Source organism: Emys orbicularis, chromosome 9 (genome assembly GCF_028017835.1).
Source record: "Emys orbicularis isolate rEmyOrb1 chromosome 9, rEmyOrb1.hap1, whole genome shotgun sequence".
Classification (NCBI taxonomy): Eukaryota; Metazoa; Chordata; order Testudines; family Emydidae; genus Emys; species Emys orbicularis.
In genome coordinates, this window is record NC_088691.1 from 6,591,979 (window position 1) to 6,718,207 (window position 126,229).

The window sequence follows — 126,229 nt, forward strand, 5'->3', positions numbered from 1 at the left end:
GCAAAACTCCCACTGATGTGGGTCCTTAGAACATAAACATGCATATTCGGGGTGCTCCAACTCTAGCTGTACAAGAGGTGGAAGGGTCACCTGTACCCTTTCTCTTCTCTTGCACACCCGAACTGGAGTTTTTCACCAGCTAATGATCAGAAATTCTTGGCTGAGTCTTCAGTATCTGAATCACAGAGGTGAAAGAGGAGACTTTTATCTGTCTGTAAGTGAGGGAGGTTGGCATCCAGTAACAATCATCATTAGGATCTACTTTCAGAGGAGAATTAGTTGCTCTCTTGCCCAAGTGCTAGACATGTTTGCTGTAAAAGTTACTTGGCAGATACAGTATGTTTAATGGTCAAGTAATAAACTAATTTTCAGAGAAGAATCAGTGGGCGGACCACCAGTCTCCTGCTTTCTCAGGTGAGGCTCTGCATTGGCGAAAAAAAGGAATTAGTTTTCTTGCCTTTCCTTATCTCAGCCTTTGTGTCAAGCAATGAATGCCTGAGCGGAATTTTTGCTAAAGGTTGGCAGTTCAGGTTACAAGAGATGACCAAATAATTATTCTGCTCACATGGGCAGTGGGAATTTTAATATAAAACACAAGACAAAAGAATGTGTTCAGTATCTACGCAATTATATTCTTAGAAAGAAATAGTTGAAAATGATACAATAAAATAATCTTTTAATCATCACAGAAAAAAGTAAATATAGAATTTTCTATCCATTCACTGTAGGTCAGATCCTCGGCTGTGGCTGTGTAGATCTGTGGAGCTCCCTTGATTTTACTGGAGCTCTGCTGATTTATAATACGATGTGATGTGAAATACCCAAGGAACGCTCTTTTTGCTAGTTCTTGATTACTGCAATTCCTACCATGAAGAATATTAATATTTTCATTATCTAATAAGATAGCTTGGCAAATATAGTAGATTATCTAAGCATTAGTTTACTTTCATGACAAATACAGAATGTGGTCCACATTTCCAAAAGCTACTTCTGAGTTTGCATGCCCAAATTTTTACACAAGGTTTTTGAACATGCAATTTTGGAAGTCGCAGGCCAATCTGGAAGGCATTTTATATAACTTAAGTGTTTATACAAATTCCACTACTAACACTCTTACATGGGAGTAGCATCTTGCTACCCAAGTTGCATAGGAACATACTTTCGATCAGGGCTTCTTGACTATTTTCCTATTGAGGAACATGTGTCCAAAGAATGATTGTTTCTCAGTCCACTTCCTCCATCATTTAGGACATGAAACAGCTGTGCATCAACTCCAACAATTACAAACATGGAAAAAACAATATTAGGGAAGTAGCGATGAGTTTTTAGCTATCTTTTAATGAAGCTGGAAACAAGGAAGAGAGCAAGCAAGTCAGCAGGAAGAGATTCTCAGTTTAGAAAGGGGACTTCTGTAACACGTGAGTCTTGCAGGGTTCTAACATACGGTCATGACTTTTGAGCAGCCAGGAAGATTCTCACTCCAGGACTGGGTTATTTTCTTATTGGGAGAAAAATGGCTAGACAGATGTGGTTTACTTTACCCTATGTGCAGCTTTAAAGAGACGTTAGGCAGTGAAAACTAAAGGTTACAACCGACAACCCTGGTGCTACCCCCACAACTTGACATCAATACCTAGACAGACTAGTTTTGTGTTTACCTACTACCAGTACAGCACCATAAATCCATTGCTATATCCATGTGCCCTCACAGTCACTCAAAATCACCCTCAGTCAGGTGGTGTAGTTGTCAAACAAAATCCAATGCAGATGGATCGGCCCTCTTGGGGGGGGAAGAGAGAGGAAGGGATCCATGTATAACTCATGCCATTTTCGCTTTAATTCTTGCATTTCAAAGTAATCCCTATGGCTGGGGCTGTAAATTCCTTTTCTATTTGTGGAAACACTCAGACAGCAACAGTTTAAATTCCCCATTTAAATGCCTGCTAATGATAGTGGGTTGGAGCAGCCTTCTGTGATTATTTTAAAACTTCCTTCTTGTTGCGAAAGATACCCTTCCATTTCAGATAGAGTTTTATTTCATTAGACGTTTCGGTTCATATTAGTATTACTACCAGTTCTACTAAAGCTTGAAGACATTCTTCTACTCTGATATTAAAAAGACCCAGAAATAGCATTAAATAATGTGAAGAAGATAAGAGAATTTAAACTCTCTTGGGTTTTTAGGAACCAATAATTCATTCCTATTGCAAGATGAAGTCTGCCGGTACATATCATCCAGAAAAAGCATTCATAATCTCTGTCAAGAAACCTCTTAACTCTACACATGGTACAGGGTACTATATTTCTTAAAAAGTCAGGCGCAACTCATCCAAGTCTCAAACTGTTCACCTTTTTCTTTGCATAGAAAGCTATCCAACAGTGCTCTCCAGCACCCCCTACTTCCAACTGGTCAGGCAGACCCAGGAGAATTGCCACTTTTGAGCGAATTACAGTTTAAAAAAAACAAAAAACCAATGGTCAATATCAAAACAGTTTGAAGTTATAGAAAGAAAATGTTTTGATTGACCCAAATAGATTTGTTTGTTTGTTTAGCTTGCTCATATTTTTTTGTTTTGTTTAAGATTTCAACTTTTCACCTGGATTTGTGAAAGAAAATATTTCTGAAATCTCAAATACTTTCCCAGGATGGAAAAACCATTCCTTGCCCAGCTGTAATAATGTGGTTATTCGGTGTAGGCATGTGCACACTGTTGGGTCTATTAAATTATTCTGGAGATTTTCAAAGTAATTGAGAGGATTTGGATTAAAGTTCCTAGTAAATATAACTGAGCACCCAAATCCCAGTTTTGGAGCTCTCAGTCTATATATTATATTGATAAAGATTGAAAATCCTACTCGCTAAGTGTTGGCCTAATTCTGCTCCTGCTGTAGTCAGTGACAAAACTCCTATTGGCATCAGTGGGAGCACTTTTGAAAAAAAAAAAATCGCACACAGAATATTATTACCGACCAGGAGCGCCGCCAGCTTTTCTGCCACCCTAGGCGGCGGAAGGTCCCGCCCCGAAATGCCGCCCCCCACAGAGGCAGCGGAAGGTCCCGCCACCGAAATACCACCGCGGTCGCCACCCCCCAAATTGTAGTGTCCTAGGTGACCGCCTAGGTCGCCTAATGGGTTGTGCCGGCCCTGTTACCGACTATTATGATAACAGAACATTGTCTCACTTTTTGTAGAAATAAGTAGGTTCTTGTTGAGTTGCGGTACTGCACTTCCAATGCCTATAACTAACAAGCAATTTAAACTTTAAAAAATAAAGAGTTTTGCTATAGAAAAACTTATTTAATTTGTAAAGTATGGAACAATTATAGTCCAATTTGTTTCTTAACCTTCTCTGTGCCCTGGAGCACACATAGTACATACCAGGGAATGGCATTTTGAATTGCTTGTCGACATATGCTGTATGACCTCACACGAGACTGCTGGAAATGATCATCTGCAAGAGCATGGGGCTTCCATCTGGCACCATTTTGATTTGAGACTTACAAAAATCTCTAGCAGAAATAAATCTAAAATGCTGAGATACCAAATGGCCTGCATGCAGAATCCCTCTGCAAATCACACCATATGCAACTGCACATTTCAAGCAGCTAGAGAGAGAGAGATTTGAATCTTACTCTGGCTGTCTAGGTGTCCAATGCAAAGTCACATGACATAGAGCTGTGCAAACTTATTTTTAAGGTTTTCTGGACAAGGGGGTCACAGCTTTGTGAGGCCATATCTATCATAGGAAAATAGGTGACACGTTAACAACAAGGAACACTGATTTTGCTTTCTGTAAAATTCAAAGGAAAGAACTCAGTGAAAACTCAAGTTTCATCTGGGATTGTGTTGACTTTGAAACCACGATTTTTGCATTATTTGGGCCCCAAACCATAAATCTCCCCAGATGTGTGAGAGAAGGCAAGGAAGAGGATGTCACCCGTAAAGCTACCATAAGATCCTTCATTATATCAGTGGAGCTTCTGAATATTAAGAGAACGAAAAAAATCAGGTCAGAGTGTTGCACACAGAAGGGCCAGAAAACATTCATAGCCGTAGATAAATAGACCTGGGCAACTCCTGATTAAAAAATGATCATGAATGGATTCGCCGTCTGTTAACATGCATGCAATCACTTTGTACAGGAAAACGACATGAATTTCAAACTTGCCCGCATGAGTAATTACAGAAATGGGGTTTTTAACTGGGTGTGTATGCGCACATGCTTACACTGGATGCAACTGTCTACTTGTCCAGTCAGGGAATACTAACAATGCTCCATGATTTGACCCATCGCAATTAACCGTCGCAGCATAAATACTGAATATCTACAGACATCTGTTTGTAGTCAGTCCAGAATCTACAACATTTGCAAACATATATATATATATATACAGTCAGCTGTTTTTAGACCTCGCTGGAAAATTTAGAAGTTGTTTTGATTTAAAAATGGAAGTGAAATTTTGCAAAAGTTTCATGACTCTCACCCCCACTCCTGCCCCACCCCTGTTTTCCAACCAGTTGTACTTTCAGACGACGAATGAACTATAGGAAACTGCAATCTAAGTAGCTAAATTTATCAGATACATTATTCATTGTGAAATATTGTCTCAGTTCTGATAAACAGAACCAAACTGTCTGTTTTTAATCCAAGGTATCTGTGACAGGGTCGTCTGCCTTTGAGGGCAGTGCTGCTCACCCCTGTCACATGGCATGGTCCTTTAACGATTTTGAAAGGTCCAGTACATAAGGATCTAGGGGATGGTGATAAAGAGGAAGCGGGTCCAGGAATGAGCAGCTGTCCCGGCTGCCGTGTTTGTAGCAAAGCTCGCCAAAGGGTCTCTCCTTTTCTGCCCTCCAGGCCGGGCACTGGCTGCAGGTAGAGCAGGGCAGGGCTAGCTGGGCCTACAGGCCCTCGTTAATCCCTTTTCTGCTGGTGTGAGGTTTCTCTGCTCCATCGCGGGGCCATTGACCAAACCAGAACAAGAGAAAGGAATTGCACCGGGGCATAGCCTCATTTTAAACCTAAACAGAAGAAGAATTTAAGCACATCTTGTGTTATAGACTATATGGCGAGTGGCCTTGCAATTGAGCTGCCGATCCATCCCCTCGATCCCAGCAGCACAGGGACAGGCTGCACGCTGGACCTTCCCTTTGGACGCTACAACCTGCTCCCTCCAGTGCACCTGGGCAATTCTACTGGGTGCCGCCTCTTCCTCTCCTTCTTTAGGATGACATGTGGGCCCAGGGGCTAGGACCGAGCAGTCCCTGTACTCCCTCACACTCAGGGACAGCCCTTGAGTCCGGTCATTGCACAGAGAGGTAGAAGGCTCCTTGTACTTGCTATCCACCCCGGCTTGGGCCAGACACCAAGTCCCTGGTGAGTAGCATGATTTAAATCACCATACTTCATGCCTTCCCTGCGTGTCTTATTCACAGCCCCTTGTTTGTGGCTGAGTCCCCACAAACCTTTGTTCCCTCCCCTCCCCCACATCACATGTGTTACTAGCTTTCTCCCAAAGGATCAGCAACGAGATGCAGCAGGGTTTCCTCTCAGCAACTGAGCCGAAGTTGAAAATGAGTGAAATCTGCGCTGAACAAAGGGAAGTTCTGTTCAGCCTTCATATGCCCCCACCCCAGGCCTGAAGAAGAGTCAGTGTCAGCTGACTGCACGTCACGCCCCTTCTTTCAAGCCAGTACAAGTTGGCCTTCTCTGTCCAAATGCCCAGCTGTGCTCTCTGGCTTCTGAACAGCACCCTTTGCTTTGTTCAGAAAGCCTATCCGTGTCCACGTAGCCACATATGCTCTCAAGTTTTGACAACCACCTGCTCTCAAAAAAAACACAAGGGCACTTCTCAGTGGAAAATATAAAATGACCAGACTTGCACTTCCCTAACAAACCCAGCCACCATAAGCCCATCTGTGCCGCTGAAGTGCAAAGCTTCAAGCTGATGCAATATGGGACTTACTGTACGGTCAATGCCTGTCCTAGCAAAATAGTCGGTCGTCACTTCCAATAAAGGCGAGGTTGCGTCAGCTACTCATTCAGAGGAAAGTATCCATGGGGACCTCTATGTACTAGTCCCAGCTCTGTCCCCAACGCGCTGTGTGCCCACAGACAAGTCACTTTACCTCTTCATGTATCCAGCTGAAAACTGCCTGTTGAAAATGCTATTCTGAAGTGCAAACCCTAGGCCGCCCACCGTGGTGTTGAGGGGGATACAAGCTCACCTGTCCTGACAGCTTCCAAGCAAGCCAAGGTGACGCCTATTCCAACCAGCACTACTTCCAAACGAGCATTTGTCTCCCTATTTCACCCATGACCTCTACAATACCCAGTACCATTTAGCGGGGCTAAGTGCGCCCCAGGGCAGAGCCCTCCTCCCACAGTGATTGAGGGTAGGTCTACACTGCAGTCAGAGGTGTGCCTGCAAGCACCATAGTCACACCCACGCTAGCTTTGAGCTAGCTAGCTCAAACAGCAATAGCAGCAAAGCTCCGGCAGCCTGGGCTGCACAAGCCCCTCCAGAATCCCGGGGGGGATGTAGCTAGCCAGTACTGCCCCTCATGTGGCCACGGCTTTACTGCTATTGTTATGTGAGCGAGTTAGATCAAAGCTGCCTTGGGTCTGTCTACACATGCTGCAGTCACCCCTCTGACTGCAGTGCAGACCTACCTTTATTAGTCTCTGAGAGCTGAGCTCATCCGTTAGCCCTTTGTTTGGCTAAAAAGCTCCTGCATCATTAGACTCCCAACCATCCAAGTATTCTCCTCTTCAGACAACTGCTCATTTCACAAACATGGGGGGAAACTGCAGTTTCTTTGGTGCAAAGTATAATTGACCTTCGTCTGACTGAATGGCATTTCAGCTGTGGGATTGTGGTGACATTTGGAGGGGGTTCCACCCGTCCTGCCCATTCACATCAGCCATCTGGTCTGTATTCAGAGGCTCGGAGAAAAAAGACAACCCACGCACAATGTTTTCCCCTGTCATTTCAACATCCCCAGACAGTCTGTTTCCCTGTCCTGCCTGAAGATAGCTGTGCTAAAGAGCTGCATTCATATAAATGTACAGTCATTGACATAAATGCAAGTCACTTTATTTCAGGATGTGCAGCTCCTGACTGTGTAGAACTATGCATTAGATTTTGACAGTTCCAATATATCCATGGATTACTCCTCAAGGAGAACGAGTGTCTCTGAGAGGTTTGAATAAATGTGATTTAGAAACAACGTTCTGAGTTGGCAAGTTGCACGCTGGGCACGTGCAGCATCTGATGACGATATTTTCAAACTGAAAACAAAATTCGTCGTTGGTAAAAGCCACAGTCTGGCGACATTCCAGGCAGCTGCCATTGAGATATCCAGGCACAAGCCAAGCCTTCTACGTCACCTTTCAGCTGCGAACACGTGTGATGAATTTCAGCTGAAGGGGTAATGTTTTTGAGTTATAAGCATCTAAAAATAGGGCTGTGTAATGAAATTGCCTTCTCAACCATAACTAGAGCATCACTGGTATAATGCACTCTGTCCTCCTGGAAGCAGCCAATACCTTACACATACTGTAATGCTGTCTGCAACCTACTGAGCCTGCACCAACTCCCGCTGAAGTCAATGGAAAGATTCCCATTGATTTCACTGGGGCATTGTCAGATATTGGGCCCCTTGGCTCTTGTAAAACTCCATCAATGTAACTGATGCTTATTAAAAGTTCTGGAAAATCAGGCTCAATAGCCAATCAAGGCTATTCCTGCTCACCCATGTCTGCTTCAATAATTACTGGGCATAATGGAACTCGTACGTTTTTCATTTCGTTAGCATTGTTTTCACTCTCTGTTATCCCTCTCTTTAAAATGATCATTTCCACATATTACCCTTTCCAGCCACTCACAGAGCTTAGTGTTAATCTCATAACAATTGGGAGGAAATCTTTTTAATCTGTGATGAAAGCCAAATATTAATCTAACCTTCGTTGAGCTGTGATAACTTAACTACTGCTAGTACGTTTCCCCTCTGGCTCTTGCACAGGTTCATTTGACTGTGCAGATCCTTCCTCTGTCTGTGATTGGTGTTTATTCTTAGCTCGCAAAGCTCAGAGTTTATAGCATTGATTTGCTGTACTTCAGGTCCAATCCCCAGGTGCCCCTCAGCCTCCATGCATCAAGTCTGAAAGACACAAACACTTTTAGTTCTGAGACACAATTCTGACTGTGGTTTATATCATGTGAATATCATTTTCACCTCTTCTGCGCACAGCACATTAAACATTAGGCACCGACTGCTGGGACAATATTGGTATTATAACAAAGCATAGGTATTAACAAATGAGAGCTTGCTTTCACCTGAGCAAAGAGCGATTTTTTTTGGAAACGGAAAGGACGGCACAGCAGATTATGTACGCTCAGGTTACAAACATCTTTTCTTTGTTAATGGCTAGGCAGATGGTAAACCACACGGTGTGCGGAGCTAGATAATACTATTGTTACCATGTCCTCCTTTGTTTATTGCATCCACCTGTTGTGTCTTGTCATTCACCTCGACTGAAAGCTCTGTGGGGCAGGTCCCATCTGTCTACTATACGTTTGTGTAGTATCTAGCAAAAGAAGTGTAAATTTCCCGATGCAGGTAAAAGGGATGAGATAAGGAAAAATGTATGGGGGGTGGGAGGAGATTTTAAAGTAAAGCTGACTAAATTAGGTGCATAGCCACATTCTCCTGCACCTAGTGGAAAAATGACATCAGGTCTATCTTAGGTAGTTACTACACCTCTGTGAGGTAGGGCAGTGCTGTTATCTCCATCTTATAGAAGGAAACTGAGGCACAGAGATGCTAATGGCTACCTTTTAAAAACAGTATTTGGGCACTTAACTCCCATTGAAATCAGCAGGAGTTAGGTGGCTAAAAATCTAGCCTGGAGTGCTTTGCCCAAGGAAGTTTGTGATGGAGCAGGGACCCGAGCTTGTGTCTCCCAGGTCTCAGGCTAGCACCCAAACCATGGACAGTTCCCAACATGTGACACTTGTGCCATTAAAATTGGAGCCTCCATCTCTGGCAGCTGAAGGAAGTTGCATCACAAAACTCCAGCCTGGACAAAGAACTCACTGGCAGCCTGCTACAGGAGATGATGGGGTTGGACACCCATCAAATGCATAAGGCAGGATGGGGAGATGTGCAAGAATCTGTTTTCAGTCATGAGCGTTTCTTTCCTCTACTACTCAAATTTGGAGCAAAATGGCGGCAATTTCACCTTCGAAAGAGGAATTGGAAAAATCCACCGCGATTTGCAGGTTTGGCTTAAAGAGCCAGATCCTCCACAGATGAAGCCAGCCCTTTGACTCCACTGGAACTACAGCAGAGGATCTGGCCATTGAGTCCAATGGAGCTCAACAGATTTACCTCTAGCCCAGTCAGAGCGGCGGGTGGCTAGGGCGAGAGGGGCAGCCAACCCAGCTCTGAGCCACCAGTCAGCCTTACATGCAGCCTAGATGAAGCCCCACAGGTGAAGCCTGGCGCCGAGCTGCCGGGCTGCCCAGCAGCAGGACAAGCAGGGAGAGTCCCTGGAGCCCAGAGGTAGCAGCGAAGTGAGCCCACGGGGCCCTGGCATGGTGCTGCAGGCAGAGTCTGTCCCAAGTGCAGGCAGTGCCCAGCGAGCCAGCCCCGTTCCTGATGTGACAGAGGCGAGTCCACCCCTTCCCGGGTCAGCGAGGGGGCAAGCAAGACAGAGAGAGGAGAGAGCCAGACGCAGCCACCAGCACTGCCACACAGCTCCCTGCGCTCCCAGCCGCTCCCCCTGCCAGAGGCCCCCCAGCCCACCCCTCACACAGCTTCCCTCAACTCCCCCACCTCCCACTTAAACCCATCCAACCCCCGCTACCCCATCACATAATATACACACCCCAACCCCCATCTCCCCACACAAACATCTCCTGCCACAGCCCCCACCCTAAATAAACCCAAAGCCCACAAACCTCCCTCCATCTCTCAGCCCCCATCCCACAAAGCCTCCTTTCCCCACAGCCCCGCCACCAAGCCCGTTTCTCCAAATAACCCCACCCCAGACACTAACCCCCACATAAATGCCTCCTTAAAACCTCACAGTCAAACACTTCCCCCAAACCCTCCCTCCCCAAAGCCCCACATCCCCACCTGGAAACCCTCGCTTGCTGTTGCTCACTATCCCCCCCCAGCCCCATTCCCCAGTAAACCCACTTCTTAAAACCTCCCTTCCACCCCAGCTTTCACCACATCCCTCCTGCCCCTGTGGGGTGAGTACAGGGCAGGCAAGGCAGGGTCTGGAGAGAGCAGATCTTCTGGCTTTTGAACTAGAAGGGAAATGAGCATCTTTGCCCTGTTCTAACTTGAAACCAGGGGAGAAGAGCTGGGCTTGGCGTGATGAAAACAAGAAAATGGAAACACAGTAAAGAGAACAGAACTAGGGGATGGAGAAGGGGTGAGTAGCAGAGTTATGGAAGCACTTGTGCACTGGATTCCCAGCAGGTGTGAACAAGTGTGCTCCATTGGAGACAGGGAGCTTGTAGGCAGCTCTCTCTGTCCCGGCCCAGCATGGAGGAGAGGTTTGGGCGGGTGGGCGAGTGAGCCCAAACCCAAACCAATGGATAGCTGCGGGGAGAGGGGCAGCTGAGTAAAACCGTCAGGCCCTTGCATGGAGCATCCCCATGGGAGAATACTGGGGGGAGGACTACAGAAGGGGGAAGGAAATGAGTAGCAGCTGCTTTCAAAGGTGCCTTATGAACCACTGGCCATTTAAATTGAAGAAACAGACAGCCATATGTCACTGGAACCCATTTTATTCCATCAGGATGACGCCATGTTACTATGAGACAGATTCCACACTGCTAGCCAAAGTATGTTATATATATTACTTACACCACATTAATATGTATTAAGTGCACGATATAAATATTGTATGCATGAATGCTAGACAGTTGGCCAGAAGAATTGGACTGCTTTTCCCACAGTGCTGTTCGCTTTTATTCACCAGTATAGCCCACTGCATCTTGGACCAGGACAACTCAATATTTGGCATAAGTGGACCAGAAAACTGTCAAAGGTAAAATCCATGAACATTCTGCCTCTGTACCTTCACGGACAAGTACCTGGAATGCTAGTATCCAAAACAAAGCTAAGAAAGGTACAAAACAAGATAAGGAACCTGGTACAAAGCGGTGGGTTGGAGCGTAGGTGACATACCAAGTGTTTTCTAACTTGTAAGCAGTCGTCCTATAAAGCCAAGTGGTCTTGGGCATATTTTTGGGAATACACCTTCTGTGTAAGGTGAACTGAACACAATGCGAAAACCCACTTCCCAGCAGGATTGGTGACGCATTAAGCCCTCTTTACTTGCACCATACTGTTTTGTCTATAGGCAATAAATTGGCTGAGCTTGGTTATAGCATTTTTACTATCAAACTGCAACAGTAGTCAGACTAAATTGGCTATACATATAAATCAACAAGCTACTCCCCACTGGTGATGCCAAGCCTTGAATGTCATTTGTTGTTCTCCTGGGATAATGTACCATTGAAGCACCATGAAGGTGCACAAATGCTCACACCTATCCATCCACAAAGTATTTAAATGGTGCCACATAAAAAAAAGGAGAGCGGCGGGTACTGATCGATCTATTGGAGATCGATTTAACACTAGACGCGGATAAATCGATCCCCGATCGCTCTGCCATCGACTCCGGAACTCCACCACGGCGAGAGGCGGAAGCGGAGTCGACAGGGGAGCGGCGGCCGTCGATCCCGTGCTGCAAGGACCCGAAGTAAGTGATTCTAAGTCGAGCTAAGATACGTCGACTTCAGCTACGCTATTCTCATAGCTGAAGTTGCGTATCTTAGATCGATCCCCTCCTCCTCCCCCCCCAGTGTAGACCAGGCCTAAAAATAGACAGCAGTAAAAATAGCCTCCACACATCTCAAACAAATCCTTTTATTCCAGGCTTTCATGGAAGCCATATAGTTAAAATTGCTCGAGGATAATTCCCTTAAAGCCTTACAAGAAATGTTGCCGTCCCAGAGCCCTAGTACAAATCCTGGCAAGAATACTGGAGATAACAGACTGGATGCCATGGAAACTGAGACAGACCTAATTTGAGCTGTAACCGTTGCTGTTATTTATTAATTCTGATAAGCCATCTCAGTGGAGAATGACTAAAGGTTCCAGTGCGCTAAAAATAGCCTGCTTGTAATATTTTAAATCCGTTAATAGCAGATATCCACAATATTGTTAAAAATGTCCCTTTCACCGGTGAGATGTCATAACTAAACCTCCTGATTTGCTCAGAATCAGGGGAATGTTCAGCCAGCCCGTGCCCTCTTAAACTGACATTTTAGATGCACCAAGGATCCTTTTGTTAAGGCACAGGGTGTATGTTAGCACATAGGGGCCCCACCCTGCCCCCACTGGAGCGAATGCCAGTTTTGCTGTTGATTTGAATGAAAGCCGACTTGAGGAGAGGATGCTAGAATGAGGCTACATTTGATCTTAACCCAAAATGTTCTTCGTCTATAAGCTTATGACGTTTTTCTAAGGTGCCTTACGTATGGAGACATCTACAGCAAACAGTGCCGGCAAATTAGTGTTCAGCAGCGTCCCCCTTCATTTAATTGAAGCAGCAAAAACACACCAGCAAAAACGTTGCCCCCTGCTCTTCTCCGTAGCTGCAGCAGTCCCAGCACAGCACTGCGACACATGATAGCTGGCTGGCTTCAGGGAAAGCGAAGAGAGCAGTGGCAGTCAGCCCTCCTGGTCTTCCTCCATAGCCCTATCCAACATGGTTCTGGGGGCAGGGCAGCTACGAGCAAAGGGGGCATAGGATCTGCTGCTATGTGAATCAACCAGTCCCTGGCCTAGTAGGGGACAACAGCACCTGCTCCTCTTCTACTGTTCCGCAGCCTGAGTGGAGGGTAGAATTCCTCCCCCTACCCTCCTGTGAAGCTTGGTGTGCTGGGGAAATTTTTGCCCGTTATCTGATTGGCATTTAACTGTACGTAGCTTCATGAGGTTTAAGGGCAGAAGGGACCATTATGATGTTCTGCTCTGACCTCTTGCATAACAAGTCAGAAAACCTCACCCAATAACTTTGGCATCAAGCCCATTGCGTCTGTTTGAGCTAGTTTTGAGAAAGACGCCCCCTCGCGAAGACTGCAGGTGGTGAAGAATCACCACTGCCTTAGTGAACACAGATGTTCGTAAGAACTGATGTTTATGGCATGATCTTGGTAGGTACCAAGGGACACAATCTGAGCTCTTTGGTCCTTTCCCCCTTTGGGGGGGAGGGGGGAACCTTCAACATTTCCACAGAAAAGATACTGCCTCTATATTCCCACCAAAGACTGGGTAGCCTAATGAAGAATACATTTGCCTTACATAGCATAGACTATGAGTACAAATCCTGGTAGTGTTACATCTTTACTAGAAACACTTCCCACTTTTAATGCTCTTAGCGTCAAATGGATCACAACATCATCAGCTTCATTGTTTTTATTATCCCAGCATACTTGGTACTTAATGACTGTTTAAACTTCTCTGGTTTCGTGGGCAAAACGCCATAAGCTGTAGCACCGCGAATAAATTTTCATGGCATTTTCCATGCACTTTGCTCTTTCCCTCGGCTTTGCTTCTCTTAATAGATTTTGCTCTTTCCCCCTCTGCTCCCATTCCCCCTTTAGATTTTCATTTTGTCATCTTTTTAGCTGGGAATTCACATTCTAAATGAGTGAGGATAAAGGAGCAGCTGACACTGATGTGCCATCCCGCACAGCAGAAAGCGCTCACTGTGCTGCAAGAGACACAAAGCCAGAGCCTCATGCCAATTAACACCAGCTAACTCCGTTCACTTCAGTGCAGCTGCACCAATTTACACAGCTGAGGATCCGGCCCAGGACTTATCGTGCAGTCTGGATTTTGAACATGAAGTAGTGATGTAACCAATATGCCTTTCTGACTTATAATTAGCTAAGTTCCCTGACAATAGAAAGGCTTCTTTTTCTGCTGAATGGGGCTGAAGGGTTAGCTGCCATCTTTTGTTTGTTTATTTCCTTTAAAGATTCAGAAGTGGGACAGCAAGAAAGGTATTCTAGCCTAAAATCAAATGAATAAGAATTGCATTCAGAATCTATCACACAGTGTGTATAGCATCCATTTGGCATCCTTTGCTTACAGTTTACAAACAGGAAGTGATATTGAAGTAATTGACGTTTACAGAATTAAAACATTTTTTTTTATTTTCAGCTGATTATAGCTATAAGGGACCTGAATGTGTTGGAATGAACTAGCAGTAATATGGTACATTAGTATACAATGATGCAACTATTTAGTTTTTATAAGGCATGGGAGACTAGAATTATTGTGAAAGGGTAGAAAGGTTGTGATTCCAGCTTTTCACAGCTTCACTGAATGTGTGCTATAGGACTGTTGCCAGTTTAGGGATTTAATGGTTAGCTATTACGTTTAGATTGGAAGGGTTCATTCATCAGCTAGGATTTAATCTCTGGCACGACACAACTATAAAATGAATATTGTATAACATGCTGTTCACACTTTGGGGGCAAATGAAATCCCGTTAGCTCAATTAAAGACGAAGAACCAGAGTTAGCGGTTTGCTCCAAAGACCTGAATGAGTCTAATCACAACCAAGTTTTCCCTGATCTGAAAAGAGGAGCAGCTTATTGGCTTGACTCTAAGTGCTTGTGGGAAAACATTTTAATGGGGGGGGGGGGTATAAGATCTTCACATCCCAGTTACATCTTGTCCTTATGGCATTTGTAAATGCTGAGTTTCTGAACAGGGGTCTGCCCTTTTAAGGAAACTATTCTTAAGTTATCCAACTAAAAGGCATTGGCAAGAAGGGTTGTTTTGTTTTTGGCAGACTGCTCTACAGTGCAGTAAAACATGGATTATCCAACTGTAGTGGGGAATGTTGAGTAATTTCAGATGGAGATGTCAGACAATAGAAACACAAGCACCTAAAATTAGCCACCTAAATCCATAATTAGGCTCCTAAATGAAAATGATTATCAGAGGTGCTGAGCGGTCTGCATCTCCCCATTGAATCAGTGGATTTAGATGCCATAGGGTCCCTAACCATCAGCGATATAGTAAATTAAAAGCAGCCCAAGAATAAAATCCAAAGTGGGCTCTGCTCTCGCTTGCCTAGGGTTTGGTTATTTCCATGTGGATCATTTTCAAGTACTGGCATTGCTCTTTTCCATTTTCCCTTGCCTCTCATCCATCTCCTCTCTTCCCCCCACATCTTTCCCCAACCACCCACCGACCATCCTTCTCAGTCCTTCATTTCTAGTCTTAGCTTCTGTTAGCTGTGGTATGGTTTTGTGGAAAGGTGGGATTTGCACAGGGCTCTGAAGGTGCTTAGACTAGATTCCATTCCATTCTTCTGAACCATCTTCCATAACCTAGGATCTACTGCTGAAGATGCCTGAATTCTGGCTTCCAAGGCTTTCTCCTTGGGCACATGCAGTCCCGATGTTCCTCCTGTTATGTTAGAAGGCCATCAATGGAGACATGGTCCCTAAAGTTGTCAGCTCATTATCAGCTTTGATGATTAGGAGCAGGACTTTGAATGAGACCTAGTTATGACCAAGAAGCCAAGAGCGGGCATAGAGCACTGCTGTTGTGGAAGTCCCTAACTCCCTTAGGCTCCTTTGAACATCCCAGCCCCAGTGCACAAAACTGTATTGACTGGAGAGAGAGAGAGAGAGAGAGAGAGCGCGCAGAGCCGCAGGTAGGTGCCTTGTTCTGTGCTTCCACAATTTCCACCAACTGTGCCCGATTGCCATGTCACTTACACCACCTTTTCATTGCTAGGACTCTACTGACTTCAGTAGTATCTGTCCCAATTTAGACCCCATTGTGAAATCAGAATCAAGCCCGGTCTGTTCACAATCACACTTGGTTGTTGAACCTCAGAACTTCCAACAAAAGCAATTCCATTACAATAGAGGGTACGAGAACAAGTTGTTAATTCTGCTTAATAGTTGAGATGCCCTTGACATTCAGTAACAAGACTAGTGCATTGAAACAAGTGTAAATAAAGCTAAAGCATCAAGAGAATTGCTCTTAAAATTGACAAATGTAGTCGTTGGCTGACAGCAATCTATTCTCTTCTTCCAGAATTATAGCATTGTTGCTTGTGACTAAAGCTACGGTTGAGTCAGCCCTTCATTTGCAAGAATTTATAACTTGGTCATAAAAAAAAAAAAAAAAAAAAAAAAACCACCCTTAGCTGAAATTTTCATACAGGCTCTCTGGAATGATTTTTCTATTTTAATATGTTTAAAAATTATGGACATGATTCTCCACTGCCTCACATCTTGTGTTATTTATGCCTATGCAAAGTGAGTGTGAAAAATTCTGCCCCTGGCTTAGCAGCCATCTAAATGCTTTGCACACATATGACTGACTCAAAGTGCAATGCATCAGAGACTCGGACGCCGGAAAGCAGTTTCCTCCTGAGAGTATAAATATAGGGAAAATGTTAGAGTCAGATAGTTATTTCAGGTTATTTTTCAGAAATGAAACGTGGCAAATAACTTCTCTATCGTGAAAACTAACATGGTCCAAGCCTGAAACACATGGCTGCTGGTTTTGCATTCACTATTTTTCCTCTACAGGCATTTCATAAGGGATTTGCTACATGCTTAACAACCTGCTAGTAATAAACGGGCAGACTGTCACTGCTCCTTTGCAATGCATTATTTCTGAGGTAATTATTGGGTTTTTAAAACCATTCACAACAATGTCCTGATTTTCTCAATTGCGTAGACTACCCTGCCTGCCAAATTGGTCATGTCCAGGACTGGTTTAGCCACAGGGAAATTTTTTGACAATAGGGGGAGCCAGAGAACAGAAGCAGGGAAGTTATTTGGAAACTAAAGGCTTTTTAACTCACAACTTTTTAAACTCTGCATTTCCCCTGTAACAGTTGGGGACAACACAACCCACAGATGCCGTAGAATAGAGCATCAGCTGGTTTAAACTGGAAAGGCAGTAGAGGTTATGCTGATTCACTCTAGCTGAGGATCTGATCCAGTAAAGGCAGCTACATGCATTTCCCTGCCTTAGCACTAAGGCAGCTTAAATAAAGTTACCTTCAGGGGAGTCCGTGCATTATTAATGGAGGATTTCAGTCCTCTCTCTTGCAAATACTGCAGCACAATTTATTTAGGAGCTGATCCTACAAACAAGCATGAAATTAAGGTTTACTCTAAAGCTGGTTAAAAGTTTTCCAATTCTGAAGTTGATAAAATTTGACATTAAGTGGGGAAGGGAAGAAGAAAAGACTTTTGTGACAATTTCACTGAAACTTTTTTCACCCATTTCTCTCTACTTCTAGAACTGGTTGAAAGTAATTAATATTTTAGAGTCTCATCCCTCTCCAGCTGAAGCCAATGGGGGAAAAAAAAATCCTGTTGACTTCATTTGGAGCTGGAGTGTGTTTGAAGAGAGAGAGATAACAGCATTGCAGAGGTTGCATTGATTAAAAACAACGCAAACAAAAAACAGCTCCAAGTCTTTGAAAAGGAGACTAAGGTCGTGTCTTCACTAGCACTTATGTTGGTAGAACTTTTGTTGTGTGAAAAAACACCCCACCCCCCGAGCGACATAAGTTTTGCCGGCAAAGCCCTCGTGTGCACAGTGCTATGTCACTGGGAGACGCTCTCCCCCCAACATAGTTAACCACTGCTCATTGAGCTGGTTTTATCATGTTGCCAGGAGAGCTCTCTCCTGCTGGCATAACGTGGCTACACAAGCACTCTTACATCAGCACAGCTGTATCAGTACAGCTGTGCCGCTGTACGCTTGTAAGCGTAGACATGGCCTCAAGCCCCTGTTCACCAAAGCACATGAGAGTGTTCTTACCTAAAAGTTCCACTGATGTCAATAGGATTTAAGCACATGTTTAATTGTAATCAGGGCCTTAATCTCCTAGGGCTTGTCTACATTACCCGCAGGATCGATGGGCAGCGATTGATCCTGCAGGAGTTGATTTATCGCGTCTAGTCTAGACGTGATAAATCGACCACCGAGTGCTCTCCCGTCAACTCTGGTACTCCACGAGAGCGAGAGGCGCAGGCGGAGTCGACGGAGGAGCATCAGCTGTTGACTCACCGCGGTGAAGACACTGCAGTGAGTAGATCTAAGTACGTAGCTGAAGTTGCGTAACTTAGGCCTGGTCCACACTACCCCCCCACTTCGGACTAAGGTACGCAAATTCAGCTACGTTAATAACGTAGCTGAATTCGAAGTACCTTAGTCCGAACTTACCGCGGGTCCAGTCGCTGCAGGCAGGCTCCCCCGTCGATGCCGCGTACTCCTCTCGCCGAGCTGGAGTACCCGCATCGACGGCGAGCACTTCCGGGATCGATCCGGGATCGATTTATCGCGTCTAGACAAGACCCGATAAATCGATCCCAGAACATCGATTGCCTGCCGTCGGACCCGGAGGTAAGTGTAGACGTACCCTTAGATCGATTCCCCCCACCAGTGTAGACCAGGCCTTAGTTGCTTTAATTCTAATTTCCTCTTTGCTATCCTTTACTGAAGGAGAGTATGTTTTATCCTACTGCAGTACAGAATTACTACATTTTGTTTGTTTCCTTCTGACATTCTTTTACACCTTATAGAAGTCTGCAGAACCACATTAATTCTCTTTGTCAAGATTTTTCTCCACCCAGATCCATCTTAGCTGTCAGTTATATCATAAGGACATTAAAATGGAAGTGCCATGCTGTCAAATGAATCATGTAATGACAGCTAAGAATGTAATTCAGAGGATCCACTATTCTTCAGGGACTGCATTTTAGCTATTTTGGATTTGTTTCAGTTTGATTTCTTAAAAAAAATCTATACACCTAAAAATGTGGTTAGGTAAATCAGATGTGTAATTTCTAGTAGAAATACTTCATAGTAACATGTTTTGTAAACATTGATTATAGCTCAATGGAAGTTGTAATACCTCTTTATTTCCCTCTCGATTGTCCTTGCTAGAACCAGAAATACGCCTCTGCAGGCATTTAAGTCAAATGGATGCATAAATACAGGAACCCAACGCCTTAGACCAGAACAGTACTTGAGCGCACACATAACTAAGTACAAGAGCAATCCTACTGAAGTCAGTGGGACGTACGTTTATGCACATGCTCATGAGCCATGTTGAATCAGGGCCTGAACGTGCGTGCACACACACATCTTTCATTTTACAGGATTGTGTCTATAACATTGGATCTGACCAAATACCCTAGATCCACATTTTCCCAGACTCAGTCTAAACCTTAGGTCCAGATTCCAGTCTATTTCACTTGCATGTGAACAGTTAATGGGACACAAACATTTAAAAAAAAAAAAAAAAAGTCACTTGTTTTCTCAGAAGGTTTTTACCTACTATTACTGCAAGCAACACCTACGATGTCTGTAGCAGAAAGATTTGAGGGAAACTATTTTTCAGTCTGTTCACTCTGTGCATTCGTCAGTAATTTGTGTACTGTCTGTTTCGCTGTAGGCAGAGTCCCATTGTTTTGTTACTGTGTGCAATTGACGGCACTTTCTGTATAGTAATTTTCCTCAGTTTGTGCCAAAGTTTTACAGAGTTTGAGGGGGTGAGGAAGAAACACAAACAATTAGGAAAATACAATTGTAAAACCACAAAAATAGGCAGGAGCTCTGAGGAGTACCTAAAACAATTTGTAACTCATTTTTGAAGTGGCTAGATTTCAAGTTGCAACAGCTCTCATCCACCCCTAGTTAACTGAATACCCAGGGTAGCAGTTCCCCCGATTTCAGCATAAGGTGCGTTAGCCAGTGGTAACACCTACAGCAGATTTAACCCATTGCTATTGCACATTTACAAGACAGTAATCTTTATAGCTAAACATTATTCATTTTTTTCTCCATGGCATCTCTTTCATAGACATTAAGGCCAGATGGGACCATCATGATCATTTAGTCTGACCTCCTGCACATTGCAGGCCACAGAACCTCGCCCACCCACTCCTGTAATAGGCCCATTATCTCTGACTGAGTTACTGAAGTCTTCAAATCATGATTTAAAGATGTCAAGTTACAGAGAATCCACCACTTACACTAGTTTAAACCTGCAAGCGACCCGTGCCCCATGCTGCAGAGGACGGTGAAAACCCACCAGGGTCTCTGCCAATCTGACCTGGGGGAAAATTCCTTCCCGACCCCAAGAGTCTCCTCTTGTAAGGAAGGTTTTCCATTCCTCGGATCATCCTAGTAGCCCTTCTCTGCACATGTTCCAGTTTACATTCATCTTTCTTAAACATGGGGGACCAGAATTACACACAGTGTTCCAGATGAGGTCTCACCAGTGCCTTGTATAATGATACTAACACTTCCCTATCTCTACTGGAAAAACCTCACCTGATGTATCCTTGGATTGTGTTAGCCTTTTTCATGGCTGCATCATGTTAGTAGCTCATAGTCATCCTGTGATCGACCAATACACCCAGGTCTTCCTTTTCTAATTGATAAAGCTCCAGCTTATAGCACTAAATTTTGATAGTCCCTAAGTGCATAAATTTCTTCCCATTTCTTTTGCTCCAGTTTTCAAGGTTGGCCAGGTCTTCTTGTATGATATTCCAGTCCTCCTCCATAGACCTCTGAACTTTGGGTCAACTGCATATTTTATTAGCACACTCGCACTTTGTGCCAAGATCACTAAAAAATTTTTTTTTTAAATAAGGTTGGTCCCAAGACAGCTCCCTGAGGAACTCCACTAGTAACCTCCATCTAGCATGAGAGTTCACCTTTCAGTATGAGCCGTGTAGTCTTGCTTTTAACCAGTTACTTATCCACATTTCAATTCTCATATTAATCCCCACCGTCTCCAATGTAATTAATAATTTCCCCTATATGAACATAAGAATAGCCATAGTGGGTCAGACCATGGTCCATCTTGACCAGTATCCTCTCTCCGACAGTAGCCCATACCAGAGCATACGGGACTGGGCAGTTTTGAAGTGATGCACTGCCATCTTCCACTCCCAGCTTCTGGAAGTCTGAGGTTTAGGGTCACCCTGAACATGGGATTGCAATGATCCATCAGTGTCATGGGCCATCCGACTATTCCTGCTATCGAGAGAAGTCCAAATACATGCTTTAGGCACAGCCCTGAGCAAGGGATTGTTCTTCTTCTTCTTCAACGCTTAGCCAGACAGTCGGCCATAGCGATCGTTCGCCATTTGGTCCGTTCCTGCGCAACTGCGAAGGCTTGACGGCCTGAGAGTCCAACATCAGAACAGACTTGATGAACCCATGTAATAGGGGATCTGCCTCTGGGCCACCTCCACCCCTCGGTTGGTGGAATTTTATCCCGGATGTTACAAACACTCACAGAACAGCGTTCGCTGGAACGTCTTGTGGCATCCTTGTGACATGTCCAAAAAGCGTAAGGTGCCGCCTGCAGACAATGGCCCTAGTAGTCTGTAGACCTGAATGACCATAAACATCTACATTACAGATGAAGTAATTCCACTCTATGCCCAAGATACGACATTGACATTTTGTGTGGAAAGCCTCCAGCTTTGTCCAGTCTGTGCGGCGTAGTGTCCATGTTTAGCAGCCTTACAATAGTAGGGGAGGATACAGCTCGAATAAATCCTGAACTTGGTTTTCACACTAAGATGATGTTGATTCCGTATCCATTGTAAATGACCCCTGGCAGATGCGGCGATGTCAGTCCGATGGAGAACCTCCGTGTGAGAATTGGAGGACCTGGTAAGTATAGAACCCAGATAGCAAAAGCTGGAAACTGATTTGACGGTTTTGTTGTTCGGAGATTGGAGTTGCAGGTGGACCTGGTCCTAGATTTTGCACTTTTGTCTTCGACTATGAAACATGGAGACCAATCTTAGCTGACAACTCCTCCATCTGCTGGAGAGCCTCAGGAAACCTGTCGGGGCTCTGTACTAAAAGAACAATGTCATCAGCATAGTCAAGGTCTGTGAGCGAGAGATCACCGATCTCAGTGCCTATGGACCTGATGGAATGCTGCATTATGAAATCCATTGCCCGACAAAAGAGTGCAGGGGCCAGAACGCAGCCCTGCCTAACACCATATACTGATTTAAATGGCGCTGACATCCGGTTCCCCAGACGAACACGGGCAGTGGTTCCATTATGCAGCTCTCTAATCAAGTCCAGCAGAGTGGTAGGGAACTTACGCCCTTTAAGGCCTTCCATAATGCAACACAGTCTACTGAATCAAATGCAGCCTTAAGATCAACATACGCTATGTGCAGGGGCTTCCTGAAGTTGCAATGTATCTCTGACAACAAGCGAAGGGCCAAAATGGCGTCTAATGTGGATCTGTTCCTCGTAAAGCCTGACTGTTGGGGACAACGCGTCCGATGTAGCAAAGGCTCCAGGCATGCCAGCAAAACATGCGCAAACACCTTCCCTGGAATGGAGAGCAGGATGATCGGCCTGTAGCTCTTACATTCACTGCGCGGTCCCTTGCCCTTATAGAGTGAGATCACAATACCGTCCTTCCAGGCGGTTGGCAGGTTTCCAGTTCTCCGCACCAGATGAAAGATGGCCAGAAGTGATTCTGCTACAGGATCAATAGCACATTTTAGCAGCTTTGAGGGGATGCCATCAGCACCGGCTGCACATCCGTTTTTCAGTTTAGCGATGGCACACTTCACTTCATCCAGTGTTGGTGCATCAGTACAAATGTCTGGATCCAGAACTGCAGTGACTGCCAGACCATCCAGCTCTGAACAAGTGTCAGCTGGAGGATGGTTCAGGACACGGTGATAATGTTCCACGCAGTGTGAGAGAATGTCATCATCCGATTTACATGGATGGCCTGGGCTGTCGTTCAGGATGCCGTTTGTAGTGACTACCTCTTGACCGCTGAAGTTGTGAATGGCGCGGAATGCTGGCTTCAAGTCGCCCCTAGCTAAGCCAAATTCAACATCATCCGCCACTTGGTTATAATATTGCTCGCGATCGCAGAGTGCCAAGGTGTTAAATTTTCGCCTTATCACCACGCTGGTGGGCTGCAGCCTTCAATTTAATTGTCCTCCGATAGCCATGGTCAGCGTGCTGGATGCCTATAGCCAATCGTCTGCTCAGCAGACTGGTTGAGGGTAGAAGTGAACAGGGACTAAGTAGCCTCCACATTGACTGTCGGAGATCCCAGATACAATTGGATGCATTGTCACAAGTAACGAATGGATGGTTGTAAACTGCACTACCCCAAGAAAGCATTGCGAGTCTGAGACATTCAGACCCTGCTTCCTTGGAGGGGTAATCATTTATGGGTGGTCTATATCAGTAACAAATTACAACTGCCAGTTCATCTGCACTAGACAGTGAGTAGGGAGTGGGGAGCCAACATTCTAGCCTTCCCAGTTTCTCTCTAGCCACCTACTATATGTATGGGCTGGGAGAGTCAGTAAGTGGGCACAGAGTGCATTATGACTCATGTACCTGGACCTAAGATCCTTTAACCCACACAAAGGAGGTTAGTGGGGGTTCTTCCTCCATGTAGTCCAAATCATAATCTAGCCCTATGGGGTGGCAGGATTGAGTCTGTTAGTTATAATCTTCTACAGGAAAAAAAATGGGTCAATTTCCATGCAAAGCAGACCCCAAAAAAAGGAATTATTTAAATATTAAAATCATCTAGATTTGATCATTGTCTTTGTAGGAGTTTGATGTGTGTCTGCAAAGGATCTTTTCAGTACGCAAAGGTTCTCTGGAAGTTTAAATCAAGAGCATCAGAAAGATGTTTAATGGTTAGCAACAAAATATCAGTTTCAAACAAGAAGCTTCATCATTACCCTCTATAGCAGATTCTCCTAGTTTCTGTTACCAAAAAGGAAGCTAGCAAGCCAAGCAAACATGTTTGTCTGCCAGTTCCAGGAATACAATTAACCTGGGCTCCATACTGTAGCTCTGTACTCCACAGCAACTAAAATATTGACAAGGCTACATTAAGGACTAGAGGCGCATCTGTGAAAGAACGATGTTAAATCGAGCAGTTGACGTGAAACTAAAACCGAGTAAGGCTTTTGAGGGCCAAAAAAATCCACTGAAAATATTTATTAATTCATTGTTCAATGATGGATTGCTTAATACTGTGCACATTTCAACATTAAGCATTGCTGTGACAGCTTTTTAAAATTCTGATTGGCCTAAAATATTTAGTTCATTTCCATGGTAATTAAGGCAAGCAGGCAGGAAGGGAAACTACTGACTCGTGATAGGGTAACCATCTGTTTTCATTTTAAATGAGGTGCTTTTTTGCCCTCAAGTACCAAAAATTTGATAAAAAACTTTAGGTGTTTGAAGGTACTGGCAATCACTTCTACATGACAGATCACAGCCAATGGGGTTTTTGAAGATGGCATTTCTTAGGCACTCATGGGTAAAGGGGAGCAAAATTCTGTGAATCAAACAAATCAAAGGCACCACACACTGTTATGAGCCCAAACTAAATGTTCTTTCTTCGTTTTAGGGCAGATAGTGGTGCATCTTCTAGGAAGGCTTTGAATACAGAAGTTGCTCTATTGGCTTTCCAGTCGTTTTTCACCTGTGCTTCAGACTGCATCAGGCTAACCCTTTGGGGCACCCGGGGGAGGACAGCTTTTTCTGATAGTCTGCAAGTGTCATCCTTTTCATCTCTATGGTAACATCTGAGGTCCTGCTTCCTGAAGCTCAGGATTTACCAGCTTTCTCTGGCATTTGTTCATCTCTCTGCCAGCCCGTTGACTTATAGGTAAAAATTCCCGACATCTCAAGAGGCATGAAGAGTTTCAGAGATGACAGGAGCCATGACCAAAAGCCAGGCTTCTCTCTAACGAGTGAAGATGACAGGGAGTACACCAAAGAAGTGAGTAATGCCTAAAGGCCACAATCCCTATGATGATTTAAGCAGCTGTATGTATCAAATGTGTCACAACCCTTGCAGAGCTCCCCCTGCTGGACGCTCACCAGGCTGCTGTGTTTGGATCCCAACATGCTGGACCTGTGTGCTTTAAGTTTCCCTGGCTCTCAGCGAGCGCCAGCTACTGGTTCTGGCTCCAGCCTCTTGGGCACACTTTTGTTGGGACTGTCCGTGTCCGCAACCCCTTCACAAAAGTGGGATCTCATGGTCCAGCTGCCCCAAGTGTAGCAGTAGGATTTTATGTTTGTATTTTGTATAATTTAAAATAAAAAATAAAGAATAATGAAATAAGAATGTAGCATGTATTAAATGTATTGGTGTACGATTTGATTACATTTTGCTAGCCATCCTTTTTGAATGGCAAAAAGGAATGGCCTAATGGGCCATTTGGTAAAAATGCATTAGCCAAAATTTGTGTTTGTGCTAATTTTAAAGGCAGTAACAAACCTTAAAGGGTCACCAATTTGTTATAGGTGTAGCATTTTAAAATAAGTTAAAAAATACAATAATTGTGTGTGGGGGGGGTTGCATTGCAATTTAATGTTTTTGTTTAAAATGTTTTGTGTAAATTAATTTTGTTTTGTGTATAAATAAAAAAATGTATGTTAAAAAATAAATGTAAAGGCCATTGCTAAGCCAAATATACAAAAAACAAACAAACAAACAAAAACCCAAAACAAACGCAAGGGTGCTAAAAGGCTGCAACATGCCCCTATTGAAATATTAAAAAAAAAAAAAAAAATTAACAACTTTAAAAATAAAACAAGCATCTATTAATAAAAACAAAATAGCTATAATAAAAAATAAAAAATACAATTTAAAAAAACAAGCACTTATTAAATAACAATTAATTACAGCATAACGGTGCAAAACTCATTGGTCCCAATAAAAACAAAATCACTATATAAACAGAGTGCCTTGCCATAAAACTTTGGATTCGTCCTGCTAAGACTTTTTCGGAGCATCGTGTCGTGACTGATGGAACCTGGCTCCTCCCTACCAGTGATCAACCTAGCTGGCCACTAGATTGATCCAGACTAGATTGATTCCAGAATAATTACTCTGCTTTAGAAGGCACAAGAGATCTACAGATCTAGACAAAACAATAAGACACCTGTATGGCTTTCTAACATCTTCAAATCTAGAAGTTAAAGCTCCTAAATCCTTATTTAGGCACCGAACAAGGACCTAATCCAAAGACTCCAATTGACTTTGGATCCTAAAAGTGGCCTAAATTTTAAAAGATGTCAAGTCCCTGGAGTCCCGTTGACGTCTGTAGAATTTGTGAGGGCTTATATCTGAAAGTGGGGCCATTTTATACAGGTACATGACTATGAAGGTAAGTGTCTACCTGTAAGCATCAAAGCTTAAAAAATTTCGCTTTAATTCGTTCCTGAAAAGTGGCAGAATGTTCAGGCTCAGGCATGAACCAACAGTCACCATGCCCTGTACTGTGAAATATGTGACTCTCATTTCAGTTCTGCAGGAACTCCTCTGTCAACTGAGATTTCCACTTGCAAAATGCTTTAGGAGACTTGTGCAAATATTTTTAGATACAGAATCAATATCTTGTAGATGACGAATTACAAATAAGAGGAGGAATAGCTACCATTGAAACTATGCTTTATGGTTAGATTCAAAGGGTAAAAGAAGTGACAGCCACCATGACGTAACAGACACCTGCTAGCACAGCGAATCAGATGTGTGTCTATTTCAATGAACCATTTACATGGTGTTTATCAACTCCCATTAAATCTGAAGTGTCCATATGCTAGAGAGACTGTATCCTGAAATTAAAGCGACAGAAGATGAGGGTAAAGAGAGGAGAACGACAGTGCGGACAATGCAAAGAGCTGCTAATTGGTTATGGAGCTATAGAGATGAGTAGCCCGAGCATTCCAAGTGGTCAGTGGGATACTGTATTATGCATGGGGAGAGGGGACTTTGAAAATACAAAGATTATATAACTAGTGTTTATAGTGAAGTTTCTCTTGATCAAAAGTTGGTTTTCCAATAAAGCAGTCTTCACCATTGCAGATAATCCGATTCTGGAGTAAACCTCTGTCTTTCCTTTACTTTTCACACTCTATTTTAGGGACTCTTCATCACACAAGGAAGTTCCATTTGTCAAGGTCAGCAGCACGTTACCCCCCATCACCATCTTCATCCCAACTCCCATAAAAATTCCGTCTTAAATTAGAGGCATTGACGGTGGGAAGAAAACTGTCCCTCTGAATCTTGTTTTGTAGCAAGGCTTAGCTTTCCAGAAGCTATAATGACTGCTGCTCTTTCTCCAGAATGGAAAGCAGTTGACATTTTGTTTGTTCTCCGGTGAGACAGCTGAACTTCAGATACTATTGTATTTCAGGGAATCAAAAGGCTCTAATAATGTTCTTCTGTACAATGCAACATAACAGTCGATCCTATCACAGGCAAGGACAAAATTTCCATAGACTGCAGTGGGACTGGAGCAGGTCCCAAGGTAGTTTACACTCAGAAGAACATTCTATAAACATAGGGCCAGATTTACAAAGGGATTTCAGCATCTAAAGATGGACATGGGCAGCCAGTAGGATTTTCAAAAGCACTGGAGTTAGGTGCCTAATTCACTTAAGTGCTTTTCAAAACCCCACTGGGCACCTAAATACCTTTGTTAATTACAAAGATTAACTTCCATTATGCTTAGAGTGTAGTCTTAATCCTTTACAGCTCATGGAGCCTCACAGAATCCTGGTCTGATTTCTGATTCATTTTTGTTCTAAGAAAAATCTTGGTATATAGAGGTTAAGTCTGAAAATAATTATATCTTGGGCCAGACCTGCAAAGTTCAGATCTGAATTTTCCAAACTTTCAGAGTGTTTTGATCCCAGATCTTTGTTTCGGCCTATCCTTCATCTTTGGTAGCTTTATTGTCCAATATCCGGTGTAACTACTAGCCACATGCAAATGTTTCATTTACAACCGTTGTACATAGTGTTGTTATAGTGGTCTTGGTCCCAAGATATTAGAGAAGTTGGTCCAATAAAAGACATTTAAAACAGTGGAAGATACATTATCTGTGTGGCATATGTTCAAAGTATATTAAGGGCCAAGTTCCACAAGTCTTATACTAAGTAGCTTTTACCTCAGAGTCCCCCTGTTGACTTCAAGGTTACTTCTGGCTTGAGTAAGTGCTACTCAGTGTGAGTAGGAATTGCAGAATCAGGCCTAAGTAAATAGCTTGTTTGTTTTTTTAAAACCATACTTTGCTCCACTCCTCAAATGTAGCAGTCCTCAGAGAAGGTAAGAAAACCAGCCCTTCCTTTAGGGGACAGAATTAAGCAAGTCCATAGCATCCACTTACATCCCAGAGCACCTCCAGGCTCTCTGACACCATTGGCTTTCTCCCTAGCAATGGAACATTTTCCCTTAACCAAGGAGGAGTAGAAGCAGCATTAACTACCAGTAAATTTCTAGGCAGAAATCCAGTCTCTGTATCTGTGTACTGTGGCCGCGTTCTTGCTCTGTCCCCTTCCTGCCTTGGCATGACCTTTACCATAAACCACAGCTTGAAACACTTGGCTTTAGCTAGCTTGGGAGACCTTGCATGGGTTCCTTGAAAGGGAAGGAGTGAACTTTTTAGTTCTTTTCCCACGCCTCTCTGGCTGGACAGTGGAAGAGAGGGTCTAACCCACTGTTATCACCACAGCATTTTTATCTTAAGAGTACTAACGTAAGAAGTCAAATTCAAAGGTCAGGGCAAACCTTTCTGTGCACATCACTGCGTAAGAGTCTGATGAAAGGAAGTGATACTCACCACTCCATCTATTGAAATCCAGGCTAGGATAGCAGATGGAATGGAGATCTGTTCCTTCAGAGGGAGAAAGGGGCCTGAATCTGGTTGTTTTGAATCAGAGAATAAAACAGACCGTAAAAATGAGTGTGGGTGAGTGATTTGCTGGTCTCTTTTGTACATAAAAATACCACCAGCTCATTTCATGTGCCACATGTTATTTACTGACTATGTCTCCAACAGAACTGAGCCCTCTGTGCAGAATGCTGCTGCTGAATGCCAAAGTGTTTTTCCAGAGGGTAGATCCAGGTGGGATTGACTGTATCTATGCAATCTCTAAAGCACTTATCAGGGATCGGATCTCTGCTTACTCTGTCGCATCTGTAACACCAGCAGGCAAACAGCCTCTATTGATATGTTCAACTTCCTAACCTGGCTTTTCATCAAAGCATGAGCTAGAAATGGTGCTAATCACGCCGAGTCATCTCATGGTGGTGGAGGAATACTGATGCTGATGAAAGTCACCCATGCTATTCCCTAGCATGGAGGTACCATACTGATGACACTAGGAAATATTACAGTGAGGGAAGCATGCAGAAGAATTGGCAAACATTGCCATCTGGCCCTTGATTGGGGCTGTATTTTCACCCGGGGTCAAGATAATGTGCAACCTTGGAGTCATGCTGAGCCTGTCCATACTCCTGGACATGCACAGAGTAACAATTGCTGAAAGTGCCGTTTGTCATCTTTCGCTAGACTGATCTACAGCGGAATTGTCCCAACACACAGGGTGTTGAACAAGAAACCAAACAAGCAGTTATTCCTTTCAGAGTCCAGATCCCAGCCTCACCTGGAAAGAACAGATGTCACTCACAGGAAAGAACCCACACAATCCCTATATTCCAGGCTTGTCCACTGTCAAAACCACCAGAGGTTATTCTGGAAAAAAAAAATCAAGACATCTAGAGCAGCTCACCTAGTGTCTGAGTCTTCCTGAGAAACCCCCTTCTCCCGCTCCCCTCAAATCCTCCCAGGTACAACCGCAGCAGAATTGCTACCAGTGGAGAGGAAAGATGGTCTTGTGACTGCTCCACTGGATGGGTACAATTCCCAGCTTTGCTACAGGATCCTTGTGACGCCTTGGGCAGTCCCTTCATCTCTGCTCCCTGAGTTCTCCAATCAGTAAAAGGGAGATAATGATATTTTATTTCTTCCCTCTCTTTGTCTGTCTTGTATAGACAAGATGCTAATTAGACAAACAAACAAAAGGAAGTATTTCTTCACACAACCACACAGTCAACCTGTGGAACTCTCTGCCAGAGGATGCTGTGAATGTCAAGACTACAACAGGTTTCAAAAAAGAATTAGATAAATTCATGGAGGATAGGTCCATCAATGGCTATTAGCCAAGATGGGTAGGGATGGTGTCCCTAGCCTCTCTTTGCCAGAAGCTGGGAATGGGTGACAGGGGATGGATCACTTGATGATTACCTGTTCTGTTCATTCCCTCCGGGGCACCTGGCATTGCTCACTGTCAGAAGACTGGATAGTGGGCTAGATGGACCTTTGGTCTGACCCAGTAGGACTGTTCTTATGTTCAAGTTTCGAGGCAGAGACTGTTCCTTACTGGGTCTGTCTGATGGCCACCATCTTGGCCAACCCTGGAGACTGAACCAGGAACTTGCAGAGTTAGAAGCATGGAGTTTCCACATCTTGAATTAAAGAGCCACTACCCAAGTGGAGAGCTAGGATAGATCCATTTGTGTATGGGGCACAGCGGGAGACACCTAACACATGGACCAGTAGGGTTAGGAGTGCAAGGTGACTAGCACAATGGGGCCCAGATTTCAGCTAGATCCTCTCAGCGCTGCCATAACACACACCGAAAGAAAGGGACCCCATTAACCTGTTGGCCTGACAATTTAGATAACCCCCCTCTCAAGGATTCAGTAGGTGTTTCAAGAACCGCTAAGCCTGGTTGTCAGACAGTGTATTGAACTAACAAGAAATAATTTATAAGTTAAACAGCACCGATGCTCCTGAGCCAGCCCGGCTGTGTCTCACTCTCTGCAGCTGTGTCTGCCTGCGTCAGAGACACACAGCCCCGGAAGTGTGGCACAGCACGCCAACTTGACACCTCATGCTGAGCCTTAACCCCTTACAGAGCAAACAGACCCCAATGTGCAATCCATCAGTACCACAGAAAGCCAGTGGCCCTGCTAGCCAGAGACGGATTTTATAGTTCCTATTTACTGGAGCCAAATAGAGATTTTATCGTTCAAACACATGATCGTCCAGAATGCTGCACAAAATTAAACCCTCCAGTGTGGCTAATCCAGGAGATTTTTAGCAGTGTTCTGGTAAAAGGTCCAGCTGAGCTCCAAGAAGATTGAATTGCCCTAAAGTAGCCTGTGTCCCTTATACTGAGAAAATACCACTCTGGCGTTCTCTCTCTCTCACATACACAACCTCCCCCCCGTCTCTGGATCTAGTCTCAATGCCAATCCCTCCGAGGGCACTGACTGTCCATGGCACATATAGGGGCAGAAATATTCAGGAAGATGCAGCTTTAAGTGATAATTTTGACATCACTTCAATGTCCTCGTTACAGAAATTGCTATTTCTTTGCTTAGGCTCTCGCTTTCTCTCCAGTGCTCAATCTGGGACTGGAGCCTCCGGGCAGCAGCAGCAGCCACACACAGACGTAAACAAGCCAGCAACAGCAACCATCAGCACAGTCTTCCTCCTGCTTGTCATTTCGGATTTTGCAGCCTGCTTGCACAGACTGTTTGCTTCTGGTACCTCCGTAGAATAAGGAAATGTCCAAGCGCTCTGCTGAAGGACTTTGCACACTCCTAATGAAGCATGCAAAAGCCTGTTTCTCTCAATGTCTGGGTGAGAGAGGAGTTAATGTGTCCCTGCCATTCATGACAGAAAACAAGGGGGTCACGCAACCTTTCAGCCGGCCGGTTGCACACAATTTCCATAGTAAACCATTCTAATTAGGGACAGAGAAAACAAGATGAGGTTTCATACAGGGATTATTCAGAGGCTGTTTATTTTGGTGGCTAATTTAGAATCGGAGAGAGAGAGAGTGAGAGAAGCCGTTTCTGTCCCCAAGCAAGGGCTGTGCAGAGATGCAAAGAGTAACAATCTATTTGCATATATTATTTTGCAATGTAAAAATAAGCACTGCAGTGCCAGCTACCTTTAGATCCAGCAGTTTATAACTACACTCCAGCTGTACTCAGTTTTAATTAATTGACACAGGATACCAGTATCTGGCCAACGGCAGTTAGCTCCTCCAGTCTGAATTTAACATAGCTGGAAGATGACTCCATTAAACAAAAACAACCTCCTGGCTTTCTTAGTTAAGGATCCCCTTCATGGGGCTGAACATCTGTGGCAAAATTAGGACATGGGGTAATCAGAGGTGAGTTGGCATAGATCCCTCCATCCCCCCAAGATTTGACCCATATTTTCGAGGTGCATAAGGTGTCCACCAGTCTCCACCATTGATTTCAGTCTTGTGCTGGGCTGTTCAGGCTTGTGAGTACCATGTTGATGGATTTGGCTTCTTTCTCTATTGTTCTGCGTAATGTCTCTCTAGGTCGCCCACTTTCTCTGTTGCCAGCTGGTATCCACATGATCACCTGCCATAGAAGGCATGTTGGTGGCATCCTTAAAACATGTCCTAAATATGCCCATCGTCTTCTTACCACATTTAAATGGGTTTGCTCTTCTTACAGTTTCTGATGTTGCAAGAAACTCCTTCCAATGGAGACTGACAATCTACCACAAGCATTTATTTTGGAATGAGTTGATCTCATCAATTGTTATTGTAGATTTCCATGACTCTGCTCCATAAAGGGGGACATACATAATGCCTGTTACAAATTCAGATTTGTGGGTCAGTGCCAGTTTTAGCTGTGATGAGTGTTTATTGGGTGTGCTTTGCCTAAAAGTACAAGGAAAAATTTGGTACCCCAGGAAAATAACCTGCCAAACAGCAAGCACAAAGAATCCAACATTCTGGCCGTATGTGTAAACTGAAGAGATGCAACTGAACAAATAGCTCAGAAATTGCAATGGTGGAGGAGCTAAACACGGCGTACAGAAGAGCAAGTGTCTAAGTCTGGCCCGTGTGCACGGGTTCTGATCTGGAGCAGAGCCTCTGACTAATGCCACAGTATGAATAAATACATACATGTTCTGCAGTTGTGAAAGCCAAGTAGATTTGGGGAGAGGGGGGAAGAAGAGTTCTAAGAGAAGTTGCACAATTGGATTGACAGCGTTTTGCTCAGACCTTGTGTACTGAATGACACCCAAGAACTCCCTGGCACTTCCTCTACCAACCAGAGTCCTGTAATGACACTATACCAAACTCGCCATCTCAGAGCAGCATGACAGCCGCTCTGCCTCGGCTTCCCCACCACATTCAGCAGCATGCTCCAGCCATAGAGATGCTCTGACCCCACCCCCAGTCAAGCCACTCTGGAATAACAGTCTTTTAAACAAAGGACAACCAAAAGCACAAATCACAGGACTCTTCAGTCCAGCTGGGCTCAGCATCTAGCCCCCTCCCTTCCAGGTGGGCCCCAACAGTGAGTCTCAACACCCATTAACAGGCACCTAGGCTCTGGTCAACACAAAAATCCAATGTAGGCCCAGCCCTCAAGTAGGAGCTCTGTCGGCTCTCCTCCGCAGCCATCCCTCAACTGCTGGGGTTTCCTCCTTTTAACTCCCACACCCAGCACAGGTGTAGCACGGAAGGCTGTTGTATCAACCAGGCAAGGTACTAACAAACTTCAACAGGACTTTATTTTTAAAGTGGAAACCTCTTTACCAAGCTGCTGCTGCACCCTCTGTAACTCTCACTCTGCCTCCTCAACTCCTCCCCGCTCCTCCCGTTTCCTGTCCTTTCAGACTCCCAACAGCCAGTGCTCCCAGTTCTAATAATTTCAAGCAACCTCTAAACACCACAAAGGCCTAATTGAACAAGGCAGACTGACTTCAGGTGTCCTGGCCTTTAAAGAGGCAGGCTGGCCTATTATAGACACCATGGATGAAATCCTGGCCCCCTAGGGCTGCCAATCCTCCAGGATTGGCCAGGAGTCTCCAGGAATTAAAGATTAATCTTTAATTAAAGATGATGTCATGTGATGAAGTCTCCAGGAATACATCCAACCAAAATTGGCAACCCTACGCCCCACTGAAGTTGTGGGGAGTTTTGCCATTGACTTCAATGAGGCCAGGATTGCACCTATTATTTTAAATCCGAGCGCCACATTAGCATGAATAAGAAACTTGACTTTCAAAGCTGGTGGTACCGCATGACCAAAATAATTTTATTCACTGCTAAAAATGACACACTGGAGACATTGTTCTCAGACAGCATTTGGGAAGGCGTCTTACAAGCTCTGTGATGGGAGAAGCCTGCACTTCCCTGATAATAGCCCATCCTATTATAGAGCCAGGCACAGATCGAATGCAGCCAACAAGAACGTTAAAATGCTCAGGTTGCTTGCGGAAGGAGTTCTTCGCACACAAACGTATATGTTTGTCCACCCAGTGCCTTAGTGCGCACCAGCATGTGGTGTGCTAACTGGCCCATCTGGTGCACACTGAAAGTTCCCTTTGCACGTTAATGTAGTTTTGTTTCAGACACTACTACACTAACGTGCACATGGGGACTTTTAGTGCACGCCAGAAGGCTCCACATGGGCCAATTGGTGCACATTCATATTTATACCCCTGCTGGTGTGCACTGTGTGGACAAGCCCTAAACAAACAACTCAAGTGAGTTCTCCTAGCTGGGAAGAGAGTGAGAGATTGTCATTATTTCTAGCTTTAAATACCTGGAGGCACCCAGAAATAGCAGATTAAAATGAATGGAAACTGGGCATACAAATACTGTAGGTGGCTTTAAAAGAATCTCAGCCAACATAGACCATCAGAATTAGTTATTTTCATTGTATCAGAAGGAACTTTAAGAAATAAAAAAAAAAAAAAGGTGAAAGGAAGGAAAAGAAAAGAAAAAGACTAAAAAAAACCCCAAACAGAACAAAATACTCATCTAATAGTAGAATAGGGGTCAAATTCTTCTCACTTCCATGGGTGTAAATCAGCAGAGGCTTCATTGAGTAAGACCCAAGACCTCTGATTCAAGGACTACAAACAAGAGTCTCATTGTTCCATTAAATGTTTCAGACCTCACTGGGGATGGTAAACGGTTTGAAAATTGGCTTCAGGAAATACAGAGCGGTGATAAGGGAGCATATGGGACAAAAATACATAAACAGCCCAGGGGGGAAAAATAGAAAAGTGAACATTAAATCTATTTGTACACATGCTTTTGTTGTGGAAGAATCTCTTTCAAACATACCGGGAGCAGTTTGTTCAGAATAAAACAGGACCCCCGAAAGTGGGCAAATGCTTTGAAGGATAATTAAACAGAAGCATGAGGTGAAGCAAATCTACCAGCTACCTGGCAGCAACAGAAGGAAGAGTTTATATAGCACCCTCGCTGACTGGTTAGATTTCCATATTGTTGCAACAATTGTTTAACCTCCACTGATTCCTTTAGACTGGATAAACCTCAGCACACAATGAAGCGACGTATCCTCTAAATAGCTGGAATAGTACAAAGAGCTGAAAAGGCTTCCTGTACTCCTTTTCTGCCAGCCGGCTTCACCCTGTGCCTGACACCGACTGGCAGAACAAGGAGTAATGGTCTCGAGTTGCAGTGGGGAAGGTTTAGGTTGGATATTAGGAAAAACTTTTTCACTAGGAGGGTGGTGAAGCACTGGAATGAGTTACCTAGGGAGGTGGTGGAATCTCCTTCCTTAGAGGTTTTTAAGGTCAGGCTTGACAAAGCCCTGGCTGGGATGATTTAGTTGGGAATTGGTCCTGCTTTGAGCAGGGGGTTGGACTAGATGACCTCCTGAGGTCTCTTCCAACCCTGATATTCTATGATTCTATGGCCTACACTCCAAGGAGTGAACAGATTGAATGGAGCGCCACCGGCCACCTTGTACCAACATCTAGCCAGTCTGACCCACTAATCAAAACACCCCCTTGCTTTGATACATGCTCTCTTTGGGAGGGAAACTAAACAACAATAGTCTGATGCCTGTACCCAGTTCCCATTCAGAAGGGAACAGATACCCTAGGAGACATTTGGCATGGATATGTACCACATTTCAGATGCCCAGACAATTTCAGGGATGACCCTCACTAATCTGGAGAAATATGGGGACCAGTACAACCAGTACAAGGAGTCCAATGGTGCGGCTGGGGGAAAGAGGGTTGGGGTTAGGCCATCTTTTCACCCTATGGATTCTGGACAGCTCCAGGGTGCAAAAATGACCCCTGTTGTAAGTGAGAGCAGCCCCAGAATCCTCATAACATTGTTTTACAGCTCCAACAGCCCAGAATTCCCATAGTACCATGTGCTACCTCCCACACCTTCCTGTCCCCAGAGACACCCCATCATGCCCCACACAGCATGGACCATTACAGTGCAGCCGGAATTCTCCCAGCTGGTGGTATGACCCCTCTACACCAATAGAGAGGTGTATCGAGGGGCCAGGCTGGGGGACAGAATCAGTCCAAAAGTATTGTTTTATACACTCCCTGTAATTATTTTCAGACTTACCCTGCTGTCTTTGTTTTCTTCGTTACAGACTAGTACTTTGGGGACTACCAAGACATTAAAAGATGGTTGGCTAATGCCAGCAGTAATAGCACATCCTTACCAGAGCACCCCCTTCCGGTGTTGTGCAATGCGGCCGCCACTCAGCTTCAGTTTCCCAGCTGGGCTGCCACTGCTCTGCCCAGCCTCCAATACCTTCTGGATATTGCACATCCTTATCCCTCTGGTTAGATCACTTATGGTTCTACCCCTTGCCGGGTACTTAAAGTTCAAAACAAGTGTGAAACAACCTACCCCTAAACTCTTCCCTTTCCTCCAGGAGACATGCTAAATACCAGTCTTTGGCCAGTCTTCTCTTCCCAGGGAGCACTCCCCATCTGCTTGCTCACATACGTGCTCACACTTGCTCTCTTGTGCTCTCTCTCCCTGCCTGCTCACCCCCACAGCTGAGCTGGGCTCTTCCTTTTAAGCCTCCCTGGAAGCCTGCCTCCTGCTCCAGGTGTCTCAGTTTGGGCTGATGGGGCTTTCCATAGCCCATCAGCCCCTTCCTGCCTCATGTGCACCCCATTACACCGCTGTCAGGCCAGTAAGCATTGTTCCCTACTCTCACGATTCTGGGTTATTTTTAACCAAGTCATAGCTTGGTTTTGCAGCAGAAGGAAGCTCCTGCTGTTCTCTACAGGTTTCAAGTCTTAAGCCCCTATTCAATGCAGCACTTCAGCACATGCTTAAGTGCTTTGCTGAAGGCCCCAGCCATAGAGAGGTCCTGATGTACTAGGAGCAGGAGATGGGAAAGGCAGAGCCCCAGTTTGGCTGGGACAGTCCCTGCCTTTGAACATCCATCCCAAGGAGCTGGTGTCCTGGGGCAGTGGCGTAGCCAGCTTCTCAGTGCAGGGGGAGCAACCATAAAAAAAGCGCCCCTCCTTGGCTCCTCCTCTGGCCGCTCCGCGCCCCCCCCCTTGGCTCCTCCGGCCATGCTGCGGCCATGCTGCGCCCCCCCTCGGAGGGGCTCGGTGGGGGCCGGGCGCGGGAGAAGGGGTGGCGGGCGGGCGCTGCGTGCATAATATTACACTGCAGTGTGTTATATTCCAAACCAACAGCTGAAAAATATATCAGTTATTTAAACTAAGGCACTAAGTAACATATTTTCTTGCAGGTTGGTCTAGAATGTCACAATCTGTGGAAATCTGTGAAGGGCTTGAGGACTGGTCCAGCAACAATTACCTTTCTAATTGCTCAGACACAGAAGAAGAAGATGGGAGCCAGTTGGTTAGTGATGCATATAAAAATGGTTTATTTCAAAGGCACTAAATAGTGTGTCTGAGGATATCCACTGTAAGACTTCTCTTTTTGTTAAAATCTGTATTTGCTTATGCCTTTTGTGTATTGGTGTATGCAGTGTTGTAGCCAGGGTGGGCCCAGGATATTAGAGAGACAAGGTGGGCGAGGTCATATCTTTTATCTGTTGGTGACCTGAAGAAGAGTTCTGTGTAGCTTGAAAGCTTGTCTCTCTCACCCACAGAAGTTGCTCTAATAAAAGATATTACCTCACCCACCTTGTCTCTGTATATTGAATACATTTTGGTTAAGCTAGCTCTTGAAAATGCCCCCCTAAATGTTACATGTGCATATGAACCCTAAGTGGGATGTGGCAAACAAGACAAAGGGTTTCTGGGGAAAATGGACACGGTTGTGCAGAAAGTGATAAAGAATGAAAAGTCCTAACTGGCGCTGACCTTAATGGTCACTGGGGAGAGACAGTAAATGCTTCTAAATGTACCATAGCAGCCAGGGATTTGGACGTAAGAACAAGGAAGGGGAAACTAGCTTACAGTGCACCCAGACATGTGATTTGGTAGTCAGGAATGCCCTTTTCACTAAGAAGGAAGAACATTTGATTATCTATAAGAGCGAAAGGCTGAGGGTGCAGGTTACTTCCTGATAAGCCAAGCTGAGCTGAAGAACATCAAAAACCTGTCAGGTCATCTTAAGGGAAAACATTGCAGCTCAGCATAGACTTGCTGGTTCTTGACTCTGGAAACGTATCATTCATGAGAAGAAAATAGCCCAAAGCAATACAGCAAACCAGAGGTGGAAGCTTAACGAAGTTAGCAAGGAGTTTAAAAGTGTTGGAAAAGATCTCTTTAGAAGGGCTAAGAGAAAATATGACTCAACGGCAGAATCATATTGCAAGCAAAACTCAAGAATGTGCAAAAGCAAGAGTCATTTTCTCCAGTTAGCTCTGGTGGTGGAATGAGAAAGTTTGAGAGGGCATCAAGGAGAAAAAAGTGTTTAAACTTTGTCAAGCAACGCTCCAACAGCAGGATTTTCAAGAGTATAAAATGAAGAAAGAGCTGGCAGCCACTGTGGCTAAAGCTGTGGAAGGCTTATATGCACATCTTGAAACAAAGCAGGGTGAGAGAGAAATATACAGACTGGCAATAAGAGAAGTAAAGATATTGGTGAGATCAAGTCACTAAAGATGAAAGTGGAAATATGTTAATCAACGAGACCAAATTAAGGAATGGCAGAGAAATTACTTTGAAAGGCTTCTGAATGAAGAGAATCCGAGAGAACCATCCTTGTGATAAAACCACACCAGGGTCTGATGGCACCAGTCCTTGAAGAAGTAGTTGAGGAAGCATTGGACAACATGAAAAATAAGAAAGCTCTTGGTCCTGTTGGCATACCAGCAGAAGCATGAAAGCGCCTAGGGTGTAAACATGTCCCTGCTTGTCTCCTCTACTGGTCCCCAGTTTCAAACAATTTTGAGGGATTTTTTTTCCAAGCAGCATTGGGGTGGGAGGATTCAATCTGACCTCAGCAATTTTTTCCCTGTTAATATCTGTTGTTATTGTGTGAGTGCTAGCCAAGGGGAACAGAGCACTGCCTGAGATCAGGACCTCTACCTGCATCAATATCTAAAGCACATTCCAGCGCTCTCTACAACTTGCAGCACTAGCGCCATAAATGTTCACTTGATGTACAGAAAAAAAATAAGACATGGAAGTCACAACAGTACCAGAAGAGAAAAGCATCATTTTTCTTCTAGCTACTATTTGGATTCAGGAAGAAGAAGAAAAGTAGTTCTCAGCACCACTTAATTTGATTTTAATAGCATGTTCTCAGTTGCTGCATGTATTACAGTAATTGTCTTTTGTAGATAAAAATGTGTTTATAGAAGTGTTAAGAAAGCAGGTTGCATGTGAATACTTATCTCCAACATTGTTGCATGATTGCTTATTATTATACATAAGCCAAGAAGGGTACCACTTTCCCCACAGCAGCCAGGAATAAAGACTGTTCAAAAATGAATTACACCGTGTTGTGGAACAGAGTTCTTGTGAAGTAATTTTTTTTTTAATGTTAGTCTCCAGGAAAATATAAAGCCCTAGCAGACTGCAAGAAAAGAGGCTCGGAGGACCTGCTGGTTAAAAACGGGGATGTAATTCAACTTCTGCATGAGGACGGGGAAGGGCAATGGTAAGTATTTAGATTTCTTTTACCTTACCTCCAGGAACCTTCAAGGTAACTATGCTCAATCCAATTTAACTCCGAATATATCTGCTGTACCTTTGTTAGTGTGTGTACTCTACTGGAAAGCTACAGAATTAGCCCAGGTCTAAACTGCAATCGTGGGGAGCTACTGCAGCTTGACTAGACGTCTAAATTAGTAAAGCCGCCTGAGTAATTACCCAGGGTTCTGTGGGGCAGGGGGACTCATACAGTGTGCTTTGAAGTCCATGCTGTCGCGGTCTCGCTGCACTGATATCTGAGCTAGCTAGATTAGAGCGAGCTCGGCTATGTCTACCTGAGCTGCAGCCACACCCATTGACTGCAGGCTAGCCAGACCCTTAGCCTCCTTACAAACGGTGTATTCCATTCTTATTGACCTGGAAACTGTGATTGGGTTTCCCTTCCCTTCCCAGCTTGAATGAATCACGTTAAAATCAAACACGTTGCGAGAAAGACCTTTTTAAACACCTGACGTTTCTGTTTATAGACTCATAGACTCATAGACTTTAAGGTCAGAAGGGACCATTATGATCATCTAGTCTGACCTCCTGCATGATGCAGGCCACAAAAGCTGACCCACCCACTCCTGCAATAATTCTCTCCCTTGACTCAGCTGTTGAAGTCCCCAAATCATGATTTAAAGACTTCAAGTCGCAGAGAATCCTCCAGCAAGCGACCCCTGCCCCATGCTGCGGAGGAAGGCGAAAAACCTCCAGGGCCTCTGCCAATCTACCCTGGAGGAAAATTCCTTCCCAACCCCAAATATGGCGATCAGCTGAACCCCGAGCATGCGGGCAAGATTCTCCAGCCAGACCCTCCGGAAAAAGTTCTCTGTAGTAACTTTTAATATCCCATCATTGACCATTGTTACTAATTACCAGCGATGGCATGTTATTGACCTATTGACTAAAATCACGTTATCCCATCAAACCATCCCCTCCATAAACTTATCAAGCTTAATCTTAAAGCCAGAGAGGTCTTTCGCCCCCACTGTTTCCCTCGGAAGGCTGTTCCAGAACTTCACCCCGCTGATGGTTAGAAACCTTCGTCTAATTTCAAGCCTAAACTTCCCGACGGCCAGTTTATATCCATTTGTTCTCGTGTCCACATTAGTACTGAGCTGAAATAATTCCTCTCCCTCCCTGGTATTTATCCCTCTGATATATTTAAAGAGAGCAATCATATCCCCCCTCAGCCTTCTTTTGGTTAAGGTAAACAAACCAAGCTCTTCGAGTCTCCTTTCATACGACAGGTTTTCCATTCCTCGGATTATCCTAGTGGCCCTTCTCTGTACCCGTTTCAGTTTGAATTCATCCTTTGTTTGAAGCCTTGGTTTGAAGGACTGCTCTTTGCCTTTGTCCTCTCCCTGTCCTCTGCAGCTCAGCTCTGGGTCTTGTTCCTCTGGGGCAATTAATAATAGCACTTAGCAATTACAAGGCGTTTTTCTTCTTCAAATTGCTTTGCAAGTGTTAACCAATGAGCAGCGAGAGCGTCATCTTTTGGCTTTATTTAAAGCAGTGGCTTGCAAAGCCAGTCGGACGTGATGCCGATCACATCACTCCCGTGTGTACGGTTGGCTACGAAACTGATGTGCCTTAAGCATGTCAGCCCAATGAGCCATTGGCTCGGGGAGACTGATGGTGGGTGCTTTACTTTAGACACCCAGATCCTGATTCAGCAAAGTACTTTAAGCACATGCTTAAGTCCCATTGACTTGCTTTGCCGAATCAAGGCCACTGATTTGAATGTATTGTCTATGTTCGGTAACTTTTCAAAATTAATTATGAACATTGTGTGTAATAGGTCCCTTGCTGCTATAAAGCTGTCCATGTTTTCCACTAATACATTTATCATTCAAAGGTTGGTGAAAAACCTGAACAGAAGAAAAGAAGGCTGGATTCCTGTCAACAGTTTGCAGATAGTAATCGGCGACTGTAGGTTTCGGACTGCCAAAGTCGCAGGTATCATACAATAAACATATATGAAATATTTTCAGAACTGGAATCAGATTTTTATAAACCATGGCTTGCATTTTATTTTGTGTATCAAATTTGGCTATGTAAAACTCAACAGAAAAAAGCAATTAATCATATGAAAGCAGTTCCTCCCAAAAGCTTACAAAAGTAGTACATGAAGCTGCTGCTCTATTTTGTTGACTTTTTAAGAATTTGTTGTGATTTTTAAGACAAAGGCACTGGTAAAATAATGCCAAATATTTAAAAATGTAGATAATGCAAGAGCACTTGGTACTGTCTGATGGGCGAAGAGATGGAGTACAGCCATTGAGGGATTTCCATGGCTGTTTTGTCTGCACATTGCTGCAAGTTTGGTCCCCTGAGTGAATATAATATCCCCTAGGCAAAATCATGTCACTCTCTAAAAAGATATTCATGCCTGATCCCAAATCCTTTGAAGGGAGTCTTTCCATTTACTTCACTGGACTTTGGACCAGCCCGGATACAGCTTTGATAGGCCTCACCACTTTACTCACAGCTGACTGCTGGCTTACTGGTTAACATTTATTGATGATAGACTGGGTTTCTGTGAAAGACTCATAGATTCTAAAATGTATTTTCCCCCATGATCATTCTTGGTATAAATCCAGACCTAGAGGAGAGACAGATGATACAAGAAAACACCTTTACAACCACTTGGCATTCCTGCCCATTTTGTCTTACTACCCAGGTATAATGTCGTCTTACCATGCTGCAGAGTTGGAAGTGTGTGACTGAGGGTTATAAGCAGAACTGCTTAAAAAAAAAAGGAAAAATTTTCACACGAATTTATCCAGGTTTTTTTACTGTTTTTCATAGAAAATTTAAAATGTGAAAGCTTTCGAACAGATTTTATCAGAACCTGAGAGAGAAATATCCATATTTCTCTACTTTCTTTACAGTTGAAACCACAGAGGGGACGTCTACACTAAAAACGCCTCAGTGGTATCACTGCACCGGCCCTGCTGTAGCACTGCAGTGTAGACACTTGCTATAGCGACAGAAGAGGTTCTTCCATTGCTGTAATACAGTGGTTTTCAACCTGTGATCTGCAGACCCCCTGGCGGGCCGCAGACTATGTCTAAGATTTCCAAAGGGGTCCTAACCTCCATTTGAAATTTTTTAGGGGTCTGCAAGGGCACGGTAGCTAGGGCGATGGAAGAATTCTCCCTTTGGCCTAGTGGTGTCTACATCAGGGCTGACATCGGTTTAATTACATCACACAGGGCTTGAAATGTTTCCCAGCCATGAGCAGAGTAGTTAAGCTGACTTAACTGTGTAGCCCAGAGTTTCATGATCAAACCATGGGAGATTCTGAGACGTTACAATTTCAGTGCAAAATCATGCTCAGCAACACTCAAAACTGAATGAGAAAAGCAAGGTTTTATGCCTTAAAATTCCATCTTGGAATTATCGGTAGGGATCTTCTGAGCGCTATCCCAAAGCTCCTCCCAGACTTCAACATCAAGATTCACCCTGGCAGCCTCGCTCCAGATTCAATCGGAGATTAAAAGACAAGCAAACTAAAACACCATCTCAAAATAAGAAATCGGGCCAGAACCTTTCCAAGTTCTCTCTGGGCCTGGTTATTTATTTAGAGGACCAATGCAAAGTGAGGCTCTTTCATAAAGGGCCTCAGGCTGGTTATTTAAACATGGATCCTACTGCAAAATAAGCAAAACAAGAGAACTTACATTTGTATCACTCGCTCAGGGAGTGGGGAGAGGTTTCTCCTAGGAGACTGCCCTCTGTGTATGGGTTCTTTGTTGTGTAGGTGCTGCCTATTTCCCTTGAGCTCCTGCTTTGTCATAGCTTTCCAACTCCTGGGCAGATGGTACTGTCCTCCATTAAGGAATCTGGATCTTGAAGGTATCATGACCACAAGGATCCCAACGAATGCACAGTGCCCATTGGAAGAAAGGGGATTTTTTTTTTCTTCAAAGCACTTTATAGGCTAATGAAGTTATGGGACATTTCTTTCCAAGTACAGACCAACCAATACTGTATTTGGCGAATAACCCACTGTGCTGTGGACCAGTACTGGTTATGGCATTCACTTTAAATATGCCAGACCCAGCAAAGAGAGAGAGACTATACTCAAAAGGGAGCTTGCCGTAGCCAGACTAATCCAGTGGTCACCAGGTTCTTTTCATTCCTTTACATAACAATCATAGAATATCAGGGTTGGAAGGGACCTCAGGAGGCCATCTAGTCCAAAATGCCAGACTTGTAACCTGTCTGTAGTACAAGGTAAAGCAGATATTTCAAGCCCAGTCTTTCTATAGCCCAGACAAAGATGGAGAAAGGTTTATTAAATACTTTACAAGCCTTACCTAGATATAAAATAGAAGATTTGGGAAAATCAGTTACTAGCCTGGGGGGCCGTTCGGAAGACTAATCCTTCACTCTCGTGAACTAGAGTTTGGTACAGCTCTGTAACTCACTGTAATTTCTGAAGCAAGCCCGTGCCTGCTTTTGGGAAGTCACTTTAATTCCTAAGGGGGTACATTCTACCATTGTGGAAATTCATGGGGGGATTTGCAAGCTGTCTGTGGATTTCTGCATTAAAGGGCAGCAAATCACTCTGTAGTGCTGGTGTTAATGTGCAGCTCTCACAGTGAAAGGGGTTTCTAGAAAGACATGTTCATAAAATACCAGCATTCAAGCACTAGCTTCCCCTTAGACTTAAACATGTGCTGTTGGGTTAAGGTGCCTTGTTCTAGCTATCAGATATTACATGGTCACATAAAAACTTTCCTCACTAAGGATCTGAAGACCATTTCTATGTGTGCTGGAAGGTCAGTAGATAATCCAAACTACTATTCCAAAATGGACCATCAAATAACATATTCTTTGAAAATCTCAACTGTAGCTAATATGCCAAAGATCATGTAAGTCCTGTGAATCTTGCATCCATCTCCCGGCATGTCATCCCACAGCTTTCCAAATAAGAAAAAGGGGAAAATAAAGAAAATTCTCTATTTTAATTATATGTAATAATAAGGTTTTTTTTAATAGTAATATGATTTTAAAGTTCTGTCCCTTTAAATAGCAGGAAACAGGGTAGAGTTATATCTGATCCGAAATGCCAGTGTATGTAATGGAAGTCTTTCCTATCAAATTCACATGCTCTTCTGTTGCTTAGGGACACCTACATTGTTGCAAGACCCAGAGGTAGGATTTTCAGAAGGGACAAGTGAGTGAAAGTCAATGGGAACTGGGCTCCTAAATCCTCTAGATGCTTCTGAAAAATCCCACCCCTGATCCCGAAATAATTCCATATAGGTGGAGATCCTGCTGCCTGTATAGACTGCTGTAGGCGGTCTATCTGTGAGGATCTTCTTGCTAGTTTGAGGGCCTGTGTGTGAAAATAAATATATCCAGTTGTCTCCCCAGAGGCTGCAGACCTGATTTCCTTTTAACATACACTGTTCTCACACCAGTGTAGCTCTACTGGTGTCTCTCTTGATTTACACGGATGTTGGTGAGATCAGAACCAGGCCCTTCATGAGTAAGGAAGCATGGCTGCACCCGTGATGTGTTTGTATATATTCAAAGAAGAAAATAGATAAAGGATGGGAGATTGTCAATAGTCTTCCGTGTAGGCCTAACTCAGCTTCCATTGAAGTCAGTGGTAACACTTCCATTGACTGCAGTGGAAGCAAAATTAGGTCAACCCTGCGTGCTTTTAAAGTGTGCTTCCTCCTCCTCCAGTACACAGGAAAAATATTTGATAGCTCAAAAATAATGTAAAATGGACTATTTCAAAACAGATTTGTATGCTCAATAAGATTGCATTTATAGATGTTTAATTATCAGTGCATAATCATAGACTAAAAAAGGAAATAACAAATGACATGGGGATGTGATATAACAGATGAAGAGAGAAATTTCTTGGGTGCCTGAGCATCGAGTATTTTATAGTGGAAATCACACACTCTGTAACCTGATGAACATATTTAGATGTTAACAAAAGCAAAGGGCAGAGAGTAGGTCTTCATCCTTGGAGCCATTAATTAGATGTGAACTCTTGTACCTTAGGAGCTTGACATTTCATTGGTCTCAAACTGTGGATGTGGAACAAAATTGTCCTGTACCAATGTAACTATTCTGTTATAACTGGTAAAAAATTCCCCCGGTGGGCAAAGCCTTAGACATTTACTTTCATTACCTCTTGTTTGGACCCAGAGACCAGGCAATGAGATGTTTTATACCAGGTATACCAGTGATGCGTTAATGGTGCCATTTTTTGTGGGCATAACACTGTGCCAGCAAAATGAGAATCTGGGCAGAGTCCTCTCAAAAAACTAGACCCTAAAAATACTAAAGAGCAGCAAGTCAAGAGACTTCTTTCCACGGTTTGATCTCACGCTGCAATGAGTGGACCCCCGTTTATTTTAATGAGGCTCCACAACGCCTGTCCCTGAGAGCTCTTGGCAGAATCCAGCCGATAGTTACTTTTACATTTGCTTAAATAGCATTTTAACAGCACCAAGTGTGTTCATGATTTTGATTAGTGATGTTGCCCTAATTAACCCCTTCAGTTCCCCCTGGGTGCATGCTGCATCCAACAAAGTGTGCTCTCGTACGACAGTGAAGCTCTGGACATTAATTTGTCCTCTTGTTCTACTGAAATCAGTAACACATAATGGCCATCATCATCGCCTATTGGTATGCATTCTTGGCTTGTCCAGTGCTTATTGGAGTCAGTGGGAGTCTTTCTGTTGACTTCAATGGCCTTGGGTTAGACCCATGTGTGGCACTCTGGGGAATATTAATGACAGCAGCCCACTTGCTTTGAGAGAGTTCTGTACTTTGGTTTAAATGTCGACCTCTCGCAAGCTTACATGAGCATGTTTGCTAACATTAGCAAGTATACTGTAAATAATTCAATTGAAAATCTCACCATTTTGCAACTATAACGAAGCAGTTTGCACTAGTACGCACTTTAATGACTTCAGTCACAAGCTTTGTCATTTATGCAAGCAGAATTATTTATGCAGGGTCTATTAAATCCCATGTTGATTTTTTGCCTTTGAAACAGAAAGCAGACCCCACTTTTTTACAAGTGGATATTCTCATCAGCTTCATGCAGTAGATCTTTTGTTACTATGTAAAGAACATTTGAGCGTCACAGCAAAATAAATGCAGAGAAGATACTATCAAACTGGTTGTGATAGTCAACGGGTAGATTACTGAATTAAGTCAAATTCTGTGGTCCTTGCTTGGACAAGCCTCCCACTCAAGCTAGTGGGAGTTTGCTTTTAGTGAAGACCACAGTTCTGAGGCATTGTTGCATTATTACAGGAACCAATGTATTCTTCAAATAAGATGCTTTAATGTTATCATTCTTCATTACTTTATAGATGCTGCCCTGTGTAACACAAGAAAGTTTAGTTCCCCCTGAATTAAAGGTGAACTAGTAGCATCCTATTTTTGATGCTCCTTTGGAGACTTTGAACTAGGTGTTACAGAGAAACAGCACCATAGCTGGAATTACCCTGTTCTATTCATCACATTCACAGAATTTCACAACTTCATCTGCACGGATCGGGACTGCAGTTTGTCACAGTCATAAAGGGTTTGTCATAGTCATAAAGGAAGACATTCTTTGCGATTTCATTCCCCCCCCCCCCCCCATGGAAAGCACAGTATTTTATTTTTGCCTGCTGTTTTTCCATGACATCCATTAAGTTTCATCAGAGAAGTAAATCGACAGTGATTCAAAGCCCATTGTAGTCAATAGAAAGACTCCTGTTGATTTCAATGGGCTGGGGATCAGGCCCACTGACTGACAACTCAGGGTTGTCAAGAATCACTTAGAGTTCCAGGGGTAACACCTGTATCTAGCAAGTTTACATGTAATGTATTGTCCTTCTGGAACATGTGCCATAACTATAAGTTACATGTCCACATTTGCACTACAGATGTTCTTCTTATAAGACTGTACTTGTCAGCATCTTTATTGATAACTTACCTTGTGAATTGTTGAAAAAAAAAAAGAATATTACAATGTTTCATAATTTATTTTGTCTGTCTAGTTTTCTTTTTGTAATACATATGTACAGGTGGTTTGACTTTTAAACAGAGCTGTATAAAGATAATTCTGATTGCATTGAAAACAGGTTAGTGGTATGCATGCAATATCGAATTTACACACGGTCTCAGTGGATTGAAATGTTTTATACTGTGGATTAATGAGGGACCCTTTTGATGTGAATTTGATTTGTGAACCATGAATTCTGAGTTATAGTGTAAAGTTGTTGTATAAAACATCATTTTTATTTTCCAGTGACCGTTTTTGTACAAAGGAATTGCTGAGCTACTGTATGACTGTCTTTGGAATTGTATGGTACATTTCACAGCGTGGTAGTAGTACACAGAACGTATGCTGTTTGGCACGTCTCTGACATAACATGACTCATCCATCCTCAGAAATACGAAACTTGTACAGTCGATCAGCTGCATTTGAATTAAGGATCACTGCAAATACTAGAGATCCCAATATTGTCCAATTACTGGCATTCTTAATGAACAGATTTGAAATCATCCAAATACATTTCTACCTATTTTAAATAGGATCACAGAGCACTTGTTGAGAGTAAAAATAAGATTCTGTTCAATTACTATTGGGGCTACTTATAGTAGTAACAATTCTTGTGGTAAAAAGTACACATTTTTGAGGTACAAGTATAAATAGCAATGTCTCAATCATAGCATACATTGCATATTAAAATGGTTTGAATTTTCTCTGTCTTCTATAGTCTTGAATCTAAGCGTTGACTAATTTATGAGACTGATTAGTTCTGCAAATCTGACTGTACAATCTTAGACTTTTCACATTTGGACCTTTGCACAATAAATGTTACGTTACCTTAAGTATCTGGTTTAATGAGGGTGTTCATGTATATGGTACTATCCAGCAGAGGGTTTTCTCTGTCTGCAAATTTAAATGAACTATATTGTATATGTACTTGTAAAAATGTGTTAAAATCTATATTTAAAAAAATTTAAACATTGTTAAATAAATTCATATGAGAACACTTAATTCTGTCTAACGAGTGCTGAAGTTTTACTTTACAAAAATAGTTTTCATTTTGTTGACTGTATTTCCTTTCTTCATAGCAGCCATAAAGCCCTCATACATATTTTGACATAAAATAATACAGATCGATATTATAAATGAAGTGATTTGTTTAGTGGTGGATAAACTGGTGATAAGAGGGACAGAGGTCTCAGTGACAGTGCTGTAATGATAAATATAAATCCTTTGTCCTTAATCTTGAAATCTTTAGTGAACATTGATCTGTATCACAAAACTACCGTACAATTTGGCACATCTGAAACTTAGCCAAGAGGGTCCTAGGACTGGAATAGTAAAGGTATTGCAGTTCAGAGTGGAAGAATTTTTGGAAGAGTTGTTTGGGGAAGCTTGGATAGCCCTTGCCTGCAGTATGGATACCCCTGATTCAGAAAAACACTGGAGCATATACTTGATTCCTATTGACTTCAATGGAATTAAGCACATGTTTAAGTTAAGCATGCGGTTAGTGCTTCCCTGAATTGGGGTCCATAGCTGGCCCGAACTAGTGTCTATTAAAACAACAAGGAGTCCGGTGGCACCTTAAAGACTAACAGATTTATTTGGGCATAAGCTTTCGTGGGTAAAAACCTCACGTCTTGAGATGCAACTTTTCCCACGAAAGCTTATGCCCGAATAAATCTGTTAGTCTTTAAGGTGCCACCGGACTCCTTGTTGTTTTTGTGGATACAGATGAACACGGCTACACCCTGATACTTAGTGTCTATTAGTAACTCATTTGCATATAACGCCACTGATGTTTGCAGCATTTCATAGATACAGCAGGCCAAAATTATAGTGACTGGTGCTTTTCAGAAACGAGGCTAAAATTAGCTCAGTTTAGAGAAATACATCAGCTGCATTTAAAGAATAACTGGAGGAAATATTTTGCTTTCTGCCATAGCATGGAGCTATGGTTACCCCATATGAAGTATTCATTTGTTTCATCCACACCAGCATAGTTGTGTCATGCTACTGTAAGTGACAAGAAGGTGGCAGTCAAGCTCCCTTTTGAACACTGCTGAAGGGGGAGGGGAGAAGCCAGCTAGCAAGTTATTCAGCATCCCCTGAATGTGCCCTTTGATCCATGCCATGCCAGGATTGCTGTGGGATTACTGTATTGGGGGAGTAACACATGATGCTTTCCCAAGGCTCTTCACTATACAGCCTGCGGCAGAGACCTTGTGAAATGTGCACGAGCCATAAGCGTCCAAGTGATACAGTGGACATAAAGAAGTCTATTGACTGTGGGTCCCCTCCCCCGCTAATACTCTGCCTTCGTGAAGGAAGGAAGCCGGGATGGCGGATGGTCATGCAAATCAAGGAGTATTCCTTGGGCAAACATTTTCTGACATGCTTTGGCCAACGCCCAAAGTAGAGCTGTGTGACAAAGCTTGTACATCACCAGCATGTGTCGATCACCGTCCCGTAGGAGTGACAGCACAGCCTATGGAATTTTATAGAAATCACTGTTTTTCAGTGGAAACAAGGAGACAGGAGTTAGTGATGATCTTATTTAAACTTCCCCTCAACTATATTTATTTCATTTCCCTTGAATTTGGGAAATACAAGTGCATAGATAAACAAATACGCAATTAACCAAGTGAATCAGATCAAAATTTGCTACACCTCTGTAGAGGTCTCAGAAGGCTCTGTTTAGTTTAGCTCCATCAGTTCCTAAAGCAAATCTCTCTCTGCCTCTTATGGGAAGGGGGCACCCTGGATGGACTCATGAGGCCTTCTACAGGACCCAGGAAAGCTATGGCCATTTCCGCTGTCCAGGGAGAAGAGAGCTGTGAAGGGACACCGTGGAGCTGAGGTGAGCAGGTCAGGAAGGTGGCCAGTTGATGTACAAATAACATGGGGGTTGGTGGGTCCTGTAGCCCAAAGCGACACAAAGATAGGAGCAGCAGGTTGCATCCACCAATGTACCACCCACCATGGAATGGCTTTGCTACTGTTACGACTTAAGCCCTGTCCTCTCTGAGTGTGCAGTAGAGCCCTTTCACTGAATCAAGTATTAGTTTAGATATCTAAACTACCAAGAAAACGATGCAAACCTCTGGATGCATTCATCCCACATCTCAACTCAGTGCGAGTTCTGTAGGGGATGGTTTTGCTACAACTGAAATGTGCTGCCACACCAAAGATTTCAGCCCTAATGATAGAGTTGTATTTAGTTCCTGTAACCATAAGCAACTAATACTTCCAGCAAAAATTGAATCCCACACTTAGAATGTGCATTACTTTATTAGATAAGTACTTGCTCAACACAAGGCTTTGTTTTATTCTAACAGCCAGTGACTCGGCAGCATTTGTCTGCTTTTTCCAGTTAAGTAGCTAAGGATATTCTGATAGCAATGAGGAGGTGAATCTGGAGGCTACAAAACTGGGTGGAACTTGGTAAATTGTTACCCAAATTTTCACTTTCTCTTCTTACGGCTGAGCGTACGATGCTTCAAAATGTCAGAGTTTAAAGGACAATATTTTTAGCCCTCTTAGGTATTCCATCGTCAGGTTTATCTATTAATGCTTTTAGTGTTAGAATTAACCAATGATGCCCAAAGCACAATAATGTCTTAATAATGTAAGTGCCTTGAGTCAGGGGAAGATCAAAGGGATATGACACAAGACTGGACAAAGGTGTTTATGTTGCATGAATAGATTGAGTGTATTGTGCAAGAGCCTGATTTATTTGAGTGGCAAAGCTATCATTCATTTAAATAGGAACAGCAACAGACCTCTGAGAACCTGGGCCTTAGTGAATTAAAATGTTTTTAGGGTTAAAATCCCATTGAATACAAAGTCCAGATTACTTGCTTTCCCATTGAAATGACATCTATTCTCAAATACTTACAATCCTCCTTGTTCTATCATTTATGGGTATGAGCTTTAAAAATATCAGGCCAGTTCTTCCCATGGTATAAATAAATGTGCATGGGTCCATTGAAGTTAATGGAGTGACATCAGTTTACACTAGCAGAGGATCTGGTCACTAGTTTTAATTAACTCTGAATAATACAATGAATGTTAAGTTATGGTGATAGATGCCAAACAATTATCTTTTCATAACCTTGAATCAAGTCTCGGCAGAATTCAGTATCACAAATCCTGCAGCTACTTTCACGTGAGTTTAATAGGTCTGTCCTTTCAGGTTATTTTACATCATGAGAACCAGTGTTACACGTTAATAAATCTCCTCTGCTACAAACACGCGACACTCAGTGACTTCGAAGGTAGTGGCATGCTCATGAATGAGGGTAGAATTTGGCCATTTACAATGAATGCATTTTTTTTCCTTTTTAACCACATGTACTCTCAACTCCCTGTGTAAATATTTATCTTCAAAGAGAAAAATTGATTCTATTAAAATTGTTTATTAAAATGCAACATTTTAAGAAAAACAAATTAGGGTTTTTTTACACTCGCCAACATCTCCTAATCAGGCATTCCACAGAAAAGCAATAGAAAGGTTTAGCTCTATGTTGATTAGCCACTTGTTTTATCTTTTATCCACCTGACGTACTTTGATACTCTGGTGTAGATACCATATTTGCCCTCCAACGCACACTCTTCCCCCCAGCTGGTTATTCCAGTTAGAAACCAGGTACCTTCTATTTCTGTGGTATGAGGGCCCCCGCTGTCCCCTTCACACGTATCTTTAGCCTCTGAATGGTAACCCGCACAGAACATATTCTGTAAGATAGAAAACGTGCTGCTTCTCATGCACGTTGCACGGTCAACGAATGGGACTTTCAGAACCTGTAGGACTGTGGCCACCCTTCCCCGGAACAGCTGGCTCCCCCAGCCACTCACGGTGCCAGTTCCATGTTTGAGGAGGCTGTTGGTGAATTCCTTGCTGGCGATGCAAATGGGGGTGACGTAGCTGTTGAACTCCAGCGGGGTCCCAAGCTCTAGCAGTGCTATGTCATTATGGTGCTTGTTTTGGCTGGCATTATAGGTGGGATGAGGAAAGATGTTCACAACTTGGCGATATTGCTCGGTACCGTCATTGACTTCCGTGTTGTGTTCCCCTGGTGAAATAAACGTGGTGCTTTTTACAATTACAAGCAACCTGTGGGTGACTAAATACACTATCAGGGTTAGTAACTACACATACAACTGATACTTTTACTGTCACTGAGGCTCAGCTGGGAGCCAAAATGTCATAAGTTCAAATCCCACCCTGGGAATTGGCTCAGACCCAGTGGTGATAGTGCACCGCAGTACGAGGAGATATTAGGTGTGCCGCCTGTTGGATGAGACAAGGTTCACTGTGCCTGTTACTGTATAATCTATTTGTTGCTATGTGTTTGTGTCACTGCAGTCTATTAACAGATCTGACTAAGGCCCTAATCCTGCAAAGGGAGAGGTTGGCAAAAACTTGCCAACTGCAGAACTGAGGCCAAAGTGTGTGATGATCTCCTCATCTAGGGTCTGATCCCGCCCCCTTTTGAAAGTGACTTCACTGGAAGCAGGATCAGATCCCCTAGTGTCTGCCCTACAAGGAGTAGGAAACCAAATACCAGTGATAGCTCGTAAGTAGTTTCCTTATGCTATGTGAGAGAGTCCCGTGCTGCAGGAGCAGGTTATGAGTTATGTCCCTTATGGTGCAAATGTAACCCATTGATGAGTGTGTGCTATAGGCTCCCTTCTGTGCCGATCCCGGGAGGCGATGAATTGGTACAGTCCCCAAATCCAGAGCCTTGGCTCTTTTCTTCAAGCTGCAGCAGCTCATACTTTTAGCTCTAGAGGTGCCTGATGCAATGACCACCCTCTTGAGGTGACAGACCAGGGACTGCAATGAGCTGCTATAGTCTGAGATAATGCTCTATAGCTGAGGGCTCTAACAACTCCTATCCTTTGTGGAACCTGCAACACACACGCACCAGTGGGTTACACATACATCAAGTTTAGCTGACCACGTTGAATGATGTATCAGACCAGAGACGGTGGCCGCCGAGCTGAAGATCCAATAGTACTGTGTTTAAAAAAAAAAAAAAAAAAAAGTTGGGGCTAAGTCTGGCCTCGTAGCCAAAATGTTCGGTTGGGAAATAGGGGGTGGTGATCAAAGTTTTGTAGCGGTTGGGATAACAGAAGTTTGGCGATTCTTTGCAGAGTTGTAAGGGGGAGCGTTGTCCTTGGATTTTACAAAGTCTCCTGAACCAAGAATATATTTATTAGCAAACAATACTCCAGACCCACAGCAACCATCAGCCATTCTGTATCTTTGCCAGAAGGACCGCGCCCCCCATAGAGTTAGATGCAGGTAGTCGTTGCCAGCAACTGGAATATTGGGCCCTACAAAGCAAGTAGATACAAAGTCTCTGTTCCAAAGCCCGTCTTTCCCAGCGCCTGCAGATCCCCCTCCCCCAGCTTCCTACACTTTCCTCTGCTGAGGATAAAAATCAACTGCAGGCGGTTTGCTGTTTAGGGCTATTGCAGCTGATTTTTTGGCAGGCTTATCCCTTCCTTAAAAGCTTTTTCTAGACAAAAAAGGGGGAATTTGTCAAGCCTTCAGGTGTTTCGAGGCTGCACTGCATTAAGATTTATCAGAGAAGTCCTTTCCTTCCCAAAGGAAAGTCGACCTGCCCAGGCAGCTTGCGAACTAGCTCTGCAAGGAAACCAGAAGCAAAATCACTTCCCCCTCTACTGTGACCAACATCCTAAATCTGCAGGTAACTAGGGTGGGATGGAGGGGAATCCTCTTCTCTTCAGGTTTCCCATAGGCAATCAATAAAAGCTGAGTAGCTGGCAGGGACGGGGACAGCCGGTTGAGGGGGGAAATAGCATTGGTAAAGATGCAATGAAGTCATTTTGTGGATGTGTCAGTTTTGGCCTGTCTACACCTCACAGTTCCTCACATACAAGTTCAGTTCTCTACTTCAGTCCATAATTTCTACTTTCTACAGAATTTCAGTCTTTACAGGATCCATTTCTGCTTCTGCTGCCGGATCATTTGGATCATTGAGCCCTCAATTAACTTTCAGATCTGTGTGACGTTTGGCCAATGAACAGTTATTTTTATGAAAGTTTAAGGCCTGACAACCATGGAAGCAGAAATGCAGTTTTTAGCCGCCGGCAAGACACTAGTTGGTCAATGCATTTGGAGCTGTGCGGCACACTGCCACTGATAGTCCTATATTAGTCTCATCCGCTTTATAGCCACAAACGCGGCTATCCGCAGAGCATTTGTGTGGATGGGACGTGCATACAGATTTTGTATCCACGCAGGGCTCTATTTGTCAGGTATTTCATGTTTTGTGTCAGCTAAGGCTTCTGAGGGGAGACTTGTCATATTCTGAGTGGTGGTTTTATGGATTTTTGTTTCACTAAAGTGAGACCCAAAAACTCCTCCCTTTTAGGCCCTGGTTGTTGGGAGCCATGATCCTGGAGACAACACTAAAGCCACCTGAGCTTACTCTTCTAATTTACCATGGGCCAGATTTTCAGTTGGCGTAAACTGCTATAGCTCCATTGAAGTCAATTGACTTTAATGGAGCTAAGCCAATTTATACTAGCTAAGGACCTGGCCCTACATCTTTGTTTTCTATAGTCAGTGGACACCTTGAAGCCTGTTACATTACAACTCTAGCTGTACCGTGGCACAGTTGTCTGGCCTGGACAGAGGCATCCATGTTCTAATACAGTTTGTACGTACAGCTGGAGTGGGATAATGTGGCTATGAGGCTGTAACACAACTCTTGTTCTTTACCTGCCAAAAAACATGTTGTCCCATCAACCTAACAAACAAACCCTGCTGGAATATGGATGCCAGTCACAGGTCTAGGGGAAGCTTTGCCATGATAAACATGTTCATAAACTGGATAGCGCCAATTTTATTTAGCATGCCTAACTGAATATCCACTAATGCACTCAGACTTCCTTTTGCTTACCTGCCACGACAGTAATCTGTGCGCCAGGCTCAATGCAGTGCGCTGCTGTTACGATCCATTTTTCATTGACAATAGACCCTCCGCAGAATCCTACTCCATTACTATTCTGCAAATGAACCTACAGAGAAAGAAATCCAAGCCTTGCGTCCCACACAAACCAGTAATGAAGAGAAATCAAACATCATAGGTATATTAAGGGAGCGGACAAAGGGTGAGGAACAGCCACTGCTAAATGGTACATGCAAAATTGACACTGTGAAAGCAACCACCCACTTTCCCTCATGCTCAAAGACAATTTCTGAGGAGTTCCTGAGCATCCTTCCTCCCCTCTTGAGGTATTCCTGTCCCGTCCTGCTGGTTTGACCACATTTCACAGGACAACCTTACCAATGGCTAAATACCATCTCCCATCCCTCCTCTGGCTAGGTCATGACAAGGGGAAACCAATCTAACACAACGTGAAGTTCAACTCCCCTCACAGTCATTCCAGACAGACTCCTGAACAGGTTATATTGGCCACCAGTGAGAACAGTGGCAATGGACCAGCTCCTCTGCTATCTTAAGGCAGCTAGGTGCTGCGCCAGTGGTAGCCAGGGGACACAGGCCTACATGTTTTACATTCCAAAACTTCATTTCAAATTAAATATGCAAACTTATTAGGCACAATTAATTTAGAAGAGGGATTTCCCAACCATGTTGTTCCTTAAATACCACACGATCGCTACTAGAGATCAGCTTCCTCCTGTAAGTGTACCTGCTGCCTCTTTAGCCCCGAGAAGCAGAATTTTAAGCATGAGAGATCAATACTTATGACTAAGAGAAAGAAGCCTACAAACTACAAGAGGTTTGCACCAAACAGGATCTGCTCTACAATTAAAGAACAATACTTTGTATCTCGCAGGTCTCTGTTAATAGAGCACAGTATCTATTTGTACAGATGAAAGATAAATGTCCCTGTTAATTCCAAACATGTTTTAGTTTGGCAAGAGATATCTCTAAGTAAGTCAATTGTAGACTTGAAGGTACCTGGCCACTGGAGGGCAGCTATAGATTGCAAATTACAACACTAAACCAGCTACTTAAATATCAGGCTGCAAAAGTATGAACATAATTTTAAAAAAGTATTTGCTACTGATTTGAGATGTGACCCAAACTAATCTCCAGATCCAACTGTCCCCAAGATCTGAGATAGTTTAGATGAAGGTCTGAATTCTGTGTCTTGGCCCCATGTCCCTTAGCAATGTCTTAGATTTCAAGTGACGTTAGAGGCCTTCTCTAACATTAATCAGGCTGTTTGTGCCAGTCCATGACGGAAGTTACAGCACCATAAATTCTTGCCCAGAGCTGGTGTAGTGGTGCATGTTGTTAGTCGTTCTGGGCTACCTTTTCCCTGTGTCCTTGTCTGTCTCAAGTAGACCAGCCCAGGTGTGGGGTTTTCTGCCCGAAGTTATCCACTGCAGCCACTAGAGAGGCTTCTCCTTCAGCTGCCAGGAGCGCCGCCTTTCTTGTGCTCTCCGGCTATCTTCCTGCACGGAGTGATTCGCTCACTCTTTAGAAACCATCCCTCAACAAGAACTCCGCACAGAAACATGTGAGGGTGTTGGAGAGAAGAGAATATTGACCAGAGAAAGTTGGGGTGGTGGGGGGGGGGAGGGAAGAGGTGGAGGAGAGAGACAAAGGGGGAGAAAAATAGGTGGATCCAGAAGGCAACTCCACACTTGAGAGGGTGGGGAAGAATGCCCCAAGGAGTGAATGGAATGGGGACACAGAAGGGGGAGATAGCTTGTAAAGAACCCAAATGGAGTACCGGACTACTCAGAAACACATTGCAGGAGGTAGCAGACCTTCTGACCATTGCCAACTCTTCCAGGGTAGCAGGTCTACTAGCTACTTCCCCATGTGATGGTGATAAAAACTGGGAACGGGAGGCACCCATGTTTAGTGTGGCAGGAGAGTCGCATGGCTTGGTAAAGGCCTCTCTAGAGTTGGATAAGCGTCAGAATTTGAAGGGGTTTTTCCAGTCCTGTGTGCTTTCCCCCTTACTCTTTTTAAAGGTGTATCCTACCGTGGTGTCTCCTGTGTATGATTTTATGTCACTGAGATGAATCATTGTGTAGTGGTGTATCATCACCGTGCAACATATGGAGCTGGAGAATGTAGGGCTTTGAGCATCTCTGGGCTGGTAGTCAGAGCAAGACTGCAAGCTTGGTCATTCCTGGAGACGATGGGTCTGTTTTTTTCCCTTGATTGCACCTAAATGGCCCTGACATCTGTCAATTTTGGATTCCAATGAAGAACCTAGTGTTAGCTTGTTTGTGACCATCTATGCTCACATAAACACAATTGTTTTGCTGTCATCCTTGAGAGGTAAGGCAAATGGTCACTTCTGCCTGCTGCTAACCTTCTAACTTAACCCCCCTTCACTTCTCGGGTTCTTCAGCAAAGCTGTCTCTGCCTCTTACTGAGCTCTCTTTTTCGCTACCTGGCTTCCTAGAAACACCTTCTTAAGAATGTCATTCTTCCTCTGTTTGAGACAGGATTAAAATACCTCCACTTGATCTGTCTGAGTGAAGATTTTATATCCCGTTTTGTGCAGCATCTAGTCATTGGTCTTGCAATTGATACCGGCGGTGCTGGGGCTCAAGATATCAAAAGATTGTACCTCATACTGATTTTATTATTTCACTGTTTAGCTCTCTCAGCCATCGCTGGATGCATCAACCTCATCAAAGCCAGGATAACCGTGGAAGTCTTTGAAAAAGGTTCCATTTAGTAACAGTTTCTTCTGCACCTCTCTTCTGTTGCTCTTTGTTTTTACAACTGTTTACACAGCAGTTGGTGGGTGGAGTTTTATTTGCATTTCCCTGGTCCAGATGTGTCAATATTTCTGCTTTATTACATCCCTGTTGGTTTGGATGAGATGGTTGTGATGTCACTGTGATGTTGCAGTCTATATGATTTTATGAAAGTATGCTGATGAGTGTGAATATAATGTAACTAAAATATGCTTCATGCAAAAGGTCTCTTGTAAGGTATCATTACAAAGCTTATAATCTACTGAGTGTGGTCATCCTATTTGTATAAATGTATCACTCTTGTATCTGAAACTAGAACTATGAAATATAACTCTAAGGGCCTATTGTAATTATGCAAAGTGTGGGGCCATTAATGGTGGTTTGGAATCTTGATGGCTCCCATCAATCAGGACAATTGACTGTGGATGGCTCTGTTGGCAGGCAGGCCTTCCTGTGAGTGAGGCTGGGAGGAATGAAGGCTTGGGGTCTTACAGTGACATGTGATCATGTCACCTGAACTGGAATCCATCTTTAACCTGGTGTTTTTCCATTGAGAAGGAGGGTGGGGAACCCAGAGGGACAAAGGATTCCCGCCTTATGCAAAAGATTTATAAGTGGGTGGTACAGAACAAATTGGGCGGCCATCATGAGAAATCCTCTAGCTACCACCTGAGCTGGAACAAGGGCTGTACCAGGGAAAGGATTGTGCCCAGACTAGGAAGGCTTCCAGTCTGTGAAAGAAACTTATTGAAACATCGCTGAGGGTAAGATTTTATCTGTATTCAGTTTTATTACTGTACTAGGCTTACACTTGTGTGTTTTATTTTATTTTGCTTGGTAATTCACTTTGTTCTGTCTGTTACTACTTGGAACCACTTACATCCTACTTTCTGTAGTTAATAAAATCACTTTTTACTTATTAATTAACCCAGAGTATGTATTAATACCTGCGGGGGGGGGGGCAGGCAAACAGCTGTGCATCGCTCTCTCTCAGTGTTATAGAAGGCGAACAATTCATGAGTTTACCCTGCCTAAGCTTTATACAGGGTAAAATGGATTTATTTGGGGTTTGGACCCCATTGGGAGTTGGGGATCTGAGTGTTAAAGACAGGAACACTTCTTAAGTGGCTTTCAGTTAAGTCTGCAGCTTTGGGGCATGTGGTTCAGACCCTGGGTCTGGGTTGGAGCAGACGGGCGTGTCTGGCTCAACAAGACAGGGTGCTGGAGTCCCAAGCTGGCAGGGAAAGCAGGGGCAGATGTAGTCTTGGCACATCAGTTGGCAGCCCCCAGGGGGTTTCTGTTATCCAACCCGTCACAGTCACAATATCTGTTTGTGACTTCTGGTGAGGAATAAGCAGATGGAGTAGATGAGCCTCCTTCAAATATATATAGGACCAGTTTGTCTGTTGATGTAAATTATCATAGCTTCATTGAAGCCAGTGGAAGTGCACTGACTTACACCCGCTGAGGATCTGGCCCAATCTGTGTTCTCATATGGGTGTTCCATGGTAAGAGAGGGTGAGTAAAGAACATATTTATATGATGCCATATGTGTGCATGGCACTCGCCAGGCAAAATGAAGTCTCTGACCCAAATCTAAGACCCAATCTTGCAAGTGTTGGCAGACCCTTCTGGAGCCCCCTCAAGTCAGTGGGTTTCCGCCTGGGTGCAGGGGTCTGCCCATGTGGCTCAAACTGCAGGATCAGAACCTTACATTGTAAATTCTGATTCATTCAGTGACAATAGCATGAAAAGCGGCCCACAGTTTAGTCTGAAATATTAAAACATGGCTCTGTCTCTTCTTCATTGTGAAGTTGTGCCCCAAAATGTCAACATGTCCCCATAAGTTTTGCTTGATCGGAGAAGTCTTCCCCTTTAGCTGCTTGTAGTGAAGTGCTTGGCGCGCTCATGTATTATTCTGCCAGCAGCCAAAACTGGTTGGATTGTCCCATTTGGACAAAGATGCAGTCACTCTGTCTCCTAGCAAGTTCCCAGTGTGGCCCTGAACTGGGCAAAGTATGTTGCTACAGCATAGATAATGTACATGGGCCAAAAGACTCTGAGATTTGAAGTGTGTGACACTGGCTTCAAAGAGCATATAGAAGAAATTCTGCTGTATACAAAATGACATGAGAGCAATCAAGTTTAGCAGGATAACAAACAGGAATCAAACATCCAGTACCTGCCAAGGAACTTCACCTTTCCCGCTTTCCACTCCACCAACGACTCGTGTAACTTGCTTAATGATGGGTTTGATTTGTGTGGTATTGTCTGTTGCTTCGTCGTGATCATCGGTAGAATTGTAGTACCACTTGTCAAAGGTGTTTATGGCTCGGGTGTTCTTGCTTTTGGCTTCAGGAGCTGTAATCCTCCCACATGGAAACGGCACTGTGAGAAGAATGCAGCTTCATAAGGTAGCACTTCAGCTGGCCATGCATCATATTAAGTGTTATTACAAACAAAGTGGCAAAACTGGAGCTAAATGTTTCACGCATCTCATCGGCAGGATGATGAAGGAGCTCCAGGGGAGTGGGCTGATTTAAGTGGTTCATGTTTATTTGAATTAATTTATGGTGATGTAAGTAGCTCTCATAGTCAAATAAACACAACAATAAACTCCATCTGAAGGTCAGAAATAGGAGCTCCTTGGTAGTGCAAGCACAAAGTTTTACCAGGTTTTAGAAATCAATTTTGAGGACTTTAAAATGGAAAAAAAACCCTGTATATATGTGCACATGGGGATGTGATTAACTCAGGTCTTTATTCAGCATGGTACTGGCATATGCCTAACTTTAAGCATCAGAATAGTTCCATTGACCCAAGGGGTCTACTTGCATGGTTAAAGTTAGCATGTGCTGAAGAATCTGGCTGAATTGGGGCCTCACATGGCATAACTCTGTTGTAAAGTCCTTGTCATCGAACCAGCAGTTTTATTAAGAGACTTCTAGGGGCTTGGAATTGTGTTGCACGGAAAGGATGTCACGGGGTGGGGCCAGAAATGAGGGGTTCAGCGTGTGGGAGGGGGCTTCAAGCTGGAGCTAAGAGTTTCGGAGTGCAGTGGGGTGCTTTGGGCTGGGACAGGGGGTTGGGGTGCGGGGTGTGTGAGAGGGCTCTGGGCTGGGGGGGGCTTGCTCAGGGTGGTGCTGGGGATGAGGAGCTTGGGGTGTAGGAGGGTGCTCCAGGCTAGGGCCGAGGCGGTTGGAGGACAGGAGGGGATTCAGGGCTGGGGCAGTGGGTTGGAGGGCTGGGGGGTGAGAGCTCCAGCTGGGGATGGACTCGGGGGTGGGTCTGGGGATGAGGGGTTTGGGGTGCAGGAGGGGGCTCTGGGCTCGTATAGAGGGGTTCGGAGGGCAGGAGGGGGATCAGGGCTGAGGCAGAGGGTTGGGGCATGGGAGGGGGCAAAGGGGCAGGCTCTGGGTGGTGCTTACCTCAAGCAGCTCCCGGAAGCAGCAGCATGTCCCCACTCCGGCTCCTACATGGAGGCGCAGCCAGGCGGCTCTGCACACTGCCCTGTCTGCAGGCGCCACCCTCGCAGTCCCCATTGGCCACGGTTCCCGGCCAATGGGAGCTGCGGAGCTGGGGCTTGGGGCAGGGGGCAGTGTGCAGAGCCCCTTGGTTGCCCCTACACGTAGGAGCCAGAGGAGGGACATGCTGCTGCTTCCAGGAGCCGCGTGGAGCCATGGCAGGCAGCGAGCCTGCCTTAGCCCCACTGCGCTGCCGACCAGACTTTTAACAGCCTGGTCAGAATTCTTTTAGCAAAGATCCTATCAGTTATACCTGTGCAAATCAGCTTGAAAACAATAGGGCCACAGAGAAATGGCTGATTTTGCTCGGCAAAACCTCTATCACTGATAGCGATGCAGAAGAAGGAAGCTTATTTTCTTCTGTGGTGTTCAGCTTGCTTACCAAAATGACGGCTGTACATGTGCCTGAGAGATTCATGGTAGGCACGTTGCAATAAATCAAACACTTAAAAAGGTATTGAGGAGTTTGGGAAAGCCTACTGGGTGGCTTGGAACATCAGAATTAGAAACCAAGAAAATCAACTCTCCTGTTGCACATATAGAGAGAGAGATTTCTCCCACTGCGCTTGCTTATTATAACTGACATTTCTATAGCAACTAACTACAGTGCAGTATAAATACAGCATGTGTCTGAGCTAGAAGAGCATGGAAATTATACATGCATGTGTAAATATTTTACAACCGATGAAGGTGAGAAGACTATTAAAAAGCTGTTGATAGATTAGTAAACGCATTTTAGAGTTTTGAAAAACAAGTTGGCATTTCTAAGCACTTTAAATGCAGATAGTTAACTGTTATTTTCAATGGCCACATCTCACTTACTTTATATGAGGTCATATCTTTTACTACACCAAGTTCTGTTGGTGAAAGAGACAAGCTTTCGAGCCACATAGAGCTCTTCTTCAGGTCTGTGTAGCTCGAAAGCTTGTCTCTTTCACCAACAGAACTTGATCCAATAAAAGATATGACCTCACCCAGCTTGTCTCTCTAATATCCTGTGCCCAACATGACTACGACCCCATTGCAAACGGAGTTAACTGTTCTTTTCAATGGCCACTTACTTCTCACTTATTTTATATGCACAGCCTAGTAATATGGTCAAATCTGGGAGACGTAACAAGATAAAGTTGTTTCATGATGTTTTTCAAAGTAAAGCTTCCTTCTAAAGTTGCAACCGTGAAAATCCATGTATTTCCTTTTAAAGATTTTTTTTTTTACCTCCTTAATAGTAGATTTAGGTTGCAGATTTTAGCATCAACTGCATGTTTTTTTCTGACTATCCAGTGGTGGAATAGAAATAGTACCCAAAAGCAGCACGAACTTGGCATGTCTCCAGTGAAGACTTCTCAAAGAACTTGTAGGTCAACTCCCCATGATGTTCAAAGATGGGATCTAGCCCTGTTCTGTACATGTATGGGATGTAGCCCATTCTGACTGGATGTAGACTTTCTCCATCCTGTCTACTGTAATCAAAAAGCCCACAGCATCCCAAATATGAAGAACATGGGATCAACAATGTCATAGCTCTTGTTTGCAAGAACTCATATGACATGCATACCTGTGGGCATGAGAGCAGCTGGACACATGGCTTCTCCCTCTAGAAAGTTAGGGGTCTCGGCAGAGAATGTTGTAAGAGGGTCATACTGGCACTTTGACAGAGGAAAAGTAGACATGACCTATAGATGGCCACCTGAAACAAGCAGTGGTCCCAATGCCTACTCTTAAGCATCCCATTCCTGCTCTGTAGAGTGGTGGCCTTAGTATGGCCCTATTTTTAATCTGTCTTGTTTGGGGAAGGGGTTTATGCCACTAACTGCCGTGCGTGGCCCTTACCTGCCACAAAATGTCCACGGCTATTGCTAACCTGCTCTGCTACACATTTCACAACATGCTTTATAAAACAACCAGGCTGAGAGTTCCAAAGCCACCAAGGGGATCTAGATGTACTTGTCCCATTCATTTCAATGCCATTGTGTGCCTAAATACTCCAGGAAGCTTTTGAAATCTCAGCCCAAATCTTGAAATCATTTTAGAACTTGACCTGCAGGGTCACAGGATTTTCCATCTCCATTCAGTTTATAGCCAACTGCACAGGAGCAAACAACTTTGCGGGGTGGGTCATTGGTGCAAAAATGCTTGCATCCTCCATTCTTAGTAGCACAGGTTGAATCTGAAAGAAATTAAACCAAACCCATTAGACACTTTAAAAGTGCAATAAATGCAAAGCTGAAAATGACATAGATTAAGGAGCATGTCGCTGAGCTGTTTACTTAGGACCCAGTCTGGGAGTAATGGGTGGTTAACCCTTCTCAAGATCAGGCCTTTAGACTCCAGCATATAAACAACCCAAACTGTTGCATGGCAGAAGCAAATTTGCATCTTCCCTTCTTCCAATGAAAGCACTGATCAGGATACGCTACAGTCAGAAATTTTGCCTGGTGTGTGTTAAGGGAACCGGAGTTAAGAAACCCATTTAATCTGAAAGCATGGCTAAATCCCTTTGTCTGCCTTGAAAATCTCAACCAGCGTATCTAACCCATGCACTTCTCCAAGGAATACATGTACAGCTTATGTGAGACCAAGAGGTTAAAGCAGGGGCAATTATTTTTGTCAAGGTCCAAATTTCTTGGGCAAGGTATAGTCAAGGTCCAGACCCCAGAGAAAATAATACAAATAATAATAATTAATAAGTAAATAAAAAGATTTTGGGGTCAGTTCAATAGCATCTGGCAGTCCGGATTTGGCCGGCGGTCCACCTATTGACTACCCCGAGTTAAAGCCAATCTCCCCAAAACGGCAAATGTCTGAGCTAGAACGGGATGAAACTGGTGGGAAAATGTATTGTGGAAAGTCATGGGGAAGTGGTAGCATCTGTGGGTCCCCTCATTTCTCTCTTTGCTGGAGAGTGTTTTGGCTGGTGGACTCCGGTCTCATTGCTGATCCACTGAACCTGAGGCCTGCCCTGCACCGCCTAGCCTCCTGGCAAGCTATCAAGGAGATATCCCGTGGATTCCCCACCACGCTCCTCCTCCCCCCTGTCTTCAGTTTGGATTCAGGTGACCAGATGCCAGGTCGAAGGGTGCAGTGTAAACCTTGGGATAGACCTCTGATTTCAGATTGGTGTGAACCCAGAAACTCTAAAAGTCAGTTTAAACTGCCAGGTTTTGCATCATAAATGAAGAAAAACCACAGATTTTCCGTGACACAAACCATAAATCCTCCCTGATCGAGCCCAGCTTTTGATGAAACTGAGCTTGGAGCCTATAATGTGTAATGCTGATGCCTCTGGGTGGGTCCTTGGCAGTGGATCTTGTTGCACGTGTCTCTACTGTCTAAGCAAAAAGACTCAGCCCCCAGCTTCAGCCACTGACACCACACTAGGGGTGTCAGTGTTACAGATGGTGGCCTGGATAGGAAATTGAACTGGGAAGCCTCTGGAGCTCGGGATACACTTCCCCAGCCAGGGGGAGTATGTAGGACATGACAACTTGATGTGAAGTTCTGTTTCCCCTCTAGTGGAGGCTTGGCCAAGTGGAGATGGATGAGCCTGCTACAGAGGTAGCTAAGAGAGTGGAGTCTTTTAGCTCAGGCAGTAGAGGCTCATGCATTAAGATCCAGAGGTCCCAAGTTCGATCCCCACTGCTGACGACCAACCCAGGGGCATTCACGTTACACTCACATTTTCTTGTGAACATTTTTGATGCACGCTCCCCTTCGCTTTTCTCTGTCTTTCGGGAATCTCATCTTCCCGGTGTCGAAAGTGACTAGTCAATAGATTTGCTTGTAATTCTCAGTGAGTTCTCAAATAACTTCACAGTAGATTAACTTCCCTCCCACTCCTCAAGGACACATCCATTCCTGTCGTCATGCTTACGTGATCGTTTACTATTTTTATAAAGTCACTTCATTTCTATTGCTATTTTAGTCCCAGTCTGCCATCCACAAGAAGACTGCAGTGGCTTGAGACCATTTTATATTTGCTGCAAATTTAAAACACTCTTCCAGACCTGCACCTCTTCCCTGCCAGAGTGAAAACACAAGTAGAAAGAGAATCTCTTCTCAGTGCTCGTTCATTACACTGGCTATACTAGATCAGAGGATGGGCAGGAACAATGAGACAGAGAGATCCTAGCTCCTTAAACCATTAGTGATTCTATTTTCATAATCTCCTGAGCCCTTCAGGAGAGTATTGGCATTTTGTTTGTCTTTGGACTCATAGGGTGTGTGTGTAGTTGATCATTGCTCATTGTCAAACAGGGCCCCCTGTGTGCTGTGCATGAAACTGTTGGGCAATACTCAACCCCCCAGCACCGTAGCTCGGTTCCTGCTCCCACTGAAGTCAATGGGAAAACTCCAGTTTGATTTCTGTGGATTTTGGATCAAGCCCCATTCCTCTCTATCTCCCCAGGAAGTTGAATGGAACCAGGGGGTGAAATCCTGGCCTCATTAAAGTCAATGAAAAAATCTTGTATTCTCTTTGTTAGGCTCAGGATTTCACCCATGGAGTTAAATAGCCCTGACTACTATAATCCATACTGGAAGGGCTTCTAATAGGGAGAAAAAGGAGGTTCCTGATTAAATATTTCCATTGGCAGACATGACATTACTGAGCAGGCTGTGAATCTGATTCTCATTTATAATATGTGATGGCTGCCACCTTGGCTAACACTAGGGTTTGAACCAGGGAACACCAAAGCGAGAAGTAGAAGTTGCTTTAGCATGAGCTAAATAACCAATCCTTACTAGCGGGGTTGGGAGGGTGGTAGCATCTCCTCTGTGGATTGGGTCCCGTAGGAGAGACCTGTAACACACTCACCAAGGGGTTACACCTGAGTGTTGCGTGGTCACTTACAGCAGTGCAAAATGGTTATAAAACCACCCAATGAGAATGGAAATTATTCCCATCCACTTTGCCCAGGTCTAAGGGACTACGTATGGTGCAGCGCAGCAGAGAATCTGCCCTCTTGGTACATACCTAGCTCACAGTTCCTTCCTTCATACCCTGCCGGGCACCAACACACGTAGGAACCAACCTCATCTGCACAACGGGCTCCATTTTTACACGGATTTGGATTGCACTGGTCTCCATCTTGGAAATGAAAACAAGATCAGCTAATTAGCAGACAAGGGTATTCAACATTTGCTACTCCACAGTGAGTGTTCCCCCACCCTACCAGGCTCAGGATAAAGAATGTTAAGTTAAGCTTGGACCTGAAAACTTCTTTTTAAGGGAAAAGTTAGATTCTGGAAAATAATTGCATAACAAATTGACAGAGCAGCAATCCTGTGGTGACCTCTGCAGCTGCATTATGCACAAAGACCTGATTATGGAATCAAACCTGACCTCACTACAGTCTTTGGTATGTTAATTCCCCTGACTTCAGTTGTGCTCTGCCCAATTCTCACTAGTGTGAGATCAGAGTCTGGTCCTATGTCTCATCTAGCTTAGAAAGCTGGAGCTAGGAGGTGGATTTCCTTGAGAACACGCGGAGCCAGCTGTCTCCAAATTAGGGGTTTTTTTAAGTTCTCATCTTTCCTTGAAGAAGACTGTGGCGTGGCCACCTGGTTTTGAGCCTTTACTGTAAGACCCTGAACTTTAGGGCTCAAGCTTTTCTCCTTTTCTGTGAGGCTAGAAACAGACTTCTTAAAAGAAATGAAAGCCGAGATCCTCATGTAGTCCTGTGAATCCAGCTCTAAGAAAAACACCAATTATCAGAAAATTTGCAATAAAACCCGGGGACTTGGCAATTGGATTAGTGATGCTGAATCTTAAGGAAATAAACTCTTAAAAGACAGAGCAAAGCCGAAGGAGAAGGAGAAATGCAGAGTGCCCTGATCAGGGCCGGCTCTGGCTTTTTTGCCGCCCCAGGCAAAAAAGCCTCCGGCCGCCCTCCCCCACCCCCTCCGGGGGAGGGCGGCCGGAGCCCTGGGAGGAGGGCGGTGAGCCCCGGCCTGGGCTCCGCTCTCCCCCCGGCGGCCAGAGGGCAGGGCGGCGAGAGGGCGGCCAGAGCGCCGGGGGGAGGGCGGCGCCCGGCCGTGGCCCCGCTCTCCCCGGCGGCCGGAGCGCCGCGCCGCCCCCCTCCAGGTGCCGCCCCAAGCACAAGCTTGGTGGGCTGGTGCCTGGAGCCGGCCGTGGCCCTGATGCATTCATGTTACACCAGCAAATTCAGCTGTTAATGCTTCTTCCTCCTATCTCTCCTTCCCCCTCGTTCCAATGCAAACAGGGGGCAAAATATAACAAAGTACAGAATGTCCAGCTTGCAGGCCAGGGACTGGGTCTTTTGTCTCCCGGTGGCTTGTGCAGCCAATTATACTGGTGCAAGTCAGTGTAAAACTCCACCTCAACGGCATGGTGGAGTTTTACACCCACTTGTCACTTACAGCAGTGCAGACACAAAGCACAGGGCAGCAGAGAATTAGGACTCAAGCCTTGGAAACTGCCCAAAGGTTGCTTGTGTGGTGCAGAAGATGGCCACTTACGGCCAAATTCACCGCTGTGCAGAGTATTAGGCCTGTGCATGACTTAAGCTCTCAAATAGGGTTTAAGTGGTGCCCGGGTCTTGAGCTGCGTCTCTGCATGGGAGTGAATTTCACTCATGCAGCACAGATGTTGGTACTAGCAACTTGTGAGCTGGACAAGTAAAACATGCACAGTGATAAAAAAGGAGACGGTAAGATTGTTTTTGTTTTTTTGCAGGGGGGGTCATTAGTTTCAACCATAGAAAAACAAAATACAGTATCTCAGTTTCATGGCGATTGTTTTTTCAGAGGACAATTTTAAAAGGCAAATGTAACTTTTTTATTGTATAGTTTGGACTGACTCATGTGAGTTATTTAAGAGTGGCAATGTTCTGTGTGCTCAGCCAATCTACAAAGCTGAAACATCCTTAGTTTCATATGTTTAGTGTTCATTGAATATTTTTTGTGTGTGGGGGGTAGTTGAGGTTAGGGACCAAGGAGTGAAGAGACAGATTGTAAGTGTGAAGCAGAGCTGGACAAGAGATGCAAAACAAGTGTTTGTGGGCATTGGTTTGAATTCCAAACAGCTATCAGCTTTGGCCACATTTATAGCTCTCTTTAATACACTATTTCCAAGCAAACCTGATGTGCTCACACACATGTTTACAGAGGGGCCATTCATAGGAAGAGCCATATTTGCATGTGAACAGGGCATTTGCTACTGGCCATTTGTCTCAAACCTTAACGTTTCATTTTTCCATAGGAGCTGAAACATTTTACATGGTTTACACGACCAATCACACATCACAAACTGAAAGTGGTTGAAGTGAATTCATACAGTGAAACTTGTTCACACAAGCTGTTTGAACAAATGCAAATAATGAATAGACTCGTAAAAACCAACACTGTGAGTTATCTGCAAACAGAACAGGGAAAAGAACTAAATTGGGGGATATATTATTCATCATGCATAACTTTGACCAGCACTACTGTAGAACATATTCCATTAAATGGGAAATATTCTTTCAATGAATACCTGTACCTCCCGTTACTTATAGGCATGTACTGAAAGGTGAATACAGGATGACCTTATGGTTTTTATGTACGTGAAATGTGGAGGAAGCAAATCTCTTACCAATATACCCTTTCCAAAACTCCATCTACAAAACAAACAAACAATAAAATGAATAATTTCTCTTGATATTTAATTTGAAAATTAAATTACAGAACTAGCAAGAAGTAAAGCCCCCAAAACTTTAGGTAAAGGATCCAAATAGAAAGTTTTTAGGGTTAAAATCCCTTTCATGAAGTGGGTCAGCACAGGCATAAGTGCTTATGCGAGACTCACATGAACATAGGTGCTCTGCTGGTCCATTGCACAGGCTGAATTGCACCCTTTGGGAAAAGAGGCTTTTTCCATGATTGTCTCCCTCCTATCTTGCCCCCAGTAGGTTTATAATGGTAGGGCCGGGGTCATTCTGCCATAACAACACTCACTGTTTTTTCCGTGTTTTCAAAGACTTCTCGCGCTTCTTCAAAACTGCATTTTTCTTCCTTACATTCTCTCTCGAGGTTCCCTGGAACAAACTCTTCCAGTCGATTTGAATTATACCTCTTCAGCCTGCGCAAGATTGAGCTTGCTTGTTCATTTTTGATAAAAACTGTAATTAAGAAAAAACATAGACCATAGTTACAGGATGGTACAGTCCCCTCAACGTTTTAACTGTTGTTTAAGTGCTGTATTCTCAAACACCAGGCTTTCCGTCCCTGAGTTTTCATCACCTAGACACCATGGCTATGGGTACATTGCACACGCATAATAAAATTCTAGTATAGCTTATTCCCCTTCCTGTATACGGTGGGTACCTGTATAATATAACTGTGTCCACACTAGAAGCTGTAATGGTATGACTATATCAGTCAAAAACCCACACCCATAACCAAAATAGTTAGGCGGGTACAAAGTGTGAGCAGATCTGCTTATTAAAACAGAGAAAATTCTTGGTCATCTACTTGGTCAGCCAAATTTTCAAGGCCCTTTGACCTGGTCTACACTAACCCCCCAAGTCGAAGTAAGGTACGCAACTTCAGCTACGTGAATAAAGTAGCTGAAGTCGACATACCTTACTTCGAACTTACCGCGGTTCAGACGCGGTCCACACGGGGCAGGCAGGCTCCCCCGTCGACTCCGCGGTACTCCTCTCGTTGAGATGGAGTACCGCAGTCGACGGCGAGCGCTTCCTGGTTCGATTTATCGCGTCCAGACCAGACGCGATAAATCGAACCCGGAAGTTCGATCCCCAGCCGCCGAACTAGCGGCTAAGTATAGACCAGCCCTTTCTTATGACTAACAGGCTTACAGTGAAAGACGTCAAAGCCTCTCATGGTCGCTAGATGGCGCTGTCAGTTCTGCTTGGGGTTAAAGTTGGTCATTAAATTTGTGAAACAATATTATGTAGCTTCTCGTTCATATAAGGTTTATACTATAACAGATTTCCCAGAGAATGGGAGTAAATTTCATTGGCCACTTGAGACTTGGTGAGAGAGAGAAGAAACTCATCTTGATGACTAGAAAGGGAACTTGTGAGGACTAGTAACAGCCAGACAGAATCTCTATTTGCTTTCAGAAGGCTAGTTTCTGCTCTCACTTAGTGCCCAATTAAACGCCCCTTGAAGTCATCCGAGAAACACCCCCTGACTTCAATAAAGCCCTTATTCCAGATTTATACTTTGACTCCATTTGAGTTCATTGGAATTACCATCCTCACTTACCCCCTGTAACTGAAGGCAGGAATTGGCCCTTCTGCTGGAGGTCTATCTGCAAGTGATTATTCTGACTGCCAACTGTTTTTATAACAGTTTAAACAACTGCAAAACAAGTCTACAGTTCTGTATTCCTTGTGCTGACACTTGCTTTCAATTAGCTATGAGAATTAAAATCTTGATCTTAACAGAACTACCTTGCCCTAGGTCTGAATGGAGTAAACAATTCTATTCTCCCGGAAAGCAGGTCTGGTAGAGAGTTGTGACTATTCATACAAATTGTCCGATGGCAATAGCTTGGTTTGTGTTTAGGGGAGGGATCCAAAATTGATTTCCCTCCTCTTCCTTGAAGTTTTGACCATTGACCAGTTCACACTTAAAATGCAAAGGCGATCACAGTCAACAGATCGCCCGGAGCAGCATCAGTATGAGTAAAGATGGTTCTACCTGCCACCGTACCCTTTGCAAACAATCCGCCCCTTTTGGGGGTGACTGTGCTTCTGGGTCCTGCCATTTTGCATTTGAACTGTGCAAAGGGTCCAGTCCAGTGCAGTCCAAGACATGTTCAGCTCCATGGGCTCAGAGACATGCTGCTTTTTTCCACAATTAGTCTCCAGACTAATTACACAAAAACTACAACATCAGTTGCAACATTTTCACCTTGGATCTCTTCCTGGACACTTCTAGCCAATAGGAATACAGCAGGCACCTGTTCCAATTAACTTACGTGCACCAGATACAGATGGTAACTCGCCAGCTGCCTCATTAAAATATAGTGCCAAGCACCCCTCTAACTCCAGTTACTGCCATTCCGGCTAATGCAGTCATGTCCTGATGCTGCAGAATGCTTTAAAATCAAAACAAAACAACACCCTGGACAAAAGGTGACAGGCTTACTTGGAGAATGGGCATTTTATTCCAGCCCCAGGGAAACCTCTGGCTGGAGGCAACTGCCAATAGCTAAGCAGGTGAATCTGAGAATCAATGGAGAGACTAAAACAACGAGGAGTCCTTGTGGCACCTTAGAGACTAACAAATTTATCTGGGCATAAGCTTTCGTGGGCTACAACCCACTTCATCAGATGCATGGAGTGGAAAATACAGGAGCAGGTATAAATACATGAAAGGATGGGAGTTGCCTTACCAAGTGTGAGGTCAGTCTAATGAGACAATTCAATTAACAGCAGGATACCAGGGGAGGAAAAATAACTTTTGAAGTGGTAATGAGAGTGGCCCATTTCAGACAGTTGACAAGAAGGTGTGAGTAACAGTAGGGGGAAATTAGTATTGGGGAAATTTGGTTTAGGTTTTGTAATGACCCAACCACTCCCAGTCTTTATTCAGGCCTAATCTGATGGTGTCCAGTTTGCAAATTAATTCCAGTTCTGCAGTTTCACGTTGGAGTCTGTTTTTGAATTTTTTGTTGTTGAAGAATTGCCACTTTTAGGTCTGTTATTGAATGACCAGAGAGATTGAAGTGTTCTCCTACTGGTTTTTGAATGTTATGATTCCTGATGTCTGATTTGTGTCCATTTATCCTTTTGCGTAGAGACTGTCCAGTTTGGCCAATGTACATGGCAGAGGGGCATGACTGTTTAAATACACTTTCTCTGTGCCTGGGTCTATGAGGTTTCCAGTATCCAGGTCTAGCACAGAATTCTGTAGTAGGCACGTCTCACGGGGCATGGGAAGAATATTTTGCCATGGTTTGCTGTCAAGGAGTATCGCAATACTGTGCTTTAGGCTCTCAGCTCTACTCAGTGAGTAAACACACTGGAAAGAATATTTTATCTTCCCAGCTAGGACAGGCTGTCTGGTTTGAAGTGCAATAACAATATAGTGCTCTGCACCGATATATAGTCCCTTCCACCACCCCCACAACACAGCACAAACATGGATACAATCTCAGAACCCCACCAGAGGGGGGGGGAGTAACCTCCCTATGTAGGACTGGGTCCTGCTTCCATTGAGGTAAATGGTAAAACTGCCTTTGATTTCCTTAATGCAGGATCATGCCCCTGGACATGAGGAAAGATAGGCAACAAATGGTGTGATAGTTGGTGCATCAGCCTCACTTCTATTAGAAATGTCTGCTCTTTGGCCAAACTGTTCTCTTGCATGCTCATGATTTTAGTTTAAAATATTGCATTTGAATTCAGCTGAATTTGGCATTTAAACAATCGTCACAGTAGCAAATCCAAAGACCCTGTCATGTATTTATTGGTCGATTGGACAATTTGTTCTGGGATTCAAATACACCGTAAAAGGCACAGACACTCATTTGTAAATATCTCTTCCTCCGATTGTTTTATTTGCATTAAAATGGCTGAATCTAGAGCAATTCCTTGACATTTATAGTCATAAAATAAGTAGCAGAAAAGTCCCATTCTTTAAATAAAAAGCAGCACATCAATTAATTTTATCACCATAAAACCCCTATTTTTTTATTCTCAAGAGAAAACATACTTTTAAATGGAGAACCGATACAATTCAGCAGTCTTACTATGTGAATTTTGTTGCTGGTAAATGATTTATTCCTTATCAGAGGACAGAAATGTTATCCGATCTATGAGAGCAACTAAAAAGCAGAGGACATGCTAGGTTTAAAATGAACCAACCTGTACATTCGGCACTGAGAAGAGATCCCAGAAGACCAGTGATGATCATGAGAGAGATTTTTGCCATTTTTGTGTACCACGCAATCCTTTTGCTAATGAATTGTGCAAGTATAGAGAAGCTGGATCGATAGTTCCAAAGTACAGGCCCTTGTTTGTTTACTTTGGGTAACCCTTTAATTTAAGGTTCCCAAATGTGCATTTGACGAGGATTCTCTGAAATGGTAGCTTGGATGTGAAAGGAGAAGTAACCACCCCAACCTTGCACGGGATAAACCTATTGCATAGTTTCAAACCCCAAGAAATATTGTGGGCCAGGTTAGGTGGGTTTATATTTGCTGTTGCCCATGTAAAAAAACAGCCACAGAGCCCAAGTTCCAGAACCAGTGGCAGATTAACGCATGGGCCCACAGGGCCCGTGCCCAGGGCTGCCCAGGACAGATAGAAGGTCCAGGGCTCCCCACAGTGGCCTGGGCTCCCTGGGCGCCTCTTACCACAGCCCAGCTCTGGCTTCCAGCCTGGCCAGGGAGCACAGGGCCGGATTAACGCAGGGGCTTTAGGGGCTGCAGCCCGGGACCCCGGCGAAACAGGGCTCAGGCAGGCTGCCTGCATGCCGTGGCCCCATGCTGCTCCTGCAAGTGGCCGGCTGCTGGCACATCTCTGCAGCCCCTGGCGGGGGGAAGGGGAGGCAGCTCCGCGCGCTGCCCCCACCCCCAGTACCGTCCCCATAGTTCCCATTAACGCTTGTGGGGATGGTGTTTGCAGGCCTGGGCAGCGCACGAGGACATGCTGTCCCCCTCCCCTACGGGGCGTGCAGAGACGTGCCAGCAACCGGCCGCTTTTGGGAGCGACGTGGGGCTATGGCATGTAGGCAGGCAGCCTGCCTGAGCCCTGCTGTGCCGCCGGCCGGGAACCACCTGTGGTAAACGCCTCCCTGCCGGAGCTTGCGCCTCGCACCCCCTCTCACACCCTAACACTCTGCCCCAGCCTGGAGCCCCCTCCTGCACCCAAACTCCCTCCCAGAGCCCACACCCCTCACCCGCTCCTGCACCCCAACACTCTGCCCCAGCCTGGAGCCCCCTCCTGCACCAAACTCCCTCCCAGAGCCCACACCCCTCACCCTCTCCTGCACCCCAACACCCTGCCCCAGCCTGGAGCCCCTGCACCCAAACTCCCTCCCAGAGCCCACACCCCTCACCTTCTCCTGCACCCCAACACTCTGCCCCAGCCTGGAGCCCCTGCACCCAAACTCCCTCCCAGAAAGCAACTAATATAACAGCTGTTCTAAGGTAAGAAGTCGGCTATTTTGAATTAACTATATTCTACATGTTTTGAGACTGAAATGTAACCACAGAACGGCTTTATGTTAATTAAAAGGCAAGTTTAGTATAGGATTAATAGCCTCGATGCCATAATTGTGATTGTTTTGTTTTAAATTAGGAAAAAGACTTGTATACAGGGGCCCCACAAAATCTAATAGCCCTGGGCCCACAGGAGAGTTAATCCAGCCCTAAGGGGGCAGGGTCTTGGGGGGGAAGGAGAGGAGCAGGGGGCAGGGCCCCATGGTGAGGGGGAATGAGGGGGGAGGGGAATGTTCTTTGTGACCAGGGCCCCAATACATCTTAATCTGCCTCTGACCAGAACATCAGCTGGGGTGAGCTAATAATGCCGCAAACTCCTCTGTGCTGGCAGACCTGTAGAGGTCAGCGCAAGCCACAAAGGGGATGGTGCCTCGCCAAGGAATCTCCACTGGGTCCTGATTCAGAACCTCTTGAAGTCCAGGGAAGTCCCTTTAATTGACAGTGGGGTTTGAATGGTGCACTTAATGCAGCCCTCCACAGTGGAAAATCTTAAGGATTTCTCTTTGTTTCACCCCAATTCCTTTCTCATCCCTCCATCCCCCCATCCCCCTTGAGTTATTGCAGGCAGCCATACTGGCACCAGGCAGTATAATTTGCACTGGCTTTCCGTGAATCCAGCCCCTGTCAATTGTTTAGTAACATGAGCACTGTGTTTCTGAGGTTCTGTACAGTAAGAATGTGTATTCAGGGAAGCTTGCTGTAATGCAAACATGAGAAACTGAGTCAAGCCCAGAGGTGTGTACTAAATGCCCCCAACTAACCAGGCAGAGCAACACCTACTGAAAACTTTGAAACAAAGAGTGAGATTTTTCACCCCCGTCTGGGTAAAAGGGTCCAGGGATTGAAGTCCATGGCAAAATTCCTAGTGACTTTATGGGGCCAGAATTTCACCCTGGAGCAACATAAAGGGGCTCTATAAACACCAGTTCCATCCAGAACAGGACTCCCCTGGTGCAGGCACTGTAGAGGACTGCTGTAAGGCTGCTTTCCAAGGACCCCCGCAAAAGCCCTGGCGTAGGCCAGGAGCAGGGCTGGAGATGGGAGGAGTGTATTGGGGTCAGGGACAAGTTAGCGGGACAGCACAGTCTTACTCAAAGTATCTAAATAGGAATACATGTCAAAGTAGGGTGACCAGACAGCAAGTGTGAAAAATCGGGACAGGGGGTGGGAGGTAATAGGAGCCTATATAAGAAAAAAAACCCAAAATCGGGACTGTCCCTATAAAATCGGGACATCTGGTCACCCTATGTCAAAGGGGATTGAATGTGATCTTTAGGCCCCTTTCTGTTAGTGCAGAACCCTGCAGCCATGTGGAATCCGGTTGATTTTCCAGATTGCAGGGCCTTGATCAGTAATTGGTTCCTTGTCCTGGGACCATATATACGCTTATCTTAACTGAGCTGATAGTATTGTTAAACGGAGTTGTAATCTAATACACTGCCAATCAAATAGCCTGCCTTTTAAGAGCTACAGTCTGCTCTTTTTACCCTTATTCTGACCTACCTTTCTGCCAGGAGTTTGCCCCCCAGAATAGATGACTAATGTGCTCATGATTAACACTACAGAATCAGGTCTCATAATTGTGGCACCAAGTACTAGTATAAGTACTGGTTATTCCCCTCTATTTGGCACTGTTGCGGCCACACCTGGAGTATTGCATCCAGTTTGGTTCCCCAACTACAGAAGGGATGTGGACAAATTGAAGAGAGTCCAGTGGAGGGCAACCAAAATGATTAGGGGGCTCGGGCACATGACTTACGAGGAGAGGCTGAGGGAACTGGGGTTATTTAGTCTGCAGAAGAGAAGAGTGAAGGGGGATTTGATAGCAGCCTTCAACTACCTGAAGGGGGGTTCCAAAGAGGATGGAGCTGGGCTGTTCTCAGTGGTGGCAGATGACAGAACAAGAAGCAATGGTCTCAAGTTGCAGTGGGGGAAGGTCTAGATTGGATATTAGGAAACACTATTTCACTAGGAGGGCAGTGAAGCACTGGAATGGGTTACCTAAGGAGGTGGTGGAATCTCCATCCTTAGAGGTTTTTAAGGCCTGGCTTGACAAAGCCCTGGCTGGGATGATTTAGCTGATGTTGGTCCTGCTTTGAGCAGGGGGTTGGACTAGATGACCTCCTGAGGTCTCTTCCAACCCTAATCTTCTATGATTCTATGATCAGAGATCCCGCTTTAAATGAGAATATCTGTGCTGGAATGAATAATAGACTTAACTGGCAACTGTAAAAGATGTCCAAACCTAAAGATTTTAAATCAGGATTACATTTTAAAGAATATGTTTGTTATGTGGGGCTATTACATCTCTGTATTAACTCTAATAACTTTGCTAGAAGAGAGGAAGAGCTGCAACTTTTCCTTTGATGACTTCTGAAGGCAGATGAGCTTTGGCAAGCAACCCCGGGTCTTTGCAAAGCAAGATGGATATTCTATTATTGTAATTGTTATAGAATTCTGGAGAGCATTTCACACAGTAATAAGCACTCACAAACAGGCTAACTGGATTCCATGTGGAATAGAATATGGATGCGCCGGTATGGCGGAGGCTGGAGAATGACCTCTCACTTGCTATGAGGTTATGATGGCCCTTGGGTTGTTGTAAAAGTGTTTGAGTTTATGAACCATGAATGCTGTGTTCTGTGTCCAAAAAATTAAAAATGTTCCTTCCTGCAGCTGATGTGAGAGACATTTATGGTTGTGGAGGTGTTTTGGAGTCACTTTTTGAATAAGGGGAGAACCGATAAGCTGCAGATTAAAACAAGAGGAGCTAAAATTGAGTTATGGGTTTGTAAAATCTGTTGCCCTTTGCCAGCAAAGATCATTTATTTTTTGAGACGTGACATTTCATCTCATTTGGTTTTGCAGTGTTTGAAATTGTTTGTGTTTGACATAGCCGGTAGGGTTTCCAAGGGACCATTATCAAATTTCCGCTCTAGATAGATGAGTTAAGATGTGTTAATGTGTTTGTGATGTAAATTGAATGCAAAGTAGAGAGGGTAATAATCGTCACTCATTGTCTGTGTATAAGAACATGAAAATGTGGGAAAATAAGAGAAGCAAATTGGTATAAAACAGTGAAACAATACGTGTTGCACAGATAAAAGGAATGTGCAGAATAGCCAACTCTAACAAACAAAGGACAATTAGAGTCTCATTATTTTCAAGGTTTTTTAATAAGAACATAGTTCTGTCAAATTATTTTGGTTTATGGTACATGTTTCAGTTCTAATAATATTTGCAACATTAATGCTAATTAATCTCCACAGAAAATGCCATCATCATTAGAATAAGCAAGGCCATTAATCTAAGCCATTGTATAAGTCCACAGCAACTACTATCAATTATTGTGGCACCAAATGAAAATAATGAATTTATCTTTTATTTATTTCATTTGCAAACAAAATCCCTAGTACTGGGATTTGCACGACACCATAAGTACTTTGGAGAGCGAAGCGTTGTTGTTCTGTTAGATCCCAGCAATGAAATATTGATCCGGCTTAATTTTGACTTAAAATGGTCAAGTTCTCAAAGGGGGTCTACTTAAAATTCAGAATTAACTTCAGTGCTCTCCCATAACTGAGATCTCTGTAACAATTACAGCTGACCGGAGGACAATCATTCCATTTCGTGGCAACTTTTGAGGCTTCAAAATTTGTTTTTGTTCCACGCTGGAATGAAAACAAAATCTTGTGAAGGTTTTCATGAAACAGAATTGGGTCAAAACATCCACTTTTGAATCAAAAAGGTCAGGTTTTTTATTCAGGTCTCTCTCTCTCTCTCTCTCTCGTTAGAAGTGGAATTTGGAAACAGTCCTCTCATCAACCTTGTCAAAATCGATGCATCTCTGCAAAATAGTGTTGGCTTTGAGGAAACAGCACGTCAATGAAAATGTTCTGACCAGCTCTTTGTGGAAACTTAGTAACATTAGCTCTAGTAACTTTACCCATCAAATTATCCTTTATAACAAGGACACCTTGCTGTCTGCTCACCTCCTGTGGCTATTCCGTGCTTTCAAGAATTTTGTAGAAGAGCCTCTGGATATTGTATGTGGAAAATCTTTTGTAACTGGACTAAAAATATAATTTTATTCAGAGGCGGCATTCCCATCCATGGCGATTTATCATTGTTATTATTTTAAATCTTATGGTCATTATAATCCACTTGGGAGGTCAGAGAAGGCTAATTCTCATGAGGGTTGTTGGGGTGGTTGGAGAAGAGGGAGAGAAATCGCTATAAGTTGATGGACCATATTGCCCCCTATAGGAGTTACACTTGCATTCATGGGGTGAAATCCTGGCCCCACTGAAGTCAAGAGGAGTTTTGCCATTGACTTCAATGGGGTCATGGTTTCATCCAGGGAGTTTATAACAGATTGCTCCCTTGGGGCAATGGGGATGAAGTCAGCATGGCTGGGCCCATCCCCTGAGGTGAAATAGGAAGGGTTCTGCCCCCTACACCTGTAGCTCTCAGGAGCCTTTTGGAGCCCAGGGCCCTTTGTTCCTGTGCTTTCCTCTACCACTGGAGACCCTCCCAGCCTTGCTTGGCTTCCAGGAGATCACGGCTCCAATGGAGCCATTGCCGAGGCTCCTTCCTGGCTGCTCTCCTAGAATGTTCCGGGTTGTGGGGATTTCCACACCACAGAGCGGGAAAGTGGGTATTCAGCGCTGGCAGAGCAATCATTAAGGCCATGGTTTCCTGGAAGTGCTGAGTCAGCACCCGCAGCTGGAGCCAGACTTTCGAAAGAGCCCAGCATGTTGGGTGCATATTTGGCACATATTTGGCACTGAGCAGTTCCAAAATCTGTCCCCAAACATCCTAGGGGAGCTGCTGGGTGCCCAGTGCTTGTAAATCTGGCCTTGCCTTCCCTGCTGAAATCCTGTGTGGTTTGAGAGGAGGCCCCCGAGGCATGTGGCCGAACATCCCCTACTCTATCCTGTCCCCTGTGGCACACCATGGAAGTGGTACAATCATGCCACAGAGGCAGAGCTCTCCTCCTACTTGATGCTGTGAGTAACAGAGCTGTGTAAGGTGTGTATAATGCTCAATAACTCCATTATAATCACAGGTGTTTTTAAAAAGCTATCCCAGTCAATGTATTGGCACAAATTCTACCTTCATATTAGGGCCTGTGCCTGCTCCTTCTTAAAGCCCCGTACCAGTTTCACACTAGGATAGCTCAGTGGCATTACTCCTGATTTATACCGCTGTAAATGGGAAAAGAGCATTGGACCCAAGGGGAATTAATGTAAGAACATAAGAACGGCCATACTGGGTCAGACCAAAGGTCCATCTAGCCCAGTATCCTGTCTACTGACAGTGGCCAGTTCCAGGTGCCCCAGAGGGAATGAACAGAACAGGTAATTACCAAGCGATCCATCCCCTGTCACCCATTCCCAGCTTCTGGCAAACAGAGGCTAGGGACACCATTCCTGCCCATCCTGGCTAATAGCCATTGATGGACCTATCCTCCAGGAACTTATCTAGCTCTTTTTTTAACCCTGTTATAGTCTTGGCCTTCACAACATCCTCTGGCAAAGAGTTCCACAGGTTGACTGTATGTTGTGTGGAGACATAGGCGCCAACTTTCTCCGGTGCCAGTGGGTGCCCGCACCACCCGCCCCTTTCCCCGCCCATGGCCCCACCCTGACTCCACCCCATCCCCGCTCCCATTCCAACTCCATCCCCAAACTCCCCGCCCTAACTCCGCCCCTGCCCTGCCCCTATTGGGTCCCTTCCCCAAATCCCTGCCCCGGCCCCACCTCTCCCCCCAATGTGCCACGTCCTCCCTCCTCCCCCCACCCTCCCTGCCCTGCGAATCAGCTGTTTCACGGCGCAAGCGCTGGGAGGGAGGGGGGAGAAGCAGGACGTGGCGGCGCGCTCGCAGAGGAGGCGGAGGTGAGCTGGAGCACCCACCAATTTTTTTCTGTGGGTGCTCCAGCCCCGGAGCACCCAAGGAGTCGGCGCTTATGTGTGGAGAAATACTTCCTTATGTTTATTTTAAACCTGCTGCCTATTAATTTCATTTGGTGACCCCTAGTCACCAAATACACTTGATCAGTTGACTTCAGTGGGAGCAGGATGGGTTTCTTACTGCTGTGCCAATGTGTCCCTGGTATTATTCTAAATGCCTGAATTTAATGTAGTTACACAGTTGTCAGAGAGGGCAGGTTTGGGGCCAACATATTGGATCTAGAAGTATACACCTTGCCTTTTGAGAAACAAGGGTGTGTTAACTAGCAGATGGTAACATGATTCTATAGACAGAATGCCATGCACACATATTATTCAGCTCAGTGACAGCTTCATTTGAGGCTCAGGGCCTTATACAGAACAGCTCTATTGCAAAAATAATGAAATTATAAAAAGACAGCACAAGAAAAGTATTTCCATTTTAATTTCCTAGCTTTACATGTGTGTGTTGACTATAGTGACCAGATGTGTTACAGCTTGATGATATGACGATCCTATTAAAGGATTGTACAAAATACCCATTCTCTCCAACGAAACACGTGTTTAAGAAAATAAGAAATTTGTGTTTTCCTTCTAAAACAGCTACAGTATATAACTTTTCATTAAGTGAACAACACACACACTATCTCTGGACAACAACGAAAAAGTGTTGCTTGATGTCCTTCCCTCCCCCATGTCTCTACTCAATTGCTTTAAGTCTGTGGCTTTCTTTCCTGAGCAAGGACTGCAAGATGTTGTACAAATAAACACACTCACCTTGCTACCTCTCTCAGTTCGTTACTGTCACTATCATTTTGAAGGACAGCCTTTCTGTTGCAATGATTAACATACCGGGGCCAAATCATCGAGTGGTGTAAATTGTCAAAGCTCCATTGACGACAATGGCAAGGTATATATTTGAAGTCAATGGAACTAGGACAGCTCAGGGGTTGCCCCTCGGTCTTACATCAGTTGGAAGATATAAACGAAAAGGGAGGTACTGGACCATTGCATTGCTGCATGTAGCTGAGTGACCTGATTTTGTGTCCTTTTCTTTCGCTGTGCATAGCGGTCTCACAAGAGGCACCTTGGATGAAATTCACTCCTGGGCAGAGGGTTTGCACTAGTTCTACGCACCACTGAAGTCCCACTTACACCCTTAAACCCCTTCAATGACGCCTGGGGCTCGTGTTGTCTCCTCTGCACAGGGGTGAATCTCAACCCCGGTGTCTAAAATATATAAAATCACGCTCATATATGGGAAGTAGAATCCTTATCCTCAGGCTCTTCATTTTGCCAATTGCTCCAGGATGGGGAGTTCACAAATTAGGTGGCTATTGTCACCCATCTTCTCTTTGCGCTGATGAGGGGGCACTTAGGGGAAGGAGAAGGTTGTTTTCAGTGGTGCAAGATGGCAGCCACTCCTGAAATTCCAGTGATGCTGGTGTTCAGTCAGTTTATACAAAAATAAAGAGTTGGCTCATAGCTCTTCCGCATTTGAAAGGCTTATTTCCCCCCCTGCCCGGCTCAGGGTTTTTATTCCCTGCCCTGGGCATTGTTCTTCTGCTTTTATGTGGAGGTTTCAGTGTTTTGCCAAGAAAGATGCTCCCCTTACTGAGTTCCCTCAAGAAACATCTCTCCTCACTAGGTGCCATCCCTCCCATTTTATTCAGGTTTTAATTAGGCTTCAGGATGGGCACACCGTGCGAACTCTCCTTTCATCTGGGAGCTCCAGTGCTGTGAAATATTACAGGAAGTGAATAACTGTCAGGAAGGAGCTCAGTCACCGGCTCTGCAGAAGCAGAGAACTGCTTTGAAATATTCTTTTTCAAAGATGCTGAGCGACAGTCAGAAATGGCGAGACGGGCAAAAGATTCCCAAAGAAAAGGGTAAACATAATTATTAATTCATTAGCGTGACACATTTCACTGTGGCTCTAATAACTTCCTATTGGGTCTATTTTTGAAAATGTCTGAGCAGGTTTCCTTTTAATTGTCTTTTCTGGAAATAAATGCAAGGCTGGGTTGGATCCGTTCCTACAGGGTTTGAATTTAGACCTCGCCGTTCCCACTTGCTTCCAAACACTGGGATTAATTCAACCTGGGTATGAACAGGTGAAATGCCACCACAGCCCACTCCGCAGCTCCCAGATGTTGACAGGACTCACAGGTCATCAGGTCAGAACTTGTCCAGCATTTTTTAACAATTATTTTCTAAAAACCGGTTAGCTTGGCACCGTATCTCGCAATGTCCTCCAGGGGTTCCTTGTATGTTCAGTAAAGAGGCTCTTTCTGTTTCTAATTGGCATGAATGTGAACTGCCTCCACCCGAATTCTGGAAATTCATGTGAAAGATTTCTGATCCTCCCCTTTGTCCATCGGAAAAATCCATTGGATTTATATAGCTAACACTGTGTCCAGAAACCCATGTGAGACAGATACACTGTCAAGGGCAACATCTTGCACTTAATTAAAACCCTGTATGATTTAACGTTTGATATCAAAAGCATCATTACAATAAACAAGCCTGATCAGTATATAAGTCAATGACAGTCAACTTCCTTTTAAAAACCTATGGGCCAGATCCTCTTTTGGGGTAGCTCCATTGACTGAATTGGAGCTAACTTCATTTAGACCAGCTGAAAAGCTAGCCCATACAATTCATTTGACAGAGATGGTCTAATCCCATTATGACAAGGACCTTGCCTTTCTTTGCTAAATGGTAGTAGGGGGTCACACATTTTATTGCTTCTGGCAGCCGAGTGCATGGGACACGCCAGGGACTCCTTGCATCCCTCCATTCTCCATTCTCCCCCATAAGCCACCTTCCAATCTCCTTCTATTTCAGGGACTCTCTCCAACTTCTTAGCGGGAAAAGTGGATCCCAGAGCTGTACAGGCCTTGCTGACACCTCCCAGGCACCTGGTATAGTTTGGAGGTGGGTTACAACAATTTATAGAGTATACAGTTGGAATCCATATAATCAACGAGGCAGACATCAGTTTTGTGTGGCTGCTGGTGAGGGTCTTGATAGGCAGAAGAAGGTCCAGAATGGGATACAGGGGCAGATACAAGAGTCTGGATCCTAAACTGGCTTAGGCACCTGTGATGGGGCATCTGCCCCATACTGGTGGAGAAAGGGTTAATAGCAGCCCTGGGGAGGCCGCGCAGCAGACAGCCAATCAGAGAGGGGCTGCAAGGAGCAGCCAATCAGGGCCGAGCAGGCCCATATATAAAGAGAGCTGCAGGGCAAAGGGGGCAGTTCCCTCTTGGCAGCCCAGGGAGAAAGGACTGGGTCCCTGAAGGGCTGAGGGAACATAATGAGTAAGCATAATACCCTTTAATTATAAAGCTTTTTGCTAATATAATATATAATGTGTAACACTTTAACGTGGCATGCAGCGTGTATAACATATACGCACTGGTTAACACACTCCTCATTCCCACTCCCTGCTCTGCCCATGGTACTGGCCTTGTTAACGTATTTCTCTGCTTGTGACTGGTTACACGGAGACAGAAATTAGAATCTTTTGTTCATTTTGTTGCAACTTCATTTGGAACTTTCACTTCAAAGCAGGAAATCCAAAAGGCAGCCTGCCTTGGCAGTGGTGAAAGGGGGGAAGCTATAAGCACCCCATCAGGCTCAAATCCAGAGCATCCTCGCGCGTTCTGGAATTAACCCAAGGCCCTGTTGGGTTGATGTTATCCAGAGGTTATCCTAGCACAATGAGCCCTCAATCCTCAGTGATGTATTTCAGATCTGAGTTTTTGCTTGGACTCAACTGTTATCAATAAAGCCTTTTTCCTCCCCATTTTAATTTAAAAAACAAAGATCCTGTGTGTATAGTAGGCATTATACACACAGGATTTCTATCTATCTAACTAAGGGTGAGATTTTCAAAATTGTTGGCTTAATTCCGCTCCCATAGAAGTCAAAGACGAATGCTTTTGAAAGATCCCACCGGTAGTGTTTTGATCCATTACTATAGAATGTTGCAATATATTTTAATAAGGGTGGATTGAAGAATTAGTGCAGACTTCAACCCATTTATATTGCTTACAACTATTCCCAAATATTACCAAAAGAATACATTGTAAGATCTGCTACTTCACATAAATCCTTATAGTAGCTACCGCTACCTCTGCACGCTGAATGATGTGTGATCTCGGGTCCCACTGCTACTTCTCGACACTATTCAATTTTATTTTCTCAGAAAAAATAATACCAAGGACAATGCAGGAAAGAATTAAACCTCCCCTCTGAAGCTCACACTGCATACACTGTTACAGGTCACCTGCTTCTCTGTGGTGTTTACCATTTAATAAATGTTAGTCCTCACGTGTATTTTTCCTCAAGTTTTTAAAATTACCTTTTTGGTCACCCTCATGTAACATTCCCTGAAATGTTTCCCCATTATAGCTCACTCAGACCCTTTAGGAAGACAACCATTTATAGCTGATACCGCTTTGGAATTTTCTGCATTATTCATTGACTTCAAATTGAGAATAATTGTTCTGGACATTTTACAAAATATTTCCAATGTCACCATAAGCTTTTTCCATTTACCAGAAGGTTAAAAATAAGGAAGACGTAAGCACAGATTCATATTTATTTATTTCCTTATTTTTATGACCAGAAGGGACCATCATGATCATTTAGTCTGACATCCTGCCTAACACAGGCCAGAGAATCTCATGCAGTAATTTCAGCATCAAGCCCATAAGTTCTGGTTAAGCTATAGTGTGCCTTAGAAAGATATCCAATCTTGATTTAAAGATTGCAAGTAATAGAGAATCCACCCTGTCCCTCCATACATTGTTCCAATGGTTAGTTACCCTCACTGTTAAACATGTGTGCCTTGTTTCTAATCTGAATCTGCCTAGTTTTAGCATCAAATCATTGGATGTCACTATATCTTTTTCTGCTAGATTAAAGAGCTATCTACTACTGTAAATTTCTACCCTGTGTAGCTACTTGTAGACTGGGATCAAGTCACTGCTTAACCTTGGATAAACTAAACAGACTGAGCTTGTTTAAGTCTCTCGCATGTTTTTGACCGTTTCCAATTTGTCCATCTTTTTTTGAAGTCTGGACCCAGTATTCCAGCAACGATTTCACTAATACCATATCCAGAGGTAATACCACCTCCCAACTCCTACTTCATATTCCCCTGTTTATACCCAAGAATCATGTTTGCCCTTGTGTCAGAGAGGTAGCTGTGTTAGTCTGGATCTGTAAAAAGCGACCAAGAGTCCGGTGGCACCTTATAGACTAACAGACGTATTGGAGCATAAGCTTTCGTGGGTGAATACCCACTTCGTCAGATGCATGCATCTGACATGAAAGCTTAGTCCATAAGGTGCCACAGGGCTCTCTGTCACCCTGGGAGCTACAAGGACAAACATGCAATTCTGTAGCTCACGGTCAATGGGTTATCTGCCATGATCCCCAAGTCTTTCTCTGAGTCACTGTTTTAAAGATTCATTCAGCCATCTTAGAAGTGTGACTGACATTCTTTGTTCCTAGAGGTCTGACCTTGCATTTGGCTGCGTTAAAATGCCTGTTCAAATAATTCAGCTCAGTCTATATAACTATCGTTATTGACCGCTCCATCAATTTTTGTGTCATTTACAAATTTTATAAGCAATTATTTTACTTTTTTATTCCAATCAGTGATAAAGATGTTCCTGATGCATTTAAAGAACTTTTCCTTAACACTACTGGTCATATAATTGTTTTCATTAATACCCTTAGCTTTCCATATTGATTATCTGCATTTAGTAACTGCTGACTTGCACTCATTCCTATATGCTTCCTGATCTTTCCATTTAGTGTATATTGTTTGGTTATTGCTGCTTGCATCTTCCCTCTTAGCCAGGAGGGTATTTTAATCAAAGAAGCCTTCTTTCGTGCCTGTGGAATTGTGTGTGTGATATCAAATAAAATATACTTAATCCATTCCCAGTTATCAGTCACATTTTTATGTTTGTTTAAATATTTTCTCCTGCTCAATTTTCCTCGGTTGTTTTTGGCTTTTGGAACCCAGACTTTTAAAAGCCTCAAGTATATATGTTACTGGTTGGAACTATATTCTCTTTGCATATAGTAAGAGAAATTAGAACATGATCACTTACACGGAGGTGACCATCAGATTTAGTTCAGTGATCGATTCATCTTCATCCATCAGAATGAGATCAAATATAGAGCTACCGTGAGTTGGTCATAATGCTTTTTGGGTTTAGAAAGTCATCATTTATCATTTTTAAGCAGATGATGGCTATTCACCATTCTCCAGGCATAACCTCTCAGGCATTAGTGGTGGGGGTCTCTCTATCTAAAGTATTTGTCTGGCCCCCATCACACCTCACAATCTTTAATGCATTTATCCTCACGACACACCTGTGAGGGAGGGCAGGGCTATTATCCCCATTGTACAGAAGAGGAACAGAGAGGCTAAGTGACTTGTCCAAGGTCACACAAGGAAGTCTGTTGCGGAGCAGGGAATTGAACAGGCTACAGCCCTAACCATTAGAACATTCTGGTCAGGTTGCTTGGGGATTTATATTGTGGGCTATGCAAGTGTAGAAGGTTCGCGCCGGGGCTTAACCCTCCTGGGCAGGAGGGGCACGGGCTCAGGCCCTCTGGTGCAGGGGCTGAGCCAACAAACGGGTAGTCCAGAGCTCAGGCCCTCTGGTGCAGGGGCTGAGCAACAGTACAGCAGTTTCGGAGCCCAGGCCCTATGGTGCAGGGGCTCAGCACACAAATAGTTAGTTCAGGGCTCAGGCCATCAGGCAGGGCTGAGCAAACAAACAGTGAAGGAGCTCAGGCCCTCTGGTGCAGGGGCTGAGCCAACAAGCAGTTAGGTAAGCCCAGGCCCTGGATCAGGGCGGGGCACAAACAGTCACAGCTCAGGCCCTTTGGTGCAGGGGCTGAGCGACACACAGTTAGGTAGGTAGACTCAGGTTCCTACACCTGAGCGTTGGGTGAGGGGGAAACCTGCCACCCGAGAGCGGGGTGGCAGGGGGGGACGCAGGCCCACCCACTCCACTGCGTCCCAGCCCGGGGCCCTAGCAGCGGCTCGTGTCGCTGCTGGTCAGTGGGGTGTCCTGACCGAAACACACTGACATCGGCTCACATGCGTCTGCAGCCTGACCGGGGTCGGCTACCCCCGGGCTACTTCCAAGTTCCCCCTCCGGGCCTACCTCGTCCGTGACCCCGGATCCAGGCCAGTCCAGTAGCATCGGTTCCTCTCGTCCGGGGCTTGGGGGCAGGTCCGGCAGCTCCTCGGGGAAATCCGGCCACTGGGGCTCCGGCGGTTCCTCCGGGTAACAGCAGGGGCGGAGGGGCTCTGGAGGCTCCTCGCCTTCGTAGTTGGCGCGGGGCAGGTCCGACGGCTCCTCCCAATAATGGGTGCGGGGGGGGGCTCCAGCGGCGGCTCCTCATAGTGGGCTCGGGGCAGCTCCGGCCAGTTAGGGCAACGGTCCCGGGTCTCAGAGGTCTCCCAGCCACGAGCTCCCGGCAGCACGTCCGCTCCCTGCGGCAGCTGGGCCCTGACTGAGCTCCGGCACCCCGCCTTTATACTTCCTGTCCCGCCCCTTGACTTCCGGGGGGCGGGAACAGGCGGCGGTGGCTCCGCCCATTCAGGTGCCTGCAAGGGTGCTCCCTCTGCTGGGCAAGAGGGGAGCCACACTGACTCACTACAGCAAGTTACCAGTGTTGATGTGAAACCATTATTAAACAGCTAATAATAATCCCTCTGTACAGTGTGTATCCCAGTTTGCCAAATGCTTCTCTCTCACATATCTGAGCATTTAAAAACAGAATACATTTTTACTCCTGCTGAATGTTCTGGAAATACATCCATGAATTTATCAGGGGAAAATATAGAACATGGCAACTTCTCCCTTGCTGCCTTCTTTCCCCCTTGAATATCAAATGGTACATTCCAATCTTTCACTGTTCATGTGGAAGGACTTCTGTTATTTTGAGGGGCTAATACATTGAAGGCTCTGCTCTCCACCCTGTTCCTCACTTAGCAGTCAGGCTAAAACACTTTGCTCCTCTCAATGTCACTTAGAGGAGGCAGCCTTATATCAACTTTCCCTGGAGTCTTTCCAATCACTCAAGCAGGCTTTGGATCCATCCCACTCCTCCTGAGCACAACCAACCTTCAGCTAAGGTCCTTTCCAGCAGTCCTCTTTCTGTCCTGAGGTAGAATAGACCTGCTTATTAGTATGAAGTCCCTTGGATGTGGGAGTTGTATTGTCTATTTGTCTCCTCAGGAAAGATGCCCCGAACTGCTATCTCCTTTCCAAGCAGATGTATTCACAGCCTTGGCAGGACTTTGAAGCTAATGTGATTCAAGCTTTTGAGCTTGAGGTTAGGCCCGTAGGTTTTTACTAGACACCAGTGAAAACCAGGCTCTCTGATGCCCTTGATTGAGAATATTAATAGTCACAGGACCATTATCAAATTTTTATCTGATATTTTAAAAATTTACAACAACTATTTTTGGGGCGCAGAATTATTTTCTCTAGAATATTCTTCTTGTCATACCCCATTTTCCACCGAACACCTGTTCCAGTTGGGGTTCTTCTTTTTGATGAGGACAATTGAACTGAGAACGAAATCCTTGGGTTTGAAACAGTTTTCACTCTTGAATATTAGGAAGTCTGTAGCGTATAGCAATAGGGTAGTATCCCTTTAACCAGTTTAAATGGTTTGTGAGCCCTCTAGTGGTTCTCCCCAGAATCTACGGTTTTGAAAGTGCCAGAAACCAATCAGTGCAGCAGTGTGTATGGAGCTAGGCCTGGTATGTTTGGATATAGTTAGTAAATGTGGTTATTTGGAAGCCAACTCTCCCCATGTGGAGATATGAAAGAGTTATTGCTCTTTCATATTGTGTAAAGAGCAATAACCACAACAGTCTGATTTTAAAATATTATCATTAATTGCTATCAGGAGTGACCAAGACAGTCGTGTGAATGTTTAGATGCATTATTCAGAGTGGCCACTAGGGGACATATCGTTAGGAGGCAAGAGTAACATGAAATAAAATCAGTCTTGCATTCAGCCGGACCTGTGTGTGAAGTGAGGTGGTGTGGCCCTCTATGGAAGCAAACTGGTCTTACTGCAGGCTTAGCCTTTGCTTCGTTGTCCCTTACTTTCCTACCCTCAATCCCGGTTATGGGGAGTCCAGGCTGAAACAGCAGTGTGTGAGAGAGATCTATAGAACAGCAGAGATGGCTATGTATGACCTAGAATTTTTTTTTTCCAAATACCACCCCCAGCAGAACTCAGTTCTCTGCACTCTGAGGGTTGGACACTCTGGGTAAGCAGATGCCAAAGGTTCCATCAGGTGTCTTCAATCAGAGAAGAAGCCAGTTAATACCCAGCTCTATAGAATAGGATCTATAGCAGAGGATGCTGTCCTTATTGAAGCCTCACAACTGCTCAGGTGAAATAGTTCAATACTGGGTAAATATTTCATGCCATGCCATGTGATTTTTTTTGAGCTGACACAATTTGACTTATGCAAGCAGGAAAAGCGTGAGTCAGTGAATGATTTCATAACAGTCTGTACAACCTAATCAAACACTGTGACCATGAAGAAATGAGCAAAGAACTTATCAGAAACAGGCTTGTTGCTGTAGGACTGAAAGACTGCAATTACAGTATCAGACTCCAGAATGATCCTAACCTTACACTAACGATCGCTAAAAACATAGTCCTCCAAAGTCAGTATGTAGACAAGCGACTGACACTCCTTGGGACTAACTTTGAGGAGGACCCTGCAAGAGAAGCCATAGACAAAGAGAGGACAATATCCCAGGATGTCCAGAAACACTACCCACCCAGCCCAAGTACAAGCAGAAAGGAAATCCAGAAAGGGCTATACTAACATGGTGCATAGAAAAAGAATACAACAAGAGCATGAAAGAATGCCCAAGGTGTAGCAAGCTACCTCACAGCAAGTGACTTTGTCCATCAAGGGACACCAAATACAGGAAATGTCTCAAACAAGACATTATGCAGCAGTCTGCCAATCGAAGACCATGGCAGCAGCTGTCTTTGAAAAAGAATGCACACCTTGGAGCCATAGGAGATGACCCAAAAGAATCACCATGGATCTCCACGATCACCTTGTGAGAGTATAAAATAGACTTCAAAATTGACACCAGTGCTGATGTAACAGTGATTCCAGAATTACTTTATAGGAGGATGAAATCACTAACATGTTGAGAACCAAAGATATTAAAAAGCCTAGGAAACTCCTGATTAAATGTGAAAGAAAAAACTTTGGTCACTCTAAAACTAAGAGAAAATTACATCCCAAGAGGTCTAGACTGTGGATAGCCTACGCACTGCTCTACTTGATCACCCAGTAATCACAGCCCTAGGCCTGGTTATAAGAATAAAACCAGTCACCATGTGCCTAGAACCTGAGATCAGGAAGGGGTTCACACAATTATTCAAAGACTGGGGAAGCTAGAAGGAGAATACCACACAACTTTTACCAAAAGCAAATGGATTCAGCCCTGCAGAACTACTGTTCGAAAGGAAGTTGAAGTCCACTGTCCCAACCATTCCTTCCCAACTAGACTGTTGTTGGCCTGACTTCTCAAGACTATAGAAGACAGAAGCTCAATATAAAATCCATCAGAAGAGGGACTTTGAGAGGCACCATACAGTCAAATCCTTGAGAGTATGAATCCAGGAGATCACATCTGAGTCAAAAATTCTCAAGAAAATGGGACAGTGCAGGGAAGTGCCAAAATTGCTTGATTCTTCTTTACGAGGGTGCCTTCAGGAATCCTCTATCACAGGGGTAGGCAACCTATGGCATGCATGCCAAAGGCGGCACGTGAACTGATTTTCAGTGGCACTCACACTGCCCGGGTCCTGGCCACCGGTCCGGGGGGCTCTGCATTTTAATTTAATTTTAAATGAAGCTTCTTAAACATTTTAAAAACCTTATTTACTTTACATAGAACAATAGTTTAGTTATATATTACAGACATAGAAAAATGTATGACTGGCACGGAAAACCTTAAATTAGAGTGAATAAATGAAGACTCGGCACACCACTTCTGAAAGGTTGCTGACCCCTGCTCTATCGGAATGGGTGTCGTCTTGGTTCATCAGTCTACCTTGTCCTTGACAGGGTTGTTTATTTGTGTTTTATGCTGATATTTCATTCCTATAATGTTGTTCTTCAGTGAAAAGTGTGGATAAACGTTTCTCACCCTTCTGTGATGTGGTATATACCCCACACTGGCACTAAAAGAGTTAACTGGAGCTAGAATGCTCAATGAAGGGACCTGGTTGCACCAGGGAGGTGGGCCAGGAGCAGCTGAAGACGAGAACCAGCTGGGGAAGGAGCTGGGTGGAGAGCATAGAGAGAGGAAGCCCAACTGAGTAAGGGGCTGGAGGGAAAGAACTCTGCAGAGCCTGTCTGGGTGCTAGAAGGAAGGGCCTTGAGAGAGGCAGGTGTACAGTGAGTCTGGGGAGGAGCTGTGGGAAAGGACCTGAAGGAAGGCCAAGAAAGGAAGAAGTCCAGGGAAGCAGTGAGGACTGTAAAGGTGCAGATCTTGGCTGCTTTCCACAGTGTTCCTGGACTGGAATTCAGAGGAGACAAAGGGCCTGCGTTCCCTGACTTGTTGCTGCGGAAACACCTGGCTCAAAGGGGAAAAGGACTGTTGGATTTGGAGCCAAACTTCAAGAGAGAAAGCCCTGGGGAGGTATTGCTCCACACAGGCGCAGGAGGAAAACCCTACAGAGCCTGGGAAGGGGCAAAGAGCCTGAGCATTATGTTTGTTTGAGTTGAGTTTACTGCACTCTTTGTTTACCCTGCAAGGGTTGGGCCAAACGTGACCTGGCCAGAGGGGTGAGTCATGAGAAGAGGCAGATCATCACAACTGGGGGGGAGGGCTAGCTCAGTGGTTTGAGCATTGGCCTGCTAAACCCAGGGTTGTGAGTTCAATCCTGGGGGGGGCACTTAGGAATCTGGGGCAAAATCAGTACTTTGTCCTGCTAGTGAAGGCAGGGGGCTGGACTTGATGACCTTTCAAGGTCCTTTCCAGTTCTAGGAGATAGGATATCTCCATTATTAACTATCGGCAGGGGTCTCTAGGGCAGGAGAGCTTGCTGTGCCACCAGGAGGCACTCTAACCATGGTCCACTCTTCTGTATGTTCCCGTTTTTCTCAAAGGGAGATGTGGTTTTAGTTGTGAATGTTTGGAGCCACTATTCATGGTAGCCACTAAGGAGGCATATAGTGAGAGGTAAGGGTCTATGCACAGAGGAAATAAAGACAGTCTGACCATGGTGTTTCTATAGTCTCTACAAGGATGTCCTAAGCAGTTTCCAGCCATAGCAGAAGGGACGGTCTCTGCCTTAAGGAGCTTGCTGTGCAGAATGGACAAGAACACAAATGTGAGAGAAGGGTAACAATTGGGATGTTACAAATCAACGAACTTAACTATAGGCTGCATGACAGAAGAACTTAAATGTGGAGAGGGTGGAGACCTTGGGATGAGTTCAGACAGGTCACGCCAGGCATTAATTTAAAAACATATATCTACTTCTGCATACTTTGTATCATCAGTCAATTCACAATGTGCTAGGCCCAGAAGTGCCAGCTACCCTGCTGCCAGATTTCCCCATTACTCCACACCTTGTATAATCACCTTTACACAATGCAAAGTCAGGAAAAAATGCTGTTATATCACAGGATTGTTTTACATTCACTTTGCATCAGCACAAGGTGCAGGGCAACAGGGAATTAAACTTCAGGCTTCAAATACTTTCAGTAGGTGGATCTGGGGCTCCTGTCTCAATGCTAGGTAATATTTCTGAATGAATCAGAGGTGACTTAGAGTAACTCACAACACTTTTTGAAGTCTCACGGTCTCAATCCAATCTGGGTTATGGCCAACTCACTGAGGCTTACTTCTAAAGCAGTTATTTATAGACTCTTCCCCAGCTCAGCAGTCTCTTGTGAAAGTTTCTGAACATCAGCTCTTCAAGCAATCAGCATAAAATTAAAATTTTCAATTTGAATGGCGAACAAACAGGTTAAGGAAACTGCAATGTTATCCAGCAAATCCTTCCTTTCCCGGGAGGCTTAGCATCTTTAAATATTAATCATCGGTGTCTCTACTCTTCTGTAATCTTAAAATACTCAATCTCATTCTAAGATGGAAAACATTTCATTTGCAAAACCAAAAGCAAATGCCAATATAATTTCCTACGAAGCCCCTCGAATTCATATTATAATTAGGCTTGGAAGGGTTAGATTGTTATCGGTAAATGTCAACTTCATCACACACACACACACACACACACACACACACACACCCCCAACCAAAAATATTTCCATTGATGATGATTGAAATTTTCACAGTGGTAAAGTAAGAAAAATAGTGCTTGAGAACTAATTTGCTTACAGGATATTTTGACATGTGGGGTTGACGAACCCTCTGCCCCCAATAATTTCACACCAGTGTGAACATTTAAATTGATAAAAATAAAAAAGCTTAAAAATAAGTATCAATAGCCATCAAAATGAAAAACAACCCTGAATTTTGCCAAGCCTAATGGAAAAGGAATAGGTCTTTAATTGTTTTCTTCTGTTTAAGAAATATAGTAAAGATAGGATGGTATTTGTTTACCAGCTCCTGTTGTAAACAGACCGGTTGCCCTACTCAACTACAAGTGTTGTGGTGCTTTCTTAAGCCTGTAAAGTCACGCATGTCAGCAACTTTACTCATGCGAATTGTTCCATTGACTACTTGCCGAAATGAATATTCACGTGCTTACGCCTTTGCAGGATTGGGCCCTTTAAAATTGTTCCACAGCAAATTGCTTGTCTGAACTGTTTTAGTCATATAGCTAAAGAGCGACTTGAACCTGAAAAGCTTTTTAGCTCCCCCCAGTGGTGGAAAATATTAAATCGATGTTTTGTACTAATAATTTGGAAATACAAATCTGAAGAAACTTTCCCCACCCCTGTTCTAGCATAGCAGGCTGGCCTGGAATGACCTACTTTCTGTACTTTGTCTTTTAAAAAGTTTAAATTCTTAAACAAAAATGAATCACTTGACTGCAGGCAACGAGATGTCTGTGTGTGAAGGATGGCAACACACGAGAAGTCCCAAGAATGTATTGAGTCTGACCTTGAATTGAATAAACATTGTTTTCTTTGGGGCGGAGTGGGGTGGAATTGCTTGCTGAATGCATCTTGAGAGATACCCTAGGCTTGATTAGTCACTGCTTTTGTATTTTCCTTTGAACTTTGTAGTTGTGTGTGTCAAGTGCAATATCGCTGATAATCTGTCTCCTGTGAAGAGGAGCAAATGAAGAAAACCTTCAGATAAAGTGAAACTTTTCATGGAAAACTATAGTTTTAGGCTCGTGTTTAATCCTCCATGTCAACTAACTGCTGCGGTGTGCTTCAAGGGTATGCTGTGTTAACACGGGTGGTGGGACCAAACTCTTCATTTCTCTGACCACTGATGAATACGCTTAAGAAGTGTCCCTTACGGAAAAGTCCTAGAGAATTCAATTATTATTTGTGTTACTGCAGCACTTAGAGGCCTCAACTGAGAGTGGGGCTGCAGAGTGCCAAATTCCGTACTAACACAGGGCAAGACACTGTCTGCACCCATCGAGTTTATAATAGATGTAGACAGGGTGGGAGGGAAAACAGACACAGAGAGATGAAGTGATTTGCCCAAGGCCACATCATAATTCAATGGCAGAAGTGGGAAGAGAATCCAGGTTTTCTGAGGCCAGTCCAGTGCCCTACTTTTGTACCACACTGAATTCAACAGGAATAAGACCAACAAGGTTCTACAGAAGTTTACCTAATAGTTTATAGAATGTAATAGTGAATGATAACCTGTCTCTAGCCATCCCACAGTAGGGATATAATTATCCATATATCCTATAGGACAGATTCAGGTGGAAAAGTTATTTTTTCAGAGAATTCTGTGTCTTCATCGTTGCTCTGGCCAATGACAAACCCGTCAAAGGCAAAGAATAAATTGGAATGTGAGCTAATAAAGCAAAGAACAAATAACCCTGCATCCCAAGCTAAGATGATGGGGATAAGAGCAATTAATTTTAGAAAGAAATGCATTATAGGCTGTAGCCTATATGATATGCTTATCCTGACCCCAGGAAGGTTAAATACCCATTACCCACATGAAATTTATATTCCCACTAACTACACGTTTCATAAACAAAGTGAAAACTAGCACAGAGAAGAGTGCACTGGACAGGATGCTTCTAGCTCTCTCATTCCTGTCTCCATAGTCTTTTTCCCTCTGTGTGCAGAGGTGCCAACACTGGACTGTAGCAGGGTGGTCACCGCGCTCTTGCCCGGAAGGGCTTAAAACAGCCCTGGCAGAGGGCTGGGGCAGGGGGAAAGCTAGGCTGATTGGGGAAGTAGGCACAGCTGGGAGCCACGCCCCAAACAGACCACAGCCGGCCCCTATAAAAAGGCTTTGAGCCAGGAGCACAGTCTCTCTCTAGCTGTAGAGGGAGGGACCTGGCTGCAGGGACCTGAGCAGAGTACCTGAGTGGAGCAGGGCTGGGGAAAGGCAGAGGAGCTGGGGAGGCTCCAGCCTGGAAAGCCCCAGGCTGCGGCCTCGCAGAAGGCCAATGGGTACTGGGGGTTGCAGAGGGCAGTGCAGGGGTAGGCAAAGGCAGCAGGTCCAAACCCAACCTTGCCAGTGATGAGTAGGCTGATACTGCAGGCTGCCCCAGGGCAGTAGCCAAGACTGAGGTGAAGTGGGGATAGTGGGTGGAGGTTCCCCTGGGAGGGGGAGACCCAGAGCAGTGAGGGGTTACTGCCAGGGGGCAGCACCCCAGACAACAGGGCACCGGGTCCGGGAGGGACACGGGCCAAGCGGTAGCGGGACAGCAGCCTGCAGAAGGCGCTCCAACGGCTGGAGAGCTAATTCCCGAGATGACCAGCAGGAGGCGCCGCAGGAGTGAGTCCCGCGCCCTTACACGGACACAGATACCTACAAGAAACCAGAGTATTAAACCCGTTTCCTTGATTGTTTGGGGTTGGAGAAGGGAATCATGGTAATCTACAATTTTAGCGAGAAATTGGTGTACTGTATTATTCACCTACATGACCCCACCCCCCGCCGAAGTAAAAAATGCAGTTTTAAACTGAGCACCTGCCTTTTTCCAACCCTAGCTACTGCAGAATATTTAGGGCCCCAGTCCAACTGGATTTTGACAGCTAGAACTTTGTTTTTCTTCTCTATATTATATTTGTTTTCTGGTTTCTACTAAAAAAGGCATGGCAAACTCCTGCCAGCCACATGGGAAGACTGTGCATACGTTGGTAAATAGGACATTTGTTCTCAAAGTTATTCGCTTCCTTGTTCAATTTATGCATACAAATTCTCTAATGTGAGATCCAAACAAAGTGCCATTTTGTTTTCCAGGCGGGCTTCAAGTCCTCCAGAAAGCTGTAAGGTTTGATACTCAGCGAGGAAACCTATGGTATATTCTGGCTCTGGAAGTGATCACAGTCACCAAGTTAAAGGCCAGAAGGAACCATCAGAGTGTCTAGTCTGACCTTCTGTATATCACAGGCCATCAACACCATCTAGCACCTGCACACAAAACCCAACAATGGAAACTAGATGAAAGTATTACAGCCCCCCAGAAGACTAAATTAGTATGCGGCAAGCAGAGAATAGGAGACACCAAGGTGAAACCGTGACCAGGGCGCCTGCAATGGCAGGGAATTAATTATGGGAGATATACCCAGATAATACTGACAAGTGATCTTCGCTCCATGCTGCAGAGAGGGCAACCCCGCCCCCTGCCTCCAAAGGTCACTGCCAATCTGACCTGGGGTAAAATTCCTTCCTGACCCCACATATGGCGATCAGTTAGACCCTGAGCAAATGAGTAACAACCAGCCACCTAAGCATGTGAGAGAAAAAATGCTCAGTGTCTCTCTCCAGTAGAAGTTGGTCCAAGAAAAGATACTACCTCCCCCACCTTGTCTCTCTGATATCCTGGGACTGACACATCATAACACTGCATACAACATAGGGAAGAGAAATGTAAGAGCCTACTATAAAGCCCCTTGAAGTCAATGGAAGGAATCCCACGGAAATCAGTGGAAAACATCCCTTTGACTTCACTGGGCTTTGCATAGCCCCTAAGAGCCAGATTGTTCAAGGGATTTAGATACCTAGAGATGCAGATAGGGACTTACTGGGATTTTTCAGATGTTCCTACACAGGTTTGGAGACAAACTCTGATTTCAATGGGAGTGAGGTACCTAACCTCTTAGGTGCTTGTGAAAACCCTACCACCTGCCTCTTTAGGTGCCTAAATACCATTGAAAATCTGGCCCCTAATCAACAAAATATACTGGCCCACCATAATAGTGAATGAAGCAAATATTATGAATAGTCTAGGTTGTAGAAAATGGTATTGTATTATTTCAAAGATTCGTATTTGATCAAATAGCTTAAAGATTGTTGGCCTGATTTTGAAAGGTACTGAGCTCTGGCAGTCCCTCTATTAATCTACTGGATCATTATCAGTCTAATAGAGCAGCTAGGGAACTGAACAGAAACGGTCCACACATATTTGCCAGCCAGAGTTCCCAGTTCACAAAGAGACAGGCAATTCTCAGCTGAATGTCCACCAGTTTAAACAGCGCTATGAGGATATAAAAATCAAACATGGCATTTTAAAAATCACACACCTGAACAACGTACACCTCTTCTCGTCCGCTGTACCAGATCTCAAATTTTCGATGATCCCCCTTCACGTTTTCAGTGATTCCAACTGCATTCATCTGTTTTAAAAGAATCACATGTCCTTTTAGTCTAATCTGAAAACCAAATGTCTTTCAGACCTTTACCATGAATTCACACATTGTGTTCATCTTAAACAGTCCCCTAGTTCCTCCACCCAGCCCCGCCCCAAATTAACAAAGTTCACCAAAAATGTTTATTTTCAGTAGTGACTGAAAGTGGATATCACACTGGGCATTTTTGCTTTGACTGTTTGTAACATCTATAGAAGGTTTCTTGGAGCTACCAGTGCCCCTCTGGGGACTTTCCATAACATTCATGGATCAGTGGGAGTGATTTAGAAGAGGGATCATAGGCCTGAGTCTCAGGCCTTTGCCACAATTTGTGCATCAACTTCTTACTGAGGAGAAGATTTAAAAAATAACCCCAACCCTCTTCTCATTTCAGACACAGCATCCAAGTTTCAGCGCAGTTCTGCTTTTCACCCAGGTCTACCATTAAAGGTCCACATTTCTGCATTTCTGAGGAGGGGGGGAGATGTACACCTTGAGCTACCTTGGGCAGCAGGTTCCAAAATCTCCAGCTGAGAGAGCTCAGCTTTACCCCAAGTAAACAAACAAGGGCCTGTACTTTGGAACGATCAATCCAGCTTCTCTATACTTGCACAATTCATTAGCAAAAGGATTGCGTGGTACACAAAAATGGCAAAAATCTCTCTCATGATCATCACTGGTCTTCTGGGATCTCTTCTCAGTGCCGAATGTACAGGTTGGTTCATTTTAAACCTAGCAAGTCCTCTGCTTTTTAGTTGCTCTCATAGATCGGATAACATTTCTGTCCTCTGATAAGGAATAAATCATTTACCAGCAACAAAATTCACATAGTAAGACTGCTGAATTTTATCGGTTCTCCGTTTAAAAATATGTTTTCTCTTGAGAATAAAAAAATAGGGGTTTTATGGTGATTAAATAAAAAGCAGTACAGCAATTAATTTTAAGAATGGGACTTTTCTGCTACTTATTTTATGACTATTAATTTCAAGGAATTGCTCTAGATTCAGCCATTTTAATACAAATAAAACAATCGGAGGAAACAATATTTACAAATTAGGGTCTGTGCCTTTTATGGTGTATTTGAATCCCAGAACAAACTGTCCAGTAGAGCAATAAATACATGACAGGGTCCTTGGATTTGCTACTGTGACGATTGTTTAAATGCCAAATTCGGGCTGAATTCAAATGCAATATTTTAAACTAAGATCATGAGCATGCAAGAGAACAGTTTGGCCAAAGAGCAGACATTTCTAATAGAAGTGAGGCTGATGCACCAACTATCACACCATTTGTTGCCTATCTTTCCTCATGATCCTGCATTAAGGAAATCAAAGGCAGTTTTACCATTTACCTCAATGGAAGCAGGACCCAGTCCTACATAGGGAGGTTACCCCCCCCCCTGGTGGGGTTCTGAGATTGTATCCATGTTTGTGCTGTGTTGTGGGGGTGGTGGAAGGGACTATATATCGGTGCAGAGCACTATATTGTTATTTCACTTCAAACCAGACAGCCTGTCCTAGCTGGGAAGATAAAATATTCTTTCCAGTGTGTTTACTCACTGATTAGAGCTGAGAGCCTAAAGCACAGTATTGTGATACTCCTTGAAAGCAAACCATGGCAAAATATTCTTCCCATGCCCCGTGAGACGTGCCTACTACAGAATTCTGTGCTAGACCTGGATACTGGAAACCTCATAGACCCAGGCACAGAGAAAGTGTATTTAAACAGTCATGCCCCTCTGCCATGTACATTGGCCAAACTGGACAGTCTCTACGCAAAAGAATAAATGGACACAAATCGGACATCAGGCACCATAACATTCAAAAACCAGTAAGAGAACACTTCAATCTCTCTGGTCACTCAATAACAGACCTAAAAGTGGCAATACTTCAACAAAAAAACCTTCAAAAACAGACTCCAACGTGAAACAGCAGAACTGGAATTAATTTGCAAACAGCGCCATCTAGTGATCATGAGAGGCTTTGATGTCTTTCACTGTAAGCCTGTTAGTCATAAGAAAGGGCCTTGAAAATTTGGCTGACCAAGTAGATGACCAAGAACTTTCTCTGTTTTAATAAGCAGATCTGCTCACACTCAAGACAGTGCTTGCGGTGTGAGGTGAAACAAAGCACCAACTGGTGCCTAGAACACTGGAGAAATTAGTCAGGAACATTGAAACCATGATAAAATAGTGCCCACACAAGGCGGCTATTAATAAAGTCTTCAATGGGGAATTTATCTGCCTTGTGGTAGCCCTACAGGATGAGTTATTGGGATTGGTTCAGCAAAGAGTAAGTAGAGCAATAACTTTAAGAGGTGTTAGTTCTGGAAAAAATGTAAACAATGTTTTAAAAGTGAAAACAAATAGTAACCCTCTCCTTTTGATTTTCTTCTAGGACAAAATTCACCCCTCTGCAGAGGGCCTCTTGTGCGGTACCTACCTCTCACTTAAGCCTTTAGCCTCTCTGCACTGGGATGAAATTCACCTCAACAAGCATTTGCAGGCTTGGTCTACACAAAGGTTTTGTACCGGCCTAAATATTTTGGTTATGGGTGTGGGTTTTTTACTGATATAGTCATACCATTACAGCTGGACACAGTTATATTATACAGGTACCCTCCGTATACAGGAAAGGGAATACGCTATATTAGAATTTTACTATGCGTGTGCAATATGGCCATAACCATGGTGTCTAGGTGGTGAAAACCCAGGAACGGAAAGCCTGGTGTTTGAGAACACAGCACTTAAACATGACAGTTAAAACGTTGAGGGGACTGTACCATCCTGTAACTATGGTCTATGGTTATTTTTTTATTACAGTTTTTATCAAAAATGAACAAGCAAGCTCGATTTTGCGCAGGCTGAAGAGGTATAATTCAAATCGACTGGAAGAGTTTGTTCCAGGGAACCTCGAGAGAGAATGTAAGGAAGAAAAATGCAGTTTTGAAGAAGCGCTAGAAGTCTTTGAAGACACGGAAAAAACAGTGAGTGTTGTTATGGCAGAATGACCCCGGCCCCACCATTATGAACCTACTGGGGGAGAGATAGGAGGGAGATAATCATGGAAAAACCCTCTTTTCCCAAAGGGTGCAATTCAGCCTGTGCAATGGACCAGCAGAGCACCTATGTTCATGTGAGTCTCGCATAAGCACTTATGCGTGTGCTGACCCACTTCATGAAAGGGATTTTAACCCTAAAAACTTTCTATTTGGATCCTTTACCTAAAGTTTTGGGGGCTTTACTTCTTGCTAGTTCTGTAATTTAATTTTCAAATTAAATATCAAGAGAAATTATTCATTTTATTGTTTGTTTGTTTTGTAGATGGAGTTTTGGAAAGGGTATATTGGTAAGAGATTTGCTTCCTCCACATTTCACATACATAAAAACCATAAGGTCATCCTGTATTCACCTTTCAGTACATGCCTATAAGTAACGGGAGGTACAGGTATTCATTGAAAGAGTATTTCTCATTTAATGGAATATGTTCTACAGTAGTGCTGGTCAAAGTTATGCATGATGAATAATATATCCCCCCAATTTAGTTCTTTCCCCTGTTCTGTTTGCAGATAATTCACAGTGTTGGTTTTTACGAGTCTATTCATTATTTGCATTTGTTCAAACAGCTTGTGTGAACAAGTTTCACTGTATGAGTTCACCTCAACCACTTGCAGTTTGTGATGTGTGATTGGTCGTGTAAACCATGTAGAATGGTTCAGCTCCTATGGAAAAATGAAACGTTAAGGTTTGAGACAAATGGCCAGTAGCAAATGCCCTGTTCACATGCAAATATGGCTCTTCCTATGAATGGCCCCTGTGTAAACACGTGTGTGAGCACATCAGGTTTGCTTGGAAATAGTGTATTAAAGAGAGCTATAAATGTGGCCAAAGCAGATAGCTGTTTGGAATTCAAACCAATGCTCAGAAACACTTGTTCTGCATCTCTTGTCCAGCTCTGCTTCACACTTACAATCTGTCTCTTCACTCCTTGGTCCCTAACCTCAACTACCCCCCACACAAAAAATATATTCAATGAACACTAAACATATGAAACTAAGGATGTTTCAGCTTCGTAGATTGGCTGAGCACACAGAATATCGCCACCCTTAAATAACTCACATGAGTCAGTCCAAACTATACAATAAAAATGGCCTGCAAGCTGGACATTCTGTACTTTGTTATATTTTGCCCCCTGTTTGCATTGGAACGGGGGGGAAGGAGCGAGAGGAGGAAGAAGCATTAACAGCTGAATTTGCTGGTGTAACATGAATGCATCAGGGCACTCTGCATTTCTCCTTCTCCTTCGGCTTTGCTCTGTCTTTTAAGAATTTATTTCCTTAAGATTCAGCATCACAAATCCAATTGCCAAGTCCCCGGGTTTTATTGCAAATTTTCTGATAATTGGTGTTTTTCTTAGAGCTGGATTCACAGGAATACATGAGGATCTCGGCTTTCATTTCTTTTAAGAAGTCTGTTTCTAGCCCTCACAGAAAAGGAGAAAAGCTTGAGCCCTAAAGTTCAGGGTCTTACGGTAAAGGCTCAAAACCAGGTGGCCATGCCACAGTCTTCTTCAAGGAAAGATGAGAACTTAAAAAAAAACCCTAATTTGGAGACAGCTGGCTCTGCGTGTTCTCAAGGAAATCCACCTCCTAGTTCCAGCTTTCTAAGCTAGATGAGACATAGGACCAGACTCTGATCTCACACTAGTGAGAATTGGGCAGAGCACAACTGAAGTCAGGGGAATTAACACACCAAAGACTGTAGTGAGGTCAGGTTTGATGCCATAATCAGGTCTTTGTGCATAATGCAGCTGCAGAGGTCACCATGGGATTGCTGCTCTGTCAATTTGTTATGCAATCATTTTCCAGAATCTAACTTTTCCCTTAAAAAGAAGTTTTCAGGTCCAAGCTTAACTTAACATTCTTTATCCTGAGCCTGGTAGGGTGGGGGAACACTCACTGTGGAGTAGCAAATGTTGAATACCCTTGTCTGCTAATTAGCTGATCTTGTTTTCATTTCCAAGATGGAGACCAGTGCACTCCAAATCCGTGTAAAAATGGAGCCCGTTGTGCAGATGAGGTCGGTTCCTACGTGTGTTGGTGCCCGGCAGGGTATGAAGGAAGGAACTGTGAGCTAGGTATGTACCAAGAGGGCAGATTCTCTGCTGTGCTGCACCATACGTAGTCCCTTAGACCTGGGCAAAGTGGATGGGAATAATTTCCATTCTCATTGGGTGGTTTTATAACCACTTTGCACTGCTGTAAGTGACCACGCAACACTCAGGTGTAACCCCTTGGTGAGTGTGTTACAGGTCTCTCCTACGGGACCCAATCCACAGAGGAGATGCTACCACCCTCCCAACCCCGCTAGTAAGGATTGGTTATTTAGCTCATGCTAAAGCAACTTCTACTTCTCGCTTTGGTGTTCCCTGGTTCAAACCCTAGTGTTAGCCAAGGTGGCAGCCATCACATATTATAAATGAGAATCAGATTCACAGCCTGCTCAGTAATGTCATGTCTGCCAATGGAAATATTTAATCAGGAACCTCCTTTCTCTCCCTATTAGAAGCCCTTCCAGTATGGATTATAGTAGTCAGGGCTATTTAACTCCATGGGTGAAATCCTGAGCCTAACAAAGAGAATACAAGATTTTTTCATTGACTTTAATGAGGCCAGGATTTCACCCCCTGGTTCCATTCAACTTCCTGGGGAGATAGAGAGGAATGGAGCCTGATCCAAAATCCACAGAAATCAAACTGGAGTTTTCCCATTGACTTCAGTGGGAGCAGGAACCGAGCTACGGTGCTGGGGGGTTGAGTATTGCCCAACAGTTTCATGCACAGCACACAGGGGGCCCTGTTTGACAATGAGCAATGATCAACTACACACACACACCCTATGAGTCCAAAGACAAACAAAATGTCAATACTCTCCTGAAGGGCTCAGGAGATTATGAAAATAGAATCACTAATGGTTTTAGGAGCTAGGATCTCTCTGTCTCTTGTTCCTGCCCATCCTCTGATCCAGTATAGCCAGTGTAATGAACGAGCACTGAGAAGAGATTCTCTTTCTACTTGTGTTTTCACTCTGGCAGGGAAGAGGTGCGGGTCTGGAAGAGTGTTTTAAATTTGCAGCAAATATAAAATGGTCTCAAGCCACTGCAGTCTTCTTGTGGATGGCAGACTGGGACTAAAATAGCAATAGAAATGAAGTGACTTTATAAAAATAGTAAACGATCACGTAAGCATGACGACAGGAATGGATGTGTCCTTGAGGAGTGGGAGGGAAGTTAATCTACTGTGAAGTTATTTGAGAACTCACTGAGAATTACAAGCAAGTCTATTGACTAGTCACTTTCGACACCGGGAAGATGAGATTCCCGAAAGACAGAGAAAAGCGAAGGGGAGCGTGCATCAAAAATGTTCACAAGAAAATGTGAGTGTAACGTGAATGCCCCTGGGTTGGTCGTCAGCAGTGGGGATCGAACTTGGGACCTCTGGATCTTAATGCATGAGCCTCTACTGCCTGAGCTAAAAGACTCCACTCTCTTAGCTACCTCTGTAGCAGGCTCATCCATCTCCACTTGGCCAAGCCTCCACTAGAGGGGAAACAGAACTTCACATCAAGTTGTCATGTCCTACATACTCCCCCTGGCTGGGGAAGTGTATCCCGAGCTCCAGAGGCTTCCCAGTTCAATTTCCTATCCAGGCCACCATCTGTAACACTGACACCCCTAGTGTGGTGTCAGTGGCTGAAGCTGGGGGCTGAGTCTTTTTGCTTAGACAGTAGAGACACGTGCAACAAGATCCACTGCCAAGGACCCACCCAGAGGCATCAGCATTACACATTATAGGCTCCAAGCTCAGTTTCATCAAAAGCTGGGCTCGATCAGGGAGGATTTATGGTTTGTGTCATGGAAAATCTGTGGTTTTACTTCATTTATGATGCAAAACCTGGCAGTTTAAACTGACTTTTGCTTAGAGTTTCTGGGTTCACACCAATCTGAAATCAGAGGTCTATCCCAAGGTTTACACTGCACCCTTCGACCTGGCATCTGGTCACCTGAATCCAAACTGAAGACAGAGGGGGAGGAGGAGCGTGGTGGGGAATCCACGGGATATTGTACAAATATTTGTACAAACCCTTCCAAGTGGATCTGCCAAGTCCCAGAGAGCTCCGAAACGCCGAGTGGCCTCAATCTCTCGGACGTCGTTGGTGTCAGAACTGGTGCTGTTGTAGCCCACAAGGAGGCTGCCCTAGCGGACTCTGCTCCCTCTCCGTACTGCAGAGCAGGTCTCTGAAACCAGTCTCCTTGATAGCTTGCCAGGAGGCTAGGCGGTGCAGGGCAGGCCTCAGGTTCAGTGGATCAGCAATGAGACTGGAGTCCACCAGCCAAAACACTCTCCAGCAGAGAGAGAAATGAGGGGACCCACAGATGCTACCACTTCCCCATGACTTTCCACAGTACATTTTCCCACCAGTTTCATCCCGTTCTAGCTCAGACATTTGCCATTTTGGGGAGATTGGCTTTAACTCGGGGTAGTCAATAGGTGGACCGCCGGCCAAATCCGGACTGCCAGATGCTATTGAACTGACCCCGAAATCTTTTTATTTACGTATTAATTATTATTATTTGTATTATTTTCTCTGGGGTCTGGACCTTGAATATACCTTTAACCTCTTGGTCTCACATAAGCTGTACATGTATTCCTTGGAGAAGTGCATGGGTTAGATACGCTGGTTGAGATTTTCAAGGCAGACAAAGGGATTTAGCCATGCTTTCAGATTAAATGGGTTTCTTAACTCCGGTTCCCTTAACACACACCAGGCAAAATTTCTGACTGTAGTGTATCCTGATCAGTGCTTACATTGGAAGAAGGGAAGATGCAAATTTGCTTCTGCCATGCAACAGTTTGGGTTGTTTATATGCTGGAGTCTAAAGGCCTGATCTTGAGAAGGGTTAACCACCCATTACTTCCAGACTGGGTCCTAAGTAAACAGCTCAGCGACATGCTCCTTAATTTATGTCATTTTCAGCTTTGCATTTATTGCACTTTTAAAGTGTCTAATGGGTTTGGTTTAATTTCTTTCAGATTCAACCTGTGCTACTAAGAATGGAGGATGCAAGCATTTTTGCACCAATGACCCACCCCGCAAAGTTGTTTGCTCCTGTGCAGTTGGCTATAAACTGAATGGAGGTGGAAAATCCTGTGACCCTGCAGGTCAAGTTCTAAAATGATTTCAAAATTTGGGCTGAGATTTTAAAAGCTTCCTGGAGTATTTAGGCACACAATGGCATTGAAATGAATGGGTCAAGTGCATCTAGATCCCCTTGGTGGCTTTGGAACTCGCAGCCTGGTTGTTTCATAAAGCATGTTGTGAAATGTGTAGTAGAGCAGGTTAGCAATAGTCGTGGACATTTTGTGGCAGGTAAGGGCCACGCGTGGAGTTGGTGGCATAAACCCCTTCCCCAAACAAGACATAGAAAAAATAGGGCCACACTAAGGCCACCACTCTACTGAGCAGGAATGGGATGCTTAAGAGTAGGCATTGGGACCACTGCTTGTTTCAGGTGGCCATCTATAGGTCATGTCTACTTTTCCTCTGTCAATGCGCCAGTATGACCCTCTTACAACATTCTCTGCCGAGACCCCTAACTTTCTAGAGGGAGAAGCCATGTGTCCAGCTGCTCGCATGCCTACAGGTATGCATGTCATATGAGTTCTTGCAAGCAAGAGCTAGGACATTGTTGATCCCACGTTCTTCATATTTGGGATGCGATGGGCTTTTTGATTACAGTAGATAGGATGGAGAAAGTCTACATCTAGTCAGAATGGGCTACATCCCATACATGTACAGAACAGGGCTAGATCCCATCTTTGAACATCATGGGGAGTTGACCTACAAGTTCTTTGAGAAATCTTCACTGGAGACATGCCAAGTTCGTGCTGCTTTTGGGTACTATTTCTATTCCACCACTGGACAGTCAGAAAAAGACATGCAGTTGATGCTGAAATCTGCAACCTAAATCTACTATTAAGGAGGTAAAAAAAATCTTTAAAAGGAAATACATGGATTTTCACGGTTGCAACTTTAGAAGGAAGCTTTACTTTGAAAAACATCATGAAACAACTTTATCTTGTTACGTCTCCCAGATTTGACCATATTACTAGGCTGTGCATATAAAATAAGTGAGAAGTAAGTGGCCATTGAAAAGAACAGTTAACTCCATTTGCAATGGGGTCGTAGTCATGTTGGGCACAGGATATTAGAGAGACAGGCTGGGTGAGGTCATATCTTTTATTGGATCAAGTTCTGTTGGTGAAAGAGACAAGCTTTCGAGCTACACAGACCTGAAGAAGAGCTCTATGTGGCTCGAAAGCTTGTCTCTTTCACCAACAGAACTTGGTGTAGTAAAAGATATGACCTCATATAAAGTAAGTGAGATGTGGCCATTGAAAATAACAGTTAACTATCTGCATTTAAAGTGCCAACTTGTTTTTCAAAACTCTAAAATGCGTTTACTAATCTATCAACAGCTTTTTAATAGTCTTCTCACCTTCATCGGTTGTAAAATATTTACACATGCAAGTATAATTTCCATGCTCTTCTAGCTCAGACACATACTGTATTTATACTGCACTGTAGTTAGTTGCTATAGAAATGTCAGTTATAATAAGCAAGCGCAGTGGGAGAAATCTCTCTCTCTATATGTGCAACAGGAGAGTGGATGTTCTTGGTTTCTAATTCTGATGTTCCAAGCCACCCAGTAGGCTTTCCCAAACTCCTCAATACCTTTTTAAGTGTTTGATTTATTGCAACCTGCCTACCATGAATCTCTCAGGCACATGTAGAGCCGTCATTTTGGTAAGCAAGCTGAACACCACAGAAGAAAATAAGCTTCCTTCTTCTGCATCGCTATCAGTGATAGAGGTTTTGCCGAGCAAAATCAGCCGTTTGTCTGTGGCCCTATTGTTTTCAAGCTGATTTGCACAGGTATAACTGATAGGAACTTTGCTAAAAGAATTCTGACTCTGATGCAAAAGATGGAATAGAACCTGTAACTGGGAATTATGTGGGTTGTTTGGTAGAGTGGAAGACAGGAACAGTGAAGAGCAAACAGGAGCAAGAAATAGTAAGCAATTACTTTTGTCACGAAAGTAACCAGGTTTGACTGATACAAACAAGGAGCAGATCTGTTGGGTAAGAAATGTCGCATTTGCATTACTACTTTACTGAGTAGAACCAGATGTCAAGCAAGAGTCCAACATCAGCTGGTTTGAAGGGATCTGGCACTATAGGGCACAATTAATTTCCCTTCCCCTCGTCTACTAAGGCTCTCAAACTTATTCAGAATGTGGAGACCATCTCCAGAGAGAGACTGTTCCCTGGGCATTGCCCCTCCTATTCGAGATCCCCCACCATCTCTTTGGCAGCAACAATTGGTGGGAGTCAGGACTCCTGGCAGTTAGCTAGTAATCCAGGTAAAGAGTATAAGCTGCCATTGCTACAGGAACAACAGGGTTGGAAGGGGGAGCAGGCAGAACCAGCTAGACACAGAGGATGCAGAGTGGCGATCTCCAGGAAGCCTGGTTGCATGTGGCCACCACCATGGGTCGACGGCATAAGTGAAATGCTTGTAGGCTTCCCGTTCACAGCGTGGTCCACAGTCTCTGACTGTGAGGCAGGGCTCATTGGAAAGCTTCATAGCAGGCAGGGTTGTCAGGTGTCTGCTTTTCGACCGGAACGCCCGGTTGAAAAGGGGCCCTAGTGGCTCCGGTCAGCACCGCTGACCAGGCCGTTAAAAGTCCGGTCGGCAGCGCAGCAGGGCTAAGGCAGGCTCCCTGCCTGACATGGCTCCACACGGCTCCTGGAAGCAGCGGCATGTCCCCCCTCTGGCTCCTACATGTAGGAGTAACCAAGGGGCTCTGCACAGTGCCCCCCACCCTAAGCCCCAACTCTGCAGCTCCCATTGGCCGGGAACCATGGCCAATTTTTATTTTAATAATTGTAATAAATGTAATTTTAATAAAACTGCTGGTTAGGTGACAAGGACTTTACAACAGAGTTATGCCATGTGAGGCCCCAATTCAGTCAGATTCTTCAGCACATGCTAACTTTAACCATGCAAGTAGACCCCTTGGGTCAATGGAACTATTCTGATGCTTAAAGTTAGGCATATGCCAGTACCATGCTGAATAAAGGCCTGAGTTAATCACATCCCCATGTGCACATACACACAGGGTTTTTTTTTTTTTCCGTTTTAAAGTCCTCAAAATTGATTTCTAAAACCTGGTAAAGCTTTGTGCTTGCACTACCAAGGAGCTCCTATTTCTGACCTTCGGATGGAGTTTATTGTTGTGTTTATTTGACTATGAGAGCTACTTACATCACCATAAATTAATTCAAATAAATATGAACCACTTAAATCAGCCCACTCCCCTGGAGCTCCTTCATCATCCTGCCGATGAGATGCGTGAAACATTTAGCTCCAGTTTTGCCGCTTCGTTTGTAATAACACTTAATATGCTGCATGGCCAGCTGAAGTGCAACCTTATGAATCTGCATTCTTCTCACAGTGCCGTTTCCATGTGGGAGGATTACAGCTCCTGAAGCCAAAAGCAAGAACACCCGAGCCATAAACACCTTTGACAAGTGGTACTACAATTCTACCGATGATCACGACGAAGCAACAGACAATACCACACAAATCAAACCCATCATTAAGCAAGTTACACGAGTCGTTGGTGGAGTGGAAAGCGGGAAAGGTGAAGTTCCTTGGCAGGTACTGGATGTTTGATTCCTGTTTGTTATCCTGCTAAACTTGATTGCTCTCATGTCATTTTGTACACAGCAGAATTTCTTCTCTATGCTCTTTGAAGCCAGTGTCACACACTTCAAATCTCAGAGTCTTTTGGCCCATGTACATTATCTATGCTGTAGCAACATACTTTGCCCAGTTCAGGGCCACACTGGGAACTTGCTAGGAGACAGAGTGACTGCATCTTTGTCCAAATGGGACAATCCAACCAGTTTTGGCTGCTGGCAGAATAATACATGAGCGCGCCAAGCACTTCACTACAAGCAGCTAAAGGGGAAGACTTCTCCGATCAAGCAAAACTTATGGGGACATGTTGACATTTTGGGGCACAACTTCACAGTGAAGAAGAGACAGAGCCATGTTTTAATATTTCAGACTAAACTGTGGGCCGCTTTTCATGATATTGTCACTGAATGAATCAGAATTTACAATGTAAGGTTCTGATCCTGCAGTTTGAGCCACATGGGCAGACCCCTGCACCCAGGCGGAAACCCACTGACTTGAGGGGGCTCCAGAAGGGTCTGCCAACACTTGCAAGATTGGGTCTTAGATTTGGGTCAGAGACTTCATTTTGCCTGGCGAGTGCTATGCACACATATGGCATCATATAAATATGTTCTTTGCTCACCCTCTCTTACCATGGAACACCCATATGAGAACACAGATTGGGCCAGATCCTCAGCGGGTGTAAGTCAGTGCACTTCCACTGGCTTCATTGAAGCTATGATAATTTACATCAACAGACAAACTGGTCCTATATATATTTGAAGGAGGCTCATCTACTCCATCTGCTTATTCCTCACCAGAAGTCACAAACAGATATTGTGACTGTGACGGGTTGGATAACAGAAACCCCCTGGGGACTGCCAACTGATGTGCCAAGACTACGTCTGCCCCTGCTTTCCCTGCCAGCTTGGGACTCCAGCACCCTGTCTTGTTGAGCCAGACACGCCCGTCTGCTCCAACCCAGACCCAGGGTCTGAACCACATGCCCCAAAGCTGCAGACTTAACTGAAAGCCACTTAAGAAGTGTTCCTGTCTTTAACACTCAGATGCCCAACTCCCAATGGGGTCCAAACCCCAAATAAATCCGTTTTACCCTGTATAAAGCTTATGCAGGGTAAACTCATAAATTGTTCGCCCTCTATAACATTGAGAGAGAGATCTGCACAGCTGTTTGCCCCCCCCCCCAGGTATTAATACACACTCTGGGTTAATTAATAAGTAAAAAGTGATTTTATTAAATACAGAAAGTAGGATTTAAGTGGTTCCAAGTAAACTGAATACAGATAAAATCTCACCCTCAGAGATGTTTCAGTAAGTTTCTTTCACAGACTGGATGCCTTCCTAGTCTGGGCACAATCCTTTCCCCTGGTACAGCCCTTGTTCCAGCTCAGGTGATAGCTAGGGGATTTCTCATGATGGCCGCCCAATTTGTTCTGTTCCACCCACTTATATATCTTTTGCATAAGGCGGGAATCCTTTGTCCCTCTGGGTTCCCCACCCTCCTTCTCAATGGAAAAACACCAGGTTAAAGATGGATTCCAGTTCAGGTGACATGATCACATGTCACTTTTTAGACCCCAAGCCTTCATTCCTCCCAGCCTGACTCACAGGAAGGCCTGCCTGCCAACAGAGCCATCCACAGTCAATTGTCCTGGTTGATGGGAGCCATCAAGATTCCAAACCACCATTAATGGCCCACACTTTGCATAATTACAATAGGCCCTCAGAGTTATATTTCATAGTTCTAGTTTCAGATACACGTGTGATACATTTATACAAATAGGATGACCACACTCAGTAGATTATAAGCTTTGTAATGATACCTTACAAGAGACCTTTTGCATGAAGCATATTTCATAGATTCATAGATTCTAGGACTGGAAGGGACCTCGAGAGGTCATCGAGTCCAGTCCCCTGCCCTCATGGCAGGACCAAATACTGTCTAGACCATCCCTGATAGACATTTATCTAACCTACTCTTAAATATCTCCAGAGATGGAGATTCCACAACCTCCCTAGGCAATTTATTCCAGTGTTTAACCACCCTGACAGTTAGGAACTTTTTCCTAATGCCCAACCTAGACCTCCCTTGCTGTAGTTTAAGCCCATTGCTTCTTGTTCTATCCTTAGAGGCTAAGGTGAACAAGTTTTCTCCCTCCTCCTTATGACACCCTTTTAGATACCTGAAAACTGCTATCATGTCCCCTCTCAGTCTTCTCTTTTCCAAACTAAACAAACCCAATTCTTTCAGTCTTCCTTCATAGGTCATGTTCTGTAGACCTTTAATCATTCTTGTTGCTCTTCTCTGGACCCTTTCCAATTTCTCCACATCTTTCTTGAAATGCGGTACCCAAAACTGGACACAATACTCCAGCTGAGGCCTAACCAGAGCAGAGTAGAGCGGAAGAATGACTTCTCGTGTCTTGCTCACAACACACCTGTTAATACATCCCAGAATCATGTTTGCTTTTTTTGCAACAGCATCACACTGTTGACTCATATTTAGCTTGTGGTCCACAATAACCCCTAGATCCCTTTCTGCCGTACTCCTTCCTAGACAGTCTCTTCCCATTCTGTATGTGTGAATTTTTTCTTCCTAAGTAGAGCACTTTGCATTTGTCTTTGTTAAGCTTCATCCTGTTTAACTCAGACCATTTCTCCAATTTGTCCAGATCATTTTGAATTATGACCCTGTCCTCCAAAGCAGTTGCAATCCCTCCCAGTTTGGTATCATCCGCAAACTTAATAAGCGTACTTTCTATGCCAATATCTAAGTCGTTAATGAAGATATTGAACAGAGCCGGTCCCAAAACAGACCCCTGCGGAACCCCAAGTTCCATGATATTCACACTCATCAGCATACTTTCATAAAATCATATAGACTGCAACATCACAGTGACATCACAACCATCTCATCCAAACCAACAGGGATGTAATAAAGCAGAAATATTGACACGTCTGGACCAGGGAAATGCAAATAAAACTCCACCCACCAACTGCTGTGTAAACAGTTGTAAAAACAAGGAGCAACAGAAGAGAGGTGCAGAAGAAACTGTTACTAAATGGAACCTTTTTCAAAGACTTCCACAGTTATCCTGGCTTTGATGAGGTTGATGCATCCAGCGATGGCTGAGAGAGCTAAACAGTGAAATAATAAAATCAGTATGAGGTACAATCTTTTGATTTCTTGAGCCCCAGCACAGCTGGTAATGGGGATTGCAAGACCAATGACTAGATGCTGCACAAAACGGGATATAAAATCTTCACTCAGACAGATCAAGTGGAGGTATTTTAATCCTGTCTCAAACAGAGGAAGAAAGACATTCTTAAGAAGGTGTTTCTAGGAAGCCAGGTAGCGAAAAAGAGAGCTCAGTAAGAGGCAGAGACAGCTTTGCTGAAGAACCCGAGAAGTGAAGGGGGTTTAAGTTAGAAGGTTAGCAGCAGGCAGAAGTGACCCTTTGCCTTACCTCTCAAGGATGACAGCAAAACAATTGTGTTTATGTGAGCATAGATGGTCACAAACAAGCTGACACTAGGTTCTTCGTTGGAATCCAAAATTGACAGATGTCAGGGCCATTTAGGTGCAATCAAGGGGAAAAAACAGACCCCCTCCTCCCCCCGCCACCCCCCCCCAACTTTCTCTGGTCAATATTCTCTTCTCTCCAACACCCTCACACGTTTCTGTGCGGAGTTCTTGTTGAGGGATGGTTTCTAAAGAGTGAGCGAATCACTCCGTGCAGGAAGATAGCCGGAGAGCACAAGAAAGGCGGCGCTCCTGGCAGCTGAAGGAGAAGCCTCTCTAGTGGCTGCAATGGATCACTTCGGGCAGAAAACCCCACACCTGGGCTGGTCTACTTGAGACAGACAAGGACACAGGGAAAAGGTAGCCCAGAACGACTAACAACATGCACCACTACACCAGCTCTGGGCAAGAATTTATGGTGCTGTAACTTCCGTCATGGACTGGCACAAACAGCCTGATTAATGTTAGAGAAGGCCTCTAACGTCACTTGAAATCTAAGACATTGCTAAGGGACATGGGGCCAAGACACAGAATTCAGACCTTCATCTAAACTGTCTCAGATCTTGGGGACAGCTGGATCTGGAGATTAGTTTGGGTCACATCTCAAATCAGTAGCAAATACTTTTTTAAAATTATGTTCATACTTTTGCAGCCTGATATTTAAGTAGCTGGTTTAGTGTTGTAATTTTCAATCTATAGCTGCCCTCCAGTGGCCAGGTACCTTCAAGTCTACAATTAACTTACTTAGAGATATCTCTTGCCAAACTAAAACATGTTTGGAATTAACAGGGACATTTATCTTTCATCTGTACAAATAGATACTGTGCTTTATTAACAGAGACCTGCGAGATACAAAGTATTGTTCTTTAATTGTAGAGCAGATCCTGTTCGGTGCAAACCTCTTGTAGTTTGTAGGCTTCTTTCTCTTAGTCATAAGTATTGATCTCTCATGCTTAAAATTCTGCTTCTCGGGGCTAAAGAGGCAGCAGGTACACCTACAGAAGGAAGCTGATCTCTAGTAGCGATCGTGTGGTATTTCAGGAACAACATGGTTGGGAAATCCCTCTTCTAAATTAATTGTGCCTAATAAGTTTGCATATTTAATTTGAAATGAAATTTTGGAATGTAAAACATGTAGGCCTGTGTCCCCTGGCTACCACTGGCGCAGCACCTAGCTGCCTTAAGATAGCAGAGGAGCTATCCTGGTCCATTGCCACTGTTCTCACTGGTGGCCAATATAACCTGTTCAGGAGTCTGTCTGGAATGACTGTGAGGGGAGTTGAACTTCACGTTGTGTTAGATTGGTTTCCCCTTGTCATGACCTAGCCAGAGGAGGGATGGGAGATGGTATTTAGCCATTGGTAAGGTTGTCCTGTGAAATGTGGTCAAACCAGCAGGACAGGACAGGAATACCTCAAGAGGGGAGGAAGGATGCTCAGGAACTCCTCAGAAATTGTCTTTGAGCATGAGGGAAAGTGGGTGGTTGCTTTCACAGTGTCAATTTTGCAGTGGCTGTTCCTCACCCTTTGTCCGCTCCCTTAATATACCTATGATGTTTGATTTCTCTTCATTACTGGTTTGTGTGGGACGCAAGGCTTGGATTTCTTTCTCCGTAGGTTCATTTGCAGAATAGTAATGGAGTAGGATTCTGCGGAGGGTCTATTGTCAATGAAAAATGGATCGTAACAGCAGCGCACTGCATTGAGCCTGGCGCACAGATTACTGTCGTGGCAGGTAAGCAAAAGGAAGTCTGAATGCATTAGTGGATATTCAGTTAGGCATGCTAAATAAAATTGGCGCTATCCAGTTTATGAACATGTTTATCATGGCAAAGCTTCCCCTAGACCTGTGACTGGCATCCATATTCCAGCAGGGTTTGTTTGTTAGGTTGATAGGACAACATGTTTTTTGGCAGGTAAGGAACAAGAGTTGTGTTACAGTCTCATAGCCACATTATCCCACTCCAGCTGTACGTACAAACTGTATTAGAACATGGATGCCTCTGTCCAGGCCAGACAACTGTGCCACGGTACAGCTAGAGTTGTAATGTAACAGGCTTCAAGGTGTCCACTGACTATAGAAAACAAAGATGTAGGGCCAGGTCCTTAGCTAGTATAAATTGGCTTAGCTCCATTAAAGTCAATTGACTTCAATGGAGCTATAGCAGTTTGCGCCAACTGAAAATCTGGCCCATAGTAAATTAGAAGAGTAAGCTCAGGTGGCTTTAGTGTTGTCTCCAGGATCATGGCTCCCAACAACCAGGGCCTAAAAGGGAGGAGTTTTTGGGTCTCACTTTAGTGAAACAAAAATCCATAAAACCACCACTCAGAATATGACAAGTCTCCCCTCAGAAGCCTTAGCTGACACAAAACATGAAATACCTGACAAATAGAGCCCTGCGTGGATACAAAATCTGTATGCACGTCCCATCCACACAAATGCTCCGTGGATATCCGCGTTTGTGGCTATAAAGCGGATGAGACTAATATAGGACTATCGGTGGCAGTGTGCCGCACAGCTCCAAATGCATTGACCAACTAGTGTCTTGCCGGCGGCTAAAAACTGCATTTCTGCTTCCATGGTTGTCAGGCCTTAAACTTTCATAAAAATAACTGTTCATTGGCCAAACGTCACCCAGATCTGAAAGTTAATTGAGGGCTCAATGATCCAAATGATCCGGCAGCAGAAGCAGAAATGGATCCTGTAAAGACTGAAATTCTGTAGAAAGTAGAAATTATGGACTGAAGTAGAGAACTGAACTTGTATGTGAGGAACTGTGAGGTGTAGACAGGCCAAAACTGACACATCCACAAAATGACTTCATTGCATCTTTACCAATGCTATTTCCCCCCTCAACCCGCTGTCCCCGTCCCTGCCAGCTACTCAGCTTTTATTGATTGCCTATGGGAAACCTGAAGAGAATTCAACGCAGGGCCCCATAACTAAGGCAAGGGATTTGGCAAGGGTAAAAAGGTGATGGTTCACAAGGGTGGCACAAGTCAGTTTCCTCAAGTTGTTTATGACGTGTCTATTTCATATTATAACTGCTGAGCACATGGGACACAAATCTAGTTAGTAGCAGCCGCCAATAACAACAGATTCAATTGAAACGTGCAACACACCCAGACTAAAAGTTAGGTGATCTGGGTATATTTATAATTGTCACTGAATTTGGACCAACTCAGACATTAAGAGTGGGATTGTCAAAAAGGCTTAAGACAAAAAGCCCCTGGGACTGATTTCAGCAGAGCTCCATGCCAGTACAGGCTGCACCTGCACAGGATCAGGGTCTGCAGAAGGTTGAGTGCCACATTTTCGACCATTTACTTTCAACCAGTTTTGCCTCCCTGAAAGTTCACAAGGGTGATAGAGCGTATCTGTTAAACTGCGAATACACAACTTCTGCTCTTCATACAGCGGAAACAGTCATGTTAGAAGGGCCCATTTTTTGCTTGGAAATGGGTCTGGAGTGGATTTTATTGACAGGTACCAAGTAAAAAGGGAAAAAAATCTGGGATTGCAGGTTTTCACAGTGACTTTGGAGTATATGCCAAACATCAAGCACTGTGCACTTTCCCCTCCATCCATGCCAAACACCTAGTTTTTATTATAGCACAATAGCGCCCCCCATGAAATATTTAGCAAACAAAAATAAAGGCGTTAAAATTACCCCCCCCCCCAAATTCCACATAAGACATATGTTCAGGAACAATTATGCAGCAATATCAATAAGAAAAACTAATAGGAAAAAAAAACCCCAAAGTCTCCCCCATATGTGTCTTATTTTTACAGCTTAGTAATGTCATCTGAAAAGAAATCCCCTCTCCCTCATTTATATCTCATATCCTAATGCACTGAAAACACACGCACACCCACACCCAATGAGGGTGGCTCAGAAACACTGTAGTGAGCAAAGTTGCCAGTCAGACAATACCATTAACAAGAACACAGAGAGCTAACTGATGGTCTGACTTCAGGCTCTCTCGTGGCACGTTCAGCAGGAAGCCAATAAACTGTTAAAAGCAGAAGCACTGCGAATACAACAGACAGAACAGCTCAGATTCTAGAGACTGCAGTAAAGCTCGTAGGAAGATTGAGGCAGAGGCTAAACGTTCCCGACCCACTTTGGGCCACAGAAAAGAGAAGTGGGTTGCTTGTGACAAGCTATTGAGCAGGTCTCAGGATTCCCCTCCATCCCACCCTAGTTACCTGCAGATTTAGGATGTTGGTCACAGTAGGGGGGGAAGTGATTTTGCTTCTGGTTTCCTTGCAGAGCTAGTTCGCAAGCTGCCTGGGCAGGTCGACTTTCCTTTGGGAAGGAAAGGACTTCTCTGATAAATCTTAACGTTGTGCAGCCTCGAAACACCTGAAGGCTTGACAAATTCCCCCTTTTTTGTCTAGAAAAAGCTTTTAAGGAAGGGATAAGCCTGCCAAAAAATCAGCTGCAATAGCCCTAAACAGCAAACCGCCTGCAGTTGATTTTTATCCTCAGCAGAGGAAAGTGTAGGAAGCTGGGGGAGGGGGATCTGCAGGCGCTGGGAAAGATGGGCTTTGGAACAGAGACTTTGTATCTACTTGCTTTGTAGGGCCTAATATTCCAGTTGCTGGCAACGACTACCTGCATCTAACTCTATGGGGGGCGCGGTCCTTCTGGCAAAGATACAGAATGGCTGCTGGTTGCTGTGGGTCTGGAGTATTGTTTGCTAATAAATATATTCTTGGTTCAGGAGACTTTGTAAAATCCAAGGACAACGCTCCCCCTTACAACTCTGCAAAGAATCGCCAAACTTCTGTTATCCCAACCGCTACAAAACTTTGATCACCACCCCCTATTTCCCAACCGAACATTTTGGCTACGAGGCCAGACTTAGCCCCAACTTTTTTTTTTTTAAACACAGTACTATTGGATCTTTAGCTGGGCGGTCACCGTCTCTGGTCTGATACATCATTCAACGTGGTCAGCTAAACTTGATGTATGTGTAACCCACTGGTGCGTGTGTGTTGCAGGTTCCACAAAGGATAGGAGTTGTTAGAGCCCTCAGCTATAGAGCATTATCTCAGACCATAGCAGCTCATTGCAGTCCCTGGTCTGTCACCTCAAGAGGGTGGTCATTGCATCAGGCACCTCTAGAGCTAAAAGTATGAGCTGCTGCAGCTTGAAGAAAAGAGCCAAGGCTCTGGATTTGGGGACTGTACCAATTCATCGCCTCCCTGGATCGGCACAGAAGGGAGCCTATAGCACACACTCATCAATGGGTTACATTTGCACCATAAGGGACATAACTCATAACCTGCTCCTGCAGCACGGGACTCTCTCACATAGCATAAGGAAACTACTTACGAGCTATCACTGGTATTTGGTTTCCTACTCCTTGTAGGGCAGACACTAGGGGATCTGATCCTGCTTCCAGTGAAGTCACTTTCAAAAGGGGGCAGGATCAGACCCTAGATGAGGAGATCATCACACACTTTGGCCTCAGTTCTGCAGTTGGCAAGTTTTTGCCAACCTCTCCCTTTGCAGGAACAGGGCCTTAGTCAGATCTGTTAATAGACTGCAGTGACACAAACACATAGCAACAAATAGATTATACAGTAACAGGCACAGTGAACCTTGTCTCATCCAACAGACGGCACACCTAATATCTCCTCGTACTGCGGTGCACTATCACCACTGGGTCTGAGCCAATTCCCAGGGTGGGATTTGAACTTATGACATTTTGGTTCCCAGCTGAGCCTCAGTGACAGTAAAAGTATCAGTTGTATGTGTAGTTACTAACCCTGATAGTGTATTTAGTCACCCACAGGTTGCTTGTAATTGTAAAAAGCACCACGTTTATTTCACCAGGGGAACACAACACGGAAGTCAATGACGGTACCGAGCAATATCGCCAAGTTGTGAACATCTTTCCTCATCCCACCTATAATGCCAGCCAAAACAAGTACCATAATGACATAGCACTGCTAGAGCTTGGGACCCCGCTGGAGTTCAACAGCTACGTCACCCCCATTTGCATTGCCAGCAAGGAATTCACCAACAGCCTCCTCAAACATGGAACTGGCACCGTGAGTGGCTGGGGGAGCCAGCTGTTCCGGGGAAGGGTGGCCACAGTCCTACAGGTTCTGAAAGTCCCATTCATTGACCGTGCAACGTGCATGAGAAGCAGCACGTTTTCTATCTTACAGAATATGTTCTGTGCTGGTTACCATTCAGAGGCTAAAGATACGTGTGAAGGGGACAGCGGGGGCCCTCATACCACAGAAATAGAAGGTACCTGGTTTCTAACTGGAATAACCAGCTGGGGGGAAGAGTGTGCAAAGGACGGCAAATATGGTATCTACACCAAAGTATCAGAGTACGTCAGATGGATAAAAGATAGAACAAGAGGTTAATCAACATAGAGCTAAACCTTTCTATTGCTTTTCTGTGGATTGCCTGATTAGGAGATGTTGGCAAGTGTAAAAAAACCGTAATTTGTTTGTCTTAAAATGTTGCATTTTAATAAACAATTTTAATAGAATCATTTTTCTCTTTGAAGATAAATATTTACACAGGGAGTTGAGAGTACATGTGGTTAAAAAGGGGAAAAAAATGCATTCATTGTAAATGGCCAAATTCTACCCTCATTCATGAGCATGCCACTACCTTCGAAGTCACTGAGTGTCACGTGTTTGTAGCAGAGGAGATTTATTAACGTGTAACACTGGTTCTCATGATGTAAAATAACCTGAAAGCACAGACCTATTAAACTCACGTGAAAGTAGCTGCAGGATTTGTGATACTGATTTCTGCCGAGACTTGATTCAAGGTTATGAAAAGATAATTGTTTGGCATCTATCTCCATAACTTAACATTCATTGTATTATTCAGAGTTAATTAAAACTAGCGACCAGATCCTCTGCTAGTGTAAACTGATGTCACTCCATTAACTTCAATGGACCCATGCACATTTATTTATACCATGGGAAGAACTGGCCTGATATTTTTAAAGCTCATACCCATAAATGATAGAACAAGGAGGATTTAAGTGTTTGAGAATAGATGTCATTCCAATGGGAAAGCAAGTAATCTGGACTTTGTATTCAATGGGATTTTAACCCTAAAAACATTTTAATTCACTAAGGCCCAGGTTCTCAGAGGTATTTAGGCACCTAACGCCTATTGAAAACAATGGGAGTTAGGTGCCTCTGAGGATTTGGGCTTTACTGCCTGATCTACTGCCCACTAGTAGGAGTCCTCTAGTTATTCCAGGGGGCAGTGGATTAGGTCTATATGGTCTGTTGCTGTTCCTATTAAAATGAATGATAGCTTTGCCACTCGAATAAATCAGGCTCTTGCACAATACACTCAATCTATTCATGCAACATAAACACCTTTGTCCAGTCTTGTGTCATATCCCTTTGATCTTCCCCTGACTCAAGGCACTTACATTATTAAGACATTATTGTGCTTTGGGCATCATAATTCTAACACTAAAAGCATTAATAGATAAACCTGACGATGGAATACCTAAGAGGGCTAAAAATATTGTCCTTTAAACTCTGACATTTTGAAGCATCGTACGCTCAGCCATAAGAAGAGAAAGTGAAAATCTGGATAACAATTTACCAAGTTCCACCCACTTTTGTAGCCTCCAGATTCACCTCCTCATTGCTATCAGAATATCCTTAGCTACTTAACTGGAAAAAGCAGACAAATGCTGCCGAGTCACTGGCTGTTAGAATAAAACAAAGCCTTGTGTTGAGCAAGTACTTGTCTAATAAAGTAATGCACATTCTAAGTGTGGGATTCAATTTTTGCTGGAAGTATTAGTTGCTTATGGTTACAGGAACTAAATACAACTCTATCATTAGGGCTGAAATCTTTGGTGTGGCAGCACATTTCAGTTGTAGCAAAACCATCCCCTACAGAACTCGCACTGAGTTGAGATGTGGGATGAATGCATCCAGAGGTTTTGCATCGTTTTCTTGGTAGTTTAGATATCTAAACTAATACTTGATTCAGCGAAAGGGCTCTACTGCACACTCAGAGAGGACAGGGCTTAAGTCGTAACAGTAGCAAAGCCATTCCATGGTGGGTGGTACATTGGTGGATGCAACCTGCTGCTCCGATCTTTGTGTTGCTTTGGGCTACAGGACCCACCAACCCCCATGTTATTTGTACGTCAACTGGCCACCTTCCTGACCTGCTCACCTCAGCTCCACGGTGTCCCTTCACAGCTCTCTTCTCCCTGGACAGCGGAAATGGCCGTAGCTTTCCTGGGTCCTGTAGAAGGCAACATGTGTCCATCCAGGGTGCCCCCTTCCCATAGGAGGCAGAGAGAGATTTGCTTTAGGAACTGATGGAGCTAAACTAAACAGAGCCTTCTGAGACCTCTACAGAGGTGTAGCAAATTTTGATCTGATTCACTTGGTTAATTGCGTATTTGTTTATCTATGCACTTGTATTTCCCAAATTCAAGGGAAATGAAATAAATATAGTTGAGGGGAAGTTTAAATAAGATCATCACTAACTCCTGTCTCCTTGTTTCCACTGAAAAACAGTGATTTCTATAAAATTCCATAGGCTGTGCTGTCACTCCTATGGGACGGTGATCGACACATGCTGGTGACGTACAAGCTTTGTCACACAGCTCTACTTTGGGCGTTGGCCAAAGCATGTCAGAAAATGTTTGCCCAAGGAATACTCCTTGATTTGCATGACCATCCGCCATCCCGGCTTCCTTCCTTCACGAAGGCAGAATATTAGCGGGGGAGGGGACCCACGGTCAATAAGACTTCTTTATGTCCACTGTATCACTTGGACGCTTATGGCTCGTGCACATTTCACAAGGTCTCTGCCGCAGGCTGTATAGTGAAGAGCCTTGGGAAAGCATCATGTGTTACTCCCCCAATACAGTAATCCCACAGGAATCCTGGCATGGCATGGATCAAAGGGCACATTCAGGGGATGCTGAATAACTTGCTAGCTGGCTTCTCCCCTCCCCCTTCAGCAGTGTTCAAAAGGGAGCTTGACTGCCACCTTCTTGTCTCTTACAGCAGCATGACACAGCTATGCTGGAGCGGATGAAACAAATGAATACTTCATATGGGGTAACCATAGCTCCATGCTATGGCAGAAAGCAAAATATTTCCTCCAGTTATTCTTTAAATGCAGCTGCTGTATTTATCTAAACTGAGCTAATTTTAGCCTCGTTTCTGAAAAGCACCAGTCACTATAATTTTGGCCTGCTGTATCTATGAAATGCTGCAAACATCAGTGGCGTTATATGCAAATGAGTTACTAATAGACACTAAGTATCAGGGGGTAGCCGTGTTCGTCTGTATCCACAAAAACAACAAGGAGTCCGGTGGCACCTTAAAGACTAACAGATTTATTTGCGCATAAGCTTTCGTGGGAAAAGTTGCATCTGAAGACGTGAGGTTTTTACCCATGAAAGCTTATGCCCAAATAAATCTGTTAGTCTTTAAGGTGCCACCGGACTCCTTGTTGTTTTAATAGACACTAGTTCGGGCCAGCTATGGACCCCAATTCAGGGAAGCACTAACCACATGCTTAACTTAAACATGTGCTTAATTCCATTGAAGTCAATAGGAATCAAGTATATGCTCCAGTGTTTTTCTGAATCAGGGGTATCCATACTGCAGGCAAGGGCTTCCCCAAACAACTCTTCCAAAAATTCTTCCACTCTGAACTGCAATACCTTTACTATTCCAGTCCTAGGACCCTCTTGGCTAAGTTTCAGATGTGCCAAATTGTACGGTAGTTTTGTGATACAGATCAATGTTCACTAAAGATTTCAAGATTAAGGACAAAGGATTTATATTTAGCATTATAGCACTGTCACTGAGACCTCTGTCCCTCTTATCACCAGTTTATCCACCACTAAACAAATCACTTCATTTATAATATCGACATGTATTATTTTATGTCAAAATATGTATGAGGGCTTTATGGCTGCTATGAAGAAAGGAAATACAGTCAACAAAATGAAAACTATTTTTGTAAAGTAAAAGTTCAGCACTCGTTAGACAGAATTAAGTGTTCTCATATGAATTTATTTAACAATGTTTAAATTTTTTTAAATATAGATTTTAACACATTTTTACAAGTACATATACAATATAGTTCATTTAAATTTGCAGACAGAGAAAACCCTCTGCTGGATAGTACCATATACATGAACACCCTCATTAAACCAGATACTTAAGGTAACGTAACATTTATTGTGCAAAGGTCCAAATGTGAAAAGTCTAAGATTGTACAGTCAGATTTGCAGAACTAATCAGTCTCATAAATTAGTCAACGCTTAGATTCAAGACTATAGAAGACAGAGAAAATTCAAACCATTTTAATATGCAATGTATGCTATGATTGAGACATTGCTATTTATACTTGTACCTCAAAAATGTGTACTTTTTACCACAAGAATTGTTACTACTATAAGTAGCCCCAATAGTAATTGAACAGAATCTTATTTTTACTCTCAACAAGTGCTCTGTGATCCTATTTAAAATAGGTAGAAATGTATTTGGATGATTTCAAATCTGTTCATTAACAATGCCAGTAATTGGACAATATTGGGATCTCTAGTATTTGCAGTGATCCTTAATTCAAATGCAGCTGATCTACTGTACAAGTTTCGTATTTCTGAGGATGGATGAGTCATGTTATGTCAGAGACGCGCCAAACAGCATAAGTTCTGTGTACTACCACGCTGTGAAATGTACCATACAATTCCAATGACAGTCATACAGTAGCTCAGCAATTCCTTTGTACAAAAACGGTCACTGGAAAATAAAAATGATGTTTTATACAACAACTTTACACTATAACTCAGAATTCATGGTTCACAAATCAAATTCACATCAAAAGGGTCCCTCATTAATCCACAGTATAAAACATTTCAATCCACTGAGACCGTGTGTAAATTCAATATTGCATGCATACCACTAACCCTGTTTTCAATGCAATCAGAATTATCTTTATAGAGCTCTGTTTAAAAGTCAAACCACCTGTACATATGTATTACAAAAAGAAAACTAGACAGACAAAATAAATTATGAAACATTGTAATATTCTTTTTTTTTTTTTTTCAAAAATTCACAAGGTAAGTTATCAATAAAGATGCTGACAAGTACAGTCTTATAAGAAGAACATCTGTAGTGCAAATGTGGACATGTAACTTATAGTTATGGCACATGTTCCAGAAGGACAATACATTACATGTAAACTTGCTAGATACAGGTGTTACCCCTGGAACTCTAAGTGATTCTTGACAACCCTGAGTTGTCAGTCAGTGGGCCTGATCCCCAGCCCATTGAAATCAACAGGAGTCTTTCTATTGACTACAATGGGCTTTGAATCAGCTATTTAGTGCAAAAGGAAATTCTTTAGCATTATTGCATCATCATCATCATCATATGACCCAGCCAGAAGATGATCTTACTGTACATTACATTCACACAGCTGCAATATATCTAAACCCATTCCATACGATGAATTCACTAGAAAAGGTGGCTTTTTTTATTTTTTTGGTTTACTAAAACTGAACTCTTTCATTTGCAATCCACCACAACAAATAAATAGGTAAAGCTTTCAACCTGTAAAATCAATTTCAGGCATCTAAATGAAGTGTCAGGACACTGTCGATTTACTTCTCTGATGAAACTTAATGGATGTCATGGAA

At 44.1% G+C, this 126,229-nt stretch overlaps 2 protein-coding genes across 2 annotated transcripts; one reads left to right on the top strand and one right to left on the bottom strand.

Annotated features, from left to right (window-relative positions):
• Window positions 1-52,465: 52,465 nt before the first annotated feature.
• On the bottom strand, window positions 52,466-74,098 carry LOC135883544 (coagulation factor IX-like). The gene is made up of 8 exons (XM_065410730.1): window positions 74,032-74,098; window positions 70,148-70,311; window positions 69,786-69,810; window positions 67,167-67,280; window positions 64,233-64,361; window positions 60,850-61,055; window positions 55,873-55,990; window positions 52,466-53,010 (listed from the first exon to the last, which is right to left on the bottom strand). Exons 1-8 carry the CDS (start codon window positions 74,096-74,098, stop codon window positions 52,466-52,468), a joined length of 1,368 nt encoding a protein of 455 aa, XP_065266802.1.
• A 25,745-nt stretch (window positions 74,099-99,843) lies between these two features.
• Window positions 99,844-120,932, top strand: LOC135883630 (coagulation factor IX-like). The gene is made up of 8 exons (XM_065410851.1): window positions 99,844-99,910; window positions 102,017-102,180; window positions 102,518-102,542; window positions 104,217-104,330; window positions 107,286-107,414; window positions 110,772-110,977; window positions 116,159-116,276; window positions 120,388-120,932. Exons 1-8 carry the CDS (start codon window positions 99,844-99,846, stop codon window positions 120,930-120,932), a joined length of 1,368 nt encoding a protein of 455 aa, XP_065266923.1.
• Window positions 120,933-126,229: the final 5,297 nt, after the last annotated feature.

Excerpts from the sequence above, each read along its gene's own strand:
- LOC135883630 (XM_065410851.1), top strand. The coding sequence starts at position 99,844 with ATGGCAAAAATCTCTCTCATGATCATCACTGGTCTTCTGGGATCTCTT. Across the intron at positions 107,415-110,771 it reads AAAATCCTGTGACCCTGCAG|TGCCGTTTCCATGTGGGAGG; the intron begins GTCAAGTTCTAA and ends TTCTTCTCACAG. Across the intron at positions 110,978-116,158 it reads AAGGTGAAGTTCCTTGGCAG|GTTCATTTGCAGAATAGTAA; the intron begins GTACTGGATGTT and ends CTTTCTCCGTAG.
- LOC135883544 (XM_065410730.1), bottom strand. The coding sequence starts at position 74,098 with ATGGCAAAAATCTCTCTCATGATCATCACTGGTCTTCTGGGATCTCTT. Across the intron at positions 67,281-69,785 it reads GTTTTGGAAAGGGTATATTG|ATGGAGACCAGTGCAATCCA; the intron begins GTAAGAGATTTG and ends TTCATTTCCAAG. Across the intron at positions 55,991-60,849 it reads AAGGTGAAGTTCCTTGGCAG|GTTCATTTGCAGAATAGTAA; the intron begins GTACTGGATGTT and ends CTTTCTCTGTAG.